This window comes from Amphibalanus amphitrite, unplaced genomic scaffold, assembly GCF_019059575.1.
Source record: "Amphibalanus amphitrite isolate SeventyFive unplaced genomic scaffold, NRLGWU_Aamphi_draft 000263F_arrow, whole genome shotgun sequence".
Lineage (NCBI taxonomy): Eukaryota > Metazoa > Arthropoda > Thecostraca > Balanomorpha > Balanidae > Amphibalanus > Amphibalanus amphitrite.
The window spans coordinates 225922-351583 of NW_024881758.1; the positions used below are offsets into that span (position 1 = coordinate 225922).

General features: G+C 53.5%; 4 protein-coding genes across 11 annotated transcripts; 3 read left to right on the forward strand and 1 right to left on the reverse strand.

The window, feature by feature from the left end:
• Positions 1–8395: 8395 nt before the first annotated feature.
• Positions 8396–29496, forward strand: LOC122386806 (sorting nexin-32-like). 6 transcript variants are annotated; one of them, XM_043376437.1, is made up of 13 exons: positions 14746–14776; positions 15245–15322; positions 17040–17121; positions 17748–17858; positions 18115–18225; positions 18546–18667; positions 20748–20871; positions 21116–21320; positions 21678–21793; positions 23066–23248; positions 27027–27090; positions 27521–27606; positions 28029–29496. In XM_043376437.1, exons 3-13 carry the CDS (start codon positions 17065–17067, stop codon positions 28080–28082), a joined length of 1233 nt encoding a protein of 410 aa, XP_043232372.1. In that variant the 5' UTR covers positions 14746–14776; positions 15245–15322; positions 17040–17064; the 3' UTR covers positions 28083–29496. The 6 variants fall into 6 exon arrangements, with proteins under 6 accessions (XP_043232373.1, XP_043232377.1, XP_043232372.1 ...); XM_043376438.1 differs by lacking the exons at positions 14746–14776; positions 15245–15322 and adding an exon at positions 8396–8496; XM_043376442.1 differs by lacking the exons at positions 14746–14776; positions 15245–15322 and adding an exon at positions 8469–8484.
• Positions 29497–32342: 2846 nt separating this feature from the next.
• LOC122386807 lies at positions 32343–35619 on the forward strand. 2 transcript variants are annotated; one of them, XM_043376443.1, is made up of 2 exons: positions 32343–32551; positions 33878–35619. In XM_043376443.1, the coding sequence occupies exon 2, from the start codon at positions 33905–33907 to the stop codon at positions 35366–35368; it is 1464 nt and encodes a 487-aa protein (XP_043232378.1). In that variant the 5' UTR covers positions 32343–32551; positions 33878–33904; the 3' UTR covers positions 35369–35619. The 2 variants fall into 2 exon arrangements, with proteins under 2 accessions (XP_043232378.1, XP_043232379.1); XM_043376444.1 differs by lacking the exon at positions 32343–32551 and adding an exon at positions 32651–32673.
• A 1436-nt stretch (positions 35620–37055) lies between these two features.
• LOC122386809 (probable Xaa-Pro aminopeptidase P) lies at positions 37056–54589 on the forward strand. 2 transcript variants are annotated; one of them, XM_043376445.1, is made up of 18 exons: positions 37056–37143; positions 37745–37865; positions 38346–38439; positions 41765–41941; positions 42784–42898; positions 43144–43257; positions 43573–43725; positions 44448–44574; positions 44932–45052; positions 45434–45580; positions 45802–46003; positions 46292–46440; positions 47860–47956; positions 48142–48210; positions 49705–49880; positions 50274–50414; positions 50871–51036; positions 54110–54589. In XM_043376445.1, the coding sequence occupies exons 1-17, from the start codon at positions 37110–37112 to the stop codon at positions 50985–50987; spliced, it is 2154 nt and encodes a 717-aa protein (XP_043232380.1). In that variant the 5' UTR covers positions 37056–37109; the 3' UTR covers positions 50988–51036; positions 54110–54589. The 2 variants fall into 2 exon arrangements, with proteins under 2 accessions (XP_043232380.1, XP_043232381.1); XM_043376446.1 differs by having other exon boundaries at positions 37065–37143; positions 50871–51033; positions 54107–54589.
• Positions 54590–56071: 1482 nt separating this feature from the next.
• Positions 56072–108030, reverse strand: LOC122386816 (protein jagged-1b-like). Its single transcript, XM_043376456.1, has 17 exons — positions 107812–108030; positions 103785–104078; positions 80350–80401; positions 79045–79299; positions 78722–78782; positions 74814–74947; positions 72098–72331; positions 69738–69854; positions 68984–69190; positions 67941–68068; positions 66020–66170; positions 64259–64408; positions 61481–61594; positions 60168–60740; positions 59735–59934; positions 57767–58102; positions 56072–57547 (listed from the first exon to the last, which is right to left on the reverse strand). Exons 1-17 carry the CDS (start codon positions 107878–107880, stop codon positions 56858–56860), a joined length of 3765 nt encoding a protein of 1254 aa, XP_043232391.1. The 5' UTR covers positions 107881–108030; the 3' UTR covers positions 56072–56857.
• Between the last annotated feature and the right edge of the window lie 17632 nt (positions 108031–125662).

The window sequence follows — 125662 nt, forward strand, 5'->3', positions numbered from 1 at the left end:
GCAGATACAGTGGCGGATCCAGGGGGGGGGGGGGCAAAATGGGCATTTGCCCCTCCCAAACGGCATAATTATAACATTACGCCTATGGACGAGGCAAGGAAAGAATCGATAAATTGCTATGGTTTGCTCCCTCCCCAAACTCTGAGCTGGATCCGCCTCTGGGCAGATAACGATATTGTGCATTGCAAACGGAAGAAAACAATGCATTCCCGTCCGTTTAACCCGCCAGGCTTACTAAACCGCATGGAGGTGTCCCATTAGACAGTGAGCCTGTCAACGGTGTGCAGCAATCTCAACTGCTAACGACCAAGTATCGGAGGGGTTAAAAATGTTTAGGTAATTACTTTTGCATAGGCGCGGGAACTACTTTCAGACTGGGGGGCACACCATAATGGAGATCAACCTAGGGTACCCCCAAATCTAGTTTTCTCACCGGTTTTAGGCCACTTATTTTTCAACCCTTGGCTTTTTCAACAAAAAAAAGAAAAAAACATTTGCAAAAAAGTGTGGTATTTCGTCTCAAAGTTGTGGGGGCACCGCCCCCACGGCCCTAGAGTTGGGGGGCAAGCTGCCCCCACTGCCCCCCCGGCTCCCGCGCCTATGTACTTTTGGCTCGCATTTCTCTGCGAGCTACTCAAGGGTCTGTATTTGCATTGGTGACTATGTAGACTGTACCGCATCACACTAGTGTGCGGCGGCGCAGCCTACCTCCCAGGTTACAAGACCAGCAGGCCGGCGGCGGCTGCAGTAGTTCCACTTTTCACTGTTTCACATCTCTGAGGCATTGGATAGGTAATAGGTATGTAAGGAGCTCGTCCTCACGACTGGTTTTTCGGCGGCTTTTTGATGCGGATTTGTTCCAGTTGAGTCCGAAAAGGTCCTGCTGGAACGTATGCATATAAAATATTTAATTACCCCGATTAGTGAGCAGGTCTCCGTCACCATCCCGTAGACGCTGCAGCGGAATATCTGTCAGAGATCTGTCGCCGTACGGTGACACAACGTCAACCTCTCGTCGGCGTCCCGTCGGCCCCCTGTCAGCGTACCGTCAGCCTCCCGTCAGCGTCCCGTCAGCCTCCCGTCGACGTCTCGTCGGTGCCCCGTCAGAGCAGCGGCCCCTGTGACAGCGGTGGCGTCGGTTCACGCCGGCCGGTCACGTCTCTGTCACCCCGCCTCGAACGTGACGGGGTCAGAGTGACGGCAGAGCTTAGAGCGGAACTGAACGGAACTTGGAGCAAAGCGCTCAGAACGGGACTCAGAGCAGCAGACCTCAGAGTAGAGCTAAACAGAGCTCAGAACAGAGATCAGACGATGCAAAACCAAACGGAGCTTAGAACAGGGCTCAAACCAGATTCAAGAACTAAACATAACTCAAAGCAGACATCGGAGCAGAGCTCAAGGCAGAGCTCAGACCAGAACTGAAAAATACTCGGGGTAGAGCCCAGAACAGAACTCAGAGCAGAGCGCGAGCGCACGGCCACTGGAACGGACGGGGCACGCACGGGCACGGCCATGCATCTGGAACGCCATTCTACCAAAACACATTCTAGCATTTCTATCTTTTTCGGAGAGACTAAAATGTGATTGTCATAATCTAAGTCAGCAAGTCAGATTCTGGCTAACCCGGACAAATTAATCAGCAACTCTCAGTCTCGGGACACCTCGCCCCATTTCTATACGGTTTCATTGACCACTCACTCCAGTAGTCCCACGCGTATTACCTCGCCGTTTAAGGCGTGTTTCGGCGATTGCCTGCGCCCAATAGACAAACAGCGACAGATTAGGTCGGTCATCGGTATTTATCGGAGTGAAATGGGACCCAGACGGCGGCTATCGCAGGGAGCCGGGCTGGACCAACAATTCGGCCCCGGCCGACAGCACACCCCAGCGGCCGACAGACCGATTTCCCATATGGCCTTCCGATCCCTTATTGGTGCGCAATATCGAGGGACACTGCCGGATCTCACAGAACTGGAGCGCCAACACGCGCCAGTGTATACTACGGTAGGTATGAGTAGGTATGTGTTTCTGGTATCTTCTTGAGATGCACTCGGCGTCTGCACATCTAATGCTACCTAAATATTGTTAGTCAATTTTTTTACGAGGTGTCAGTAAAGCTATTTTGGGAGGAGCCTCGTCTAATTTAGGTACATTACCTTATCAGCCGTAATAACACGAACCACTAACCGGGTAACAATAGGTATGGTTTATTTTGGGGATAGCAATCGCAGCAAAATATAGATACCTACCTGATACGGCACCAATTCAGATCAAGGCAAATCGAGACGAATTGTTTACCTACCTATGCCTAAATTGCCTTCTCAGATCAAATGTAATATGACGGCTTGACAGTTTAACCCGCGCCCCAGTGGCGGTCTCAGCCAACTTCGCCCTATTGGGGGGGGGGGGGGCATATGTTACCACCCACCTCTAACTAAAAAACTAAGAGGGCTAGAAAGACGCGGTAAAAAGCAGTCGATAGCTTTCAATGTGTACGTTTGAAAGTATTTCAGTCATTTTTCATCTTAGAGCAATATTGGGGTCACCAGAGGTCATCACAGGTCAAAATTTGCCAATGGTCATTATATTTTTCAGAAAACATGCCCCTATCTCAGGAACTATGGTATCTAGAAAAGCGCATGGAAAAGCAAACGATAGCTTTTGAACTCCTCTTTTGATTAGGTCATTATCAAAATTGACCTCAGGTCAACGGTTTAGCCTCCAGAGGGCAAAAACTTCAAAAATAGCTGTTTTTACGAAAAGTGTTTTTCGACAATAACTTTCGACTACAAAAAGCCACGACAATTCTATTGCCAGAATCGTGTTCCTCTCGCCGAGACGCGTCGAATGAACTATGATTTGACCTTGTAAGGTCAACTTGAAAATTTGACCTCAGGTCAAGGTCATGACCTGACCGGAAAAGGTCATGTTGCATATCAGTCGATGCGTCTCGGCAAGACAAACACAATGCGACCATCCCCAGCGTTCTATCTCTTTTCCAATCGCGAGTTATTGGCAAAAATCTGTTTGTAGCCTCAAATGACCTCGGATGACCTTTCTAGAGGCTATCAGCAAAAATGACACCTTGGTCATCACGGGTGGTCCAAATCATTGTGATTCTGAAATATTTGGACTGTTCCTATGCGTACACACGGATCTAGAGGCATTTTCATTTTTCTCCATTGACTTGTAATTGAAAGGTCACGCCACTGACCTGACCTTAGGTCACGGATATAAAAAATCCGAGATATACAAATTGTAGGCACCCATAACATCATGCAATCCACCAAGTTTAAAACCTTTCTGACAAACACTGCAGGCTGGACATGATTGCAAACTTTTTTAGGCTTGGTCAGTTAACTTGACCTGGTGACCTGACCTGACATGACCTGGGGTCAAAAATTTCACACATTGTCCAAAATTGATGTACCAAAAGCTACCCTAAGCGGCGCGGCGCTACGCGCCGCGGTTTTTATTCACACGCAAAAAAACGCGACAGGGTGGTAACATACACGTATGCTCCCCCCCCCCCCCCCACTGGGGCGAAGGTTAAATACGTTCCGGAGGTATAAATCATTTAGTTCGGCTCGAAGCTTTCGTATCATGAGTACGTCTACAATCGTTTTTTAGGGGAGAGTGGGAGGGGGGGGGGCGGGGGATATAAGCTTTAATCGTCACCGTTTCAGACTGCACGGCACGTTGAAAGGTGGAGTTGTTCATATTTGTTTACTAGTTTCGGAGCAAAGCTCGTCCACATACAATAGGTAGGTAGGATAAAGGCTGCGTAGTCGGAGTCGAAGTCGGAGTCGGTTGGAGTCGACAACTCTGACCGGATTTGGAGTCAGTGTCCGAGTCAATTCTGGGAACCTGGGCCGGAGTCGGAGTCGGAGTCATCGAGAAATGAAAATTCATCGACTTCACAACCCTGTCACGTCTGCAGAGTCGGAGTAGGAGTTGGAGTCGGTCGGAGTTCTGCCCGGAGTCGGAGTCGGAGTCGGAGTTGATTTTTGAAAGACGGAGTCGGAGTTGGAGTCGGAGAAGCCGAAAAGGGTATTACAGCACAAAATGTCCATTTTGCATGGAACATGGTTACCTACCTTCAATGGAGCCTCTGGAACCTCAATGGAGAAAGGCGGTCTCGGAAGCTGTGAGGGAAGTGCCTAGCCTATTCCAATAAAAGTTCTTCCAAATTCCAAAACTGTTTCGAATTTCGATTCCTCCTGGACTGATGTGCAGTTTGTAGGCTATATATACCTAGGAGGCAGTCTTTTTTAGAAATAACCTGTTTATTTTTCTTTCCTTTCTAGATAAAACGGTAAATTTTCATCGATTTCGGGCGATGCGTGGGAGGGGGGGGGAGCATTAGCCCCGACTGCACTCATCCTCCCAGTAGTGGATCCATGTGTAGGGGTTTCAAGCATCGGAACCTGCAACCTTTTAAAATGGTTCCCCCCATGTACAGACATTACGTTAATCAAAGTTACTCTACAATGCCCGCCTGCCACCCGGGTGTATTAAACTAGCGGCCCGTATGATTGTTCGTTCACGTTCACCGTGGATCAGCCCGGCATCTGCCTTTACCCCATTGAAAGATTTCGCTCACATTCCGAACTCTATGTAGGTATTTTAGATTTGCGGGATAAAATGATCACTCCTCAACTTCCATCGCTCACGCACACAGCACACATCACACTTTCAACCGCTCACTCATTTACCCTACGCGCCGCGCCGATGAATATAATTTAGACGGGACGGGACGGCCCTGGATATAAACGGGAGAGCCCACCGCTATTTGCGGCGGGTCGGAAAGCCAAATATGTAAGATCCAGGACATATGTCGGGGACTTCCGCAGCGCCTGGGCGCTGCGGCGTTAATTTAGGGGGGATGGAAAAGATCGCTTACCGAAAGATGTTGCCCCGACGACACCGCACTGGCAAATGCCCCGAGAGGCGGGCCCGCGAGTCCCAGGTGCCGGCCAGCCGCAGCCTTTCACCCGGCGGGCACGCCTTTCCCGCCGGAGGCTATCATACGGCGGACTGGCCTTACACGCACTCTGGTACTCCGGCCCGCCGCTCCTCTCCGACGTATGAATTTTGCCCTTACACATGGATCCACTACTCGCCAGTGTAGTGTACCTACCTAGGTACCTACTGTCTTTGGCTAAGGTGTTTTAGAGCCTTGGGCCTAGGCTAGGTTATACAGGGTGTTCCAAAAAAAGTGAGCCCCCAACTAAGATTGACTGTATCTCTGCAACCGTGCATCCTACAGCTTTGGGAAGCTACTCATTAGAAAGACCAATCAAATTCCATCCAGATAGGTCGTAATTCCGTTACATATCTCACACAACACGGCCAGCATTGTGAAAAGCACAATTCAATACCAAATTCTTGGTGAAACATTTAACGGTATCGGATATGGTTGAAAGTTCTTCGCATCTGACTGCATATTTCAGTTCACGTGCTTTTATTCATTCTTCGCACATGAACTTTTATCATGAAAATTGAACACTGAATGGATGACCTAGTTCAAGTCCAGTATTTTGACCACTCCGATATCGGTCATGCGTTGCCGTCAGCAATACACGTTTACCGTCGTCGCCGTGTTTCACCCGATCTGGCAACACATTTTGTTCTGGTCGTTCTCGGTGTAATACGTAATCATTCAGAGCCACACTAGGTAGCCTACTAGAACCGATTTTGACCGTTCTTTCCAACAAGGGGTCTCTCATTATCGTAGGACGTACGGTTTTGGAGATAAAAGCAATATAAGTTAAGGGGCTCACTTTTTTGGAACACCTTGTAGGTAGAATATGAAGTGCTGGCCAACAATGTCGACTAATTTGGTCCACTTAGATGGACGTGTAGTAGAAGACTTGTTGGAAAGAAACGCAAAACGGTCCTCGTCCTATGCAAACTCACATCTGTTAGAAGGGAAATGATGATAAGAATTGATCACGTTTCGAATCATGAAATGAAGTTGTCTACCAATTTGTTCCGTTGTTTAGACCACGTTTAGACCAAGTTTAGACCTCCAATAGGTATACGGCATTGGACCCTTCCATAAATTAGATTTTGGATCTTGGCTTTTGCTGAAAAACTTTGCATTTAAAATTTGTGGGGAGATGAAACAAGTGTTAATCGTCATACAAAACCGAAATGAATCAAGATTGTTGCAACATGATCTTTCAAATTTATTTGAAATCTCCAGGATCTTTGCGAAGAAATAGGGCATTGTTTTAGCGCTCACCTAATATTCCGAGCTTTTTAGTGTTTACAATAGACCTTGACAGCTGGTGTGAACGTTGGGTGCCGGGCCCGAGTTTCTCTTGTTATACGTGTAATTGTCATTTGTAAATTTTTTCGTATTGCATATGTTGTGTAGCACGTGTTTTTTGCTATATTTCTGGTTTTTTGTTCCGTTATTCAATCTAATAAACCATTTTAATTCTAGTCTTTTATTGGTATTGTCGCCAGCGTCACCACTCAACTTTTTCGTATATCCCAAGACGGTCAGCAAAATATCCCAAGATCGGTCCTTTTTGCCCCTCGACATCCCAAGCTCTTAGAAATGAATTGTTTATTGTCGTTATTGTCGCTGCAGACTGATGAAAGTCTGGTCGCTCCATATGTTACGGAGGTTACCAGTCAGCTGGCATCTAAGAGCTATAAAAAACGTTAATTTTTCATCTGCGTACGCAGTGTCCCAAAATTTGCCAGTTTGGGTGGGAAATGACATCCAAATCAAAATAATTTTCCGCTCCCACCTCCAACTTTCCAGAGCAAATTTTCACTCCCTATTTTACAAATAAAGAGCATCTGTGGGTACCTTTTACCTCCCTCCATTTTCGGTTCAATTGTCTTATAAAGCAACTCCCACATCCTTCAACATTCACAAATACATTGTTGATCCCTTTTCCCTCTCTTTTTTTGTGCCATTCTGACTGACATTTTTCCACTCTCAGCCCTCTTTCTAGTGACGAATATTCCCCTCCGACACCCAAGCTGAAATATAATTTTGGGACGCTGTGCGTACGAGGCCGAGGGCTGTGCGAGCTCTTCTATTGGCGGAACGTTTCAGATTGGTCGGCCCGGCCTGGCCTGAAGTGACTTTTAAGCACTGGTAACTGGAGACAACTCGGTGGGGCGCTGTGGGCTGTGGCGACGTATTTTCTCGCCTAATCATAAGGGGGTCGAACGGACCCCCCTCGGTTTTTCACGAATAACTCGCGTAAAATGTGGCCGATCGGGACGACACTTTCAGTATCCTCGGATTAATCATTTTTACACCTACCCTTAAAATTTCATGACCCTGACCCAAATGACCTTTAGGCTTTAACCTGTGACGTACTTTCCGAGACCATATTTGGCCGGAATCGCGATTCGGCGTATGTCGGCTCGCATTAGCCGCGCGTTTGCAGTCTTTCCGTGGTGTCCAGCGTTCGAACATGTGCCTGTGATGGCGGTCCCATGCATTGCAGTGGGAATCAAGGTCACATAAAGGTCAGGTCAAGTCATTGACCTTTGCTGACCTCGGTTGATTTTTTTATTTTTAGAGTTTTACAAGTCGCTAGGCTAGTTTTTGGAGCTGAATTAAAATTTAGCAACCATTTATGAACACTTACGAAGTAGTTTTCGTGCCTTCGTAACATGTTACAAAGCTATCAGAGGCAGATGACACCTACTCAGTTGTACTACAAATACCCGGCTGAACCCCTACTGGTTGACCTGACCTGACCTAACCCGACCTGACCTAAATGCATGAATACATCATCTGTGATCAAAACTAACATGCCATTCGTGATCAGTACCCCGAAAAACCCCATAGCAGCTATACTTTACGACGTTCTAACTGGTCCCGATTTTCCCGACTTTTAGGCCATTGACATGACCTGGAAGGTCAACCTAACGATATTTCTGATATTTGTTATGACCTAGAACCTAACGATATTCTGAATAGATGGTTAATAACAATGATTAGGTAAATAACGTAATATACACATTCACGTAGAAGTTTGGGCGGATTACCGTCGCAAACAAGCCCGACGTGCTCCCGCGCTCCCGCCGCAAACGCATTTGTTTTTATTCTGCCAAGGTCAAGGACTTCAGGACTCGGGGTGAATATCTTTTGAAAAACTAGCTGATATGTGAGTGCTATGAGGCCATCAGTATTTCAACTTTCAAGTACATAATTGCTATGATTTCTTATTATAAGTATGAATTTAACTTTTATATTTTTTGAGGATTTGTATTTTTCGAAATGTTTTCGTTGAAAAAGCTGGAAATGCTCGGTGAGCTCCATCCATATCCCAAGCTTTGGTGTCATTTCCCAAGATCCCAAGACGGAGGCTGAATTCCCAAGATCTTGGGATAAATCCTAAGGAGTGGTCACGCTGTGTTGTCGCACCTGCGCCATGAATGCATTTCTGTAACAAAAAAAAAAGTTGTAGACATACCTTATGATTTTTACCAAACAAACTACTCTTAGTACAATATGAAGTATGCTGCTAAATGTGTCACGTAACTTATATGGCCTTGGTCACTGTCAGATATAGAGCTGAAAGGCCTGGCTACGCTGTGCGTTTTCTGCGTGCGTTTTTTGTGTATGTAATATCGTTCTAGAGAAAAGTTATAAATAAGATAATTTTTGCATTAGTTGTGCATTATTTATATACAAAAGTCAATCAAAGTCTTATATTAACTAAAATTTAACATAACCTTCGCCCCAGTGGGGGGGGCATATGTTACCACCCTGTCGCGTTTTTCGCGTGTAAATAAAAAAGCGCGGTGCGTAGCGCCGCGCCGCTTGGGGTAGCTTTTTGTACATCAATTTTGGACAATGTGTGAAATTTTTGACCCCAGGTCATGTCAGGTCAGGTCACCAGGTCAAGTTAACTGACCAAGCCTAAAAAAAGTTTGCAATCATGTCCAGCCTGCAGTGTTTGTCAGAAAGGTTTCAAACTTGGTGGATTGCATGATGTTATGGGCGCCTACAATTTGTATATCTCGGATTTTTCATATCCGTGACCTAAGGTCAGGTCAGTGGCGTGACCTTACCATTATAAGGCAATGGAGAAAAATGAAAATGCCTCTAGATCCGTGTGTACGCATGGGAACAGTCCAAATATTTCAGAATCACAATGATTTAGTCCACTCGTGATGACCAAGGTGTCATTTTTGCTGATAGCCTCTAGACAGGTCATCTGAGGTCACTTGAGGCTACAAACAGTTTTTTGCCAATAACTCGCGATTGGAAAGAGATAGAACGCTGGGGATGGTCTCATTGTGTTTGTCTTGTTGAGACGCATCGACTGATATATAACATGACCTTTTCCGGTCAGGTCATGACCTTGACCTGAGGTCAAATTTTCAAGTTGACCTTTCAAGGTCAAATTATAGTTCATTCGACGCGTCTCGGCGTGGGGAACACGATTCTGGCAATAGAAATGCCGTGGCTTTTTGTAGTCAAAAGTTATTGTCGAAAAACACTTTTCGTAAAAACAGCTATTTTTGGAGTTTTTGCCCTCTGGAGGCTAAACCGTTGACCTGAGGTCAATATTGATAATGACCTTTTCAAAAGAAGAGCTAAAAAGCTATCGTTTGCTGTTCCATGCGTTTTTCTAGCTACCATAGTTCCTGAGATAGGGGCATTGTTACCGCCGTAGGCCAACAATACCAAAAAGAACATCTGAAATGAAAACGCAATATATTTGGATACTGGTTTTAATAGTAACAGAAGTCGCCTAGACGGGTAACATGAACTAAAACAAAGTCAAATCAATTCAAAAAACGACCATATCTATCGAACAAGTAAAAGCAAATAAAAACATGAAACAAATTTTGAATTATCTGAACTCTCATTCACGTGATCATTTCTCGGTGATATTCCCAGAGTTGAAAACGTTTTGAAAACCGTTCAATGACATATTCAGTTTATGTTCGATCCTTCGTACGAATTCGGTATTTCAATTCGATGGGAAGCTCGATCGTTTCCGTTCGTTTTCTTCGTTTTTCGTTCGGAATTTCCAAAGCTCAGCTTCTCAAACGTTGTAAGTTGTAATGCTGTGCTAGCAGCGCTAACACTTCCGCCTTTAAAACTACTCATAGGTTTTAACCTTCTCTACCTTCTCTAGATGGAAGCACAACCACTATCTTGCGCACAGGGCGCTGTATCAGCTTACCCCCAGTTAGCACCGTGGCCGAGCGCACGAGACCATCTTCGCTCCTTCGCACCACCTTCACCAGACCAAACGGCCATTGCCCCCGGGGAACGGAGGCATCAACGACAACGACAATATCGCCTACTGCTACATTTGATCGAAGGCGCTGATCTGCAGTTCTTTCTTGTAACAAAGGGATGTATTCTTTTCGCCATCGTATCCAAAACTGGTCTGCCATATATTGCGCTTGTCGCCACAATTTTTTCCCAACTGCGTCATTTTTATCAAATAGGCCAGCTGGAATCGAAGAAGATCTCAGCAGTAAGATATCGTTGGGCGTCAGGGGATCGGGGTCTTTTGGATCCGCAGACACCGCTGTTAAGGGGCGACTGTTGAGTATGTACTCCACTTCACATAGAAACGTTTGCAAGCTTTCGTCAGTCAACTTTTGCAGATGCAGTATAAAATCAAGAATTTTTCTCACGCTTCTAATCATGCGCTCCCAAGCGCCACCAAAAGTTGATGCTTGCGGGGGGTTGAAAATCCACTTAACCTGCTTTTCTAACATTGCCGAATGGATTGCGTCACTGTCAGCCAAAAGGTCCAACTCTCTACTTAGCTCTCGCTTGGCACCTACGAGGTTCGTACCACGATCAGATCTGATGGTTCTTATTTGTCCTCTCCTCGCAAGGAACCTGCGAAATGCACAAATGAAGGAGTCGGTTGAAAGGCTGCTGGCAACTTCGATGTGTACAGCACGAGTGCTCAAACAAGAAAAGATGATACCGTATTTTTTAACTTGACTTCGCCCCCGGGCTACGAAAAACGGACCAAAGAGGTCAGTTCCAGTACTTGAAAATGGCGGCTCCAGAGCACAAATGCGGTCAGGAGGTAAGTCGGCCATCTTTTGTGTTTCCGGCTTGCGCTTCATTCTTCTACACCGGACACAGTTTCCGAGGACCCGTCTTACCGCGCTATTTCCTTTTAGAATCCAATACGTCCTTCGTATTTCTGAGAGGACATGCTCTCTACCTCCATGCCCTACATCTTCATGTACCTTTTGTATCAACATGTCGACGACCCTCCCTTTTGCCGGAAGAATAACAGGGTGTTTAGTGGTGTGCTGGGAAGAGGAGTGCCGCAACCTGCCTCCTACGTGGAGGAGGCCGTCGTGGATATAGGGGTCCAGTCGGTAAATGCTGCTTGTTCTACGCAAAAATTCTGAGCTTAAATCAGTCAGTTCTTGCTGGAACGTTGTATGCTGCTCGTGTTTGAGAATGACATGCTCAGCTTCTAAAATGTCCTCTGGCGCAAGGCGACGATTATCACTGGTTTTCTTCCTAAGGTAAGAGCGTATGCGGAGTAACCAGGCGACCACTCGTGTCAGACGTTTCCACGACGAAAAATAATTTATGCATCTACGTATAGGATGGACGTTGTCTGCAGCATTATTTTGTAACATGCACGCGGCCGTCGTGAGCTTTTTCACCTCTGGGTCGTCATCTGGTAGATAACTATCAACGCAGTTCTGTTTTGGTAGATCTCTCGTCTCCCAGAGGAATTGCGGGCCATGCTGCCACTGCATATTCTTAATAAAAATTGACGGGTTCTGACCACGAGAAACATGATCAGCGGGGTTGTCGGCTGACTTCACATGATTCCACTGGTCGGGCGTAGAGCCATCGTGAATTATGGCAAGTCGATTGGCCACAAATACGTGAAATCGTGATGACACATTGCAGATGTATCGAAGGACTGCGGTGCTATCCGTCCAGAAGAAAACACGATCAATTAGAATTTGCAAGGCTCGAACTATTGAGCTGTTAGTCTTCACAGCAAGGGCGGCCGCAGAGAGTTCTAGTCGGGGTATTGTCACGCTTTTTATCGGTGCTAGCCTCGATTTACTTCCCACAATGCTGCATTCGATTCTTCCGGAGATGTCGACTAACCGCAAATAAGAAACTATCCCATATCCTTTCTCACTAGCGTCGGCGAAATGATGGAGCTCTGCTACTGCTATTTCGCCAAGAAAAGACGATTTAAAGCAGCGCCTGATCCTGAGCGTTGATAAAAGTGAAAGATGCTGGAGCCATTTATCCCATTGGTGTCGTAAGGTGGCTGGTATGTCATCGTCCCATCCTAGCCGTATTCGGCTGAGTTCCTGTAATAACACCTTCGCTACCATCAGACAAGGACTTATCAAGCCTAAGGGATCATAGACAGACGCTACGGCTGACAAAACTCCTCTTCTAGTGCGTGGCATCATTGACAGACGCCTGACGTCCACATCAAATCCAAAGGAGTCCTCTTCCACATGCCAGCAAATACCAAGCGCTCGTTCGCAGGGCAAATGATCTTTACACAAGTCCAATGATTTTACTTGCTTTGAACGATCTGATATTGGCACGGCATTTAACACTTTTCTGCTATTGCTAACTATTTTAGCCAAATGGAATCCGCCCATGCTACACAACGATCTGAGTTCTGTTATGAGTTCGACTGCCTTGTCTTCGCTGTCAACGGACTTAAGGCAATCATCGACGTAAAAATTATTGTATATAGTTTGAGAAGCTTCCTGAACGAAATAATGACCATAATCTAGAGCCGTGCGACGAAGTGCATAATTTGCGCAACTGGGGGAAGATGTAGCGCCAAAGATATGTCTTGTCATTCGATATTCTTCCGGCCGAGCGTTCAAATCATTGTTTGGCCACCATAAAAAGCGCAACAAGTTACGATCTTCCTCAGGGATAAGAACCATCATAAACATAGATTCTATGTCACCCATTATGGCTGTACGCTCCTCCCGGAAGCGTGTCAGGACGTCCACCAGTGCATTTGTCATATCTGGTCCTTGTAACAGCACATCATTCAGACTAATGCCTCTATAATTCGCAGCGCAATCAAAAACGATCCGTATCTTGTCTGGCTTGCGATGATGATAAACACCGTGGTGTGGCAAGTACCACGTCTTTCCTTCTGCACCCGAGTCTTCCGCAGGAACCTTCTCCGCATATCCTTTGCTGCACATTTCTTGCATTTGGGCACTGTAATTTTTGAAGAACAATTCGTCTTTAATACATTTTTTCTTTATCGATTCCAATCTTCTCTCGGCCATTACCCGATTACTAGGAAGAACTGGTTTTCCACTTCTTAATGGTAAATTTACTTGATATTTGCCATCAGCAGTCCTGGTACACGACTTGTTGATCTGAACACACCACATCCTATCTTCGACAGATAGTCCCTTCTCTTCTGTCGCTAAGTTGTCAATAATGTTATCCCATTCCTGGGACACCCACAAACTGTTAACACTCGGACCTGTTCCATGTCCAATTCCACTGAGAATCCAGCCGAATCTAGTCTTAATGGCAAATGGCCCACCATTTCGACTGTTGACAACTTGAAGTGGTTCCATTGCTAGAGCAGCATTGCTTCCCAGCAACAGCCCTATTTCCCCTTCTACTGGAGCTATTTCTACCCCTGCTTCATGTAAATAATGCAGGCTGGCAGTGCTCGTGGGAACATCGTTCGAACTGACGGGAATATTTTTTAATGTCAACAAAGGTGGCAATGCTAGGCAGTTGTGATCGTATATATCTTTAGCCACCATCCCTCTAATCACATAACTTGTCAACTGAGTTCGCTGTTGTACTGTAGACAAGGTCATTGTCGTTGATTCTGTCGGATTGCAGCCTAGCTGATCTAGAAGTTGATGCGAGCAAAATGAATGTGTGGATCCAGAATCCAAAAAGGCATTGGTTTTTACAGTCTTCCCTCCTAAAGTTACCAACAGTGGAACAACATGTAATTTGGAACCATGTACCGACACGGAAGTAGAACAAGTGTGCAGCGACATCGCTTCATCAATCTTGGCCCCGGCTTCTTTTCTATGCAAGGATGTGGGATGTCGTCTGTTACAAATGCGACACGTCTTCCTTTGCGCGCATGTGGCTGACATATGTCCGCGCTGCAAACAACCATAGCATAGGCCATGTTGCATTACAAATCGTTGTTTTTCTTGAGTAGGACGATCACCCAGCGCGCTACAATCAGCGATGTCATGCGCCTTATTGCAAAATACGCAGTGCATGCTTGGTGATGAACTGCCCGCAGACGTCTTAGGGATCTTTGATGGCACATTGCTGTCACAATAATAGCTGGACGATGGACATGATGGCGGAAGAAATAAATGTTTCCCATACCAGTGATTTCCCGCTATTCTCGCCATTTTTTCAATAAATAGCACAAAATCTTCGAAATTTGGGATTCTACTCTGAGTTTCTTCTATAAAATCCGCAACATCACGCCATTTATCAGCAATGTCGATAGGAAACCGCCGTAGAATATGTCGTATGGTGCTAGCGTCCACCTCTGCCATGCCATGGGGAATGCTTTTTAGCGAGTTGAGACACCCTCTCAAGAATATAGCAAATTCGTCTAACCCATTTACGTCATCAGATTGAATGATAGGCCAATTAATAATTGTAGCGACCAGCGATGAAACCACCTTTGTTTTATCACCATACCTCTTATCCAAAAGGCGACGCGCCTCCATGTAACCTTCATCCGGCGGCAGATGCAGGCATGTTTTGACGATGTCATTTGGCTTTCCAGTGGTAAGTTGCTCCAAGTAGTACAATCTTTCATCATCAACATCAGTCTTCGACGCTATGTTGCTTTCAAACTGTCTCAAAAAACTTCCATATTTCATTACATCACCATCGAAAGTGTCCATATTCAGTTTTGGTAGATGCATCCGTCTGAACACTTCGCAGGGATCATTCATCTGGGGTACTTTCGTATGGGGCTTAGGATTCGAAACAGCCGGCTCGCTCTGGTCGGTTACGTCGCTTGTTTCGCATTTTCGATTCGTTAACAATGGTTTGGGGCTACTTTCATATTTTGTAAAGACTGCCTGTTCAGCTTTGGATTGTTGAATTTGCATCTCAAGATTTAATTCTGACAGTTCCATTTCCCGTTCACTTATCTGCTTTTGCAATGCATTTCTTTTTTTCGTCCTAATCTTGCTTCCAGACCTGCTGTTCTAGCTTCTTCGATGACAGACGAGCACAATTTCTTCCCAGATTGAGATACGGGAGTGCTGCAGTGGTATTTCGATGACGTTTGTGATGCACTGTCGCCAGGCAAAACTTCATCACAAAGTACGTCTGAATTTTCAAGAATTTCTGAAAGGGCTTCCATGATCTTCTGGTCTAACTTAGCACGATCGGCCAGGCACAAATGTTCCATGGTTAAGGTATCTCGATTAACGAAGGTTACTGAACTATTATCTGTACAATGTTACGTATTAAAACTGTTACCGCCGTAGGCCAACAATACCAAAAAGAACATCTGAAATGAAAACGCAATATATTTGGATACTGGTTTTAATAGTAACAGAAGTCGCCTAGACGGGTAACATGAACTAAAACAAAGTCAAATCAATTCAAAAAACGACCATATCTATCGAACAAGTAAAAGCAAATAAAAACATGAAACAAATTTTGAATTATCTGAACTCTCATTCACGTGATCATTTCTCGGTGATATTCCCAGAGTTGAAAACGTTTTGAAAACCGTTCAATGACATATTCAGTTTATGTTCGATCCTTCGTACGAATTCGGTATTTCAATTCGATGGGAAGCTCGATCGTTTCCGTTCGTTTTCTTCGTTTTTCGTTCGGAATTTCCAAAGCTCAGCTTCTCAAACGTTGTAAGTTGTAATGCTGTGCTAGCAGCGCTAACATAAAACATAACATACCATAAAACATAAATAAATAACATAACATAAAAAGTTTTCTGAAAAATATAATGACAATTGGCAAATTTTGACCTTTGATGACCTCTGGTGACCCCAATATTGCTCAAAGGTGAAAAATGACCGAAATACTTTCAAACGTACGCATTGAGAGCTATCGACTGCTTTTTACCGCGTCTTTCTATCCCTCTTAGTTTTTGAGTTAGAGGTGGGTGGTAACATATGCCCCCCCCCCCCCCCCACTAGGGCGAAGTTGGCTGAGACCGCCACTGGGGCGCGGGATAAAACATCACAAAAACATTGTCGTTTCTTTTTCTAGAACGATATGAAAAACACGCAAAACATGCAAGCTGAAAATGCATAGGGTAGCCAGGCCTTAAGTTTCTTAGAGATTCCATTCAATTTGTTTGAACTTTGATCATAATTCACCTGCCATGTTTTGGCATTCAATATTTCCAAGTGTACTGGACAGTAAAAGCGGGTGCCTACAGGTGGTTTCAGACTCTATCTTAAAATCTCCCTTCATTAAAATAACTAGGCAGATTTGAGATGACATCTGGAATGGCCTGTGGGCACCTGCCTTGCTTGCACTAGGTTTATAGCTAGGTATCTATATTCTATTTTCATAAGGTCATTGAATGTTTTTGAAAGCTTATTTCATTTATAACATTGTTCACTTTTAATTTGGATATTAAAATTGAGCTCAGCCTCAGGGTCTAAGGCATGGGACAGCTGTTGAATTGAATTGGACTTTTTCTAAGCAATGTGTTGCTTGCTGAGTGAGGCCACATAATGATATCATGGTTTGGCTCTGTGTGCAAGAGAAAACCCTTCTCTACACATTTTCAAGATGGAAATTTTCTAAATGTTATGTACAGGCAATACACCCATGCTAAATTACAAGCAGAGGGACATTTCATTTGGGAGTTAGGCATTCCAATTGACATCAAGTTCCTTACATTATGAGTGACATGCCTCTGACTAGTGTTACTTAATAGCTTTTGCATGCTTTGTGTACCTACCTTTTCTTGCTGGTCACTGTTCAATTAGCTGATCTGTTGTGTAGTCATATTGCTGTTTGGTATCGTCATTGTGTTTTATTCTATTACTTTTTTACACAGGACAAGTCGAGCATTGTGAGTCAAGATGTTGGAGGAACCAGGCATTGAGGATCCTGATGTAATGAAGGAGGTTCCATTGAAGGTAACCATGTTCCATGCAGAATGGACATTATTGCTGTAATACCCTTACCTACATTTTTTCTTGTGCCTGTTATGATATTCAGTACCTATAAATGGTAACAGGCTTTTGAGTTGTATAATATCAGTCCACTGCCTACTACCACAACATGCTTTGACAATTTTCCCCAAAAATTGGTGATCCATTTACTTCATGTGTTTGGATTTTATTTCTCTCAATAAATTTTTGTGCCACTGGGAAGCAATTTTACTTCAGTGGAGCAGTTCATGTAGCAATGCTGTTTACAAATCTGCTCATTTTGTGTTTGTATTATTGGTTTTGACAGACAAGAATAAGTTCTGATTACTCTCAATACTTAATAAAAATTGTCTACAATTATGGGCTCAATTTTGCATTTTATCAGCCTTCGACAATTTCCCACTGATGATGGCTTTTGTTATTGGATGGTAAAGCTCAAAGGCTATGCATGCCTAGAATTGTCATTATCAAATGTTCAGTGCACATGTCTGACCAAGACCTGTCTGACATTATTTACATTATGGGCAATAATTTACACAAGGGCTGGATCTGCGTGTCTGTGCTGTCTGGTGCCACCGTGCAGTCTGTGACCATGTCCCCCTCTGCCGCAGCCGGGCAGGCCGGAGGAGCCGGACGGGGACGCGGCCGCCAGCCAACTGGTGGTCGACATCTCGGACGCCCTCAGTGAACGCGAGAAGGTCAAATTTACCGTACACACCAAGGTAGGTCAGCCAAGTATCGCATTAGGGTCTACTCTAGTGTTTTGTCGTAACGACGGCAGTTTTATGGGCACGTAATGACTCCGCCGTAAACGCACCATTAAACCCTAACAAACAGGATCGTTTTTTAAGCTGTTTGGTGATAGAGTTGACTAGAGGCATCGTTCTGAAACCATTCATAATGACTGTATTCAGGTAGATCCCAGTGTGCCTTACTAGACATCGATGACGTATGTCTTCTGTGTCGTGTATCGCGCAGACGACGCTGACGTGTTTCGCCAAGTCGGAGTTTTCCGTGGTCCGACAGCACGAGGAGTTCCGATGGCTGCACAGTGCACTCGAGGAGAACGCAGACTACTGCGGCTTTATCGTGAGTGCCGGCTCGCCACCGGGTCCAGTCCTGACTGGTGTAGCGGCACTTTAGCATCAGTTATGCAGAATCACGCTCACCTTCGCAAATGAGGCTCACTGGGTTAGCTTTTTATGTTTTATTCCTCTTAGACATATTATTTTGTGCAATATGGCTTTAACTTATTTTGCATTTATCGAGACTTATCGATGTTAAATTGTATGCATACTTTTTATTCAGCCATAAGTGTTGCTATTTCACTCGATTTATCGTTGATACACGCTGTCACTGGCTATGCCAGTGACCGGCATGTACTGACTTGTCCCTTGTGTCGTGTGCAGATTCCTCCTGCGCCGCCCCGGCCCGACTTTGACGCCTCCCGAGAGAAGCTACAGAAGCTGGGCGACAGCGAGGGCAACATGACCAAGGAGGAGTTCAACAAGATGAAGCAGGAACTCGAACAGTCAGTTTACAGTTGGCTATGCTCACACGCAGCTCACACGCTCAAAATGGTCTTAAAATACTTGTTACTGTGCTAATTAATCATTTGCATCAGTTTGCTGTATTCATACGGCAGACAATTTTTTTTTTTTTGCTCTCTGCTCACTGCTATACCAGCTACCCTAAATCGTGCGATGTTGACTTCCCGAGACCGAACATTCTAAGTCTGCTATCATTCTTCTGAACTCATGGGTGTTTCTCATTGATGTAGGTATCTAGACACTGCTTCGTGTATCCTTTCAAGCTTAGGTACTAAGTACTAATACACCTTTTTGCATTTTAGTTCAACCATTCGCCAAAACTGTTTGAGGAGCCATTTCGACAATCGGCATTGAGCGCAACTATTCCGGCGTGGTGCGTTTCATTTCAGCCATTCAGCAAAACAGATTGAACACTGAAATGAACGATCTGCAAAACAGTTTAACAGTTCGCCAGACTTCGGCATAGAGGGAGCCAGCTCGGCATATGACGAATAGTTTCGACCATTGACGATTTGTTTTGCACAATGTTGAACCATTCGTTCAATGTCGATTTGTAGAGGAAGATCGCCGAATAGTTATGCACAATGGTAATTCTTTGTGACCAACCGCCCATTTGTAACGCCACCTATATGGCGAACGTGTACAAATGTTTGGGGAATATTTGTTTCTGGTCCCTAAAAAGCTGTTTCTGGCACCTAATTGCTGATCAGCCCCAAAATGCTTATTCGACCCTAATTTCTGAATCTGGCACCTAATTGCTTCCACACAGCCTAAAGTTGCCAGATCGTCTAGTTGAACTCCGTATTTGCTGTTTGCTGATTCAGCACCAAAACCAAAACATCCAGCACCTATTTTATTCCACGTTTGCCTACCTAATTCGCGTAATCTTCCTGATTTTATGTATCCTAACAAACATGAACGTTGCATTCGGTGATGTCAAGTGCCATTTTCGCCAGTGGAGATAATGATTAATGCCATTTCTAGCCAAAAGAGAATCACTAGCCAGCTATGGTGCAGCATAGCAAGACGCTCCTATACCAGCCCGCTATGTAGAGACTAGAGATTATTGCACCCTCAGCCATTTTAACGTGAAAAGTTTGGATCCGTCACTTCCAGCCAGGCTCTCAGGTCATAAACTGGAGTAAAGCAAAATGTAAACTCTGAACAGACATGCCCCGCAACCGGCCCTCTTTTCATCAATATTATTAGCTTTCTGCAATCATCGTCTGACTCCATCTCGATCAAACGCAGCATCCGGTTTCTACAGGGGCGTTTGACTGACCGGCCACACAATAACCAAAAACAAAATCAAAGCTTCATGCACACATATGACATAAGTAAGAAACGGATGAAAAAGGCACAACCACGGCACAACTCTGCGCGGCAAACAACGGACAATGTCCCACGCAAGATCCCGCGTTTCTTCAGCGGCCTTGAACGGAATGAAAATATTACATTTCTTTTTTGGAGCTATTTGATGACGTCAAAAAATACAATACCCGTTTTAATGGTCAAAATCGAGACAATTACTCACAAAAATGTTTCCCTTTAAGCATTACAAATAAATGCTTTTAAATATTTAAATGACATTGTTTTTTTTCAAACAAATCAATATTATTTGCTTACTTAAACGTCATATACAATGCTGAGATCACTACGGGGCTGTCTTAGAGTGTAGCTGCACTGGCAGCCTTTAGGCTAGACTCCAGGGGTCATTATACCAGAACAACATGATTCTACCAGCCAGTAGTTCATTTTTCTACTAGATTGGTGCTACGCTCAGCATTTAGGTGCCAGATTGAGAAAAAAGAGTAAGACGTACCGATGAATAGGTGCCAGAAACAGCTAATTAAGGTCATTTTCCATGATTGGTGCTGGTATCCACCAAATAGGTGCTGAGGACCAATTTTGGGGCGAGTCAGCTTTTAGGTGCCAGAAATAGCTTTTCTGGGACGCAATTAAATGGCGTCCCAAATGTTTTGCCCAATGGTCAAAAGCTAACGCAAAAAGGTGTACTTCTAACTCTTCGTGATGCTCCTGACATTTTCCTGTCGTTTTCAGGGAATACTTGGCCACATTCAAGAAGACGGTGGCGATGCACGAGACGTTTTTGACGCGGCTGGCTGCACACCCGGTGTTCCGCCACGATCACAACTTCCGAGTGTTTCTGGAGTACGACCAAGACGTGAGTGCACTGCCCTGTGCCGTAACGGCTGTTGGATCAGGAGTGTAGTTTGCGGCGATGTTCAATGTCAGCCGAAGTCTTTACATTGACGCCACTTTGATATTACTTCGTTAGAACTACACTGGCTGACTTTTGAAGCTATGACTGAAGCTGGAAGTGGACCTAGGGTTGAAATGACTGCGTATGTTGCACAGTAACTACGATTTTTGATACTTTTAACGATAATTACCATGTCTCTTTCCAGCTGTCCGTTCGCGGTAAGAACCGTAAGGAGCGTCTGGAGGGTCTGATGAAGTCGCTCTCCAAGACCACGGACGAGCTGCTGCTGCAGGCCACCCAGCGCGACGTGGATGACTTCTTCGAGCACGAGAGGAGCTTCGTGCTCGTCTACCACGAGCAGATTAAAGAGGCCACCCACCGCGCCGACCGCATGACGCGCGCCAGAAAAAGTGAGGAGTCGCTTCAGAGACTTTGAGGCTCCCTTATCTGGGCGTGGTGATAGGCTGGTTAGGTTTGGTGTTAGTAATGATAAATGTGAATTATGCCACTTGGCTGTGATGTTCTGCTTTAGGAACGACTTACAGTTGAAGCTTGAGTAGTTGCAAGAATATTAATTATCTCCTATTTTCTTAACCTTTTTCTCACGTACTTTCATTATATGCTCTGACGGATGGCAGTAAGTGTAAACCTGTCATGATAATATGATCACAGTATAATAGTGATACTGTTAGGAACATGGATGCCCTTGTATCCCCCACGCCACCAAACCTGACGGCCGTTCTCACCGAATGCCCTTTATATCACAGGCGTGGCCGACTCGTACATCAAAGTATCGGACGCCGCCTCACAGCTGGGTACCATCGAGTCGCAGCGGCTGGACCGGTTTCTGCACAGCGTGGCAGAGCTGTTTGAGCGAGTCAGGGTGAGTCATGGCCAGCTGTTTTAGAGAGTCACGGTGAGTCGTGACCTCATTGTCAGAATGAGTCGTGGAAGGAGTGAATCAATTCCGTGGTGGTTACAGCAGTTCAGCGAGTGGGCAGTTGTATAGTTCGTGACAATTCCAACTATTAGTCGTTATCCTTTCTCTAATGTTCTAGCTGTCGAATTAAATGCCAGTTATTTCTGAACAACGAGTGTTTTCGGCTACTTTTGTACAAAGGATTGCATGTTTTAATTGGAAGATAACGAAATTTATCTCATTGCTCTGGACACCTTGATATTTGAAACCATAGATAACATGAATCATATTATCTATGTTGAAACTAAAGCTACCTTGACTTAAAATTAAAAACCTCATCATTTGTTATCGGCTTCACGTTCCACTGTACAGATCTCTCCAGATACGGCAGCCCACCTCTGCGCAGCACACTAGACGTGACTGAACGGAATGGCATTTGTGCAGCTGGGCACCGCCACCTGTTGAGGTCTCGTCGAATCCAATTCCAATCGCCAGCCATCTGGCTGTCAGTGCGACGCTAGCCCCCGGTTGGGACATTGCACCGTGCTAGTAAACGACATCTGGGGCTGGATGAGGAATATGCCTGGAATAGAGTAAGGAGAATCAGCATCGGGAAGGTGGTGGTTGGCAAATGACCAGTGGCCGTTGAAGTTGTTCCTACGATTGTCTTAAAAAGGATTGCTATTTCTACATATGTATCACTGAAGTGCTTTCTTCAAAGATACATCAGTACTGAATTTAAGTACAGTAAGGCCATTTCCCACCTTTTCTATGAAAATTAGAACTTAAAAAAATCAGTAGACCATTTTTCAAAAAAAAAAAATAGTTACATCCTCTGGCGGCTTTTTTCTACATCCTCCCCCAAACGCAAAATGGATTTGGCCACACTGATCTGGGCTCCTGTACTCTCGGGAATCGTTCAGTGAGGAAGATTGGTGCTAGCTAAGAGATTTCCATAGAGCGAGAACAGAGTAGCCGTATTAAGATCTTTGGAGTAGGTAATATTGAACTTGACATGATGCATGAGCGACGAACATTGATGGAGTTCGAGCGCTTATAAGTTCTTAGTAGGTATCATCATCACTGGCATAAGACGCATAATGGTAATGTTAAGCATGTAGAGTCGTAGACGTTCCTAAATATGAAGACGATCATTATGGTGACCTCTATAGACTCGTTAGCGTCTCGCCTTGCTACTACATAGATCCTCACTCCTTTATCTCTCTCCGCCCTTAGAAAGCCGAGAACCGCGTGGCCTCTGACGAGGACCTGAAGCTGTCCGACCTGCTGCGGTACTACCAGCGGGACGCCACGGCCGTCAAGGCGCTGCTCTACCGCCGGCTGAGGCTGCTCTCCGACTACGAGCAGGCCAATAAGTCACTGGAGAAGGCGCGCTCTCGCAACCGGGAGGTACACGCGGTGAGTGAGGGATGGGGAGGACCTCAGAGGGGTGGAGGGGACGTGCAGTGATCAGGAGTGTCGTACTAGGCTGTAGTGGTATGTAGAGTGCCGTACTAACCTGACCTCATAATTACGGAGCGAGCGAAGCGAGCGTAGTCTTTCCTTAGATTAACGGAAATTTCTGAGTATGAGCGGCCGGCCGGCCGGCCGGCCGGCCGGCCGGCCGTGGTCACGCTTTTGCGAGGCTTATATCTCAGCAACCACTTGACCGATTTACACGCGGTAATTTTTGTAGGGTAGCTTCATTCCTTCTACCAAGTATTGGACTATTCCCGATGCATGTGGGTGACTCCTTATGCACGTGCCACGTGCAAAACGAAGAGGTGTCACTTTTGTAATTGTTGCAATATCTCGGTAACTACTTGGCCGATTGCGCTGAAAGTTGGCATGTAGGTAGGCACCCACTAGGCACTGCATATACATGTGCCAGAGTTGGGGTGCTGCTGCACGTGCGCACGTGCAGGGGTCGTTTCCAGATCTCGAGAACGGCTGGACCGATTGCGCTCAAATTTGGTACACGGTTAGGGACCGGTTAGTAGGGTGCCGTGCACAAGTCAGTTGGGACCCATTTTGCACGTGCGCACGTGCAGGGTGCCGCTTCCAGATCTCGAGAACGGCTGGGCCGATTGTGCCCAAATTTGGCACATCGCTAGAGACCAGTTAGTAGGGTGCCGTGCACAAGTCAATTGGAGGTACCCCCTCGCAATTTCGCACGTGCAAGGCCCACCCTCTCGCTCGCTCCGTTAGTCGCCCCAAAAGGCGTTATACTGGTATTATGAGAGGGAGTGGATAAGGAACATGTTTTACGTAGCCCCCTCTAACAAATGTCTGAGTTACTAATCACTAGGTGTATACCATGGACGTTGTAAACTATCTGTCCGCCCGCCCACCATGCCACGACAATATCCCGTCAAAGTCCATGTGATGTCCATGTAAATTGTAATTCTGGGCAGCACCACGTCACACCACACATAAGTTACTCTAATCCGCGTCTAAAAACCCCAACCATCCCACCTCTGACCACGCTGGCCGGTGTCGGAGGCAGCTGCAGCGGCCGCTCCGCAGCCTCGGTTACGGCGGCTCGCGCTGCTTTCTCCAGTGGGTGGCGCCACTGCGGCGACGGTGGCGCGCTCCAGTCGCCGTCACACGCCGCGTGAGGGCGCCCCCTCACCGGGCAGGGACTGTGTGTGGGCGTCTGGTGATGGTTTGGCGTAACTGATGTCCAGGGGTTGTGGCATGGCGTGGTTTGATGGGATAGCGAGTTATGATTTGTGAGTTACCGGCTGCTTGGCTGGTGAGCCGTGGTAAGCTATCTGTATGGGTGACATGCGGTGTGCTGATGGGGCTGGACTGGTGACGTATGCTATGTCGTCAGTCGTGGTGTGCTCAGTCTTGGATTGGTTCGGTGTATGGAGTGCTGGCGCTAATCGGTTGTGATTTGCCGAGTGCTGAGTCGGCGAGGTGTAGTTTGGTCTTTGGTTGGCGGTTATGTGTGCGGCTGACTGCTGTGACTTGTGGAGTGTGATCTGCAGCGTGCAGCGTGCCGACTGGGCTGGGGTGGCTGGTGTCCAGTTAGGTGATGGTTTATGTTCGCTCAGGTGATGGTTTGTGTTTGGTAGGTGATTTTTCCTATTTGTTTGGGTGGATGATTGTTTGGTGGGATGTTCGGTAGAAGACCAGCATTGGGCTGTTTAAAGTGGTGAAATGTCACTTCGCAAGACGCTTCTACCTCCACTCTGAGGGCTGATAGCTTTCTGAATTGTTATCCTAACATTTCTTATCATTCATTTATATCGATTGAATTATTTCATCGAATGGAAAGGACTTTATGATGATCTGGTCAATTCAATATATTATTTTAACCGGTTTATTGAACCGACTGCATTGAATATAGCAGTCGACCAACAGCAGACAGCGATGAGCGACTAACAGCTCGCATTACTAACAGCTCACCGCCAGCCGAGGCTGTCAATGTAATATGGACATGGTCGCTTTATGTATGCGTTCTTTGCTCAATGTCCCCTCCACTGAGCAGTCCACTGAGCTGCAAAGTACCGTTGATAATTCACCGACGGCACCGTCACTGCAGATCTCCATTGGCATTAGAGGACTTGTGTATCCGCCCCAGTAGCTTTGTCATTACATTAGGGGCGAAACTCGGACATGCCCTCACGACTAAAAGCTCTATACCTTGAATCATTTGTGAGCCTGCGCCAGGGCTCGAATCTCCCAGTTTAGCTCATCGCTAGTTTTTGGCGAGGTTTTGAATTAGACACTGCAAAAGTCACGGTGTTATGTGTCGGTGTCAATCCGGCTCGCAATAACGCCGTGTATATTTTGAGCTGACGCCCAACACCTCATTCACTTATACCGGGACAATGCCGGATGCTCCTCCGGAAAACCCGTACCCTACACGGCCACCCACCCCTGTCCATAATTACCCGACATCTCTGTTGACCCGCCCGCACTGGAACACTGAACACAGAATGCTGCTCAACAAAGGATAGGATGTCTCTTTTTATCGCTCTCCCTCCCCCTCCTCTCCTTCATCCCCTCTCTCTCTCTCTCTCTCTCTCCCTCTCTCTTTCTTTCTTTCTCTCTTTCTCTCTTTCTCTCTTTCTTTCTCTCTCTCTCTCTCTCTCTCTCTCTCTCTCTCTCTCTCTCTCTCTCTCTCTCTCTCTCTCTCTCTCTCTCTCTCTCTCTGTCTCTCTGTCTCTCTGTCTCTCTGTCTCTCTGTCTCTCTGTCTCTCTCTCTCTCTCTCTCTCTGTCTCTCTCTCTCTCTGTCTCTCTGTCTCTCTGTCTCTCTCTCTCTCTCTCTCTCTCTCTCTCTCTCTCTCTCTCTCTCTCTCTCTCTCTCTCTCTCTCGTTTTCAGGAACATGTCTAACGACAAATTATAATCTCTGCTGTGCCGATGGTGTGGGTGATTGCTTTATCCTGGTGCTCATGGGATGATGCTATCAGCTGTGTACCTCGATCGTTCTTTTTGTCCAAAACTATGTACTATATTCACATCGCAGACTCTATTACTGCTTGCTTAGGCTGTGGAAGTTGTAGAGGTAAGGTTCCTCGTGTTTTTAATGCATGCGGCACTTTTTATTATTCTAGCTAGCATGATGTGATTTTTATCGTAATTGATTATCATAATTGTCATGTTCCTTTAACCAGAGGCTTTAACATTTACGCTTCTCTTGGGTAAACATCCAGGGGCAGAATCCAACATCAGACGTAACCGAAATGTCACTTGAACTGGCATTGCTTGGCGGCGAGCGGTCGCTGATTGTATGCTATTTGTGGAAACCCGGATACGACTATTCTGTATTATTTGCAATCATTTAGACAAATGACATTGTCTGTTAGCTGCCTAGTTTATTAGATTAATAACGCTTATGTTTGATGTAGTGTAGATATAGTCTGTTGGGGTATGTCCCGTGTATTTCATGATTGGCGTCCACATTGGCGTCATTCAACATTCCCTGGGGCCATCAGTTCCACATTCGTAGTCACCAGTCGGGCTGTTGTGTTAAACAATTTGCTGATCTTATTACCGTGGGGCTTGTTTTTGATTGTGACTTTATTTGGCTCAGCGTGCGTCATCCACCACACACGTCATTTTGCGATTTTTTTTTCTCAATAAAAGATAGTCTTCAAAGGGTGATTATCGATAGAGAGCAGCTCCCTCTGTATTAATATTGACTCGACGGTACGCACGATTGTACGTGCGCGACTTTTCACAGGCCGAACTGGCACAACAGGCAGCCTGTGAACGCTTTGAGCAAATCTCCACGAAGGCGAAGGAGGGTAAGTGCATTAATCTAAAACGATGTGTTCTCGAAACAATGCCAGCACCAATCAGCTTCAAAAGCCTGTCTTCACGCAAAAGGTTATAACTGCTCGATATCGCTGGTGTTTTTATGTCTGAGGCTTGCTGTTTTCTCGCAACTCATAATAGCAGCAAGGGAACGCAATGAAGCAAGCATGATTCTATGAACAAATGTATGTACCACATCCTTAAGAAGATTATTCTGCGCTTTCTTATGGTATGGGTAGTGCTGGGATGTATATCGTAAATCTGGGGCTTTCCAATAATCTCGTCTACCTATCACCTGGTGATATCTCGTTATTAATGCATCAATTGATGTAAACAGTTAACGTTTCTACACAACTAACTATTTACTTGGATATTATTGTGTTGGATAATATTAGTTATTAAATTTGACATGCGTTGCAGAGTTGACCAGTTTCAAGACGCGACGAGTAGCCGCCTTCAAGAAACACCTCGTTGAGCTATCCGAGCTGGAAATCAAGCAGGCCAAAGTAAGTTTCAATTGCCTCACTTCGCTTCGTTTATTTTGAGATATTCATAAGCGCCTTTGCACTCTTTCCGCGAATGCTTTATTCATTCTTCTTTGCCCATTTTCTGTAATTTAGTTTTTTTTTAAAGCATGTAATGAGCTTTGCATTCGTGCCAGAGTTGTTAGCGCCTAGCGGTAGTTGCTAAAGATGGTAAGAATGGCCTCATGTTGTGACAAAATTATATATTATCGTCATTGTGATAACACTTTGATCGCATACAGTGCCACATTACGATGAAAATGTTTGCAGTTTAGTCATCCACATTATTTGACTGTACACAACACCCATTTCAATTTTACCCATGCTTCCGTTTTTTTTTCAAATGCTGTTTCGTCTGACTTTGTGTGTGTCGTGAATTGACTCATGTTTACCGGTGCCCTCAGTCCCAGGTGGAGCTCTTGCGAACATCACTATCGTCTCTGAAGGCGCTATCTTAGCCGTCTGGAATGATGTGCGGGCCGCCTGGACGTCAGTGCTGCTGACGTTGATGACGTGGAACGTTAGTGTCACCGTGTCAGTAATGTGCAGTTGCGTCACTGACGTGGGCTGTCAGCAACAGGGTCGCCGCGAAACTCCTAACAAAGCGGTGCTGACAAACCACTCCCCTATCGGCCACCTATGTGTGCAGATGCGCCGTCTCCTGAGTGAAGGTGGAGTAGAGTGTACGCGGGTGGCGCGACCGGCGACAAGGCCACTGTGCAGTCTCATACATCTGTGCAGCCTCATACTATGGGTCAGTCGACACGGCGTGCGATGCTCGCCTGCCGGCTGAATTCACGAGAGTGAAGTGGAAATGAGTGGAAAGCGGCGTTGAAAGGCTTAGTTGGCGCCCTCGGGAGAGCTTACACATGGAAAAGACGTGGCAAACTCTGCCGCTCCTGGCATCGCGTTTGCAACCATTGATATCGTGTGAGGCGTGGCCTAGTGTCAGAACTGGTGTCTTAGACATTCCATCTACTTTTTACCTTGGGCTGTGGCCGTCGAGTGACCACTCTGCCCGGCGCTGGCTGCTGGGACACTTGTCGTCGTTGTTGTATACCTCTGTTACCCTGCACTCTACACAGCGACTTGCGGCGAATGTTACGAAGAGCATGACGTTGTTCGTTAAAACTCACGATTAGAGATGCCTTAGTTCGTGATGACTTATGTTGTTTGTATGCTGGTTGCAACGCCCGCCAAAACGACGGGTTTGGGGATTCGTAAAATGCTGGGCTGTTTGCCAAGTACCACTGGTCATGGTTTATTAACATTAATTGTCCCGGCAAAGTTATAACTGTTATTTGTGCTGGTTGAGCTCTGTTGGAAGAATCGACCGCTTTATATATATAATATTTTACTTTTGCGGGATGCATGATGGATCCCGACTTTGTAGTATTACTGTGCTATTTACTTATACATATTAGTGTATGCTTATATAGCCATGCAAGGTTTACCTTACCACTAAATCGATAAAGTGCTCCTCGATGTGATGCTTCTTTTGCCGTATATTGGGGTGTTTGACGTATATTCTGTAGTTTTTGTTGCATTCTGAGCTGGCCCACAGCCCCTCCCTTTGTGCTGGCGTAACTTGAGAACAAGTTATTGAAGACAGGTTATGGAGGACAAGTTGTTGAGGTCGTTATTGTGCGCAGTCTCCTCTGCTGGACGTCATGATATTGCATGACTTCTGAACCGACAAACAGATGTAGTGTACCGTATTGGACAAGTGACTTTCTCGGTAGCCGACCTTATAAAGCTCACGCCGATAAGTCGGCGCTGCACTATCGTTATTCAGTGTCGTTATACTGTGACGCATGATTTGAACGCTTTGAACATAGCAATGTTAATGGAAATATATGAAAGGCAATGAAACATGTATTGTGACGTACGGGGAAGGCCAGAACTTTTGTGTTACGTGTCATTTTGCAAATAACCCCCACGCGTATGTCCCGTCAGTGTAAAATGTTACAATTCGCCGTGTTCCTGTTTATTACGAGCTGGGCTATCAGCTTACGTCTTATTTACAATGAGCGTAAAAGGCGCTCACGTATACATATGCTACAATGTTAGTCACTAAGGACACGCACGGGAGAAATCCGCCTACAACACTGACCTTTTCAGGTTGTTCATGATCTTTTTGGCAATGCCAGCAGGCTCGACAAGCGGCAGCTATATGCTAGATGCGAAATCCAGGTCTGAAATTGAGCTCATGCACATTTGGTTGACAGATGACGATTTTGCTCGTGATATGCATGACCGCTGCGTGCTCACCAGTTTATCTGACAGTTTTCAGGGGCAGATATGCTTCTTGACTCGGGAACAGGTGCGACGGAACGCCTTCCTGAAGTCTCTGCTGAAGATGACGCACACGAGGGGAGTGCAGATGGCCGTGATACCCCCGCTGCTGATGACTAGCGAGAACAGCACGTAGCGCGCCCCGGGCAGTATAACACACTGCGCCTTCAGACTCTTCTCGTAATGGACTGCGGCGATGTAAGGAGTAAAAGAGATGAAGAAAGTCGCCAGGAAGGCGACCAGGGCCATCGTGGCCACGATATCCACCCTGCCGATCGGGGGAACGCTGGTCAGTGTGATTCTGGGCACGATTCGGGGCCTCTGAGCGATGTTGGTGGACCTCTCTGGACTCTGCGCTGTTGTTGAGGGCGTCGGGTCCTCAGACGATCTGCTGCTGGCGACCTTAGAACTCCACGCCATCTTAGGGGTCGAGGAACTGGCACCACAGGCCGTCCGCGCCGCTTCCTCGACGGCGGTGACGAGGGGCAGTTGCTGCTGGGAGGTCAGGGGGCGGTCGGGCCGTGAGGTCCCAGACTGTGTTGTCTGGGTGTTCGTAGCTGCTGGCGATGATCCATCAGTGGCCGAGTGCTCTTCGCCAGCCGTGCAGCGGATCGAGCCTTCCAAGGGTGTAATCGGTGCGACCGAGGATTTTATGTTACCTCTGGCTTTGTCAGACAAGACATTGGTTGATTTGTTTTCTTCATTAGATGCTTGTTTAGGAGACTGATATGTCCATGCCGGTACTGTGAGCCTATCCTGGGCAGTCGTGCCCAGTTTGACAGGATGGAGATGCCGTTGTGCCGATGATGACAGGCGGCCCCGATGACTCGCCGGCCGGCCCAACGCCTGCTTACTGGAAGATACGCCTGAGTTTTCAGCATGCTGGTTGACACGTATATGTGATTTGAAAGATCGATATGCGATGTTAACGTAAGAAAAGCCGATTATGCTAAGCCCGACTACATACTCAAGAACCAGACTGATAAGGGTCTCTAGTTCTCTCTCCCTCTTAGCGACCCGATTGATGGGCCAGTTGTCAGGCGTCCAAGCGAACAGCGTTCCACACTGCCCATGGTCCTCTCGCCGCTTCGCCATCAGCCTTATCGCGCAGGGTAGCAGTGCGATGGTGGTGAACAGCAGGATGCTCTTGCGCACCGGTGGGTAGCTGTGATTTCTTATCACGGTGAGGTAGCGCAGCAACGTAATCGTCACAATGATGCCGAAGCTGATCGACCTTGTACATTTTACGACGTAGAAGCGTATGGCACAGTTGAGCGGTGATATAATGTGATCATTCCAGCCCTCGGCCATAGGGAAAAGCGTCTAAAGGATGTTATTCAAGCAGAGAAGGGACGCAAGGAAGTTGATCACCGTATGCAGTTGGCGTTCCATAACGATAACTAATACGACCGTGAGGTTTAGTGTAATGGCCATTATGACACTAAAGACAACCACCGAGATGAAGACGGGATACATGGCCTTCGGGTCATCCTTGTCCTCTGCCGACCTCAGCTGGCAGACGTCCCTCGTGCTGTTGTCCGGCTGGGTAGTGACGTAGCAGAGGAGCAGCTCCTGAACGCGCCGGATGCACTCGGGGGAGAGTTTGTCCCAGAGCGCCGCTCCGGACATTGTGTCACCTCGGCGACCGACGCGCGACTGACCCGCCACGGGAGCCGACCGCCGTCTCCTTCGCTGGGATTGATCCGTTCGTAACAGCTACGCTCAACCTTCTACCCATTCACTTTGACATTAGCCATCGCCGAAGGTTTTCTTCCTACGCCCCGGACGAGGGGGGTTATCCAAGCGCCCCTTGCCGTCTCGCTCCTAATTGAACTAAAGCTTCATGGGTGTTCGCCGTCGCGGGCACGCAGTTACTGGTGCCAGTTTTAATATTTCCAAAATGGTCTCATTCTATCCATCCATCAGCGATTCAGGCGTTAGGTATGTGACAAATCGACCCGCCGCCGCGGCTGGCCATCGCCGTGACCCAGGTCAAGGGACGGCGTGCACTCTATTCTACACCTCAAAGTTACCGTCTGATAATAATCAGACATGATTGAGTTTTATTCACGATCGATGGCAACGCAAATAGGAATTTGACTTGTGTTGCCATCGATCGTGAATAAAACTTTACCGTCTGATCGCTTTCGAAACTGTCTCATTCGATTCCTCGAAGGTAAACGATTCGAGCTCGAGCGAGACGGACTTGAAGTCGGAAAAGGGTGTTTTAGAATGGAATCTTGAGGCGAGCCACAATCACGGCACTTAGAGATAAGAGAAAAGTCATTGAATCACCTAAAAAACGTTGTCTGTACGTTTCAGGTCATCATTACCTACCTAATGAATGCATAGGTATATTTGTAAATTTTATCGAAAGCTTTAGGTCATCCCATGGTAAAGCAAAAGCCCTAAAAACAGGCAAACCAGTGTTTGCAGTTTGTGTAATTCGAGCCTTTGCTGGACTTCAATGTCCACGATTTCGTAAAGTATTTCCCTTGCGTGAATCTGGTAGGGCTAGCTACCAAATGCGTTGAAAGTGGCGAAGTAGTTTCAAACATGTTAACACGCGAGAAATTCGATACTTGATGCTTGCTACAATTGAAGGAAACTATTGAAATTGCAAGGGAAAGGGGTAAGTATCTTGATTGGTGTTTTACTGTTTTCTAGCGCCTCACCAATTAAAGAAGCCAAAAATGTTAAGTTGCTGCCTGCAGTTCAAGTTTTTCTTTAGCACTCATCTTCATCTTTGCATTGGTAATTCCAGTTCAAAGATAGGCATTGGCGTCATTGTGATGGCCATGGGTGCTGTTTTCACAGTATTTCTCATTACTTACAATTTAAAAAAAAAAGAATTATCGTCTGAATGGCTATGTACTTTGTTCATATGGGTGCAAGGTCCTGTTGAACCTAGGGGGATCTGTTACATAGCACCTCAGACCAGGCTGATAACCAGGGCATATTTTAAGGCACTTACTGCGTCCCATTTTGGGACGCAGCCCCCTCGCCTTGGGACGTAGCCCCTGCTGATTTGACCCACTGCGTCCCTGCCCTGTCCGGTTCCCTGACCTGTGCCCTGCTGTCTGCCCTGACCTGTACCCGGCTTTCCCTCTAAAATATCCTGTGCCATGCCCTGCAACCTGCCGTGCCCTACTTTCTGCCCTCCTCAGACCTCAGTGCCCTACTCTGTTCCTTGCCCTGTGCCCTTAGTCGTAGCACGTGCCCTTTGCTCAACTTTGGGACGCAGTAAAAATTTGTTAAAATATGCCCTGCTGATAACCTACATCCGGCATCCGCATAACCACTCTTGATCACCAATTTATTTTGATCAATAAGATGTTGAATTTTAAACTGAAAGCATTCTTTAAATTAGCTACCTAGGTATTATTTCATTTTGGTAATTGGTTGTTACCTTGTATCAGAAGTAGGAGGCAGTAATGGGTGCTTGTAGATGTTAGAGCCTAGTCTAGTCACTTGCTAGGCTCTGTCATAATCAGGCTTTATTTTTTTTTTATCAAACTGTTAAGTTTTTAATTGACTTGGCATGCTGCATTGACATAACACAACTGTGACATTTGTGGCTTGGTGACTAGATGCCAGTGTCTTTGCCAGATATTGCCAGGTTTAGCATACCACAACTAAATGATGGCAGTGTCCAGTGCTAATGTATGTCAAGGGGGGGTGCATGCTCCGGGCCTCAGCCCCCCAAATCCACTGCAGTAGTGCTGCCAGCCAGGCACATTATCAACTAGGCCTCAAAGAGGGCATTACCTATTGTGAACACTATGAATGAATGAATGAAAAATTGAAAGCGATACTTTAAATTTAGTTAAGGATCAATCCCCTGTTCCCTTAGTTCAACAGCTCATTTTTTTTCAACAAGTATGCAGCAAATGTTCAATTGTACGCACTTATAGCTGGTGCTGAGTCAGGCTGACATCAGCTATGTTATTGTTCCCAGGTTGGGTGTCACCAGTATTTAACCACAATGGACATATCTGAGATAATCAGTGATGTTCCTCTGTGGAACCTCGTGCAGCTGGCTCCTCCGCCAGAGATATTCCTGAACTACTCTGCTGAAGAGCTGTCTGCCATCCGCCCGCTATGTGCCGGCGTGTCTGTGGAGCTCGGCGAGCGGCTGGGCACGGACCTACAGGCGCTCACTAACGAGCTCCACCTGCTGCGCTCGGTGTCCTACCGCGTCGGCAACCAGTTCTCTAACTGCCGCGCCTTCCGCGTGGTCGGCGCCGTGTCGGGCTGCGGCCGGCGTCTGCGCCAGCTGGCCGACCCCGGCTGGCTGTCGGGCCGCGTGGCGGCGCTGGCGCGGCCCGCCGGCGGCTCCCTGCCCTCCCGCCAGATGGCACAACACCTGCTGGTGACCTGTCAGCGCGCGGGCCGCCTGCTGAGCCGGCTGGCCGAGCTGGCCGAGCGCGCCGCGCGCCTCTGGCTGCAGTGGCTGCGGCTCGGCCACCAGGCGCAGCTGGCTGTGGCCTTTCTCGGCCTGCTGGGACGCGTCTGGACGCTCAGCGGCGCCGTCCGCGGCCGGCTCTGTCAGCTGTTCGCCGCTGTCCGGCCGCTAGAGGGACACCTGCTCGCCACGCCGGTCTCCTGGCCACACGATCCCCTACCGGTCTGTCTCTGGGGCTGGCTCGGTCTGCCGGTTGGGGGTGGTGGCGCGGTGGTCGTGCCGGCCGGCCGGGGGTCGTCACGCGCTGCTCGGCGTCACGATCCCAGTACACCGTTCGAGGATCAGAGCCGGGAGATAGTCGTGTCGCTACTGCCGGTCGAAACCGGCGGTTGTCTGCAGAGGACCTTCGCTGAGCCTGATCCGAGTGAGGAAACTAATACCTGCAGCAGCGAGGCAGTAGTCAGCAGCCCCCGCCCGACCAACGACACTACGCCGATCGGGACTTTCGGAGAACGGGCAGCGAGCGGCGAGCCGGCGCATCACGAGGACCTGGGCGAGCTGGTGGACTGCAGCGACATCTACAACTCCCCGACGCTGGGGGACGGAGACGGAGAAGCGGCGCTGCCTGGCGAGGAGACACCGCCATCTGGTGATGGAACGGTAACAGAACCAGCTACCATTTCTGACGGTGACAGGAAGCTGTACAGGAGGCTGGTCAAGGTGACGCGACGCTGGGGCTCGCCAGAAGAGGTGGCCGAGTTTGTTAGCGAGGAGACGGCGGCGCGGAAAGTGAAAAGGAAGAAGTGTGTCACGGCGAGACTAACCCAGACGCAGTGGAAGGCGGTGAAACGGGGCCTGCAGGATCGCTGCGCGAACTGGAGTCAGAGTCAGACTGAGGGTGATCTTGTCGGGGAGGAGAAATGGGCGAAACGGGCGAAACTGTTTTTGAAAACGTGGTCCATGTTTCCCGACTGCGAGGGGAAGAAACCAGCGGACTGGGCGGAGTTTTTGGAAGGGGTGAAAGAAAAACGGATGCCTTGCTGAAGTTTATGCGCTTTTGATGAGCTGAAGAGCGTTACTGTTGTGATCTGATGTGCCTGTTAGTGTGCTGTTTGGGTCGGTCGTTCTGTGAGCTTTTCGGAGGATGCATCAGGGATGTCTTGCCTGGTTATGAGCTACAGCTCGTAGAATTTATGATCAAGCATCTCGCTGCCCGAATTCGTTTTTATACATGTGAACGGCAACTCACAGCTGTCAATGCAAGTTGATTAATGAATAAACAATGCGCATTATTTGTCAAGGGCTGTAGAAGCGATGGGAAATATCTCTGTACTTATGCATGCGCATCGTATGCGATGTCACTGAACTGTGACAACTTTAAGTAAGCACATGAAAGACAAACGTTTTATTAAATGCCTTGCAGCAGTTAGACTGCACGGACGTCACGACTGATGGGAAGCCATTCAATTGCATGTAAGCACAAAGCGCTATCAGCTTAGAAGCACTGCGGTAAATGCAGCTTTTCACCTGCAGCTGTCATGTTAAACGTCGATAATTTAGATTTGCTTCCAATACCGACACCGTTTGTCCTGAGCCGCCAGTAATGGCAGCTTTATATGAGACGGGCGTGTGTATGTTGATGAGGTGATCGGTACTCGGCAGTAGCCCGGTAATAACTGTTCCGTCGATGTTTTCCTCAGTGAAATCCGTACCCGTGCTTTATCCTCCCCGTTCCTCACCCTGCACGGGTCAATCTTTAGGAATCTTGCGCAGGACACCCTCACACACACTGTGGAGGCCATTGAACCTGGAACGGGACCTCGCCACTGACGTGACCGCGGACTAGCCGCCATGGCTGCACCGGCCGGCTGGCCAAGGTCGAGCCCGTGTCCGCTGCGAAGGCCGCGCTCGCCCGGCAGAGGCGCGCGGCAGTCCCGGCCGCCCGGCCCGGCGCGGCGCGGCCACAACATGGCAGACCAGTGAGCGCCGAGCCATGGATGAAGCATTCCTGGATAGGACACTCCCTATTCCCCAACACTAGCGCCGGCGACCAAGCGGCCGCCCTGGTGGCGGAGCTCCGAAACATCGGCGGCGAGTGCGCCGGCGGCCGCCGCACCGGCTTACGTGCTAAAAACGCGGTAATGGAGGGCGAAATTAGCGAACTTTAGCTCATAAGACACAATTTCAGACACTTTAAACATAATTTCTAGTCCTTTCTAATCATTATTATGGCTCCATTTAGTCACTATCACATACGGAATCATTACCTGATGCCCATAAACTGAGCCGGTATTCTTGACTTGCCGATGCAATTTATCATCAAATATCATCGTTCCTCGGCAGTCGAACAAGTCCCTATTGATGATTTAATACAAATATTAACTTATTTTCATGTTATCGCATAAAACTTAACTTTATTCCAACGTTAGCTCTTCGGCTGTAATCACGAACGCTCACTTGTCAGCAGAATTTAAGCAACTTCTTAAATAAAAACTGGGAAAAGAATATTTCCATGACATTCCTCAATTCCTGTTCTACCTGGTTCACAAAAATTTTCATCAAAATCGGTTATAGGTAAGTAATAAACGACAAAAGTATACAAAAAGACACGCTCCGCCCATAGCCCGCAATGCTAAAATGACGCCAGCGCCCTCGCCGTCGGGAAATCCGCCGCCGCCGCCGGGTGGTCGGAAAATCGGCGGAGTGTCCGATCCAGGAATACCTAATCCATGGCCGAGCGTCGGCCGCGGGTGGAGAGCCGGGACGTGAGCGGTGAACTGACAACATGAAGGCTCTCTGCGTCGCCGTGCTACTCTGCGGTGAGTGATTGTTTACCTTTCCGGGTATCTATTGGATGGCCCCATTCGCCACTAGTGTGCAAGGAACAACTTTTTTTTTTGTTTAGTCGTTAAAAGGCCATTTAACTGTTTCCATGTGCGAGATTCGTAGTAACTATTGATATTCATCCGGGGCATAAGTAACCCCCTATATCAGCCGACCGGGCTAATGTAGCCCTTCTGTGTCAACCCAGTTCACCCCATGATCATTGTTTATATCCGAGCACTCGCCTGTCAACAAGCCATGGCCGCAGCAGAACGTGAGCTGCCACGTCACATCTCGGATGTACGGAAAATCTATTTCCAGCAACTGCGCGATAGCTCGGCCGATTGTACACATGGAACATGATCGTGCCTTGTCTGCTGTCGGTTATTGGATAAGTCCGGTCTTGCTCATATGTGACACCGCATGTGAGCATGCCTGCCTGTATTTGTAGATCGTATTGCTGTGGCATCTAAACATCGTTACATCACGCTGCTCTGTATTGTCTGCGGAGGTAGTTCGTCCGGACAGAAAAGGAGTCATATTCCCGGCTCCCGTGCCACAAACGAGGCTTAAATTTGACGCTGTCCGTGCCCGCAGGCTCGCTGCTGGCGGCGGTGTCCTGTCTGGATGGTAACGGTCACCCTGACCTGGCCGAGAGACCGACATGCGGCGCGCAGAGCGGACCTCATCCCAAAACACGGGTCATCACCACAGAACGGTGAGTCAGGTCACACGCGGCCGTCATAGCGCTGCAGCGGTCATCTCAAAGCCGAGGTCAAGACCGTGAAAAGGTCACGCGGCCTCGGGTCATTGCCTCACAGGGACTGACGAGTTGCAACCGATGCGGACTGTGATATGTGCTTACCTGCCATACCTACCTATTCAGATTTGTATCATCATCCTATATTTCGTGGAACGACTCCTATTCAAACCCGACTACGGTATTGCGGCGTCGCGTGTGTTACATTTTATTTGTGACGCCGGTACCATATCATCTCCATTTTATCGCGATCTATAATGTTCTGTATGTAGATAAGGTGAGCTTACACGGGTAGATGAACCGTACTCTTTTAGGTGATCTGTAACCGTGCCTCTTCCTCCCTTTTCACGCCTGCAGGCTGGCCGGCCTCAGGTCACTGCTGGCTGACCGGGTGTGCCAGCCGTACTGACACTAATCTCTCCCTCTTTACGCCTGCAGGCTGGCCGGCCTCAGGTCACTGCTGGCTGACCCGTTGGGTAACGCGTACCAGCCTCTGGACGCCTACATTGTCCCCATGGACGACGAACACCAGGTACGGTAGACGAAATCGGACAGGGAATCGTTCCTTAAAGGTAGTGTGCCACCTTTGAAAGATTTCCCATTTTATTTTTCCTAGGATAAGAAGCTTCTGTTTTTACCTAATATCGCAAAAAAAATCAAAAATGGGCCTGGAATAGTGCCTTTTTCGCCTAAAAGTTTATCGGTTTTTCGATGTGTAAAACAACTGTAGTGGGCTGAGCTGCAAACAGGCGTCGGCAACAATCGCGAATGCGGCGCACATGTGACAATAAGCAAAGGTCATTATAGAGTTACGACGTACGGGAATGAGTTATCAGCTGTCTAATCGTAGACAACACAATGTCGAGCCTTAAACTGTAAGCCTGTATTGGTATTGTTTCTTTTATTTGGCTGTCGAACATTATTTATGGTTTGAAATATGATTTTATGTAAAATAATTGATATGAAAAAGCCGTCTCTTAAGTTATGACCATATTTCACCACACGCAAGTGGCAGAAATGACAATGATCAGCTGACGCATTTTTCTTGGCCGAAGTCAGAGCGTGCGGCCCGACGCACCACCACCGCACCACAAAGTATGAGCAGAAGCCGCGCCCAAAGCCAGGGCCCCGGTAACGTGAGGTAGCCGAGTCGGGGCAGCGTGCGCTGACCCAAGCCGGGGCCGCAGCTTTGGGCGCGGTCTACCGCATCCCCGCGGGCAGCCCCGGGCTATCACATGACACCGGGAGGACGCGCGGCCCCGGCTTGGGTCAGTGCACGCTGCCCCGACTCGGCTACCTCACGTTACCGGGACCCTGGCTTTGGGCGCGATCTACCGCACCACCTAACAGGCGTGTTCGAAACCGCAGGAGATGATGATGAACGGGTTTATCGAAACTTGATTGGATGAGCATATCGGTAATAGCGATTTCAGTGTGTGCATTTATTGTTCATAGTGGTGTGAAATGTGGTTGGGGTACGACCGACAACCCGTCGGGGCGAATTTCGCACTGGGGTACTCAAAATTTGAAGAATTTAAGACGTTTCCATGAGTTTTGAAGGTATGGATAAGTTCTAAAAATCCGGTTCACCTTATCTGGGCCATTAACTCCATACGGTCCAGGAAAGCTGGCACACTACCTTTAACCCGCGCCCTGCTGGGGGGGGGGGGGTGTTTGAACACCCCCCCCCCCTTGTGGTTTTTTGCGGACTCCGCGCCGCCGTTTTTGGTACACCTTATCATACATCAATTCTACACATGTTGTGAAAATTTCAGACCAAGGTCATTCAAGGTCAGGTCACCAGGTCACTTGAAGTGACCTCACCTCATATAAAGCTTCAATGTCTGCCATAGCTACACCGAGTGACCGATCGCTTTGAAACTTTCAGCGATTGATAAGGGTAACAGTATCTATCAAATGTATATCTCGGAATTTTGATATCGGTGACCTAAGGTCAGGTCAATTTTGCGACCTCCCCATTAGGTATAAGTCAATGGGAGAAAATTGAAATGCGCCTCTTTTGGACGAAAGACATTATAAACACTCCCAAACACTGAATTACAAGTGTTTTAGACACACCGAACATGAAAATGGTGTCCGTGACCCCTATTTAGGCCCCTGAGGTCATCTCAGGTCAAGAATGGTGCCTAACAGTTTTTCGCAAATAACTTTTGATAGAGGCATGCTAGAGCGGTGAAAACGCCTTAGATGTGCTCAGCTCGACGATACGGATCGACTGATATGCAACATGACCCTTTCCGGTCAGGTCATGACCTTGACCTGAGGTCAAATTTTCAAGTTGACCTTTCAAGGTCAAGTTTCGATGCATCTTGACGAGAGGAACACGATGCCGGTAAAAGTAAGCTCGTACAAGGCTTGGGTCAAAAGTTATTGCATAAAAACTGTTTCCGAAAAAATCGGCTATTTTTGCAGTTTTTGCCCCCTGCAGGCAAACTCGTTGACGTTAGGTCAAATCTGAGAGAATTGCTCAGAAAGGGCGTTCATAGGGCTATCGAATGCGCTTTTCCGCGGCGCTGTAGCTTTATTGGTTCCCGAGTTATGCGTTGGCTTCCTGGAAATTGTCGACATTCGACCTGAAAATCGGCGAAATTTTGCCTTCAATGACCTCTGGTGACCTGACCTTTGACCTGACCAAAAAAGTGACCGAAGTGATTTCGTCATAATTTTTGGCGCTCTTTCGAACGCCGCCTTCCGCGTATCGCTACGTGGCCCAGGCGCCGAGTTAGAAGGGGGGGGGGAGTGTTCAAACACCCCCCCCCCCTCCCCCCCCAGCGGGGCGTGGAAATCCAGGACCCCCAGCCGGGCGCGGGTTAATAAACAGTTGCTTAATAATAAGCATGCGACTACTGCTTTTATCGTTCTGTGCTACGTACTGCAAGAAAATTTTCGGTATTGTTATAATTGGAACATAATATTAAAATATTGACAGCAAGGCTGTGTGCGTTCCATTCCGCCACATTGAATTGAATATGAATTGTGTGAAAACGTTTATAGGGTTTTGTCGGCTCCGCCAGCTCTATAGCGGCGGCTTCATGGGACCGGGAGGGGAGAAGCCGCGTGACGATGACAAGATACGCATAAATACTGATGATAATACTATTACCGACTCTCACTTCAGCTGATTCCGTACAGTATGTCTTACATTGAGGTGTGATTCCGCAAAATAGTTACAGAAGCGTGGAACCATAAAGAAGATCACTTATGGAGACGTGATACCGCAAAGTAACTAGATCAATTATGGATACGTGGTACCGCATTTATCAATTCTGAGGTTTGGCACGCGCCAGTTGGATAGATGTTCCGTCTCGGACTCTGAATCGTGATTAGGAGAGCTCGGTCCAGGCAAGAGGACCGGCCGTAACCCATTTCTGTTCGTGAACCATTCACTACCCGCAACTGGAGGAACCAAAAGGTCGCAGCGTCTCGGTCCCGGACACATACTGAATTACCATCAGCTCTCACTCATGGCTCGCAGAGTCGCTGTTTATATTTTCACCGGCAGCAGCCAGCTACTGCAGCGGTGACCGATGAACTGAAGTGTGAAGGGCGGCGAAAGCCACTCACAGTGGATGACGGATGGAACTGCGCACTACTCTCCACTGATGGGAGCGTTTTCCAACTGCCAACACCGTGGAGTTTCCCCGACTGCAATGACTGGATAGTTTTTGCACGCCAGCCGCTGTCTGTCGTACTGAATAGACAACACTTGTGCAAATAGCCATGCCGCAGCACTTGACACTTGTCCATGAAACCAAACGTCCTCATTTGAAGCCATTCTATCACCAGTGTTTCTGTACCGACTCCCCAGCAATCTCACCATCTATCCGTGCCCATAGACGGAGTACATCGCGCCGCAGGACCGGTTCATCAAGTTCATATCGGGCTTCAGCGGCTCGGCGGCGCTGGTGGCGGTGACGGCCGTGCGCGCCGCCCTCTGGACCGACGGACGCTACTTTCTGCAGGCTGAGGACCAGCTGGACTGTAACTGGTACCTCATGAAGGAGGACACTGGCGTGAGTACTGAGTACGGAGTAGGCGGCGAGTCGGCTGAGTAGTACAGAACAGTCGACAACGAGACAGTGGTGCACGGAAGTGAGTGAGGACTGTCTTTTGGTGTCTTGTAATCATCTGTGCCCGTCCTCGAAATTGCAATGTTCTGCATCTGTCTTAGAACGTCCGTTTATGTGGACGTAAGACAACCTTGCATACTATTCGTTAGGCCAAATAATCAAACTTTTAAAATAACGACCTTTAAATCACGTATCTTGTTCTTTCGGTCGAATAATTAAGTTTTAAGAGTCCGACCTTCATTAAAGTCCGTAGTCTTTAAAAAGCGTTATAAGGTACAGATCAAACAATGTGTTGCTCCAAAGTCAATGGAGAGCTTCGTCCTTGACTATCCAACCCGGCGTTAGGTCGCGGTGCGTGCCTTCCGTGCTAGTGCGTGCTCCCCGTCTCGCTCGGAGTCAGACACTTTTTTCGGTGTATCATTATTCACCTGCGCAGCGTTCGTCTCCGCCTCGAGGCCGGGACACGGCCGTAGCGGACTGACGCAGTTCCATATGACTCACGCAATGACCTCGGCTGCGTGGAACTTCCTCTGCAGTCGAATCACATACAGTCAAAATCGGTTGTTATTCAAAGGCAGCAGCGGTCACGGAAGCGGAAGCCTTGTATGGAAAGTGAATGACGAGGCGACATGTGACTGGTGGCCGTGCACACTTCATTGGTAGCATTTGTGCCGCGCAGCTCTGACGGTGCTCTCTCTCTCTCTCTCTCTCTCTCTCTCTCTCTCTCTCTCTCTCTCTCTCTCTCTCTCTCTCTCTCTCTCTCTCTCTCTCTCTCTCGTCCGCAGGCCCCGGAGCTGGCCGAGTGGCTGACCGGACAGCTAAAACCCGGCGCCAGGGTCGGCTCTGATCCCAAACGGATGGCCGCCCTCCGCTGGATCAAACTCAGCGAAAAACTCAAAGGTAGGTGACATCAATCATAGACCTCTGTATACCTTCAATGGCCTGGCATACACTCTGTTTACAGAGTACACAGAGGTCTATGCAGCAACGAATGTTGGGGCATTAGTTTCCCGAAAGGTCGAACGATTCTTTTCGTTCACATTGTTTTCATTATTTTTCATGTTATGTGTCATCGAAAGATTTGATTGTCATTTTTCTTTTTTACGTTTTGTGTCGCCGTAACACCATATTCTGTCCGGTTGCAGCCGAGTCCATAGATCTGGTGTCCGTTGAGATCAATCTGATTGAGCACCTGTGGACCGAGGGCCGGCCGGTGGCCAGGGATGAGCCCATCACCGTCTACCCGCTCGAGTTCGCCGGTAAGACTGCATCTCACACCGATTTGTTATTGTTCGATCATAATGACTTTAGAATCGCCGATATCTTACTAACCTCGCATTCGGACCTTTCCCTGCCTATTTTGTGTGGACTTCAGTCGGCGATTCTCTAGGCAGCTAGCTGAGCCTTAAAATCAGACTTTTTTTGTTCTCTGCAATATAAGTTCGTAAGTATGTGTATTCTGTAGCACATGTTAATGAGCTGCGTAATACGGCATGTTTACTCGGCATATTTCAATGTCAAGGAATCAGCCTGATGTGCTGGTGTATGTTACACCCGTGCCGGTATCTCTTCAGGCCGACGCTGGCAGGACAAGGTGGCGGACGTCAGGGCGGCCATGAAGGCGGCCTCCAGCACCAACCAGCAGGTGACGTCGCTGCTGGTCACCCAGCTGGACGAGGTCGCCTGGCTCTTCAACCTGCGCGGGGACGACCTGCCCAACGTGCCAGGTGACGGTGGACACCGACTGGAGGGGGGGGGGGAGGATGCTGGAAAGGAGGGACGGGACGGGGAATAGTCATGTATGGAATGGGAACTTATCCAATTAATTGCTCTAACCAAATCATTGTCATCGTGGGGTTATCTATCAACAGCTCAATGCTGTTGATAGATGGTCCAGCAGAATGCTGTTTTCCGCTGAACAGCTGCAAATTTAGTGAGCATCTTGGAACAGTAACGTTAGTGTGTCCAAATAGGCCGCTGACTACTCAACGTGCTATAGCCAGCGCTTTCGTCTGTTTGGATATATATATATGTACCGAAGTCATTCAGTGTTCCATTTTTCAGACTTTTTGATGGCAAATCACACCTAATGGGGCAAATACTTTCATCCCTAAAATATGAATGACCGACTTTACTTCAGCTCTAAAAAAAAGTTTCATGCATTCCCAACAGCCAGTTTACATGTCACTTGACAGTTGATGCACCCACATCCTTTTGTTTCACACCCTGTCAAGATTCTGACATGAAATCCTGGTTTACCAGTTGGCATACAAATTGGCATTACACCATTTTGCAAATATACTTCGGTTATTTATTTTCTCTTTTTTTTTCTCATCCTAGGATTTTTTCTTCATCGGCACACCCAACCAAAATCCAATTTTAGAACACTGATTAGTCATTGCTTAGCACTGGGTGTGCATATTGATAGTAAGTTCTCATCTGTGGTCAGAGTTCAAGAGTTACGCTGTGGTGGAGATGGACGCCGTCCACCTGTTTGTGGACAGCGGTAAACTGACACCGGCCGTACGAGCCCACCTGGCTGTGGAGGGCTGCCAGCGCGGCGCCGACTGCGTCATGTGAGTGGGACACCTAGCAGAGAGGCCGAATATAATTGGTCATGTATGTAAAGGGCGCTGCCGTTTACTCAACCTTCGTCCTACAACCAGTCACGTTTTGTCTCGACTTGTGGTCTGCATTTATATAATATTTATATAATGGACTTCTCATTTAGGCTTAAGTGTGTGTTCGACGAGTGAAGTGTGTGTGTGCGTGGTGGGAAGGAGGGGTGGGGGGGGGGGGGGGCGGTAGCGTGCTGGCTTTTCCACGAAAACGGTGTGGGCAAATAATTAGAGCCGTCTATAGGGAATACGTATAAGATTCAAGTGTTGCCCTATTAACGATGTATCACTTGCGTTTTCATCCGATCTCTGCAGGCCACGGCGCTACGAGGAGATGACCAGTTTCGTGGCCGAGCTGAGCAGGCGGCCCGGAATGGTATGGATTCCCTCCAGCTGGAGCTACGCCGGCGGAGCCAGCTACGCCCTGTACGAACAGGTAAGAGCAAATCCATATACGCTCGTTACGAGCAGGTGAGACAACTCCAGTTACGCTTTGCGTAAGCGGGTGAGAGTAACCAGCTACTCTCTTTATGGATCGGTGAGAGGAGCTTCAAAGTCCGTAAGCCAATTCAGCTCTTTAGCCTCTTAAAAACCGGCTTTAAAAAATCCAGCTACATTATTTACAAACGGATAGGCGATGAATGGATCACACAAAGTGTCTCGGATGGAAAACATCTAAATCACTAATGAGCCATTTTGTCCCGATCAGACTGCGATGTTTGTTAAATGACCTAATATCGTGCTGGGATGACCTCAGCGACGTATGATCTCACACCGGTGCAGTGTTTCTCACCGCCGTCCTATCTCTCCCGTGCAGGTGGACCCGCCGAAGCGACTGTTCCAGCCGTCCCCGATCATCCGACTGAAGGGCATGAAGAACAGTGTGGAGATCGCCTCGATGAAACAGGCCCATCTGCGCGACAGCACCGCCCTCTGCAGCTTCCTGGCGATGCTGGAGAAGTCGGTGGGTCCACATCTGCCCTTATGGTATATTCTCCGTCTCGCCTCTATCCATGTTTCCTATCCAACGACTTCCGTTATTTACTATGCAGTCTTATCACTATCTCATCGGCTATTTTCCGTTTGCCATCCTCTCGATTATCAACTCTTTCTCATCCGCAGTCTATCTATCGCTTTATACGTGTACCGTTTATTTACCATCTAACTGTACTGATTCTCTGTCAGGTGGAGGCAGGCGAGCCCTGGACGGAGCTTTCCGTGGAAAAACGTCTCGACGAGTACAGGGGTAGACAGGACAAGTACCGCGGCAGGAGCTTCAACCCGATCGTCGGCTTCGGGCCGAACGGGGCCGTCATCCACTACAAGGCGTCGGAGGCGACCAGCGCTCGGATTAACACATCCAGTCTGCTGCTGATCGACTCCGGGGGTGAGTTGGAGGGGAGTGCAGACACTCCCGACTCTGTTTTGATGGGCTCAGAGGCGAGTGTGTGAGGGATGGGAGGGGAGTGATTGATCTGGCTCGGAACCTATACCACCTTATCGGTGGCAATTCGGTTCCTGGCACGTGACTGTGCGAATGGTAAAAATTTGGTGACTACACACATGTTTATTGTAATAATGTGCTCCCCCTCACTGTCGTGGCAAACGATAATTGGAGCCCCCCCCCCCCCTCCTCAGGTCAGTCCTGTGATTAATCCCCCTCCCCTCGCGCCAGGCCAGTACCTGGACGGCTCCACCGACGTGACCCGCACCATGCACTACGGAGAGCCGACCGACTTTATGCGCGAGACGTACACACGAGTCCTGATGGGCGTCATTGACCTCGGAAAGGTGGTCTTCAAGAAAGGCGCCACCGATAGCAGGGTCAGTTACTGATAAATTTCTAATTTTCTGTTTTTAATACCATCTGCTATTTCTTTGAAGCTATTGTAAGTTTGATTTTTAGCGATATGAAAACGCGTCTTTGCTCTGTAAAAAATTGTTCTCCATTATGCTAATTGGCGTGTATGTGTTATTCAACTTTGTTGCACGGGGTAAGCGATATTTTCTGTTTTCATAAGCCATGTAAATGCAAATAATTGTGTTCTTCAACATGCCAACTGGACTATTCAGCGAATTTTTACCACCGCGCGATCGCACCACAGTCCTACCGCTCTGCATAAATTCTGCTGTAGTTATTCATTCGCACGACATCCATACAACATAAAACCATATCACTATGCAGAGAAAAGGTTCGGATCTATTATAAAGCTGGCTATACAGGGGCAACGCGAAACTAAATAGATGGAAACACTTGGCTGTGAAGTGTGAATGATACGCGGAAAGTGATACATATGTGATTAATGGTAATGTACATTGTGCAATGCCTGCGAAGGTGCAAATAGCGTAACTTTGTATGGTGTCGGTGCCTCTTTGGGTGCTGTCAGCTTCATTGATCATGTGACCTTCAAAGAATACTTTCAGTTCTACTGGTTGAATATGCTGAGAGTTGCATTTATTTTTACGACGCAGCTGTGCATTCCATATTTTAAAAGCACCCGTGCATCAAAAGGAGCAGTGAACACCGAATATCAAGTTTCAAGGTGTTATCAACACCTAATTCTTCAGATTTTCCTCAGGTTTTCTGTGCAACATCATCGCTTTCACTTTTCATTCCTTCATTTGCTTCTGTTCTGGTTTATTATCAGCGAATAAGTATTTGTCGTTGTAATGATGCGGAGAGATGTTATTTTCTTAAGTGGCTGTTGGCCTATTCTGATCCAAATGATTCCATGCTTTAGTCGATAACCAATTAATTTTACTTACTTGCGTAAGCCGCGGAACACTGTAGTTTCGAGCATATAAACGAAGAAGAAAAAATGTCAATGGAAACCGATTCGAGTCGATCGCGCGCTGGCTCACTTTGCGACTATTTAGTGTGCTTGTCACAGGTGTCTCATAGCAGCACTTGCGACGCCCTGTTTGCATAAGCAACTAAATCGATCGTTATTCGATCGATATTATGGCCAGGGGACCGGAAGTGGGATTCACATGTTTTCTAATGCAAGCTAAATTTGCAACAGTGGTGCAAATAGCATGCATGTGTTCGACAAATACCAGCTGTGAATGCAGCAACGTCTAAGATATTGTGATACATCTAAATTAAGTCGCTTATACAAGTACCGACGTTGATGTTAGCACTGGTGCAATACTAGGGACTGTTCGTTAGGTGCGGGTTGGTTGCAGTGCATGTAGTTATACAACGGTCTTGCCTTGATCTTCGCTGCACGTTTTTGTTTCCAGCTCGATATTCTGGCTCGTCGGCATCTGTATGAAGTTGGTCTGGACTATCTTCACGGCACAGGCCACGGGATCGGCGTGTTTCTGCAAATTCACGAAGGTCAGAACAAATAGGTTTGTTGGCTGCACTGTCGTAAGCTTGCTTTTAATTGTTACAGCAATTTGAACTAAAACGTATAAACCTGAATGATAGCTGGAAAGAATATGTGGGTTGATTCAGTGATCCCGAGATATTCCAGCAGATAGACGAACTGTGATTTACAAAGATTTTTCCTGTGTTGACAGCTCCCACACAGCTGCGCATTTACCAAAAGGAAGAACATCTGATGGAGGAGGGCATGTTCTTCTCAAATGGTAGGTGATCCCTGATTTTCCACCACATCAGCTGATATTGTAAGCGAATCCATGTGATATTTTGATTAACCCGGCCGGGCCCGGGGGGTAATCCCAACCACCGCAGCCCGGGGGGGGGGCGTTTTTCGCCCCCCCCCCTTGTCTAACTCCATAAATAAGGGAGCTACGCAAACAAAAGCGATACCAAACGAAAGGTCCTTACGAGACGATTCTAGGGCACCTAAAATTTTTGACCTCAGGTCAATTTTCAAGGTCAGAGGTCAAGGTCAAGGGCAAAAAACCGGCACATGTGTAGTGATCTCAAAGTAAGCCTTCTAGAGGACGGCAGGATGCATCAAACCGGCAAAATTGGGTGTCAAACGAAAGAAGTGAATCTGAGGATTCCGAAAATGTGCTCATAATCAAAGGTCAAGGTCAAGGTCACGCCCAAAATTGACCTCAAACTTTGCACTTTTTCGTACATCTTGCGTGCTAACTTCCAAAATGTTTTGAAATGTTTTGAGGCTTATCAGTTCCCTATTTGTGGTTCATCTTACGATACAAGGCTGCTCAAAGGTCAAGGTCACAGAAGAGTATCCTTGCTAGAGGCTATTTCACTGATTCAAGTTAGTAATAATAAATAAGACAATTTTGCCATCCGGAAGCTCTAAATGAAAGCTTAGAGGAAAATAGATGCCAGATTCGTGATCAGCGGGTACAAATTCATCATGAACGACCTTTCATGTGTCAAGGTCAACCAAAGGTCATTCGAGGTCACATGAGGTCAACATAAAATTTGACCTTTTCCAAACAAAATATATATCATTCGACGCGGCTTGACAAGGCGAATGCGATGGTACCACTGCCGTAGCTCTAGGACCATTTTTGTCGAAGTTATTTGCGAAAAACTAAAACCACATTTCGGGGTCGTTGACCTGACCTCTGACCTCAGGTCAACGAAACTATTTTTCTATTTTTCTCTAGGTCAAACGCTACACAACCGTTTTCGTAATTTGTCTTTATCTCTAAAACTCTATTTTTAGCAGCTATTTGAAGTTCGCGTCTGTGACGCCGAAGTTTGCCGTGCAGGGGTTTAGAAAAATCGACCTTGTGACGTCATCAAGGGGGCTAGGTCCAAATTTTTTACTACAGAAGATGTCAAATGGATGGGAGAAAAGGTACTGAAAGTTTCGCCTTCCTATCCCTAATCGTTCGGGAGCTATCGCAAATATTCGCCAGGGGGGCGAAAAACGCCCCCCCCCCGGGCCCGCGAGGGTTAAACATGGATGCTGCTCAAATGGCGATTAGCTTACTTCACGCTACGCTTCAAAGTTTTGCCGTATTCTGGTCTATATTCCGTTCGTCGATTTTTTTGTCCGTCCGTCCGTCTGTCCGACCGACCGTCCGTCCGTCCGTCGGTCCGTCCGTCCGTCGGTCCGTCCGTCCATCAATCTGTCCGTCTGTCCGTCCGTCGGTCACCGGATCTCACTAACCCGTCTCTGTACGGTTCCACAGAGCCCGGCTACTACGAGTCAGGTCAGTTCGGCATCCGCCTGGAGACGATTATGTTTGCGAAGCCGGCGAGTGACCTACCGTACAACTTCAGCGGGCCGTACCTGACCTTCGAGCCGGTCACGCTGGTACCGTTCGAGCCGAAACTTATCAAGACTGAGCTCCTCACTCACGATCAGGTACTGGAACATGGATACCTATGGATAATAACCTGACGTGAAGTGTCAAGTACTGATCTAGCTGTCAAGTATCAACGACCTTTTTCTTAACTATGTGGCCATCTGCCAGTTGACTTCACTTTACTATTTGTGTAGCACTTCATTTTTAGCAGTCTTCACTCACCAGCCTGGATGTCAGTCAATTCATCCACTCTTGTCACTTGCAACCGCTCTGTAGTTATCTCCATGGCATTACCATCTGCCACATTGGCGTCAACTTGCCACCATTGGTCACCGAAGTTCAGACACCAGCCTTCTCTTCTTCCTTATTTTCAGTTCGTATCTCACGTGATCTCAGTATTCGCTCCCTGCATCGGCTTGCTCTATGGTGACCCGCTGTTGTTCTGTCTTCAGCTGGCATGGCTGAACGCGTACCACGCCCGCGTGCGCCGGGACGTGGGCGCCATGGTCACCTCCCAGGGGGGACCCGAGGCGCAGCAGACACTTCAGTGGCTGGAGCAGAAAACCCAGCCCATCGTCAACGCTATGACGAAGGTGAGATACGTTTGGGGAGAGAGAGAGGGAGGGAGAGGGGAAGGAGGGAGAGAGACAGGGAGGGAGAGAAAGAGAGAACAATGACCAATGACCCTCCCTGACCCGAGGAGACCAGAACATCGCACCTAACATTTTGGACGTAGCAGAGGTTCCTCAAAATCCGGGTATTTATCTTTTTTACAAGCCTTTGGTGATGGACAGACGACTAGGATCTTGTGGCAGTCATTTGTCACCATAGCTTAGACAGATAAGTTAAGTACATCGTGATAGCGATGTTATTGACACGATTTTTGTTGACTTGACTGTTCTGCCTCGAGAAACCGTCAGTCTAAATATTATATCGGTGTTTGTGACGCTTTGTTGTTTATCGTCAGGACGTCTTGCCCCGGATGATCATCAGTACGTTAGTTATATCCGATGCTTATGAGTTGTGAGACCATATTTGTCTGTTGTCAGGACTGCCCCGCCCCGGGCGCGGCCGGCAGCCCTCTCCAGGGAGCCGTGGTCGTCACTCCAGCAGTCCTGGCTCTGTTGACCGCTGTGACGGCCGCTGCCGCATGGAGACTCGCCTGAACACGTCCTGAGGCAGCCTGAACGCGTCCTGAGACGTCCTGAGCCGGACTTTGTCTTTTTGTCGATTTTTATGCCCGTACTCGACAAGCACGCGCCGATGCGGTCGGTTCGGGTCCGTAACCCGACTGCCCCTCCCATCTCGGCTGCTACACGAGACCTGATGTGTCGCCGCCGCGCCGCCCTGCGCGCGGGTGGACGGAGCGCGCCCGAGTACCGCCAGCTTAACCGTGCCGTGCGAGCTGCCATCCGCCGTGATACCCGACAGAGTATCGAGGAGGGTATCAGGGAGCGCGGGCCGCGGGCCGCCTGGCGGAGCGTGCGGGGGGTTGTGGCTGGCAAGCGCTCTGGCACACCGGTGCTACCTCAGCTACCCAGCGAGGAGCTGAACCACTTCTTCGTCTCTGTCGGACCGCGAGTGGCCGCCGAGGTGGCGGACCGGGACCAGGGTGCTGCTCGATCCGTCGCGTGCCGTTTACCGCGTGTGGGGGCGTGTGGTTTTACTGTATCACCTATCGATATTGACACTTTGACCAGCACGCTGCTCAGCATGCGCAACTCGACCGCCCGCGGTGCTGATGATATCTGTATCAGGGTGCTGAAGGCCAGTTTCCCCGCTGTCGGCGCCGTACTCCTTCACATCATCAACTCCTGCCTGACCCAGTCTGACTATCCTGCTTCCTGGAAACACTCCCTTATCCACCCTATCCACAAGTCCGGTGACCCTTCCGACCCATCCAATTTCCGACCAATCTCAATCATTCCAGTCATCTCAAAGGTGGTTGAAAAGGTGGTTCAGCACCAACTTTACCACTACCTATCCTCAAACCACCTCCTCTCTCCCAACCAGCACGGTTTCCGTCCACACCATTCGACGGAAACCGCGCTGGTGACAGTCACCGACGACATCCTTAGTGCCGCCGACAGCGGGGAGATCTCTCTTCTGTGCCTAATAGATTTAAGCAAGTGTTTCGATGTCATCGACCATGATATACTACTCAGCAAACTGCACTTGTACGGCATCGACACTGCATGGTTTGCGGCCTACCTGAGCGGTCACACTCAGAGCGTGACTCTGCGTGACTGCGCCGGCGCCCAGCGTGTCTCGCCCCCGCTCCCCAACTCTATGGGCGTGTTCCAGGGCTCTGCCCTGGGGCCATTGCTGTTTACGGTGTTCTCAAACGACCTGTCACTCCATGCAAACGATGCCAAGGTTCTGCAGTACGCTGACGACACCCAGGTGATGGTCTCAGGCAAAAAGAGCGAACTTTCGGCGCTCATCTCTCGAATGGAAAATTCTCTCGCATCTTTGGATAACTGGTTCTGCGCGAACGCCCTCAAGGTCAACGCGAACAAAACTCAACTCATTGCTCTTGGAAACCGTCAAAATTTGCGCAAACTACCAAATTTCACAGTCGCCTTCCGTGACACAAATCTCGTGCCTTGTAACGAGGTGAAAAATCTGGGTGTGACTTTCGACTCAAACATGTCCTGGGACTGTCACGTGGGTGCCGTCAGCCGCCGCTGCACTGGGACCCTCATCGGTCTCTCACAGGTACGACACGTCGTGCCCCGGGGCATATTCGTCTCTCTTGTGACAGCCCTGGTTCTCTCGCAGGTTCGCTATTGCATATCAGTTTATGGCAACGGCTCAAAAAAGAACACAGCTAGAATCCAAAAAATCCTTAACTTTGCAGCAAAAGTTATTTTCGGCCGGAGAAAATTTGACCATGCGAGTGACCTGCTGGAGAACCTGGGCTGGCTGGGGGCTCAGCAACTCGCTGAGTACAGTACGCTCTGCCTCACGCAGAAACTGCTCTCGAGTGGCGAGCCGGTCTCCCTCGCGGCCGTCCTCCGCTCGAACTCGGACGTACGTGAGCGCACGACCAGGCAGGACAGTCATCTCCATGTACCACGGTCAAGAACCGAGGCGGGGAAACGGCGTTTCTGTGCGAGAGCCCCGAGGCTTCACAACCAGCTGCCACCTGAGACCGTTTCCCTCAGAGGGAAACGCTTCCAACGAGCCCTGAAGCGACAGATGCGGAGCCGGACGCTGTCTTTAAACTGAAGTAAGGTCGTCTGACTCAGTGTGTGTGCGTGTGTGTGTGTGACTTGGTATGTTTCGGTTGGATGACTAATTGTTTTGTACACATCTGGTTACGAGCGAGCGAGCGCAGCGAGCGAAGCGAAGTCTTTTCAATATAACGGAAAAATCTCAGTATGAGCGGCCCGGCCCGGCCCGGCCCGGCCCGGCCCGGCCTGTAACGCTTTTGAGAGGCTTATATCTCAGCAACCGCTGGACCGAATGGCCTGCGGTCTTTTTTGCTGGGTAGCCCCATCCCTTCTACCCCGTAATTGACTACTTTTGATACATCTCAGTGACCACCGTGGCACGTGCCACGTGAAAAGTCAAGGGTGTTCAAGCAATTTTGCAAAAGTAATGATTTTGAGAGGCCCATATCTCAGCAGCGGCTTGAGCGATTGTCTTGCGGTCATTTTTATAGGGTAGCTGCATCCCTTCTACCAAAGGTCGGATACTCTTCATCTATGTGAGTGACCCCCACTGCACGTGCAAAATACAACAATAAGAGGTGCCAAATTTGTTCCCATTTCAGTAATTCGGTAATTACTGGGGCGATTTCGCTGAAACTTGGCATACAGGTAGGCACCCACCAGGCAATGCATTCCCATGTGTTGCGGTTAGGGTGCTACTGCACGTGCGCACGTGCAGGGGGCGCTCCCAGATCTCGAGAACGGCTGGGCCGATTGCGCTCAAATTTGGTACACGGTTGGGGACCGGTTAGTAGGGTGCCGTGCAAAAGTCATTTTGGACCCCGTTTGCACGTGCGCACGTGCAGAATGCCGCTTCCAGATCTCAGGAACGGCTGGGCCGATTGCGTTCAAATTTGGCACACCGCTAGCGACCGGTTAAAAGGGTGCTTTGCACAAGCCCGTTGGAAGTACCCTCTGGCCCTTCCGCACGTGCAGGGCTCACTATCTCGCTCGCTCGTTCTTCGCCCAAAAGGCGTTTTACTGGTATCTACCCTATTCTCTGACTCGGAGCTTGAAAAGCCACTGTTGCTGTGGAGTGCTCTTCAAAATAAATACAAATACAAATACAAGACTTTACCGTGGTCAGCGTCAGAATGGGTCCGGGAAGGGCCAAAACGGGTCCACAGACGCGGCCTCGTAATTCGAGGGTTGATTGGAATGTTTAGTTGGTGGGTCGTGTGTGCTTTGTGGCGCTCGAACCTGATTTCTGGTTTCTTTAGGGATCAGGATGCAAAGAGCCAGTTGTCCGTCCTGACCCATACTGGTGTCGATGATTCAGTTGGAGGCTAAGGTTTGACCCCACACGCTCTCCCACGCCGATTGTATATGTAGCCAGTGCCATGCGTTTTATATTACAAGTAACATGAGCGGTTTGATCGCTCAGTACCTCTGTGTTGTGTCGCAAGAAGGCTGTTCAGCTGTTTTAAATCGCCAATCTCATGCTGCTGTTGGAAGAAGAAAAGGACCAGTTGCTTGATAAAGCCTATCTGGTTGTGCAGATGTGGTTCTCGTTTTTATATGCCTATGCCTAAACAATACATTTTGCTGTTACACACACAACGTTTATGTGACAAAAGTTGCGCTGGGTACGGCAATGCTGAATGGAATGGAACAACACCAGTGGCTGCAGCAATGCTACGGTCAAACACCAATGCCCGAGACTGCAACACTGCATAACTTCAATAAAGTACCAACACTTCAGCCTACAACCCTGCAACAGTGTAACCCGAGAATAGAGACTACAACGCTACATGCAATATGACTGCATAAGACTGCAATAAGACAATAAGACTGCAGCGCTGGGTACAGTATTACACAGTCATTGAAGACTGCAACGGCTTCATGCATTATAACACCAACCCAGGAGACTGCAACGCTAGGTACGGTATAACACCAACACTGGGGACTGCAACGCTCGGCTTCATACAGTATAACACTTACATTTGAGACTTCAACACGGAATACAATGGAAGCTAGATGGGGAACGGATATCCCCAGGATCTTTCTGCCTTGTCGTTATTTAGATTATGGGCACTTCGGTCAATATTGACCATTTTCCACCCAACCCCGGGTTCTCTCCTCGTTCAGTTTTATATGAGCTTCCAATGTCTTGTATTGTATTGTATTGTATTGTATTGTATTGTATTGACAATGAAAACACTCCATATTTAAATGGCTATTCTGAGTGTCACGTCTGAGTTAGAAGGGGAAAACGAGTTAAAATGCACCCAAATCACAGCACTCAGTAAACATATCGAATCATTCACTCATCCCTAAAAACGTAAAAACACTCGGAAACAGAGCGTCTTCCACGGGCCGGGCTGGCGGCCGGGAGTTGCTGTCCTTTGTGGCTCGGCTGGATGGTTTCAGGTCACACAACTCCTGATGTGAACACTTTTTTACACTCATGTCTGACTATTCATTCATCCATATACAGCGTTACAGTCTCCAGCGTTGTTGTTACACTGAATGCGGCGTTGCAGTCCCCAGTCTTCGTGTTACACTGTATTCATCGTTGGAGTCTCCGTTGTAAGTATCGTTGCAGTCTCCATTGCTGGTGTTACACGGTACGCAGCGTTGCAGTCTCTATATAGTGTTGGAGTTGGTAGCGCCGCATACAGCTGCCCAGCCGCTCTATGCGGTCCTAAATTTTCCATTGTTGATAGATACTACAGCGTATGCAGCGTTGCAGTCTTCATTATTGGTATTGTATGTACTGTAACTAGCGTTGCAGTCTTCATTATTGGTATTGTATGTACTGTAACTAGCGTTGCAGTCTCCTAGCATTACGGTCCAGTGATGTTGTTATATTTCATAACTGTTTGTAGCGTTGCAGTCTCCAGTACTGGTATAATGTTGCATCAAGCGTTGCAGTCTCCAGTGTTGGTGTTATGTATGCAACGTTGTAGTCTCCCGTTTTGGTGTTACATTGTTTACGGTGTTGCAGTCTCCAGCACTCCCTTGTTGCTGCGGTTTCCGAATTTCCGATTTCCGATTCCGATTTCTGACCAATTTACAAAACTCAAACCACAACATTGCTAATGCAGGCACGGTATATTTTCTGTACAGCAAACATTCAGCATTCGTGGACACGCAATATTAAATAGCTGGCGAGTGCAGCGCCACGGCAGTTGCCGCAGCTGCCTCGCCACTGGTTCGTTGGTCCCCGTTCCACGGCGGTGGCATGCAGGCCCCGCAGGCGAGCCGGACCGCCCCTGGTGTGTGACCGGGGACATACCGACTCTGACCCTCCCTACCCAGTCCCAGCGCAGCCCACCCCGGCGACACCCCACATACACTGCCCGCAGGAGATCGCAATCACACACATACACTCACACATACATAAAAGACAAATCTATGGCAACACATGTGAGGATCGACAACGGCTACACAATTTATCATACAACTTACAGTGATGGCGAATGAGATATATGTCACACAGGTGCGAAATGCGTATAAAATCATCACAGCTCCTCACACCGTCCGACCCTGGGGTCGTGACGGCGTATTGTCTCACAGAGGCCCACCGCAGCAGCGGCCGGCCGGCTGGCGACGCCCACTCGCCGCCCGACGAAATCCACCAACTGGTCTCAAAGCACAACACAGAGAACAAGCCTAAACCGCACATCCGTCCGAGAATAAAACCAACCGAGCAGACAGCCGTCAACAATAAAATATACCTACATCGCTCTGGGTAAGCTCGTAAACCAATGTCCGAAACGATAAACGCAACAAAATGCGGCTCGCTCACGCGCGCGCGCCGGCATTGCACTAGTCTCGGGGGAAGAGGCCGGCCGGCCGGCCGTCGGGCGCCGCGCGCGTCACACTAGCACCTCGTGGAACTCTGGCGAGTCCTCTCTCAGCGTCCTGCTCAGCGCCGACTGCCGTAGCGCGGCGCCGCGCAAAATCTCCTTGTTGATCTCCTTGGAGGGGCCGGCGCCCCGCGGCGGCGCCAGATTGTTCACGTTCACCGGCTTGTAGAGAGCCGGTTTCTCTGGCCGCGGAGAGTCGAGCGGGAGCTCGCACGGCTCGAGCGAGTCGCGGCGCTTGGGCGGTGCGGCTGTGGCGCCGCCCGGCGGAGCGTCCAGCTCCTTGAGTTTATATCCGTCCCGGCAGGCGTCACTAGTGCAGCCGGCGCGGCACGTCTCACTGTCGGGCGAGTCCAGTCGGTTTCTGTATCGGCGCAGGTTCTTCTCGTTCTGCACGTTGTTGCAGTTCTCCTCCTTGGTCTGCTGCTCGTCGCGGAGCAGCCGCGCGCGGCGCCGCTGCTGCCAGGCCAGCAGCAGCAGGCAGACGGCCAGCACGCCGACAGCCAGCAGCGTGCAGACGACGGCCAGCAGCGGGCCGCCGCCGGCCGGCGCCGTCTGCTCGCTGGTCTCGGTGTGCACCTCGGTGACGGCGGCGGCCACCGGCAGCGAGCCGCGACCGGCGCGCAGCAGCTCGCCCAGCCGCTGAGCCGTCTCCGTCACCAGCGGACTGATGGCGGACACGCCCGGAGATCGCGGCGTCGACTGGGGAGAGACGAGAGAAACGGTCAGTGACGGAGAGGAATTCAGTCAGTTGAGGCACGATTATCTCGCCGGGCCAGCGATAAAGGTAAGTCTCATCACAGTCGATCTTTCACATGCTAAAACTGTTTGTGTGCAAGTCTTGTCACGACTTTTCAAATCCATTATTATAAAAGCTACAACTAATGCTAACCATTCTAGTTTCTAACTTTCAATACTCACCAGTGTGACGGCGATTGCTCCTCGCTCGCCCTCGGCCAGGTCGCACATGACGACCAGCGCCTCGCCCGTGAGCGAGTCGGGAGTCTGCTGGACGAGCAGACGGCGCAGCTGCGTGCACACTCCCTCGACCGTGGTGCCCGGCGCCAGTTGCGCAGACTCGAGCCGCACGGTCAGCCGCGCGCACGAGTTGCTGAGGAACGCCTGGTTGGGCCAGCAGCTGGTCGGCGCGGGACTGATGGGAGGGTTGACCGTCTTCCCGACGCCCAGTTTCCGGCACTCTCCGTGATGAGCGCACGGCGGCGAGAGGCAGTTGTCGCTGGGCGCCTGGACGCACACCTGAGGAGGGAGGGAGGACCGGTCAGGGTTGCACCCCACCGCGTCAGGCACGGAGCAGGAGGCACAGCCGGGCAGCTAGGCGCCGGGTCGCGAGTTTCCTAAGTGTGGAACTATTCATACCGTCGCCCGTTCGAGTGACGTCATCAGTTGGCGCTGGCGGCTAGGTGCATGGATTGGCGGGTCCTTAAGTTGGCGAAGAGGCGGAGCCAGTTATCCTGCGTAAATATTTAGCCAGTCTTAATTTTAGCGAGTTCCCTAGTTAGTGAAACAGCAACTTGTTCTACGACTCTACGTGAATGTATAACCGGTGTTATTTCAGTTGTCGTTCGTGCATTCGCCCACCTTGGAAGCATATCTCCTACGAGGTGCTTGAGTTTTGACGGTGGGGTTTGTGCACTGCGTTTCGCTTCAGCATTGAGTGAATGTCTTCAGTATTACGGCTGGTGATACTGCCTAGTGCCTGTCGGCGTTGAATGATGTTTGACACCAATAGGACACAGATTAGCAGGTAGTGCGGATTTATTATTAGCAGATTTATTAGCGAGATTATTAGCGGATTTATTATTTATTATTTTATTAGCAGGTAGTGCGGATCTATAGTGCGGATAGTGAGTGACGCCATCTGGACCGATGCTGGAGATGGTAGCGCCACCTGCCGCCACTTAACTGCTCGCTACTTGTAACAGTGCCTGGCTGGTGCTGTCGCCGCGCTGTGTGCTGATTGTTTGAAGCGTAGTACCTTATGACGCATAATATAAGGTCACTTTGCAAAATTTGAGGAACATGGACGAATTAATTTGTGATACATTGACGCCTTAGTAATACGTAATTGTTCCCAACGCAAGCTACGTATTAGATTTCAATGTATTGCTCAACTTCCCATAATAACACCAGGGGCGCTAGTGCCGCGCGCCGCTAGCCTATAATCGTGCAGCGATTGGTCGGCCGACTGTGAGCCATGACGTCACAGCCTGTAACGTCATCTTGGCGAAGCTTACGCCAATCAGAGACCTTAGGTATGGGCAGTTCCACACTTAGGAAACTCGCCGCCGGGTCGGACCATACAGCTCACGACGGAGCCATTATAAAACAGCGACCCGGGTCGTGATCCACAACAGGAGGCCCAACGAGTAATCTGACGCAAAATTAGAGCTCGCCGCAGGAAGGATGACCACCTGACGGCCGTCCGACGTTATGATAAAGTGGTCTTCTCCCGGGGAGGGCGCGCTCGCCCGGTGGGCGCAGACAACAATCGCAGGGGCGTCGGCCGACAGTCACCGACGACAGACAGGCGACATAATGCTCGCTCATGAATATTAACGGTGTCGCCTCTGCGTTCGGGGGCCATAATGTCACAGTGACAGCAGAGGACATTGCAACCGGAGATGGCCAAGGCAGAGCCGAGGAGTGGCCGGGTAGAGTAGATGTCTGTGGGTGGAGGACATGGCCTAGGAGTGGCAAGGGAGAGTGAGAAGAGGGGAGCAGCCAGGTGGAAGAGCTAAAGGGCGGCAGAGAGTGAAGGGAGAGTTGGAAAGGTGGCTGGGGATATGAGTAGCAGAGCTGAGCAGGAGCAGGGATGATTCCAGAGCTTTACTTGTACAGAGTGGCGAAAAGAGATCAAGCAGTTCTCACCTGGCCAGCGCCGCACTCTGTGAACTTCAGCACGTCGTTAACGAGCTCGATGCAGTTGGACGCTCCGCACCACAGTTTGGTGCACGTGACCAGTCCGTTCTGGCAGCGGCACGTGTTGCACGAGTTCTGCCACGTGTGTCCGTCGGCGTACTCTGAGCCTCGCCAGTGGCACGTGGCGCCGGAAGCCGGCTGGTCCACCACTGCGGGGGGAGAGGTGAGCGGTCAGAAGAGGTCAGGGGCACGGTCAGAGGGCCGAGCTAAGGCGTTAATTAAACCACTCCTCATAATACCATCAAGGACAACCCATAGAAATGGCGGTGAACAAAAAGATGACAATAACCGTAACCAAATTGATGTAAGAAATCCAATAATTGCTGACCCTATAAAGGTTCTAGCTTAATGAACTGCGCGAAGCCTTTTCAGGTGAACTCACCCTCTGAGCAGGTCGATCCACCTCTGCCGGGCGGACAGATGCACGTAAATCCCCCGACGGCATCCACACAGGTACTGCCGAACGAACACGGGCTGCTGGCGCACTCGTCCACATTGATGCGGCAGTCGGGGCCGAGGAAGCCGCGCGGGCACACGCAGGTGAAGAAGTTGACGCCGTCCACGCAGCTGCCGCCGTTGTAGCACGGGTGCGGGTTGCAGTCGTTGATGTCGTGCTCGCAGCGGCGCCCCTCGAACCCCTCGCGGCAGATGCACGAGAAGGTGTCTCCCGTGTTGACGCACGTGGCCAGGTTGAGGCACGGGTTGGCGCTGCAGGCGGGGCTCTTCCTCAGCTGGCACACAGTGCCCTCCCACTCGGGCGTGCAGTGGCAGAGAAAGGTGGAGCCCAGGTCGCGACATGTGCCGCCGTTCAGACACGTGGTCCGATCGCAGTGCGACTCGGTCAGGTGGCACCGTTTGCCCTTCCGGCCGTCCGGACAGTCACACGCGTAGTCGGCCACGGCGTCCACACACGTACCGTTGTGACGGCAAGGGTTCGGCTCACACTCGTTCTTATCTGCGGAGAAAAGGCGAGGAGGATGTTAGCGAGGACAGTTAAGACGCTCCGGACAATCCCGGAGACATAACACCTGAAAGTCAGCTCACTTCCGATTGGCATCTAGAGCAGCAAAATCACGCAAGGGTGATCAATACGACATATACCACAGCGCTGCCCATCTCTCGTGACTCCATCAATCATCAATTTTCAGCGTTAGAGGGATGATCGACTGATGTTCGTGCCAACGGAGGCTCGGATGGCTCGAGTCGGGTCAAAGGCGAGCCCGTTCGCCCGCCGGCTATAACTAGCACACGGCTGGGCGGCCACCTACATCGGACGCTGCTCGCTGTCCGGCCGGCCGCCGCGCCGCCAAGTGCAGTATGGGAATGGAAAGTTATCGCGTGGGAAACGCGGCACATAGAGAGATAAAGAAGCCCGTCAAACCAGTTGGTCCGCATTGCATAAGGGCTGGCCGGCAGCACGGCCCGAGCGAGCGGCCATCCCGGCCGGCGGAGGACTGAGCGCCGATCCCATTCGGCCTCTCCGAGTGACCCCGACACCGAGACACCTTAGAATTGATCCGTGACCTTTAAATTGTTGGACATCGTAGGGGCAGCAGCGACCATCAGTCGTATGAACCTACCGCTGGGAAACACTCCGTCGCTGTCTACATACCGGCCACAAATGGTCCCGCTACAGGGCCCCAAAAACAAAAGGGAAATGCGGTGGGGAAGGCGCGGGGACGTCGGGACACTCACTCGTGTTGCAGAGCGGCCCCTCCCAGCCGAGCGGACAGATGCAGGTGAAGCTGTCGATGCCGTCGATACACGTAGCGCCGTTATGGCACGGGTCGCTGCTGCAGTCGTTGATGTCTGTAACAGAACGGGAGAGTGGCGGTGAGCTTATGTGTCGATCGCGATGTTTGAGGTTTCATGGGTGGATATTTCCAACGTTATAATTTGGGTGGCTTCAGATGCTGGCGACGGTTCTAAGTGGCTTACACTGCAGTGATTTCGCTCTAGGTTCATCGCTGGGGCAGCTATCAGCGATAGTCAGCCGGCTATCGCAGGTCGCCGCTGACCCGTGGAGGGGCCCAGACGCCGGCACTACCCGACACCTGGGCTGGGCTCGTCGGCAGGTGCGCTCATCACCGGGAGGCGGCCACCGCTGGCACGCCACGGCACCGACCTCGCCACGGGGCCGCCTTCCGTGCGCTTTCACTGCCGCCCCGCGCTGCCACTAGCGCCTCTTGGCAAAAACAAACGGGGTGTTATATTTTCCGCCTGGCGACACCAAACATTTACTATGATGGTGAATCTGTCTGACTGGGAACGGGGAGCGATAGGATCAGCGAGGTAGCATCGGCAGTGCTGGACAGCGGATCAGCCGTGCTGACCGCAACAGCAGGGCAGATAAATCAGCACAGTTCTACCCTACCGAGGGCTGGCTGGACTGAGAGCGCTGAGGAGCCGCCTCCGGCGGTCCGTGACCGTCACCATCAGCGGCGGGTCGTAGCCGGGATCACAGCGCGGCCGGCCGGCGCCGACACTTTGACCAGCGCGCGTGGCATGTGCGCCAATTATCCAGCGATGTGGTGACATTCCCAGCGTCCAAAAACGCCGCGGCCGCGCCACTAATTGGCTGCGATCTCACGAGGGCGGCTGTGGCGCGCGCTGAGACTATCGGACAGCCATCAGAGTGGCTCCGTCCATCCGTCCGTCTGTCTGTCGGCGGTGCAGCGGGGACTGCAAGTCGTCCGCAGCGACCGATTGAGTTGTTGGCCTTATCGGTAGTCGGGCGGCAGCGGCACCCATAAACCAGCGCGTCGCATGGCGTCGGGCCGCGGCGGCCGCTCTCCCACGGTCAGCAGCTCTGAGCCAACTGCTAACGAAGCTCGGCGCGGCGGCGGCAATTAGTCGTCGGCCGGGACCGAGTTGCAGCCGGCGCCCGCTGCGGCCGACGGGGGGCGCCGCCGCCCTCTGCGCCTGCTTTATGACTGAATCAGAAGCCCGCCGCTCGGCCGCTGCTTTATTGGCGACCGCTATTGTTATGGGCGGCGGGAGCTGTTATCGGCAGCGGCGGGCGGGCAAAGGAGGCATCCAGACGCCACGGCAGGTCCGGACCAGGCCGGTCGGCTGACCTCTGCAGAGACACGGCCCGCTAGCGCCTCATGCAAAACGGACTGATGTTAGGCCAGGAGTCCCACACCACGACTATGTTCACTTGCATCCTATTGCATCCCTTAACCTGCCACTTTCATCAAACCAGCTAACCTGAACATCGCCGACATCCAGCAAGCAGCACGCATCTCACCGAAAACTGGTCAGCTCGAATCTCTCGGGGACCAGTTAGCGTCTCACTAACAGAGAACCTGTCATCACCCAGCCGTCAGACCGAGGTGGTCGGAGTGCATCTCACAAAGAACTGGTCGGGGGTGCTCAGAGCCGGCCGGCCGATATGATCGCGCACTGAGGAGCGTCTTCGTCCGGAGGCCACCGCACGTGACAAACAGCTCACAGAGCCCAATGTGACGCAACTCGCACAGACCGATCGTCTCATCAGCGGGGAAACTGATGAGCTGGGCACTGCGACCGGTGGGGACCGAAGGCGACCGGCCGAAGAGACGGCATGGTAAGCCGGTGACCCGCGGGTCTCTCCGTGCGACACGACACGACAGTGACCTACCGTGTGACCTAGAGTCTGCACGGTTAGCTTACACATCCATCCAGTGCACTTCGTGCCAGTGACGTTATTCAAACATCATACTGACATCATCACCTCTAAATGACATCACATCTCCGTGTAATGAATTAGCCCTCAACCGTCCGACTCGGGGCACTCCCACCCATCCAGCGCCACCGAAATGGCCGCCAATCGTCACCGAGATGACGTCACCCAGTGGTGACGTCACTACCTGTGATGACGTCAGTTTCGGTACAGTGCATTAGTCGCAGCGAGATTTACTCAGGCACTACGATGATGGCAGGTAGCGCCACTCCCTGGCTTTGTTTCGAGACATAAACAGACGGGTGGCCGCTGGTTTTCGGTGTCGGCGTGCACCGCAGGCGACGTGCACACTGCACAGTGCACAGCCAGTGTGCAGTGCAGGTGCACATCGGGGCTCATTACGAAACAGCGGCCGATGGGTCAATAGCGCGGCGCGCAGAGCACACAGAACCGCCACCGACCGGAAGGTGGACTTTGATCAATTCATAAGCAGCGAGCAAGGGGGCGGCGGCACGGAATCTGACACGGGGCTGGTATATACGGGGACACAGTGTGGGGACTCGTGAGTAACCGAGGTCGGAGGACGGTACTAGTCTGGTACTGGTAGGTAGTTGTACTGGTAGCTGTACTAGTCTGGTACTGGTACTGGTACTGGGTACTGGTACTGGTACTGGGTACTGGGTACTGGGTACTGGTACTCACTCTGGTGGCAGTGACGACCTGTGTAGCCGGGGTCGGAGGACGGTACTGGTACTGGACACTGCTGCTGGTACTGGCACTGGTACTGGGTACTGGGTACTGGTACTCACTCTGGTGGCAGTGACGACCCGTGTAGCCGGGGTCGCACGCGCAGCTGAACTGGCCCGCCGGTCCCGAGATGCAGCGTCCGTGCTCGCCGCAGATGGTCACCAGTTTGGCCGGCGCGTTGAGGCCGGTCGGCGCGATCATACAGCTGTCCACTGTGTGGATACCAAGGGACGGTCAGACGGGGTCGGCACGGGGGTGAAACGGACAGGTTAGTGCAGCACGGTGGGACAGTACGGGGGCGAAACGGGCACGTTAGTGCAGCCCAGAAGGGGCGATCAGACGTTACAGATACGGGAGTAAAGGCAAACCAGCTCGAGTCACAGAGAGAAGTGCAAGGGATTTACAGGATCAGTTAACGTCAGATGAATATAAATGTGGGTCAGAAAAAGAAGAAGTTCGAAGGATAGATGGGACAAAGACATAATGGGGAGTTACATACCTATAAAAAAGGGAAATACGTTGACAATAGCTGACAATGCTAGGAAGCCTAGCACGCCTACATTGTTGAATGAAAGTTATGCAATAGCTTGGCATCAACAATGTCATTCCCGCGGGCGTACCTACGACTTAAATATTTGAAACGCTTCGCAAAAATATCTGATTGATCAAATCCACGCAACGTTGTATGTGATTGTGTCATTTTTAATTGCCAGACACTCGGGTTGATCAATTAATGCCGACATGAGATCCGAATGTCGGGTATGTCGGCGGGCCGCTGCAGCAGAGCCAATGTCGAGTCTGCCTTTCATCCCGGATGACTGCATCCGGCCGACCAGCCCGCTCCCACAGCTAACTCCCAGTGGGATTAGAGAGGCCGGATTCCAACGCCAAGGCCACAGCTCCGCCGCGCTGAGCGGCACAATTAACCGCGTACATTTCGCGATAAAACCGCCACTCTATGGCCGTAAATTAATCGTATAATACAGTTAGTCATTAGTGGGAGCATTCGGAGCAGCTGAGACATTTGCGGCGGGGACTGCTCCGGAAATGCCGTGATGTCTGACGCGTCAGAAATGTCATCCGGCTGAGTTCGTATTTGGGGTGCGCTCGTGAGTCTAGTTCGAATAAACGGCATTAGTGACAGGCCTTAGAGCATCATACCAAGCCGGTAGCCTCAGCGCTTGGAGCTAGTCACCCTGGTAAGAGCGGCGGGGCGGAGAGGGACAGGGAGGGGAGGCTCACCACAGAGCTTCAGAGTCGTGCCGAGCCACCATCGGCCACAATCGGACCACAAAAACGACGTGCCGGTGGCCGGACGACAAATGCGCGTGTCGCGTGCGGTACTGAGCGCGCCGAGCCCGCCGGCACGCGACTGGACTGGACCGGCCGGCGGCCTCTTGTTAGAACAGGATGACCGCAGCGGGCGGGCGACACCCGAACCGGGCGGAGCTGGGAACTGGGAGCTGCGAGCTGGGAGCTGGGAGCTGCGAGCTGGGAGCTGGGAGCTGAGGGAGCCCGCACCGATAATTCACCAACTGCGGACAGACACCGGACCACCGGCGCGCCGCCGTCGGCTCGCTCGCGGGTGACAACATCGCTGCTGGTCGTGCAAAAACTCGCCCATTACCATACAATTGCATATCCGGTATCAATAAATAGTGGTGTGTCTGCCGCCGGTGGGGTTCATTTGTTTTGCGGCGCGCTGTCTGAGCAGTGACTGCCCCCAGCTGCCGGGGAGGGGACTCGGCGCGGCTGCCGGCCGGGCTGGAGGACAGAGCTGGAGTCGGAGTCGGAGTCGGAGTCGGGCTCGGAGGCTCACTCACCGTTGCACTGCGGTCCCAGGCAGACGGCCTTCGTCTCGCTGCAGTTTTTGCCGTGAAGTCCGTCGGGACACTGGCAGTAGTAGTCGCTGTTACTGTTGAAACACCGTGCCTCGTTCTCGCACGGGTTCGGGTTGCACAGGTCCATGTCCGTCTGTAAGGGGACAAAAAAGGTCAGATAATGCAATTAACAGTTTCGCAAAGCTTACCAGTGTCGGCAACACTGCATTGTTTCGTGCTTTGGAAGTTATCTGTGGTGGCTGTGTAGCGTTATGTTCTAGCTCGTGAAACTTTATAAATTGAAATCATAAATGAGCTGGCTAGTTCGTGTAAAAAGAAGAGTGTGGGAAACAAATAAGATCTAAAATGACATTTCATTTAGTTAATAGCCGGTATTTGAAAGAGTTTATACGCTTGTTTTCTATCCCGTTATCCCGTTTCCCGAAAAAAATAGCAACGCGTTGATATCTGTCTCGGCGCTGACTAATCTGAAAACGGCCACCGGTCTCTCCTCGCGCTCCCGTACTCTGTCCATCTCCCGCTGGCAGTGGTATTTCCTGGTAGAGTAGGCCTCTCTATCACGTGACCTCGCCCCCCCCCCCCCCACCTGACCGCAGTCGCTCTCTGAACGCGGCCACTCAGCCTCAGAATGACCCCAACCCAACCGCTCCCGACCCGGCCTCGGCGCCATTTTGCAGCCGCGCATCGGTTCGAAAATTTATCTGAGAAATAGGAACGTCATTAAATTAGACTGCAGACTACAATTAGGCAACAATCATGCTGAGTATATAGGTGGGCCGTCCGAGCGGCTGGGGCGGGACGGGGCGGGGCCAGCTGCGAACTGGCCAATCATCGTTCGTTTTGATTGCGAACCAGCCAACGGTCGATGGCGAGCGGAGGTGATGTGTGCATGGCGCAGCGGGCCCGGCCGCCCGGCCAGCGACCGGCGCTCTCTTCATTACTGAGAGGTCGAGCCGGCGCGGACGACTCGCCTGTCGCACCGAATGGTTATGGTGGGACCAGGGAAACTGCTTGCTAGAGCAATCAGATATAGCTTATGTAGTTAGCTGTGTGACTATAGACCGTTCATCGCTGTGTCTCTATAAGGCCAATTCTGCTGTGTCTCTATGAGCCCAGGACTGGCCGGTTCCTGATGGTGCTGTCCACCGGGCGGCGACATCTGTCTGGCTACTGTCTGAGTCGACATTCCGCCGACATTTCGCCGACAGTTCGCCGACAGTCCCTCTGACAGGCACACAGCATCGGGACAGCGCCCGATCATCCCTTCCCGGAACGGCCAGCGCCCGGACCTGCTCTCAATAAGCATTTCCATGTGTCGTCGGCGAACGGCGGGACCTTCGGCCGTCACCACTCGCGTCCTCTCGCCAATGAGCTGCATACAGTCCCGGCTTCCACCGTCTAAATACCGCCGCAGCGACCGATCATGTCTGGCCGCCGTGTCAGCCTGTCGCCGGCTTTGGTCACTGTCTGACACGCCACTGTGTCCATCTGACACTGCACTGTGTCATGGAGCGGCGCTCAACATGTTTGTGAGATCGCCGCTGGTAAGCGCCGAGCGAGTCATATTTTATTTAAATGATGTAGCAGGTGTCAAACGGCCCTGTTCGCGGCTGAGTGCAGCGGTGGCCGCTTGGCGACCGGGCCCGGTCGGAATTACACAGCTAGTGACTGAATATGGCTAGACCGGCTGTGATTACATGCTACTGTGTCGTTTGGACCGGACTATGACTACGACTGACTATAACTCGGCTGATTAATGTGATTATGAATGTGACCAGCTGTTTGACCAGATGTGACTAAATTGGTAACTGGTCTGACTAGATTGTTTATTGATTGTGTAACTGTAAGACTGTGACCGTGACTGTGAATGTGACTGTGACTGCAACTCTGTGACTGGACTCACCTCACAGCGGTCGCCCGTGTAGCCGACAGGGCAGATGCAGCGGTAGCCGGCGATCAGATCCACACACTCGCCGTCGTTCAGGCACGGGCTCGGGTCACACTCGTTGATGTTCACCTCGCAGTTCCGGCCTGTCGGCAGGGGAAGAGAGAGGGGGTCAGTCGGGAACAGGTGTTACCCACCGGCCGGCGTCGCAGTCCCCGGAGACTTCAATGCGGCCGACACCGGACCGGCGGCGCAGATGAAGACATCGGAGGATGAGTCGGCGCGATGGTCGGACAAAGTTTGCGAACAGCATGACGCGGCGCGAATAGAGCGCGAGTGAAGCCGCCCTGGACCACTGCTGTGCCCAATGAGGGCAATGGGGGCGGTAAAGGAGGCAGCGTGGCCCGAGCAGTCCAATTTGCCGGGCGTCCAGCGGCTCCATCAGGCCGCCCGGGCCGACAGCGCGGCGATTTATGCACCTTCTGCGCGCGGCTAGTCGCATCGATAATCAGCTCCTCATCTTGATAAATCAAATATTTAGGGGCCAATTAGAGTGCGGTTCTGCAGTGGCCCTATTAGCCGTGTTCGGTGGTTGGTGCTAATGAGGAGACGCCGCGAACCAGCGGTGGATGCGGCTGCGAGGGTGCGGTTTGTGTGGCTGGGAGACGGCGCTACTAGTCTGCTGAGGGTGCCGGCTCTGCCGCCCGGTGAGCCGCGAACCTGCAGACACTCTGCCGCCGGTTCGTCCGCGCACACCCCGCGACCTCGACCATGGCCCGGGGCGGCGGCGGATCGCGACGGCACCTTCCACGAAACGACTCGGGCTGCGGCGAACGGCCGCCGCCGGCGTCGATAAATAACCGGGACTGGTTGCAGCGCCGGCGGCACTGCGAAAACGAGCAACAGAAGCCCACTTTGGCCGCTTCCTGGCGCTCATGCGCGCTGCGGTGGAGACGCGGCACGTGATTCTGCTCCCAGATGGGATGAACGCCCCCCCCCCCCTACACACAGAGCTGCCCGCTGATGGGGAAGTCAGGGGGGAGACCCGCGCCGCCACTGACCTGTGTAGCCAGACTGGCAGATGCAGCGGTAGTCGCTGGCCAGGTCGATGCACGTGCCGCCGTTGTGGCACTGCTCGCCACAGTTGCTGATGGTTTGATCGCAGTTCTTGCCAGTCCACCCCTCCATACACTCGCACTGGTAGTCTCCTACCAGGTTCTTACAGGAGACCGCGTTCACACACGGACTTCCTTGGCATTCGTCCGAATCTGTAAGCGGAACGTCAGTTAGAACATTGGCGGCGGATTTAACATAGCAACATGTTGAATGTGCTGTGGAGTTATGGACTACCGCAGCAACAACACCAGAAACAAAAATCCCTCCCCAATACCAGGACTGGAAGTTCCGCATAACTGACAAAACTATCAAAAACTGATTTAAAACCAAATTAACTCTGTTCATCAAGACCACTGACTTCTATCCTCAAAATATTTATAGCCATTTTCTGGACCCAAACCGAACGGTCAATTTTCACTACCGATGGACGCTGGCAAGGATTGACGGCTGGGTCCCGGGCGAGGGGCTCCTTTTTCCAATCACTGAGTGACGGACGGGGCTATCAGGAGAGAGGAACCACCGGACAGCGGTCCGATCAGAGGCGACCGTTACCCGGGCGGTCCGATCGGCTGCCGCACTGACCGAACGGGCCCGAGCTGCCCCGAGAAGCCCCAAGCGGCCCCAAGCGGCTCCAGCCTTCCCGGACTGACCCCTGGCAGACCCAGAGTCCCCGAGCGTCCCCAGAGCCCGAGTACTCACCGAGCTGGCAGAGGTTGCCCTCCCATCCGTGCGGGCAGCTGCAGCGGAACCCATCCACCAGATCAACACAGGTTCCGCCGTGCTGACACGGCGATGACGCCCTGCATTCGTTCACATCTGCGGAGAGAGGTCAGCAGCGGTCACAAAGGGATCGGGAAGGTCAGAGGTCGAGAGGCTGCTGAGCTTCGGTAGCGGAGGTGCTCACTTAGCCTAGCAGCTACTTCCGTTCATAATCCTTTGAACACAGAGTGCTAACCAGCTCGACAAACATGGCGCCGCAGCCTTCGCACCTGCTGTTGGCAGCACTGCCGTGCCAAACGCGCCGAGAACGCCTCTGTGCTGTCAACGCGTCACAACCGCCGCCCTGCAGTCGGTGCGCCAAGAACGCCAACTGTCCAACGGAACACGCCTGGTGTCCGGCTGATTCAATTAAAAGCCAATGGAGTCCGAGGGTGCTGCGGGCCGGGCGGTGGCTCTCATTAACAGCGCCCCGCGCAAAAACCGGGCGCTGCGGCTGCGACGCCGGCTGATCGGCCGTCATTGCTGCAGTGGCGGCCGGGGAGGAGCCCCACCCCGCCGACAGATCGACCGGCCGCCAGTCATGATGCCAAATCAGTCAGCGCCGCGCTTCTCTGTTTATGCAAAGCCGCCGAGGTGCCGGCGCGGTCTAGTCATCGGCCGTAATGAGGCTCCGAGCGCCACGGCGCCGCGGATAAATTAAAAGGGTTTCCTAATAAGAGGTTACCGGCAAGCCGCTCGGCTCTGCTCGGCGCTGCAGTTTGGTAAAAAGCCAACTATGCGCGGGGGCTGCATTGAATAAACTCCAATCGGCTGGTAATGGTCCGGCGGTGGCACGGTGCTGTAATTTGGCGCGTCCGAACGCCGCGCGTGATTCATTACTCTGCATTATATTCCAGATTCGGTGGGCGCGGCGGCAGCGGCCCTCCGCGGCGTCCCGTCACGGACGGAGGTCTGTGACCACAATCGGGCGGCATTCCGGCCATGGCAGCGCAGCTCGTAAACGCTGCCTGTTGTACAGTTTACTGCCGGCAGCGCGGCCATTAGCTGCCGAGGCGGTCAGGCGGCGGTGGGTGCCGCGCGGTGGCGGAACACCTGGGCGCCGCCACACCCCGTCACCTGACCCGGGCGAAGGGGGAGGGCGACCCTGACACCAAGTGCCCCAACACAGAGTACCGTGCACGGAGCACCCCTGACCAGGAGCCGTGTGGGAGGTAGCATGGTCACTGGTCAGTGGAGAACATGCCAACGTGTCATAGAGAAAACAATGACATCGCTGGTTTTGAGTCTCAGAGAATGGATTGTTCGAGGCAGCAATTAAGTGTGAATAGCCAAATGGCAGGGTTACTTTAGAGGAAATAAGATATAAGCAAAATGTGGTGAGGAAGTCGGTTCGGGACAGCGGAAGGTTTAAAACGTCGGAAATCAAAGAAACGGATAATGAGGAGGAGACTCGGGACTTTAGGGGAGACTTTGATGAGGTGAGGTGGGGAGTTTGGAGGGGTCCAGGAGGCGCCGGAGAGCAGCCCTCTCCGTGAGAACGGGCGGCTCGGTGGCGCCAATTTCGCCCTATTACCGCGTCTGGCAGCGGCGGCGTCATTACCGGAGGCTAATGGCCGTCATCGGGCTCCGCCGGCGCCGTCATTAGGGCCCGATCGGACCGTCACCGGTGGCGGCGCCGGCGGCCGACGGACGCGCGTCACCCCGTCCCCGCTGGCCAGCGATCACCTCCCCGGTACACGCACACGCTAGAGCGTCCTGGCTGACTCACGAACCCCCTGAGCAGCCACCGAGCTCGGATGACTTGTGCAGTTTTTGCTTAACGCCATAAACCCACCACCGGTGTGCCGAAATCACCACCGGCCGTCGATCGCATTCAATCTTGGCCGCCCGATTGATCCACGCGCGCCGCTGCCGGGCCGCGCGTAAACGCAGCGGGTCGGCGCGTCACGGCGCAGCGCGCGCAGCAAACGTCACCCTCTGTCTTATTTTAGAGCCGGGCTCTCATCAGGCCGGCGCGCCGGCGCTCTCTCGCCGTCGGAGGCCGGCCGATCGGCGGGCGGTGTGCTCTGATGGACGGCTCATTATTGGGGCGGCGGCCGGCGCGCGCCGTCGACCCGCACTTTCTCGCCCCGCCGCTGCCACAGCGTGCATTCCCGACGCCACCGAAAGCGAGCAGGCTCAAGGCTTTTTCCTCAAGACGAGCTGCTGGCTGGCGGCGACTCATGCTGGCCGGCGCCGCGCAGCGATGCTGACAATCAGTCCCCGCGCCCAGTGACGTGCACATACGCGACACACGACACAGCGCGGTGATGACATAATTCCCCGCGGTGACTACTCACTGATTTGGCAGCGGTCGCCCGTCCAGCCGGGCGGACACGAGCACTGGAATTCGCCGCTCATGTCGATACACGTGCCGCCGTGCTGGCACGGGCCCGTGGCGCACGGGTTGTCCACCACCTCGCAGTTGTCGCCGGAGAAACCCTCCGGACAAGTGCAGCGGTACTTGTCGGGCCGCGTGTTCTCGCACGTGCCACCGTTCACACACGGCTCGTGGGTGCCACAGAAGTTGAGGTCTGCCGGAGAGCACAGAGCAAAAGTCAGGTCACAGGTCAGGTCATCGTTCAGGTCATAGTTCAGGTCACAGCTCAGGTGGCGGTTCATTGGGGACATTCATGGGTCAGTATAGGGACACCCCACACCACCAGCTGCCCAGCATTCCCAGACCAGCCCTCGCTCGCTCCCTCCCCCTCTCGGCACGGCCGTCACCAATACACGTGACGGGCCGTGCAGGCGGCGGCTCTGCACACCTCTGCAGCGCCCTGAGAAAACGCCGCCTCCCATGGCGAAATCAGCCGCGCGCATTGTTTCGGTAACCGGCAAGTCAGCGCCACCATCACGACTGGCGGGCCGATTTTTCCGCGGCGCCGCTCCGCCGTCGGCTCTCTCGTTAGGACGACAGGCGCGGAGAAGCGGCCGGCCGGCCGCCGCATAACATACATACGTTAGCGTGTGCAGGGCGCCTAACAATGCCACAGCCACGCAGCGCCGCGCCGACCTGCTTTACGATCGGCCCGCCGCTGCTACCTTTTCAGCGCCGATTATTTATCGCAGCTGCTCGCGCCGTAGCTCAGGCAGGCGCGGCTCCGCACCGCTCTGCGATGTTCCGCAGCCGCCCGCCGTCGCAGTCTCTTGGTGCTAGCGGCCAACTCGAATCTCGGCGCCGACGTCTCCGCTGACTTGGCGGCCCCATTCTGCGCGGGTGTGATTACAAACCGGCCAACAATGCCGCCACTATTACTGGTCGACGGGCTAGCGGCAGCGCGCCGCGCCGACCAGCGGGGGACATTATTAAGAGGCAATCGTTTATCACAGCTGCCGCCGTATCAGGGCTCGGCGCGGCAGTAGTGGCCGGCCGTCCACACGGGCCAGCGGGAAGTCCGGACGTGTCAATCGACCGACATCGTGCCGTCCATAGCGAGTGGGCAGCCGGCGGAGAGCAGCGACAGCGAGCAGCGACAGCGAGCAGCGACAGCGAGCAGCCGCCGTTTGTAAGGCTGCATGCATGGCTGTCCTGATACGTGGGCATGAACTGAGCGAATGCAGTGGCAGCGAATGCAGAGATAGCGCAAACACGGGCATCCGGTACCGCTTGAAGCCGCTCGAGTGGCAGGGTCTTCACCGGCAGTTCTTGCAAATGCAGCCCAGCTGAAGAGAAACAGTTCCTACAGTGGCAGCGCCTGCTACCGTGGCGGCGGATACTGTCAGCTTCTGGTACTATGGCAGTTTAGGTACTGGCAGCTTCTGCACTGGCACTTTACATAGGTTTCGGCAGTCCCCGCACCGGCAGCCGCTCTATCGACAGCTCTGCAGTGGCAGCAGCCTCAGTGACATCAGTTGCACTAGCAGCAGCGGCCCGACGGTTTACGAGCCGACCGATCTGGGTCCCCGTTCGGCCGGCGATAAATCGACCTGGCCCAGATCGGCTCCGCCCTGGTGCGGTCGGCGCGCCGTGAAATCCCGGCCGAGTTATCGATACGATTACGGCGGCGGCTGTCGTCAGCAGCGATGATGGAGCGCGTAGTCAACACCACTCTGCTGACTATCTGCATACAGCAGCCGCCGCTCCCCGCCGATAAAAAACAGCCGACCGCCTCCCCTCAGCAGCCGGTGCAATCCCCGTCAAGAGGCGCCCCTACCGAATTTGACTGTTTTGCACATTTGGGTTAAAGCGATCCGTCGCCAGGCCCCCGGGATTAGACGGAATATGCCATACGGGGGAGTGGGCTTAAACTTAATTATCGAGTATTCATGAAACCCCACCCCGATCATTGATTGACGGTAAAGCTCCCGGCGGGATTTTGATGGATTCAGCCGCGCCTCATCGTGCGGCGAGCGCTGCAGCTGGCCGAGACGTCATCATTATTCATTTGCGTCCACAAAGCCACACCGGCACGTGCGGTACCACGAGACACGGGGACAGGCTCATCCGTCACAACCTGCCGAAGACGCCACGCCGCGAACACTGCTCACCGCCCAAATAAGTCAACACTTGAGCCGACAAAGGCGGCCGGCGGTTAAACGAGCCAGATGGGACAATGCGCTCCCCTTGGATGGCTAATCCAATAGCTGTGTCATAACTCTGTGGAGCGCAATGTGGCGCCGACCGCCACCCGGCGCGGCTCTCCAAATGGGCTTACAATGGGGCGACACCGACGGTTTGGTCGGCGGTCTCCCCTATCCTGGGTCCGCCGGAGGCATGTCATCCCCTCCCCTCTGCTATTCAGAGGACTGCTGTCCTGAAACCACACTACGTAGCCTAAGTAATAAAGCACGAGGAGGGCCGGGGCAGCCGGTGATCCGGAGGACACAAGGGGATGTGTCGCCACCGCAGACGCCAGTCGACCGGCCCATGAAGCAGCTCTGTGCTGCAAGAACAGCCTCTGATAGCGGCACCGGTGACCGGCTATCGGCAGCCGCCATCGGCAGACTGTTTACAGCCGGACAGCTGCTATCTCGCCGGTCAGGGACGGCAGAGCGGCCCGCAGCCGTACTCACCCTGCTCGCAGAGAATGCCGCCCCAGTTGAGTTCGCAGTTGCACAGCCACGGCTTGCCGTTGCAGAAGCCGTGCTTGCAGCCCGGGTAGGGGACGCACTCGTCGCAGAACTCCCCTTGCCAGCCCGGCTCGCACCTGAAATAAAAACACACCGGTCAGTCAACTGATACCACCAGTCCACACGGTGTCGGTCTTATATACCATCCCCTCCTTCCGGCTGCACCTGTTTAGCTCTGGGGGCGGCTCGGAGGACCCCCAGCGGCGCGGCCGTCCGACCCCACCCCGGTCAGCGCGGCCGGTGCAGCGGCCAGCGCGGCCTGTAACCGGACACAGGGCGCCGCTGACAGGCGCCGGCTCTGCCCAGCTTTACGTTCGTCATTAGCCATCGCCGCTGGAGTTAGCGTCGCTTAATTAAATAGCACTGCGACAGATATGTGGCTGCGGCTCGACTAATGTCGGTCCGGTCCGAGCCGGCTCCCAGCGGCCCCCCGCAGCGGCGGCAGAAAACACGGGGCGGCAGCCGGCGCAGGTGATACCACAGAGCGGCGCACTCAGGCCGTCTCTCGTCTCCCGTCTCTCGTCTCTCGTCTCTCGGAGTCCGGCGGAGGCGGAGTCGGCAGCGGCGGTCCGTTCTCTCCCGGGTGATTATTTCTACGGTCGGAGATTAATGACGCGACCAGTATCGCGCCATCTCCGACGGAATCCGTGTACTCGATAATTAGGTAGTCGATTATTAGCTACAGGCTGCGGCGGCGACCGATCGCACCATCTTGGACATGGCGCGGAGCTAAACAAACAGGCGACCGGAGAGATAGGGCGTGCGCCCACCCCCGGCCGTCCGCCCGCGCACATTTACGGCTCAGATCGACACGACGGAGCGACAGAGTGGCATTGAGAGCGACACGAAGAGAGGAACAGAGAGACAGCAGCGGGAGCGACACAAGATCAGCGGCATCGAGACCGACAATAAGAGCGGCACCAAGAGAGGTACCGAGAGCGGCACCGAGAGCGACATCACGAGCGTCACAGGGAGCGGCAATGAGAGCGATAACAGGAGTGGCACTAAGAGCGACATCAGGAGCGTCACAGGGAGAGGCAATAAGAGCGACATCAGGAGCGTCACAGGGAGCGGCAATAAGAGCGACATAAGGAGCGTCGCCGGTCCGTCCGTCTGGCCGGTGACAGGGCTAGTCGTGATAGAGACGTCGCACCACCAGCCAACGGCAGCAGCTCATAAATAAATGCATGCCAGCGCCGCGTCGATTTGTCGACACCGGCTTTGGGCGGCGGTGTCGGCAGGGTATTTACATGCGGTGGGAGGGCCGCCGAAAAGGCGTCGCGCCGCTGCTGGGTTTTTGGAGAACGACTGACCACGGCGACCGAACATCCACACGGTCAGTTTGGGATCATGGCGAGGGGACGAGTCAATACTGCCCGAGAGGTTATATCGATGAAGACGCGGGCTGTCGGTTTCTTTGCCGTGTATTGCCGTGTCATGCTGCCCCGTGCTGTTTCTTCCCGTGCACTCCACCATGCCATACAGTTGTATCCGTGCCCCGTTCCGTGCCTCGCGCCGTGTCGCCCCGTGCCGTGCAGTGCCATGCCGACCTTGCCTCCTCAGCAGGACCGGAGTCGGCGGGCTGACTCACTGTCGCCGCCGCTCCCCGGCCGGCCACCGTTCTCACGGTGCAACTCAGAGGCGCGTCCAGCTCCCCCGGACAGGGGGACGGTCCCCAACCGGTCCCAACCCGACACGCAGTCCGAGGTGTCGGCAGAAGCCACCGCGACAGGCGACTGCCGGCGACCGGTCGGCGGCCGCCGCCCGGCCTGGCCGACCCTGGAAACTTCCCTGTTCACACCGCACGAAAGGATTACAGCATGCCGGTGCACGGTGCCATGCAATGATCGACGATGCACGGGTGATAAGGCACATATCCAACATCGCAGGCGGGTCGGCCGTGGTCCCTGCGCCACATGGGGGACGGCATTCCGAGGCGGCGACTGGACGGCAACGGACAGACTTGCAAACAAACGGACAGATGGATAGCTGGTCGAACGGATAGACGGACGGACGAGCGGACGATGGACTCACGGGAATAATATAACGTACAAATCGGTTGTATATAATGCACATCCGGGCAAACTCGAAACAAAAGACCGAGAGCATGGCGGGAACTATAAGTCAAACGAGCGGCGTCCGCCACGGTCCGATGACCGGCCGGTTCGACACGTCGCGGCGTGCTCTGTGAGCCAGCACGGCCGGCCGTGCTCGCTCTGTCTGACAAGCCTTGTTGACAGTTGAGTCACGCCGGAGCCGAGCGGCGGCCGTTCGTGGGAAACGCTCCCTGCCGGACACTGCGCTCGACGAATCGCTGACGGAAGTCGGCCGCGGCCGCGCCGGGAAAGTTCATCAGCACCGGTTCTGTGAGGTGTTGCAGCGGCCCAGCGCCTGTGGTTAGCTGTGTACCGTCCACCCTGCTGACCACAGAGTTGCAGTGCATGGACGCGTGAGATTGGAAGCTGCGTTTGTGACATGGCCGTTCACATATGATACATCAAGTAGGATGAAAATTATCTTAGTGTTAGCTATAGCAGCAGCGTTTTGTTGAGGCGACAGACAAGTTCACCATTGCCCCAGAAGCGGCAGCGGCGGTAGTGGCAGCTCCCCACGTCCGGGTGAAGATACGAATCCACTATTATATGAAACGGGAGCGGCTCGGTCGGCCTGGAAAAACCGGCGTGACCCGGGCAGCTCATCCTTTGGGCAGGCCGACGAGCCGCCGTACGGCGGGCCCACGAGTGCCGGGAGTCTGCGGCGTGGTTAGAACCGGTGTCTGAGGCACGGCTGGGGACCGAATGTGCCAGTCGGAGCCCGGACCAGCGGTGGTGACCGGCGGGAGTAGCCGGGAGGCGGTGCCCTGTGCCCGTCTCATTAGGAGCTGACGAGTGGCCGAGACTCTATCAGACAGATCGGGACGTGCACCGCATCCGACACGGCGCGTCTCACGGTGGGCCGGTGCCGGCGCAAAAAGAGCACCACAAAAGCCGCCGACCGGCGCAGCGCGTCGATACCATCGCCGCCGTCGACACTCGCGGCGCGGCGCGGCGTGAGGTGGCGCGCGCAGCCGCTTCTTGTGCGTTCCCGGCCGACGGGCGGGGCGGCGGCAGGCTGTGGAAGTGTCCATCTCTGGGGAGTGACCTGAGGCGCTCCTCCCTGGGAGGAACTCCTCCGGCGGCCGGCAGATCCGCCCGGCCGTCGCGGCAGTCATGTCGCCTCCGTCACTGCGCCGACCGCGCCATTGTCGCCGGCGCTGCGCCGTTTTTGCCGCAGCGCCGGCAGCTCGGCTGACACAGCCTTTGCCGATGTTTTTGCCGGCGACAGACGGCAGAAATATAATATTTTTCTGCACCACCGTGACTGGCGCAGTCCTCTGAGAGTCCTCCCGACCGCGGCCAGCACAATGCCCGCTTTTTGTGGGACTTCGCGTTTCCTGCGCCGCGTCGGGCTTCAGATTAATATGATCATTACGCCAGGTGGGTTGTGTTTGGTTTGTGTCGCGGGCTTCCGATAGGAGCCGCCGATAGGGGTGCGGCTGGTGACCTCCGTGTGCTCGGCGGTCACCGCCGTCGGTATCGCTGCAGCTGTCCAGGTGCCGGCGCAGCTGCCGCCGGCATCAAATCACGAGCAAAGTTCGCAGTAGCGCCGGCCGCACTCTGCGTTAATCGGCGGCTATCAGTGGACAGAGCGCCATATGGCCGGCGAGTGGTGTGCAAGCGGCGACGGTCAGAGGGCACGGCATTTACTGGGGTCACGACAGCCGCCTGGTCACGGCGGCTGAGCAATGCGGCTCGGGTGCACGCACACAACAGACACATACGGTGGGGTTTCGGGTGGATCCGTGGACTCACCTGCACTCGCCGGGCCGGTCACAGCGGCCGTTGATGGGGTGGCAGCCCTCCTTGCACTGAGCTGTAACACAGAGAAAATAGCGGTCAGATGGGCGGCCCATGGTCATCGGTCATATGGTCGATTGATTTTTAAACGGTGAATGATCGACTAGCAATTCTCATGGCAGTGACAGCCATGATCGTTGTTGTAGCACATCGATCAAAATTATGGACAGAATATATCCCGCCACTACTAGCAAATCCATGACCAACTCCTTTAGATACATCATCGTCTCACCCCACCACCCAACCCACACCCCTGCCCCTCCGGACGGTATACTTACGTGTCTCACAGTTGGGCGGTCCCACCCAGCCGTCCAGACACTGTTTGTCACCGTTCTGGTCGCACGTGTAGTGACCGAACTGGTCGTCCCGCGGCCGGCACAGCTTGGTGCACGTGCTGTTGTAGTAGTTGTCGTCACACTGCACTCTGAAGCGGTAGTAGACGGTGGCGGCCACACCGTGGTGCGTGGTCGAGTGCCAGTCACTGGAGGGCTTCAGGATGCCGGAGTGAGTGGCCAGCTCGATCACCTCAGCGGCTGGAGGGGCAGGGTTGGGTCGGGTCAGTGAGGGTCAGGTTACGTCAGGTCATATCTGCGCTATCAATGTTTTTGGTCTAATAGAATGAGCAGATATTACCTGCCTACATTGTTAGTTCTGCAAGCTAATTCACGAAATAATTTTGAAAAATAGCATAATTAGACGTTTACAATTACCATACTAAAGTCGGGCACATCTTAATGAAGAGTATTAGGATCGGTAAATAATACGATAGGAGCTGCGTTGAACAAAACCTACGAAAAAGCATACATCAATACATGGGGACGTTGACGGAGACGGTAAATGAGACGGAGACGGAGGAGGCGGTGACGAAGGAGACGGTGACGCGGCACATGTCGACCCAATTTGCGCCGCGCGCGGGACACATTCCGTGCCTTTGTGTGCCGCTGAATGCCGCGCCGGAACCGCCGGCAGCGCGCCACGATCGTGACAGCCGCGTCACGAGCGCGGCGCGTCAGCTGCGCCGCGCGGCACAGACGGCGCGCCGGCGTCAAAGGGTTGGCGCGCGCGGCGCCGGCCGCACGAAAGACATCTGACAGGGTCAACGGAGCCGCGGCTCGGGGCACGAAGGTACGACACAATATTATCGCCTTGGAGTTGGACAGGAACACAAAAGAACGGCGGAAAACACAAGGTCGGGAGACGTAGAGTCACTGAGCGAGGAGAGTCGATAGAAGAGGTCATTGGACGGCACGGAACTGAAGGAAGACAGATAGTCGCTGCGCTGTGTGCTGGAAGGTTCCCCTGAGCTCCGCCGACTGGCACCGGAGGGCCGGTGACGGCGATGTGCCCGGTGAGCCTACTGGATAGGCGTGCCAGTTCATAGAACGTGGCATGGCCACCGGAGCGGGTCGGATTATCCCGTCCACCTGACCGGCTCGCGTGCTGCGGCGACGCAGGGCGCGGCGAGTCGGCCGGCCGGGCGCTCTACACTGACATCAGCCGGCGCCCACCACCGTCCGGCGGTCAACTGGTTCTGACCGGGCACCCGCTGAAATCCGAGCCGCGCGCACCGGCGCCGTACTTACCGGGCTGTCCCTTGACGTTGTCGAGCACCTCCAGTACCAGGGTGAAGTATCTCTGCAACAGACCAGAACAGAGCGGCGTCAGAGGGTAAGCCGCTTAGGACGGCTCGGGCTCCGGCGCTGGCCGCGCACCGGGGCCGAAAAAGGTGGCCGGATTACACGTGTCTGTTCATCACAGGCAGCCGGACCGATGGCTGCTGTAATCGGTCAGTGGACCGGCACAAGACGCCGCTCTGACCGCCAGGGGTCACGGGGCGGGATCAGCACACACAGGTCAGGAACGGGCGCGCACATAAGGAGCTCACCGACCGCACGAGTCAGAGAAACCCAGCGCACGTTACATATAAATCTCACTTGATAAAACGAATGTAACCAAAGCTTCCCTAACGAAAGCGCACGTTGACCAGCAATGAATCCAGCGCCCCTGTGTTGTGCCGTTCTCTGTGCAATGTGCATGTGTGAGGGGATGCGTCGTCTACTGTGTGTGTGCGGGCGATGCGGTGCGGCGATGCGGCGGGTGATAGCGGTTCCCGTCGCGGTACGGCGCACACCGACACGTGTCTACCGTGTCGGCGGCGTCGACAGCATGTGTCCAACAGAGGCGAGCTCCCGGCTGTGACAACAGAGCGTCAGAAACAGACCGAGTGGCATATCCAGAGCGGAGGATTCTGTTGGCAGATGGATGGCACAAGACGAGGCGGGCTTAACAATTAAAGTGTAACGCCACTAAAGATGCTACGCTGGAAACCAGTAGCATTTATTGAACAGTGGAGGCGCAACTTCAAGGAATCCCAAGCGGCGACGTCACAGCGCTCTACAGCGTCATCGGGGAGTCATTGAGGCGTCATCGGCGTCGACGCGACACGTGCGCCGGTGCTCCGCCGCCGCCGCGGCGGAGCACCGATGACGGCTGTCCCCCGTTTTGAGAGGGGAGACGCGGGAGAGCAGCGAAAACCCACAAAAACCCACATCCGGCGCTCACTTTAAGCGGCAGGATTGCGGGACATCCCGTAAAAGTGCCGTCCCCTCGGGCGACAGCGCGGGGGAGTCGTTCGGCAGCTGCGACAGGAGACAATCGCCGGCGCAGAAACACAAATGTGGCGTGTGACTCTGCGGTAAAAATATCCGCGCCGGGGACGCCGTCTGGACGACAGAGGGTCGGGGTGACATTGGCGGCGCGTTCGGCACTCTCAGACACCGTAAAAAGTCGGCTGGCGCGGCCTCACTGGGTGACTGAGCCATTGGGATTGTGATACATTTGGCGTCGTGAAATGGGTCATTGCGGCCAAGGGTAGAGGGATGTGTCGACATGGCTCCATTCAAACGCCAATCATCGGCAATACAACAGTGCTAAGTCATGAGTTATATCGATAAAATGGCTCAGATACCATCGGCGAGCTACTGTGTTCAATATTCAAACGATGCAAGACGCCAGCTGAGCGGATACGGCTGATCCGCCTCTGCAGCCGTTAGCGAGGCTCGCTGGAATGGCGTTCATGCGGTCCCAAGGTAGATATCCAGCCGGAAGAGGCGTTCTTGACTGCCGACGACCTCCAGACGTGCTGCCTGGCCGCGCGGTCCCAGTAGCTCCTCTACTGCGCCGTGCCGAACCGACCGCCCCCTAATCGTTTCAGAGGAACCAGAGATCAGTGGCGCGCAGTAGAATTAGCGAATGCGATGTGCTGATTTCGCGTCATCAGCATGCTGACGCTTCCAAAGACAGCGTCACCAGAACCGGAGGACACCATCGACTGTCGCTCCTGGCGAAGGGAAGAGTAGTCCGGAGCTCCCAAGCCTGGGCCACACCGGGTCCGATGAAATCGCCGAGCAGGCGTGACTATCGAGGCTGAATCAATGGCCGGGCGGCAGCAGCGAACCGCTCTCGGCAGCTCACCGCTCAGCCGCTAACTGCCGGCAGACATGCAAGGTATACCGAGCAGTGGCGTCCGGCGAGCTGAGAGCAGCGCCAGCCAGCAGCGGCGGCGCCGACCCCCGGCCGCGCCCCGCTGGATGGCTGTCCCATCGGTCCGATCGGGCCCTGATGTATGCAGGCCGGTGACGGTCCCACGGAGTGACCTCCAGGGCGGCCGGGTCAGTGCCACAACTGCGCCCGTCCGCCGGCGCCGCCGCAACCGCCGCCAACAGCCGGCGCGCACCCCGCGCCCGCCGCTTCGAGCCGGGTCTTTACGGCCCCGCGGCATTTTTATTCGACGAAATTCGAAGCAATTGCCTTCCTGTGGCGGGGTCAGGTAATGTGTGGAACGACCCGAAATTGCAGCGGCCGCCGTCAGCATCCGCCGTAAAGGAGCCACGACACAAGGCAGGGCTGATTACTCCAGACGGTTATGGGCGGGCTGCTCCCGCATAATCGCTCGGCATACCCGCAGAAAAAGGCCGCGTGGCGTCCGGCCGCGGCGGCGGTCGGGGCAGCAGATGGATGAAGTGTCACCGAGGCTCGTCTGTTTTCTGACCGGCATTCCGTCCGACGGCGCGGCATCTAATCGTCATCTGCCATCAGCGGCGGCGGCGGCGGCGGCGGGGATTGTTTGCGGCCGGCGCGGGTCGGCGCTCGTCATCGGCCGGTCGCCGCGGGCGGCCTCCACCCCCCGCCGCCGCCGCCTGTGATCGCGGACCGACCGCGCGGTCACTCCATCGGCCGGCGGTAATGATCCGCCCCCGCCCCCGCCCCCGCCCCCGCCCGGCCGACACCTCAGCAGTGTTTTTGTTGCACGTCCGCTGCCGACAGCAGCTGTCATCCGCGCTCTTCAATTCCGCTCGGCAAAACAGCGGCGGCGTATCAGCGCCCCCGATCTGCGTTCCGGCACCGACCGCACCGGCCAGGAGCGGCATCCAAAAACACTTCCACTCCACTCCGACCCAGCCCTGAGCACCGCTCCGACCTCACTGACCTCTCGGTATCCTCTTCCTAATAACACACTTAAACCCATCGAATATGCGGCCAATAAACAGTCACAGTATGGCGCTGCGTGCGGCTTGATTGTTCGCCGGTCTCCGATACCGTCTGCCCATGAATACCTGATATCAATGCGGTCAGCTAATGGTTTATTGGCGCAACAGGGAGCTGGCTGGTGGCTGACGGCGGCTGATGGTAGCTGAGGGTTGCTGACGGGACGCGCCTCTCGCCTCATCACCCGCTCACCGGCCCGTCGGGAGCGCCGGAGGCGGTGGCTGGTGGAGTGAGGTGCTGCCGGGCGGCAGTGTGAGGACCGATCGGATAGGTAGGGTAGGGCGGCGATCGGGGGAGGGTCCGGCTGCGAGCGGGGCACGAGCGTGCGGTGGCCGTTTGCAATAGCCGCTGATTAATGGCTCGTTACTGCGCTGGTCGGATGGTCTTGGCGGCAGGTCGCGTCTTCGGGCGGGGGCGGGCGGCGTACCTGGCCACATGCAGCCGTCGCCGCTGGCTGCAGACAGTCCGCTCAGAGCGTGTCCTGGCGATCAGCCCTGACGCCGTCCCCCGTCCTCTCCCGGCAGAGCAGCGGCGTCTCTCCGAGCGCGTGTGAACGGACGCCGCTCCGCTGCCTCCGGCCTGGTCTGGCGTGCAACGGTGCCATCGGAGCCACCGATTTGATCCGGCGCTGCCGGGCCGCGTGGAGCTCCGCCCGGCCGGCCGGCTGCCCGCGCCCACAGCAATTTATGCGGCTCCCGAAGCGCTAATGATATTCAGCGATGTAAAAACTACCAATTAAAGTCGACCAGTTCCTTTTTAACGCTGCGCTCAGCCGGTATTTTATGGGTTTACTTCTTATAGAGAGGCTGCTGATAGCATCTGGGCAGGAGCGGCGCGGTTCGCCCGGTGGCCGGAGAGGGCAGCGCGGCGCCCCTGTCCCCAGAACGGCCGCTCCTAGAGGTCGACAAAAACCGAGCACTGCGCCGCGCCGCCGCCCACCGAACGCCGATGGTCGACAACATAATCGACGACAAACATCCTCTGACAGTCTGGGTGGAGGACGCGGCGGTGGACCGCGCACCGTGCCGCCGCGTTTGACGGACGTGCAGTCGTGCAGTGTGGTCTGTGCGAATCGGACGGCGGTGCGGCGACCTGTCGGGCGTCGGCCCGCCCGCGACAAACAGAACATACTGGTAGTCGGCTCCGCCCTACAGAGCTGGCCTCCAGAGCAGCAGCAGAAGCAGCAGTATAACCACCACCAGCAGCAGTAGTAGTAGTAGCAGCGCCGGCGGCGACCACCGGCCGACGATCGATTGTTGTAGCTCACCCCGCCGCCAGCAGCGTCCATCAGGGTAGCACGGCGGCCGCTTCCGGGCGCAGCAATGATCGCCAGCAGGGACAGCGGCTCGCGCCGCCCGCGGCCGCTGTTTTTGCCCCTCCTCTCGATCTGTTCGGACCGCCCCCTGACCACGGAAAATGCATGAGATGCGCGCCCGCCGCCGCCACTGCACCACACATGAATAATCCGCCTCGTCGCCGCCGCCGTCGGCAGTAATGACCAGTAGCGGCGGCGGAGGCGACCGGCGGCCAGCGCGTGCCGCCGACACGCACCGCAAACACAACTGCTCTGTTTACACGGCTAATGTGACTGCTACACGCGCCGTCCGTCACGGAAACCCGCGTCCCGTCACGGCCGTCACGGAACGTAACGCGCGACACGAGCGGCAAAACCGTGACAGCTATTACCGCAGAACTAGCTCAGAATGAACTCCACCAAAATGTCATTCTCATGGTTGAGCTACCTCATCCGTGGGTTTATTTTAGTCCGTTATTCAGTACGAACCGCTAACGCACACATCCGGTTGCGTTCCATCGCCGCTCGGTCGGGTCACGGCCGGCGCTCTTCAAACAGAGTCCTGTCGTCTCTGCTAGCCGTCGTGATGGATGTACCGCCGATAGATCCCGACGGATCTGCTCAGTGCCAAGGAGCCGACGGTGAGCGTGAGGAGGCAGCAGCTCGAACGGCAGCCGACGGCGGACGGGCGGCGAGCGACGGACGGCGAGCGGCGGGCGGGCGGGCCAGGCCGGTCACCCAGCCAGGTAAACATTGCCTCCGTCGTCCGCCCAGCAATTATCTCCGCCGCCGTACGCCGGAGGGAATTAATTTTACACCCGGGTCGCGTCCACCCGGGAATTACAATCGAATGGATGTGGTCAATGCAAATGGCTGTGGCGTGCGCCGGACGCCGGGCGGGGGCGGCGGCGGGGGCGGGTCGGCACGCCGAGACGAGATGTAGAGCACGAGGGTACGGATGCCGGGACCGTCCTCCCCGGTAAGCCACCGCGTCCTGGAGTAATGAGCGCCGCACGTCGGTCCGTCGACCAGCCGTCCGCTACCGCCCCCACCCCGCGGCAGATGGCCGCTCGGACACCGCGCACGAGACTAGATCTCGGCATGGAAAGGCACCGAAGCACCGTCAGACCACATCGGCCCGCGCTGGAATTCATCCACAATAATCCCATTTGGGCCATGATTGAGGGTTACGATGGAACAAATAAATAACAACCGAACATCGGTATTTCGAGCCGACGAATAGGCTCTGTATTGGGCACAGAGGAACGATGATAAGGTGTCTCACCGAAAGAAAGGGCAGCGCGACTCTCGGCTAACAATGTGACAGAGAGAAAGGGGTCGGTATGTGAGTTTTTCTGTCACGTCGGTTCAGTGGGCGACCGTCCGACTAACAAGCGATGAGTAAGAGCGGTCACAAATGTCCCGGATCGCGACGTCCCGCCGCAAAAACCGCTATATTGTCTTTGCGCACAGCGGGTCGGCGAATTTATTCGTGGCTTTTTGCGGCGCCGGTGGCACTCGGAGATCGCCGGCGCAGATGAGACGATAGTGGCGCGAACGCTGTCACAAATCGGAGCCGACGCACCGAGCCGTCGCTCTGACACTGATACCGGTAATTGGCGACAATCGCTGCGCGCCGATGCGCTGATAACTGGGATCGTATTGCAGCCAGACTGCGGAGGGAGGCGCGCGGTGGCGGGCGGTGGCAGAGAGTTACCGGCGGCGGCGGCGGCGGGGGCGGTGGTCAGATGTTCAGATACACCACGGCACCCGCCGCCGCCACCCGCTGGCCGCCAGCTATGCGCCAAACAGACCGCAGAGGGCTCAGATGTCGGTCGATAAGGGGACGGTCGCCAGCGACAATGCCAGCTATGCGCCGCCTGCAGCGACCTTGCAGGCACCGGCCGCCGCCCGGCGGGCCGCCGCCTATCGCCGCGCGCATCGCAGCAAACAATGACAAATGACGGTGTGGCACTGCGCGCGGGGAGGCTCGGACAACTGGAGCGACCGCCAAAGACCCGTCCGCCGCTGGTAAAAGGACCGCACGGCGGCGCTGACGATGGCAGTGGGGAGGCTCCAGGCACCCACCCCTCCGCCACCGCGGGCCGGGGCCGGCCGGTTCGTGCCCGGTTCGAGGGACACTCATCACGGTGGCCGTCCTCCGTGTCCGGGGGCGTGTTGTCTGCAGCCTGCCGGACGTGGCCGGCGCTGATCCCCTCGCGACATGCAACTGGGAGAGCGTCTGAGAGCGTCTGGGCCGGCCGCGCCGTCACCACGGCCGCGGAGACAAATCGACTACACGGACAGAATTTATGGGCCCATATCGGCGCGCACCTCGAAGTGACGGCCGCTCGCCGGGTGCCGTCGGCTGGCCATCCGTCTGCCGGCGCTAATCCGGCCCGAGCGGCGGCCAACATGCAGCCGACCTCGGCCGGGCGGCGGAGCGACCTCGGACGCTCATCGCGGAGAGACCGTTCCGGCTGTCGCCGCCTCAGACGACATGGCGATCGAGCAGCTGTCCATGCATCACTACAGACGGCCGGACGGGCCACCGATCAGCGGCGGCCGACCTGTCCGGGCGAGGGTCTCGAACGACAGTTCCGTTGGCTCCGGTGGCTCCTAAGACGGCTCCTGAAGCTGCTCCTAGGGCAGCTCCAGCGGCGGCTCTGGTGGCCGTCGCGGACCGGCCGCCTCCCGCCGGTCGGCACGCTCCGCGTCGGTGTCGGCGCCGCCCATAAACCACGCACCCCGCCGGCTGGCGCGCACAAAAACCCACCTGATGCCATCGGCCACCGGCGCTCAGTGGATTTTCGGCCCGCTTTACGCGCTTCTTTGGCCGATGGCGCCACGCGGCGACATGCCTCCCGTCACGCGCTGGCATTCCGGCCGTCACGCGCTGGCATTCCGGCGGTCGTCACCCGCCCGTGACGCTGCCGGCCCCAGGTGAGCCACGGCCGCTCTCCGGCCGGCCAGATAGCGCGTGCGCTGTGATTTATCGGCCACTTTGGTGCGTGATTCGGGCCCGCTCCCCGCCGGTCGGAGAGCACGCCGCCGCCGCCACTGGAACCCCTAATCTTGGATTCATGATGTTGGTGCAGAGCGTCCGAGAGGCCGGCGCGGCGCGGCGGACCGGCCGGCTGTCACTCAGAGCGGCACCGATCCTGTCACCTGTCAGCGCGCGTGTCATTTCCGAGAGCCGAGCCGCCGACCGTCTCCATCACTGTCAAACTTGGCCGGGCCTCAGCCGGCAGGCCACATCTGTCTTACCCAGCTCACGTAGCTGACGAGCATTTCACAGTGTTGTAACCAAATCTGGAACGTTTTGTCGCGGTTTTATCATGCCCAAAAAGGATTGTGCTAAGTGCTTTCTTTCTCTATAACCCCTCTCTCCCTCTCTCTCTCTCTCTTCTTCCTCTTCCTCCCCTCTCTAAGTCTACATCCATATTTCTCCTCTCTCTATCCTCTTCCCGTCGCTCTTTCTCCCTTCACCTCCGTCTCTCTTTCTCTCCCTCTCTCCTGTATTCAACCAGGTAGCGGACTGTGGAGTGTCCTCCGCACGGGCGGAGGCGGGGGCGGGGGCGGCGCGCGATCCGCCGCGATACTGCTGAGCGCCGGCGGCCTCCGCGCAAACAAAAGGAAGGAGCGCCGAGCGGCCGATCCTCTCGTGAGCGATGGGTCGCCGGCACAATGGAGCAGAAATAACACATCTACTTGGCCGCTATTGACACCTGAATGCCGGCTGTTTACATGCGGCCAGCCAGTGTGCGGCGTAATTAACAATCAGCGGCACAGAGGCGCGGCCGACGCTCCATCAGCGGGCCATCAGTGTCTGAGGCGGCGGCTCGGGCCGCCTGTAATGGCGGCAGATAACTCCGGCAGCGCACGAGGCGCGTCGCCTGCAGTCTGGGCTGCGTGCTGGCGTCGCAACACGTGCGGGATCTCCGCGTCCCCCACCGCAGCAGACACAACAGACGGCAGTTAAAACGCGCTCCCTCGCCTGCGGGGCTCATCCCGGCGGCTCCACCGGGGACCGACCAGTCGCCGCAGAGGGCGGCTTTCCACAATGAGTCCGAGTGTCGCTCGACACATGGTCGCGTTCAACACGACTCCCTCGGGATACCGCCACGCCGCGGCAGTCGCCCTCGCCCACTGAAAACGCTACACTACAATACAAAAACGCAAAAACGGCGTGCTGCGGGGTACTTTAATTGCCGGTGCGGCCTCCTACCGGTTTGACGGAAGGCCGCCGAGCCGAGTCCGTCAAAGGCTGACGGGAGCTCCGACGGGAGCCGTGAGAACGCGGTCAGCTTCTGACCTGTGTGGGTGACACTCGGGGCGGCGGTGACCACTAATTGGTCGCTGTCACCGCGCCCAGCCGTCATCTATGACACTTGACAGTCAGCGGAAGACGTCATGTGACAGTCAGTGGAGAACCGTCCGCGGCCGGGCCGGACTGCCGGCTGGGTCCCGCCGTGCAGTGCGGGCCGTCCGCAGCCGGCATCAGGTGGCGGTTTTATCGTCACCACCCGCCGGCCACCGATGCGTCGTGGCAATAATCGTGGTCACAAACCGGCGGTCAGGCCACGCGCCGGACCTCCGCGCTCGCCACCAAAAACTGCACACCGCGGCGCCGCAGGCACGCCGTTCAGCGTGTCGCGGGGCCGGCGGGACACCTCGTTAGTTTCTGAGCAGCAGCAACGACCCGCCTCTGGTCACAGTAACCACCGGTTGGCGACACAAATTATACACTGGAGCTGCTGAATCGGCCGGCGCGCCAGAGCGTGGGGAACCGGGCGGTCGAAGCCGACCACAGTGGCGCGCTAGGATCGCACCACGCGCACCGCCACCGCCGCCGCGTGGTCGGTGCGCCATTTTCCTGACGGGAAGTGAGGGCGACCGGGACGTCCCCGCTCAGTCCTGGCTCAGCGCGCGGCGGTTCATCGCCTCTGGCGGCACTGATTTTATCAACAGGTTATTCCCTTATTCCGGGTTTAGCTACAGACAGAGACTGATAACAATGCAGTGTTCTTGGTTGCATCGCATTTAGCTTATCGTGTGGCGATTTGTTTTTAACGAACCGGAGTGCAAACGTTCACGATCCTCACGTATTAATAGCACTGTCCTTGTCCCATCAAAACGGGCGACATCTTTGCTTGTCAAATCACCACAAAAACAGTGAGACCCTGCGTCTATTTCCGTAGCACACCCGGCCACAGCTGCGTCCCCTCCACCGTCCAGGCCATACATCATCGAACACGACGTTAATTCATCGGAGACACGCGTCCGACTTCGTCACCCTCTTCGGTCCTCCCCTCTCTTCCCCTCCCTTCTGGTCTCCCCTCTATTTCCCCTCCGAGCCGCGCCAGCGGCACACTCCTTGTGAAAACACGGGCGCCTCAAACGCGTGACGAAGTGACACGGCCCGAGCTGAGAAAAGACAGTAGCGGCGACAGATCCTGCGACTGGCCACGATGGCGCCTAAAGCCACTGGGAGCTCGTCCGTCCCTCTCCGTCCCGTCCCGTCCCGCCGCTTCCCGTCCCGTTCCCGGCCGGGGCCGATCTTCTCATTACGAGCGGCGGCTCGGCCGGGCACCTCCAAAGGCCGCCGCTGGCCATTAGCTGCCAGCTAGCCTCCTGATAACGAACAGGCCCGTAAACTCATGAGCGTTCCCTAATCCAGGCCACGGTCCGCGGTCCGAACACGGTCCTCCGCGGGCCATTCTCGGTCCGCTCAAGGTCCGTCCTCGGTCCTCCCGTGGTTGGACCACGGACCAATGGTCCTCCGTGGTCTGTCGGAGGCAGGGCAGTGGCTATTATATGACCGTGTCGGTAGCAGCGGTCACTAAATGACCGTGTCGGCAGCGCGGCAGCTGCCGTGGGTCGCGCGCCGGCCGGTGTTAGCGGCCGATGTCTGGCTGCAGTCTCCAGTCCCGTGCCACTGCGCTGCAGAGGGGTGACGGACAATGGCCGCCGCGCCGCAGGATGACCACAAACAACAGCCCGCCGCGCCAGGACCGGTCATTAATTCAGCCGTTATTCTCGACCCTAGACCATCGCGCTTTATAGCCAGCGAGATCGCGTCGAGCGGCACGCGGCACGAGCCAGCCGGCGGCCATCCGAGCGCCGCCGAACGCCGGAAAACATGTAATTTTAACCGGCACGGTGGCCATCACCGGCGACTTGAAGCGATCGGGAACGGTTTGAACCCTTGGACGAGTCTAACCCGGAATTACCACCCTGACGGAATGCGTCAATGATTTATCATGAAGATAATGGTCTGGATGAGCGGCAGTCGGATTCCGAAGCCCGGATAAAACAGTGCAGACCAACTGGAGCATGACCAGTAATGGTAGACGAATCGAATCGACACCCTACGTTGGCTCTCCTTTACTCCCTGTTCCAGCCATTCCACACTGGTCGGAAACGCCCTCACGAGAGGCCACGGGCGATTCCGGAGTTTCGGATTATTTTTTATATAGATCGATTTGAAATTGATCAAATTACTATAATTAGGCCAAAAAAACTAATCCGGGTGACCAAAAATAACTGTAATCAGCCCCCGAAGATGGGGTATCCCAGAACTCGGAAACTGACGCGGAGCAAGAGGTTTCTTGAGCCGGATATTCAGAGTCTTATTGCTGATAGACACCAAATTGAAATCCCACATACTATGCATCAAAATGTTCGTTATGAAGTTGCCGACTGGTCAGTGCACAATTTTTGGTATACTTTTTCCCTAACTAAGATTTACTGTAGCTTTTTTATGAAGGCTCTCCTACAGTGATTCTGGAATATGACTGCAAAGTTTAGGTAAGAAAACAACAGGTAGTCCCATCTAGTTCCACTCTGATTTTTTGTGAGATGAAGCAGGATTTAAATTTACACCAGGGCAACATAAAAGCTAACTGCGCATATTTGCGCAAAATTTGCAGGAGCCGCTCTTCCTACCCAACTACCGCCCGCCCCGCCCCAGTTTCGGCTCGGCCGCCGCGCCCGGCTTACGCTGACCTGTGTGGCCTGCACGCATCCATGCGTAGTTAGTTGACTGGTCATTAAAAACAGATGCGCTTGAGTTTATGAATTTGGTGAAAAGCGCGTTTTATGTATGCATTTATGTATGTATTGACATCAAAAGCCTTCCACATATTGCGTGGCGAATGGCGATTACGGCTTGCATTTAGAGAGCCTTGCTATTGACAACCATCACTCGGCTGAAGAAAGTGGAAATTGAAACCTTCGTGAATATAAGACGCTGCAAATATAGGACACCTGTCACTGACTTCGGGTTACCTTGGGCCGCCTTTTTACATTAGATCACAATTCCGGTATTTAACCCTGGCCGGACCGATTGGTTTTCTATATTGACCGGGGAGGGTTGGTACAACTCCCTCGCCGTTTCGCCTCTAATTGAGCTAGAGCCTCGCGAAAAAAAAAAAACGAGCGTGTGTGTCGTTATAAGACGCACGATTACTAACCGATTTTAAGATCTTAGGTCAGCCAGTGACCTCTTCGGTCAGGTAAGTGCCACAAGGCACGGGCTCGGTTTTAGGTTAATTACTTTGCCAAAAATGATAGCACTGCAGCGATTTTGGCATCATCGTGTTTGTCTAGCTCAGGCGCGTTGAATGCTATACTTGGTGTTCGGGTGAAGTCAACTTAAGGTGTTAACCTCGGGTCAAGGTCAGGTCGGAGCCCCTCAGGTCACGAAAATGGTTGAAGGAGGTCATATCGCATATCATTCGATTCGGCAGGTCTTCCTGAGTCCAATGGTGGCTTTCCCGACTCTCTAGCTCCATCTGATCAGGAGTTATTGACGAAAAACTTATATGGCCTTAGTGACGTCATAAATGACGTCACGCAAAGTCAACGATGCTAAAGTGAAGCACTGGACCTTGCAAGGAGTGCATGAAACCATTCCCGGTGCCCGAATAGCAGCTCCCGATTTCCCTTGTTGACTTAAAGTGGTGCTAGATCCTGTATTATACTCAATTATGACGTCATAACTTAACAGATTCACGTCATATATTTAGTGCTTGACATCCAAATGATAGCTTACATATGACAGAGAAGGTATGCAAAGTTTTATGAAGTTTGCTTCACTAGTTGTGGAATAACTAGCAAAAAACTTTTGCGGAAAGGCCGCTGGCCTCTCGCTGGAGCGTTTCCGACCAGTGTGCATTCCAGCGATCCGGGCCGTGTTGTGGTGTGTGGTGGCGCAGCTGAGACAAATTGGCCGCAATCGGCATAGCCGCGCTCTCCGCCAGTAATGCACGGGTAACAGAGAGGCGCCGTATTTTTTAGGCCGTTGACAGTGATTACCTGCGCTCTGTGCGGACGTGTTTTCGCTCATGGCCGGCTGGGCGCAGGGACCGGCCGCGGTCGGAGACCAGATGAAGGACGCGATAGCCGCAGCGGAGACTCGACCGACCAGGAACGCCGCCCATTCTGATTGGCTACCGTCAGAGGCAATCATCGGCGCGTCAGGGGCAATCATCGGCGCGCCGGCCGCGCCGCGCCATTAGCGCCGCTCCCGAGTCAAATCCGGCGCGGCGCGGCGCTTCCTTTTTGTGGAGCGTCACAAAAGTCGGCCGGCCCCGACTGTCGTCGACTATTCGAGGTCGATTAACGCTGGCCGGCTCGGGAACGCGACGGGACTGGCGCCCGCCCGGCCGCCGCCGCCGCCGCCGCCGACCCGGGTCCATTGTTTCCCATGTCAGTAACCGGCGAATAGAAATAGCCAATCGGCGGAGCGGTCCGACCTGTCGACCGGTCGGCAGCGCACCCGGTGACCCTTTGGATCACCGCTCGGCAGCCAATATCGGCGCCGGGTCGGTCATTTATCGACGGTACGGAGAGCGCGCGCCGTGGCCGTCCGCGCCGACAGCAGCCATTTGTAGCCGCTTGTGGCGCACCATCCGTCACCACTGGTCGCCGCCATCTTGTGGCGAGTGCTCTACACGGCGTGCACGGCCAGCACTGAGCCGGTACACACGAGAGGCCTGCGTGACCCGAGGAGTTTGGCGTCTCCCACACTGCTAGTCACTCAGAGTTCCCCGCAGCCACTCCGCGCCGCTCGAGGACACATGTCGTGACTTCGTTTCCAGGTCTGCTTGCTTCGACACGTTATGCAATGCTTCATGACACACTTCGTGAAGGCCATAAATGTACTTTATGACTCTGCACATGTCTCTTTTCTCTGTGTGACGTCCTACCACCAGTCCGTGTCATTCCGTGCCGTCCTGCGCGCGAAGCGACCACTCGGTACTGTCCTGACACCACTCCGTGACATTTCGTGACCGGCGGACCCATTCCGTGACGAGCGGCCGGCGGGCCGGTCCGGCCGGACGCCGCGGCCGTTCTCACGGTGTGAGCGCGCCCGAACCCGTCCAAATCGGGAGAGTTTTCCGCGGCAGCTCGCCGGCACGGCAGCAGTCCAAGGCAAACCTGTCGGCTCGCGGCAAAAATCGCCGACCGTACGTCAGCGAGGCAGCAACGGCCCGCGGTCGGACGGACCGACGGACGGCACAGTGGGCTCGGCGGCACAGCGGCACTGTGGGACAGTGGGACAACGGGACAGTGGGAAGCGGGATAACGGGACAGTGGGACAGCGATATAAGGGGGCAGAAGCACGAGAGTACTTAGCAGTGAACCGACGAGGTAATCAACTCTTTCACATCAGGCCGGCTTATGTCGGCTCAGTTGTTCTGTTGTGTCATGTTGCTCGGCAGTGTGCACTGTGCAATGTCACTGCGGCGAACATAGCGCGGTTCGGCGCCAGACAGTGCCGCCGCCAGCAGTGACGCAGTGGCTCTGTGAGACGGCTCCGGCCCGGTCTACTCGGCAGGCAGTTCTGAGTCGGCGGCGGCTGATCCTGCCGACGGTAATCGGTTCGGGAGCGCACCTGGCACCGCCACGGCCGCCGGCAGCGCTCAGCCAGGGAAGGCCGGCGCAGAACCGGGCCGTGACGTGCGGCGCCGGGAGCAGAGCAGCCCCTGAGCCGGCCGGCTTACCGGAGGACCCCCGGCAGAGGCACCATTTCGCCGTAAGCTGTGCGACCGATATCGAGCGCCCAGACCGACATAGTAACACGCCGATATAATTACACTTCCCAGGAAGTGCTCGGAGTTTTCCTCCATTCATTTGGAAGTCGCGGCGCCTTCACATGCACCGCAGTTGCACGGGACATTGGGGCCGCGGATGATGGCTGTTGGTGAGGCTCCATCCGGCAGCAGAAGAGTTCATGGCTGCCGGCCGCTTCCGATTCCGGCCAGAGGTCGCGGGGTCAGCGAGGTCAGACGGGGTCAGACGAGGTCAGCAGGGTCAGCAGAAGTCAGACGGGTCCGACCGACCGCTCGCCAGGAAAATGGCGGCCCGCTCGGCGGCGTGTCCGGTCGGAGGAGACAGTGCCTGCACGCAACCACCGAACTGCTCGAGCCGCTTCCTCGGCTGCGCCGCGGCGGAGTCGGGGCCATTCAGCGGGACTCGGCCCAATATCCAGCCAACCCCCGCTGTTAGGCCTCCCGATCCACCAAATGGACAGACCCTCCAGTTCATCAAACCATGATTCATGAGCCGCATCGCGCTCCCCTCGCGCCGCCATACGGCCCCGTGCGGCGCCTATTAATTCGATATAAGCCCCGCCGGCGGCAGTGGCCATACGCCGGCGGCATCGCCACTCGGGGGACGCATAACACTCCCCAATCGACCCCGACCGCCAACTGTCGGCCGGCCGACCACAAAGGACCGCCGCCGGCGCCACTCCCCCTCCCCACGGGGCGTCGACGGCGACACGTGCCGACGACACGTCAGCCGGAGGCGCCACGTGTCACGTGCGTGTGGCCACCGGGCGATTACACGGTGTACTGGTCAGATGACTGATGAGTGCATGGCGCGAGCGGCCCTATAAAGTGGGCCCTCAGGGGTGTAGTGATAGGTGATCAGCGGCGGCGGACAATGACAATGTCAATGAATCAGGCACATGAGACATGGACAAAGGACATGGATATAAAAGAGATCGGAGGCCAAGCTGAGAAGACGCCAGCATCATAAGGAATGCGGCAGCTAACGGACCTAGCGACCGGAGCTTGACAACAGCAAATCGGCGCAGATGTCAGCGAGAAGCGGCGCGGAACGGCGCGCGAGAAGCAGTCTGCAAACACAGCGATGGAGGCGGCGGGGCCGAGCGGGTCAGCCCGCGCCGTGGAGAGGGTAAACCGACAGCCCTCGCCGGTAGGGCTGACATACCGCTCAGAGGACGCGATCACTCCCATGGAGGTAAACGTGCCGCCGGTCAGAGCAAACCGGCGCTGAGCAGGGCAAACGGACCGCCGGCCGGCCGCCGGACCGGTTGGCGTTTCCAAACAGACCGGGCTGCCGGTCGGCGCCACGCCCCGGCCGCGCACACACACGGACCCTGTCTGGGACGACTCAATCGGCGGAGCGCCGGCCGCGGTTCCGGTCGGTGGTCTCCAGTGCTGCGTCACGGTCCAGCCAGGTCCATTTGAGCGGCACCCAGCGAGGCGATATTTTGATTGGGGCCGCCGCGCACCCCGGGGGCTCCTGCGCCGCCGCCGGGGGCCGGCCCGCTCCGACGGGCGGGGGCGGCCCGGCGTTTTTGCCGGTCGACTGGGAGTGCGCGGTCAGATCGGGCGCGTGATAGCGGCCTCCTCCCTGAGCGGCGATAACGGATGGGTGCAGAGGACAGGCGACATTCCGGCCGAATATTCAGCGCCGCCCGCCGGGGGGTCTGACGTGTCGTCTGGGAACGGGGCTGGTCCTCCCGGCGGTCCCCCTCTCTCCCTCCCGTCCCCGGCCGGGCAGGTCTGGCGGCAGTATCCGCTCCCTCCGGGTCCGACGCTCCACCCCTGTTCGTGCGCTCGCCGAACCCACGGCCTCCTCACGTTCGCCTAATTGGTAAGCACCTGTCCAGTGGCTGGCTGGCGGCGGTCAGCCGGGCCGCTCCTCCTCTGGGCCCGCTGCCGGCGCCGACCATCTATCTATCCGCCCTGCCGGCCGGGCCGTCACCCCTGAGTTACTGCTGCGCCGCGCGGCCGCCGAGCTGGCTGCGCCCGCTTCGTTAGGCGGGTTTTGCGCGAAAAGACCGCCGGCAGCAGCGGCGGCAGCAGCAGCGGCGTAATTGCCGGTGCCGCCGCTATAAATCCGCTCGTGGAGGCCGCCACCGGCTCCGGCCCGGCTCCCGTGCTCAAATTCGCCCGCCGATGCGGTGGTGGCGGTCGGCGCAGCGGAGAGACCCTCAGAGCCGAAAGTAGTCGACGGGGCGGAGCGGCGCCTCTCCTATCAAACGTCGGTGGCGACGACCAACTGACATCGACAGACCAAAGAGGGCAGCGCCGAGCAGAAGCAGTCGATGGTAGCTAACCACAGCATAGAAACGGCAATGCTTGGCGTGGTAAAGACTCACCATCGCGGAGAAAAGCTTGCAAAAATAGTTCCCCGCAGTGCTGCACCACTACCGACCAAACTGTCAATGACCGTGAACCTCGCGTGGTCCCGCATCGACGGATAAAACATTCAGGCAACTCAGCTAAAAAAACTGCCAATTACCGTCAGGAGCCGCTGGACTTTTCTCGGCGCCAGCTGCGCGTTCTCAGGCTGCGCTCGCGACAGTCGGGTCGTTTTTGCCCTGCGGCGCTGATTACAACTCTGGCGAATATGATTTCCCATATGTCGCGCGCCGCGCGCCGGCAGTTATTTCGGTGACGTCGGCGCGTCGGCCGGCGGCAGGGTATGACGCGCGCTCGGTTTTTGTCGCTGTTTTTGGCCGGACAGCCGGCCGAGATGAGCAATGATTTCCCCCGCTCTAATTACGAAATTCATTACGGAAACGAGTTGGAAAAGTCGCCGCCGCCGCCGCTGCTGCGGTGAACACGATCCTATTAAAACTGGCCGTTTCCGCGCGCGGGGAGGGTGGGGTAGTCCTCTAATCGTGGTAACCCCGACCCTCAGCTCGGCGGCACAAAAAGTGCCCGTCTGCCGCACAACAATAACACACGCTAGCACAGCCCCCGAGTCCCTACCGTCCGTCCCGAGCAGCCCGGCCGGCCGGCGGCCGATAGCCGGCATTAGCCACTGTTTGCCGAGCCGGAGCTGTGCTCAGCGCCGCCCGTGGGAACCGACAGCTATCTTCAGCCGGTACTCGAGACGGCTTGTTCGAGCGTGTTGACCGGCGGCTTACGGCGACCACAAGCCGGGACCGGCTCAGATCGGGCGACACTCGACAGATAGGATTCACGGAGTCGGTAACGGACCGGGCGGCAGGCGACAGGGGACGGAGAATCCTCCACAGTCACTGGAACCACAGAGGATAGCGTGGGCGGCGGCGCCGGTACCGCTAATATTTAACCGTCCCGGCCACGATGGATCACCCTGCAACGGATCGGCCATGCGCAAACGAGCGCTACTGCTGCATGTCTCCGCTCCCCGTCACTGTTTAACCTGCAGTTCTGTCGGCATCTCTGATAAAGCTCATTGCAAATTGACATAGCGCGGTTTTCCGGTGGTATGGCGGACTGTGATAGAGACCCTCTCGAGACGCGGTGACGTCACGTGGGAACGATGTGACGTAATCAATTCTCACACTATCATGGCGAGTCAACACCGCCTCGGACAGACGGACTGGGGTCGCTCAGTCACGTCACCAAACGCCCCGCGCCGCTAGAATAGCAGCTCGGTGATGAGCTAATACGAGCTGCACCATGAGGCAGCCACAATGATAACCATTGCCGGCTAACAGCAATGGAGTATCCGTGCATCACGACTGAGTTCTGCACACGGTTCCCGCTCAGCAGACCATGTCCAAACGACATCAACGAACGCATATTTCGCCGCTCACGACCTCTCTCCGGTCAGGTAGACGGGTTGCCAACACATGGTCACTCTGTACTCTTCATAATTGAAACGCTTTTTACCCGCCACGTCTGTACGGATTAATTCCTCGTACCGGCAATTAACTTAATAAGAAACGTGCAAAAACTCAATAAGCATCATCAGGGAGCGTCGTAAAAAGTCGGCCGGACCAGTGCGAACCGGAGCAGCCGGGTCGGTCCGGCCGGGGCCGCTCGGGGCTGAGCGGGGCCCGCCCTGACTGCCCTGCTGTGATGCACCCGGTCAGGACTCATGGCTCGGCGCGGCGGTGGTCTCCCCTCTGCAGAGGTCAGTCTATCGGCGACCACAGGTCCAGTTTCCAATGTCCCTGGTGGGTTAGGTCCCATGGACTGCAGCCAGTGTTTGTGTGCGGGTCTGCGTGAGACCGACCTCCGGACTCAACCCCGTGCGCCGCCCGGCCTCTGCCAAGTCGGTCTCAGTCCCAGATAGGCATCAGCGCCGCGGTGGCGGCGGAAGCTGACACTCGATTACGAGTGGCGCGAAGGACGGCCCGCCGGCCGGCCCCGCCCCGTCAGCGGGGCTCCCGGCCGGCCGACGGGTTCAGAGGGGCCGCGACTGGTCCCGCCGGCCGCCGCTTGGTCCCCGATTATCACCGCACTGGGAGAGCCACGCCTACCGCCGGGACGGGATGACATTCCAGCGGAAACTCGCCGTCTCCGGTCTGCCTGGGACAGCCGCATGTAAGCACACGACGCCCGGCGCCGACACCAGACATGACCTGACCCAATCCAGACAGCAGCCTCGGGCGCGGGCGTGGTGCGGACCTGGCCGGGATCAGCCGCAGCGCGGACTAACCCCGGGCGGCGCCGCTCTGGCCTCGTGATGATAGTTCTTCCCGTCTGAGAGCGCCTCCGCCTGCCTTTGTATCCTCTGAGCCGATACACATTGACGCGATAATGTGAGTGAGGGGTCAGCGAAAGGGCCCACCGGCCAGCTAATTGACACCAGCAGCTTCAATTAGTGGACCGGACGCGGCCGGTGTCGGCGGCACAAACAGTGGCTCTCCCAGGCCGAGTGTTTGTGCGCAGACCACCCGGCCAATCGCGGCGACACCGCGCCGCCCGGCCGCGGCTGATGGCTCCATCGCCGCCGCCCGCGGACACGCACTAAGCTGATTACGTGTGTCTTTGTGGCCGTGTGTGAGCCGGGGCCGAGCCCGGGCGGCGGCAGCTATTGAGGAGCGGCCACCGGGCCGGTCGGCGCCTCCCTCCGTCAGTGTGGTCTGAAGAGGGACGACAGGGGACCGATGGACGGCCGCGCCGCACTGGCGGGCCAGAGACGGACAGAGACAGACGGAGACGGACGAAGACGGACGGAGAAGGCTGGGAACGAGCGGACACGGACCGGGTCGGGCGGGGCCGTGTCGAATCGTGCGACATGGCTTCATTAGCCGGCAGCGGCCGCGGGAGCGGGAGCGGCCGCCGCCGCGCTGGGACCGGACCGGCGCCGACACACCTGTCGCCGACTGCACCGGCAGGAATGTGTCGCGGCGCCGCCTGTCGTCGCCGGCTATCCGCGCACTAATCGGCCAAACCTGCTCGCCGCACCGAGCCGGCCAGATGCCGGCCGATTGTCTGATCTGGCGCGTCGATAGCCCGAGTAAAAATCACGTGGCATACCAGCCGCATTAGACACTGCAGTCCGCTGACAGTGATGATGAGCAAAAAACACGGACCGAGCGGCCCGTCGCTCTGCAGAAGACGCGACCCAAAAGTCAGTGATGACGTTGGGAAATGACTATTGAGAAACGAGCCGACAGTGCGGACCCACCGCGACCCGGGGAGAAGAGAATATCACCGCTCCATTGATACCCACAGACAAAAACCGGCGGCAAACAAACGGCGGAGCGTTTTTATTCTGGCCGCGGCGTGCCGTCGACACCATACGGACCTGACGTTGACACCGTACCTCCGACACCGTCCGACACCGTACCGTCTCGGTCGGGCGCGCAGAGCAGCGGGGCCGTGGGAGCTGGGACGGTGACACCATCCGGCTGCCCACCCGAGCCGGTCGCTCTGCAGCGCCGCTCGTCAGACGGTGTAATTGGGAGCCTCGCCGCCGGCCGGCGAGCGGCGGCTCGGTGTCAATGGAGGCGACCTGAGCCGATCCGATCCGCGGTCGGCCAGACGCGCGCGCGTCGCCTGCAGAGCTGCGTGCCTTCTCCGGTGGCGGTGAGAGGACCCGATCCCTCGCCACGTCACTCCTCGGCCGTGTCCGGTCACAGCCGGACAGCGCGATTCGCCACGGCCCGGCGGCGGTCGAGCGGCGCGCTGGACGGTCCCAGAAATCACTTGTAATGAGCAGCAGAGCAAAGAAACGCCACCGAAGAGGTCGTTAATGTCACCGCGCCGAGAGTAATGTCGGAAAAACTGTGACCTCGCATTAGGAGCGCGGCGTCTCGGGAGTGAATGGCAGCCGTGCCGGACTGGGGACAGCACCGCTCGGCGTCCCAACGTCTCTGTTAGCGGACGGACAGCGGCGCTCTGGGCCCCGCTAATGACCGATTAGCGGGCCGGCCTCTTTGTGCGCTATCTCCGGCCCTCCGACTCTCTCTCCGGTCTGTGACAATCGCACCGGGGCGAGGACATTACAAAACCAGCCTGTCACCGCCAACTGCCGTCCGGTGGACCGCGCGTCAGTTCGAGCTACATCGACTCCGTATGCCGACGTGTCGGCGTCTCGACTCCGGGATGAGCGCCGCCGCGGCTCGGCGAGGCTGGAGGAGGGCGAGGGCGAGGGAGAGGGCGGTGCGCGGAGCGGGAGGCGGGTGCAGCGCGTGCGTCGCGCCGGGGAGCCGGGCCGCCGCGCTGCCGCGCCGCCGGCCACGATTCCCAATAATTATGATAAGCGGCTGCGTGCAGCGTGTATCCCCATTCGGAAGACGCCAAAAAACGGGAGTAAGGATCGCCTAAATCAAACTGATGGCGCGCTGTGAGATGGGAAGTGGATAAGGGAGGAGCGTCGGCCGGAAAACGGTAGGCGTCTCGGCGTCGAGCACCGCTGCACGGAGCGCGGAGAGGCGTCGGAGGGGCGAGCACAGAGCTCCTGTGGTCCGGTCAGACAGCGGCAGCGGCCGACCAGCCCTGGACTCCAGCGGTGGCCGTGGCGGTGGTGGCGCGTGCATTCCGCGCTCGGCGTCACCTGTCCAGCCAAGGCCGCCGAGCGGCGCTCCTGGCCCTCCGAGGTGCCTCCTGACACGCTGCAGCAGGCCGCCGCGGGCCGGCAGCGACGTCGGTCGACCGGCCGCCACCGACAGGTGTCGGAGGAGCTGTGTAACGGGGCCCGACGGCAGAGGCACGCGGGGGTGTGGCCGCCGCACTGCCGCCGCACCAGGCGCGCCCGTCGCCGCCCGTTTATGTCGCCATCAACCGTCGGAGGCCGTCGGCTGCGTCGCGCGCCGGTTTCATTTCGGTTTGATGCGCGTTTAATTCGATCTGGCCTGTGTATCATGCAGGTGTCTGTGGGCAGCGTCCGATCTCTCCAATGGAGGTGACTCGATACGATCTTTAGAGGCCGTTAGCCGCGCTCATGTCTCTGAGCTGACAATAAAACGGTAATTGGATCCGCCGGAGCGGACAGAGCAGGCGGCGGCGATCTTTGTCGCACCGCTGCGGCGGAGCGACAGTTGCAGGTGCAGCGGTCAGAGCCGCGCCGAGCAGCACACACCCACATACCTAAGGCAGATCGGCGCGGTCAGCGCGCGTCACTCTGCCATGAAGTATGGTATCACCGGGTCCTGATACTCCGTCCGTCAGTATCACTCGGTGACGATCCGTCACGGTTATGATTCCAATCCGTGGGAAGGCGCCCGACGGTTTTCGTCCGTGGTTGGAGAACGCTGCCAGCTGGTCCGATCCGCACGACCGGCAGGTCTGCAATCGGTTCATCAGAGGGGCCGAGAGGACTAGCCGACCGAGCGACCGATCGTACTGATCGAGCCGCCCGGTAGTTCGCTTAGAAATGACAACTTCTAACGCACTGAACGCCGACAAAAGGTGCACAAACCCAGAAACAATGTGTAACACGCTCAACAGATCAAGTGGAAAATCGACGACAAACGGATAATTACGTGTGTTGGTCCGTAGTGGATCATAACTTGTGACACACGCGACACAACTACTATTTTTAACAGCAGGAATGTAAAAGGTTTCATTCGCTGACCACAAATCGTTTCACGGAGCAAACTACAACCACATTTCGCAGCAACAAACGGTACGAAGCATGCAATGAATGCCACACAGACAGGGCTGATTGATACCAGTCAGCTGCAGGGCCCGGCGGCTTAAAAGGCAGCCGTTCGGATCAGGACACGACACACCGCAAACCATAGGCGGCGGGCTGGCGGCGAGCTGGCGGGTCGTTTTCCGTCGTCGCTCCGTACCCAGCAGACCGGCGGCGCCCGGCTCGGTCCTTGGTGGACACCCCGGTCGGACAACAGGAAACATTACGGCGTTGGCCGGCCGACTGCGCTCGTAATGGCGCCGTAATGGCGGCCACGCCGCTCCCAGGGGGTCACACGGGTCACCGTGACGGCGACCCGAGCGGGCCGGCGGCGACCGTCGGCCGTCACAGCCGTCACATGAGGTCACAGCCGTCACAGCCGTCCGTCGGCCGTCACAGACGATCTCACGGCGTTTGAAACACACAGAGATCGTCTTCAGCAGCCTCAATGCCCCCCGTATCTCTCGCTAAGACACCGGCTGTGCCTTATCTCTCTAATCGAGCGCGGCGCACACACTATCTAAGCTGGACTAGGGAGCTGGGCCAGGTCGAGAGACCAGCTGTCGCCATCTACGCAAGGACAAACTCGTCGGTAGCTTTAGGTGGCATTGGCACTCGCAGAGACCACACCACAGGTTTTCCATCTCATTTCTTGGCCCATCGGGCTCGGAGAGTGAGGATTATCCCTGAGCAGATCATTGGGCCGTGTCGGTAAGTAGCGATTACATCTGAACAGGCCATTGAGGCTAGTGTTAGAGTACCTGAGCGCTGATGGACCAGAAGAAATATTAGCACATGCAGACGTGATGGAAGTGAATTCTGAACAGCATTCTGTCTGCTATGGGTCACATTGTGATTCCGTGTTCACGCGTAACTCTGTCATCCAGCACAGCGCGGACGACAAATACCATCACCCAAATGAGGCGCCGTTTGGACATTCAGTCGGAGCATGTCACGCGACTACACGTCGAACATCAGTGGCTGGCACGCGCTCGAGCCAGCCCCTCGGTGCGACATTGCTGTACTCTGGGCCTCTGTCTCGGTACTCACCATCCAGGAGAATGTGAAGGGCAGTCGGAGCGTGGCGTTGGCCGCCATCTCCGTCATGCGGAAGCTGTTGCCGTCGATGACGGCGCTGCTCGTGCTGCCAAAGTTGCAGAGGCCGGTGGTGAGCACCGGGTTCTGGTACTCCTTCAGGCAGAGTCGGAACGAGGTGCGGCACTGCAGCGGACACCGGTCGCCGGGGCCTCGCGGCGCGTCCCCGCAGCAGCTACCGTCCCGCCGCTCGCCGCTCGGGTTCTGCACTTTCTGAATTTGTAGCTCGAAAAAGCCCGAGCCGGAAACCTGTGGGGGGACACGGGTTAATCGGTGTGTTCTTGATGAAATCAGATTAGCTAGGTGTTCATCTAAAGAAAGACAGACCCCCCATTAGCCAATGGGTCTTCCTCGAGAAGACGGCCTTAAAGGAAGGGTGCCACCTTTTGGACACAACGCAGTTTTTACAAGATTAGCCTCACATGAACCTAAAAACCGGCTTCACTTACCTATGCTCGAGACGGTCAGCATTGAATCCGCACGTGAAGTTATCATTTGCGAGTTTTGCTGCCAGCATTCGGGCAGGCAAAAATCTTCAGCACTATTTCCTCGTCGTGTTAAGGGTATTTTATAAAACATGAAATCAGCAAAGGTATGTATAAAAGTTATACTTTTGAAGCATGTTTTATCATTTTGAAAGGGTATATTTTTTCTTTATGGTATACACTTAAGTTTAAAAATTTTAATTGGGAAGTTTTTCTAGTAAGTTGCATGAAGGGTGAAGGGTTCCATAGATCTCTTAAGCATTGTAAAGGAAAAACCTTTACTCGACTTATTTGATGTTCTTTGGACGTATCTTACTTAGTTCAACCACTGGCGGATCCAGGGTGTCAGCGCGGGGGGGGCATACCAGGTCACGGAGCCAAACCTAGGGTACCCCCAAATCCTGTTTTCTCATCGGATTTAGGCCACTTATTTTTCGTCATAGCCCTGACACGAGTTTTTTTCTAAAAAAAAAAAACAGAAATTGTAGGACACCTGAACCCCATTGGCAGATCCAGGAGGAGGAGACTTTTGGGACAAATACCCGGGCAGCGCCAGAAATCGACGAAAATTGGTGGGGCCGGTGGGGCCCTCAGAATGACTGGTGTACCTATAGAGCCGACCCAGGGCCGCCGGTGTGGCACCTTAAGAGGTACTGGCGTGGGACCATCAAAGCTATCGGTGTGGGTTCCCCAGAGGCAGTGGTGTGGGACCCTCAGAGGCACTGGTGCAGGAACCACAAAGGAGCCGGTGTGAGCCCTCTAAGGTGCTGGTGTGAGGTCCTCACATGGACGCCGTTGTGGTGCCTCAGACACTGGTGTGGCGCTAAGCCCACACCATTCACAGATGGCTGTGTGTGGGGCCCTTGGAGTTGTTGGTGCGAAATGCGAATGCTTAATAACCCAGTAGGACCTCTCAGAGACCGACAAAGGGCCCTCAGAGGCCGGTAACGGACCGTATGATGCCAACAATGTGCCTTCACAGGCCGGCAAGTGAGGGCCGGCAGTATCTTCAGGAGCCCTGTGGAGTCCTTAGAGATCGGCATGGTACTCTCAGACGCCGGTGGGGCCCTCAGAGTCACCGGTGTAGGACCTACAGAGTTACCGGTGGCTGACTGCCAGAGGCACTGGTGTGGGGCCCCAGAGGCGCCGGTGTGGGACCCTCAGAGTCGCCGATGTGGGACCTCAGGAGACACTGGTGTGTCAGAGGTGGCGGTGTAGGGCCCTCAGACGTGTCTGTGTGGTGCCCTCACAGTCGCCGGTGAAGACTTTCAAAGGCATCGTTGTGGGAGTCCTCACTCCTCAGAGACACATGCATGGGGGCAAGGGGTCTTCAAGAGACCAGCAAGGGCCAGCAGAGGCCTTCAGGAGCCCTGTGGGATCCTGGAGACCGGCGTGGTACTCTCAGGCGTCACTGGGAGCCCTCAGAGTCACCAGTGTGGGGCCCACTGAGTTGCAGGTAGGTAGCCGTCAGATGCGCCTGTGTAAGACCTTCAGAGGCGCCAGTGTGGGGCCCTCAGACCCGCCGCCGATGTAGGGCCTTAAAAAAGATTGGTGTTAGTCCCTCAGATTGGCGGTGTTGGGCCCTCAAAGGCGCCGGTGTGAGACCCTCAAAGGCGCCGTTATGGGCCCTCAGAGACACTGGTGTGGAGCCGTTCCATGCGGGTATGGGCCAGGACTCTAATTAGAGCTGACGCTTAATAGGGCAGCAAGGTCACTCAGAGGCCAGCACAGGGCCCTCAGAGGCCGGAGTGGGGCCCTTATGGAGATGTGTGATATGTGGCGACCCAGGAGCCCGTGACTCCGTGAGGTGCTCTCACGAGTCCTACGGGTCTTATCTCAGTCGAAATAAGGCACGCTTGGACCCTGAGCGGCCAATTGGCACTGCAGGGCCTCTCGGGCCCATAGGGCACCATGCATCTAATTAATGAGGCGGCACGCGCCCCTTGTGCCCCCCCCCCCCCCGGTTACGCTGCACTGGCTGTGGTCATACAGGTAAATCATATTCTAACCGTCCCTATTCCCAAGCGGCCGATTCCTGGTTTGCGCAATATGAGTGCCATCGTTAGACAATACGGTCAAAAGGGTTGAAACTTGAAGCGGCATGACTTCCCTGTTGTAAGAACTAAGAAGCAACATACTTTTAGACAAAATAAAGCAATGACAACTAAATTGAGGTTACTAAAACGACTCTGATCACAAAAGTAGTTACATAGGAAGACTTTTTAATCCATGTTTATTTAGTTCCTCGTTATAGGCGTAAGATTTTGAACGGGGGGGGCATACTTGTACTGAATGCCCTCCCCAGGCTCCTGTCGGGGGGGGCATATGCCCCTAATGCCCCCCCCCTGGATCCGCCAGTGAGTTCAACTTACTTACTACAACTTAGTTCAAATCATGTTATCTTCTTCCTTTTTATTTGTTCATCTTTTTGTCTCAGTTGCGCCATCAATGCAAATGGCAGAATGATATGTTGCCATGACAACAGGATATGCCAGCCGTCCTAGCTGCCACATCAAACGACCTTGAGTTGTAGTGGTGATATAAACAACGATCTTTTTTTTTGGCCAATGTATTAAATGCAATGTTTCGGTTTTTTGTATATTGTGGACGCGCTAACCACGTCTAAAAATTCAAATAAGTAAAATAGATTCATAGAACAAAAATTTCGGAAGGTGGCACCCTTCCTTTAAAGTCCACTAGTTGACAGCTCATCCCTTTTTAACTGAGCAATAACAAGGCTGACTGGAGCGAAGTAGAACATCTGTTGGTCATAATGAAAAAGGGTAGGTATGTAAGGTAAACAGCTTTTGAAGAATAAGTTAAAACGTGTCAGATGACGTGTTCCTCAATTTTTGCAAAATATGGGGTTACGTTAGGTTTATAATTGCTCATTAACTGCATGCAATTAGCAGGATGTGGATGCGTGTTGTTATTGCGGATATGCCCTTAACTTGGTAATTGTATTGCAAGTTTGAAACAATTGGTTACGTGCAACACACCATTAAGCTAAACAAATTCTTCGGCACATGCGACGTCGTTTTAATAGCGTTATCATGTAATTGTCACGTTATCTTCCTATAAACTGTTAATAGGTTTGGTAGTGTATACGTTCGAATGTAGTTTGTAATTTGTTTTCCGCAAAATTATATCTGCTTTTCTGCATGGAAATTAAAACGCATTGCAATATGTGAGATTGCACACAATCGATATCATTATGTTAAACCTAAAAAAAAAATAAGGTGCACTTTGCTGAGCAGTGGACACGCTTACGACGATAATTCAGTTTTATGATCCCTTAAGGTTGCTATTGTCCTGAATAGGATATTTTGCGTATAATTTCAGCCAAATTTAAACGGAAACGATATAAAATTTCCGAAGGAAAATGGGTATTGATGATGCAGGCAAAGGTGATTAGATTTGGTGGGTAGATAATTATTGATTATCGCACGATTGGAAAAAGCTACCTATCGTTGTTGCACGATGCTGAGGGGGCTTACCTGTCCAATAATGAGCGCCAGCAGGGTCACGGAGGCCCACATGATCGCCGCTCCTCGATCGGCCCGCATCGCTCGCCACTGGCGCGGCCCGGGGCCGGCTCTGCGCGCACTGTCCGTCCCTGAGCTCAGCACTCTCCGACCGATCACTGACGACCGCTGTAGGCGTCACACATCACACGGTCCCACCACTCTCGACCACAGCGCGCTTCACTCGCGACTACTGAGCGCACCCGGCCAGCCTGCCGGCCGCTACCTGACGCGCATGCGCGCTGAGGCCGAGCGCCGCGCCGGGCGGGCCGACCGGCCGGCCGGCCCGGTGACCGCGCGGGAGCGCACAAAAAGGTCATAGAGAGGCAGGTAATTAAACCGATAGTTAGTTATCTAAAGCTAATTAGAGAATTATCCCCGAGAAGATAGATGGAAGGGTTCGCCAGGACCCGGTGACAGACTGAGGACTGCGGGTCACACGCGCTCTCCGATCGAGAGAGGGCCGCGACGGAGACGGACGGAGACACCGGCCGTCTTTTCCGGGGGTCGCCGGTGAAACTGAACGGCAGCTGACAGTAAAGCATTCCGAGGGCTAGTGGATGGAATGGGAGCCGCGTCCGGTTTGGAGACACTGTGCTAACGAACAAAACACTAACGAACGACAGGCCAGACGCAATGACCTCGTCACACGGAAGTTCTGGGGCTGGGGAGGCGGTGGGAAGCCTCAGAAAATGGTGCGTGGCCAACAGCAATAATTTGGGAATAGAGGAAAATTGAAAACTACGTAAGAACCTACGTGTCAAAAATATATTTGATTGACCCCTAAGTATGCCAATTGCAAACTAAGTCTTTTGTAAGGACATTTGCTTGCAGTCCAGTTGAATTTCATACAAAACATAATATAGGTTATTACATACACTATATATACTATATACATACTACATACATACTATACATACTATATACATACTATATAGATTGCATATATGTACATACTATTATAGTGTTATCTATTACTCATAATACATCTTCGTTTTCGTCTCATCACCGAGTCATTTTTTTGTACTCATAAGCGTAACAGCCTACCCTATCATGTTCGTAAGTCATGAATGAACAGTGGTTAGAAAAGTTTCGGTCAGCCCTTTTATACGAGACAAACGCTAACTAACAAAGTTACTACCTACTTCCACATCCGTAAAGATAGCACACTGTCCCGCGCAGCTGCGGAGTACGGCGGTGCAGCCTACCTAACGGCGAGCGCCGCCGCCGCAGGGGTAGGCCGCCCGCCATACATGGAAGCACTGCGGCACAGTATCGCGCGGCGTCAATAGCATTGTCTTATGATTTAGGTATATACCACAAACTGAAACCGTATATGCGTGGGGACTGGGGACGTTCAAGCACTGCCAGCGGACTTTATATGTATTTTTCTTAACTGTTTATTTTTAAATGTGTTAAGCACAGACGAACGGAGGAGTGCCGCGGTAGAACAAAAAAATGTGTAACATTCCATTCAGTTCAGTTTTTTGTCATGCATCTATTTTCCGTATCATATATTTCTAACACAGGACTAAAGCATTCTTACTAAAGCACACAACTTTCTATTGTAACCAAATACATTTTAAAATGTTACCGTTACATATGTGCGGATTATCGTCAGATGGGCTCTGTTTCGCGCTGCAACATCGTGACGTGTCGCGAGATTGCCCCGCCAACCGCTGCAAGATGCCCTTCAGCTACCGCACAAAAATGGCCTACCCGGCTTTTTGAAGGAAGGAGACCTTCAACAGAGCTCTTTCACCGGGCCAACTATAGTCAAAAGATATCACCACTGCAATGCAAGCTCTACGGCGTTTTATAGAGGTCTGCTGTATTCTGCTTATTGAAATGTGATTCTCCAGTGTAGAGGCACAGGGCTTAGAAAAGTTAAAATGTATAGCCTCATCTGAAAGTGAACTCAAGATGCTCAGGATAGACAAAAGGCAAACAGATTCACAAACTGTATTTCCAAACAAAACTGACCAAATTCTAAATCAGTTTATTCAAACAGCTTTTTACATAAATATCCATTGCAGATGTTGATAACTGAGTACGGTCTCGGCACTGCGTGTCAGTCAGGTGCCGACTTGGCTGTTGGGCCCCTCCTTCCCTTTGACCACCGCGCCGCCGAAAACGGGCAGCTGGTAGCAGTGGGCTACCTGGACCAGTTGGTACCTCACCGGCACACCCCGCACCCCAGTCCGGCGGCCCGTCAGCTCGGCGATTTGTCGATGCCACGTTCAAAAGACCTAAAGACCGGCGTGGTAAGATACAGATCGCACTAAATGACTGGTATATTTGGGCGGACAGCCACACGGCACTGTGAGCGTTGCCACAAAGCCGACAAGCAAAAAAGCTACATTTTGTCATTCCGTGAATGCGCCAGTGTTGACAAAACAATTCTGGGAGGCCGGCTCTCCGATAAACCACACAGATACCAATTCGCTTCTGATGGGTAATAGCTCACCCATTTAACATTTGGTAACGGGGAAAATAGCCGACTAATAGCCAATCATAGGGATTGCAGCCAAAAATAACGCACAGGTTTCGACAGCTTCAATATTGCCGGCACTCCTTACATGTTACAATCATGCGCATTTGACACAAATAAATGTTTACTGCGATGTATTATTATATATTTGCTTCTAATATCATGCAAAGAACTGATAAATGCAGACAAAACTCAAGCTACTAAGCAGTAAGCTGCCTTTTATTTTGGGCTACTAGACACCCTGTTGTTCTTGTGTTTGATAAATTGTGGGTGCCATATTTTTTATATAATTTGCATAGATAATATAAATCTCTGCCGGCTTTGTTTTCCATACTTTTTTCAGTACGAGCTTATGTAAAACAAACCAAAACTACATCTCTTACAATATCAGCGCCGAAACAAAAGACGATTTCAGCATCCTTCTGTTCAACCATAAGAAAAGCAATAATTGCATGCTCGTTTTAATGCAGCTGAATAACTTTCCCTTCTGTTTTCTACCGTTTATAAGATCATTTGAAGGAATCTGAGCAACCATCACTAACCATCACGTGTACGTTGTTTGAGAGCCTCCAAAGGCAACTCGCCTCGGTGCAAGAATGAGAGTCCTGCGCCATTCCGACGCGCGCTCGCGTGCCTTCCGTGTTTCCAGTATTGACCGCAGCCCGGATGTGTGGGTACATACTTGCAGACGGAACTTTGAACTGCTACAATTTCTGCGCAATTCTTGTGTTTTTGCAATGACTGTAATGCACGCGCTAGTGCTTGTGCATTGTGCTCGTTCAGATAAGGACGCTCAGTGATCACTCATAGAGTTACGTTCACGTAGTTACGCTCCATGCCATCCAAGAGACATGAAACATAATTCTGAATAGAACCTTCATAAATACCTATCTAGAGTACCTTAATCCATAATCTTTAAGATCAAGTAAAATATGCTAGGTAATAATTTTATGGTACAGTCCCATGCCAGTGAAACAGACAACAGTCGTGCCATAGTTTTTTTTTTGCCCAACGGCAAATCTTTGTACATTCGAATGAGTTCTATACGTTAGTTTAGTATCATTATTAAAACGTCGAATCATCCATAGACTCCATTCCAGCCGCCAGTCCTTTGTAACTGTGGACTGTTACTAAGGCCTAACTGGATCATCCTGCATTGTTTTCGCTGCACGTAAATTCGCACTCATTTTATGGTTCTCAAATGTCGCATGACAGGACTAGTCCTTAAATACACGACGATAGCGATCACGGAACATCTGCTTATCCCATTCTTTGGTCTGGTTATTCACCCACATGGCTTGGTGATGACAGTCGTCGAAAAGAGGTGACTAAAAAGTGGCTCTACAATATGCTGCAGATTGTTTAAAGTTTTTACAGACTGGTGTCCGTAACTTTATCGCAAATACTTATCATTATCAGCCCAATGAAATATTATATTGTCCCTTCAGAGTCAAACGAATTTACTATTCCTAAAGTCCATCTGAAATAGAAATTTGATCGTCTTGACTAATATTCAAATGCACATTTATTGTTATGTATAGCTCAGCTGTTACATCACGGCTCAAAATATAAAAAAGTGATATTCACCATCACCATTAGCCATCGCGATACTACGCAGGGAAATCAGCAGAATCAATTTTAAATTTTTATCGTAAATCAACTCAATTAAAAACCTCATTACACCTATAAACAGCAATGCAGGCTGCAGCTATTTGTTATAAATGGAAGCCCTTTCAATGCACGTGTCTACTGCTGGTCAAACCTGCTCTGCCATGTGTCGCCGACATGACATCACGCGTCTGGGGCTATTTTCCTGTTCGGCTCGAAACTGACGTGGCTGGTCCAGCGTTTGGGGCCGTAGTTCGTCGGTAATTCGTATGAATTATCTAGAATCTGACAAGAGTGTTTCAAACAGAGCAATTTCACCACGTTTGGGGATGAAACAGAAGTACCGTTATTATGGTTTATAGGTAGCCGGATTATCCACATGCTAGTAGTGGCGATGTAAATTCTTTTTCCTTTGAATTTGCTGAACATTGATGCTTGACGCGCCAATTCCACAAGGTGACACTAGCATTCTACTTTTTCAGCAAGCAACAATCTCAGTAGAATTACATAAGTAGCCATTTTTGCCGCTCTGCAGTAGGTACGTAAATCCGTTGACTTTCTGTCATAAACTACATGTAGGCGTGCAGACAAACGTGACCTGAATGTATTCGTTTCAAACGACTGCATTGGCATGTCCGGAGTGATTTGAGCCAGACCTTATCAATGAAACACGTGCGTGGCTTTAATGACGGGCTTGCCGAGAGTGTGGGAAATATTTGCAACAAAAGTGTGTAGAATAATGTTCAATGCGGCTAGGAACAGTTCGAACATAAGATCATGAGCCCGATTGTGAACCATGATGCGTTTGATATTGAGCAACGACACGGATTTCAAGTAGCTCCATCTTTATGGCCATCAGTGCAACCGACGTGAAATTTCCAAACTGTGCCTGAGTTAGCGCTAATTGCCCTTTCACTTGGAATCAGCGGAAAACTTCAGGTCATGCGTGGTGACCATGAACGATCCTATAACTCTCTACTGGGCTTGATAAAGTCATCGGACCAAAAAAGGGCAAGAATCAACAAACCGTCGTGAAGTAAGCAAAGTCATCCATTTACGTCCGTTCTTCCCCGCCTGTTGGTAAAATGCCCCGTTCGTCCGTGCACCTGTGAATCCCTTCAGCAGCGCCGCCGTTCCCTCCCGGTCGTTCCCAGGCCGTTCCAGACGCCAGGTCACGTGCTGGCAGGCGGCACCATTTACCCGGTCAAATCCCGACACTGATGATACGTCCGCGTCCACCGCCGATTTCGACCATTATCGAGCCGCCCTGCGCTACTTTGAGCACCTCTCGCGCGGAGCCGGAGTCCCTCCGCGGCCACGTATCCTTGAGAAGAATACGGCTGCGGTGGTGGAGCGGTGGCAGCGGCGGCGCCCACGATTTTTATGATGATACCCGTGTACACAGCCGGTGATTACGATCTATTTAACCATTCTATTGTGGCGCAGAATCGCCGGCGTCTGTGTTTACGTTTGATTTAGGACGGCCGCGGGCGACCGGGCTCCATTTGCTCGCTCACTCCCTGACCGCTTCTGACCAGCTCCTGCGACGAATCAGTGTAATGGGACGTTAACGTGATTGAATTTCTGCAGCGGCGGATCTGGAGACGGCAGAAGTGCAGGGGGATGCTGCTGACCAACTGGCGAGCAGCTGAAAGGTGTGAGCGTGTGAAAGGCTAGCTCACAGTGACACCTGGCAATGAGAGCAGTGCTGGGTTTGAAGCTGGTTACCTGACCTGTGAAATGGCATCGGAGGAGAGCCGTGCATGTGGTGCCGACGGTTTGCTGAGAACACTTGTGCATGTACAATATGTTGGCTGCGGTGCTATTGTGTGGCAGACATTGTATGAATAGCGCGAAGAATGAATGGTGTTCTGTTCATATGGATTATTTAAATTTGCGGTAAAACTCGGCCGACATTCATTTAGGATGCCTCAACTGGTACACCGTGATCAAAGTTGTGGTTTAGACATGGAGGAAAATTTAAGACCTTCCACTAAATAAAGGTGTCAAACCTTTCAATTCATCAGAAATCTCATTTAGCCAACATACTGATTAGCGATGTTTTACTATGGTAGCCTTTGTCTTGATGAGCTTTTACCGGACATGCATTCGTGCACCAGGGCGAGGTTAGGGCCTATTTGAACTGCCGGTGCAGGGGCCATGCGCGCTTGATTCATTCATTACTGTCGCCCCTTATTAGAGCGGCTGCTCGGCGCTGTAACCACCGCGCCGGCGAACTACGGAGGGGAGGCGACTTGTGTTGATGGGTGACCTCGTGGACGACTGTCTAATGCCCAGTGTCCAACTTGTAGATGGGTGACCTCTAGGTGGAAGGGGAGGGGGTGACTACACGATGTAGATAGGTGAGGAGGTCTGGTAGGTGGAGTTGAGGCGACTGTTCAGTGTGGGAGGAAAATCGCTGGGGAAGACGGGAGCGACTGTCTCGTAGCAGCTGGGTTAATGTCACAGGAATCTGTGAAGAGGTGAAACGTCACGTGATTGCTTTTCAGCTCTACATATACACTCCAGGCAGCTCCTGGGCTCCTGACTCAGACCCACCCGGCCACTCCTCAACTCCTGACCTGAGGCCCACGTGGCCGCTCCTGAGTTCCTGACCTGCAGGCTCACCCATTTCTCATTTGCTCCTGCGTTCCTGACCTTCAGGCCCATCCAGCCGCTCCTGAGTTTCTGACCTGCAGGCCCACCCGGCCGCTCCTGATGTGACCTGCAGGCCCACCCGGCCGCTCCTGATGTGACCTGCAGGCCCACCCGGCCGCTCCTGATGTGACCTGCAGGCCCACCCGGCCGCTCCTGGTCTCACCTGCAGGCCCACCCGGCAGCTCCTGGTCTCACCACCCCGGCGGCGGCGGGTCTCTCGCCGTGGTGGCTCGTTGTGCGGCCATTCAGTGCGGCTTACCGTCAGCTGAAGTCGGCCGGCGTGACAGCTCAGTGGGGGAGCTGCCGCGGACGAACGGACGGCACGGCGCAGCCCTGGGCCGGGTGGGTATGTACCGGCGCCGCCTGCTGATCAGCTGTGTCCTGTCCTCTAAACAGTTGACACACTGAGCGCACACTGAACAAAATCCTCCGATCAATTGTTAACAATTTACCGCTAATGTTTCGTTTACAACTGACTTGAATATTTCAATTATTTAAATTACAATAAACAGAAACATGCTTGCACTCAAATGGTGAAGGGTATCGGTTTATCCATCGCTATTCCCGTGTGTCACATGATTGGCGCGTTGTATGGTGCGTCAGATGACGTGTCAATAAGTGTGTCAGCTGATGTGTCGAGTACCTACCACGCCGGCTGGTGTGTCCGCCGTAGTCAGGCAGCTGCAGTTCCGTCTGTCACACCTCCTCTCTCCCCTCTGCCTCTCTGCCTGGAGCGTCCCCGCTGCTCAGGTCAGGGGTCAGTTCTGTCAGAGGGGTGTCGAACCTCCAGGGACTATTTCTGCGCGCGGGGAGACGACGCACGTGTCGCGCGCGCAGCCCGCCGCCCCGGGGCACAATGGCGCCAAATGAGCCGGGCGTCGCGCCGACGGACCGGAAAATGGCCCTCTATATGACGCCGCTATTGTCACGTCCTTGTTTATGAACGGTGCGGCAGTTTGGCTGTCTAAGAGCACCCCGAGCCAACCTGCGCGCTATTGTGGGACTGCCCCCCGGGGACGCATGTTTTAGTGGCGACAGACCGCAGGGACATTGAGATGTTGGCAGAGGCAGTGCTACTAATGCATGCATAGCGGCGACCGCTCGCTATAAATTATCCCGCCCAGTTTGGTTGTTGATGATGTTAAATTAATGAAGGAGAAATAAATAAGTGTTCAAGATGTCTCCCAGCCATCATCATTTGCGCAATGTAGGTATAATCAACGACAGAACTCACGATGTCCACTTCCAGATCGTCCAGTCTGCCCAACAACATCGCTTCGTAATACGATCTCTAGAAATGCAAAAACTTTTCTAAATCTGGGCATTGTTGTCTGCAAAGCATCAGCTCAATTATCCCGGAGAGGGACACATCTCAGGGTCAGTTCCGACGTTTTTACACCCGTGTGAAGAGAGACGATACCGGTGCAATCGTGTACATCATCAGCGCGGCTGGGCCGGGCCGGGCCGGGCTGCGGTGCCATCTGGGACCGGCCCGCTCCTCTGCAGACGAGCCCGCTGCTGCAGCTGTGCTCTGCGCAGATCTGGAGACAGACTGGAATGTGATGAGACGACAACAGGCCTTGCATGATGCCGCTCGCTCCTCAGTGAAAGGCGAAAATCATTTTTGTAGATTGCTGCATAGATGCTTTAACTGCAAAGGCAGATTAACAGGAGCGAGCCGGTAAAAACCGAAGTGTATCTGTCGGTGATTCGGCGCCGGTCCCACGTTTTGTCTGTGGAGCGGAAAGAGATTGCGAAAGCAGAGGTCTTCTCGAGAGAAAACCGCCAAATATCGGCTGCCCGGAATAGTGTTTTTGATAAACTGCCGAAGCGTAGTGCAGTGGAACCGTTCCACTGAAATCAGTCTTTGACTATGCCTCTCTGGTCCTTCAGTCCCACTCCCTGGATCCAGGCCACCTCATGGTATGGCCCTCCCGGTTCCCAGCCCTGAGAGCTCAGTTGCGCCGCGCTGCCGGCCGGCCCGACTCCGCCACCACCGTATATCTTGATCGTCTGCGGCGCAGTGGCCGGTAGCTCCCGGTCTCGGACCGAGGCCACTGAAAACACTGCCGGCCTCACCACGGCAACACACGGAGACAGCCGGCCCGTCGGGGGTCAGCCCGTGCAGCTGGCTGCAGTGTGCATATGCACAGTCGGTGGAACCGGGACCGAGGGGCCGCGCGCATGGGGCCATGGGAGAGACCATGGAGCTATGGGCAGTGGGCATTTACTGTTCCTCTGACCAAAAGACCAGACCTCTGACCAAATAGCATCTGACGGATATAAGTAGCGACAGCTGAAACGATGTTCACCTCTCATAAGTAAAGAGTCATATAATGCGTTTTTCCAGAATAACCTCAGTTAGCTTAACGTTGTCGTAGCATGACTTTAAGTGAATTTTTATTTTCATTCTTGCAGGCTCAAGTTTTGATTGAAGCATGGGAAAGCTATGAATTTGCATCGTGCTGGATATTTCATATGATGTTATGCTAGGAGCAGGCTATTAGAGAGATCCAAAAACTATAAATAAAACAACTGCCAACATTCCATCAACAAAGACTGCTGGGAACCATCGAGCTTGTGACGTCATTTGTGCTGACGTCACGGTTACGCCACGATTCCAGGTGGAGCCGCGTCGTCCCAGCCTCGGCCTCAGACCTTCACGCTGCAGTTTTGGGCCACGGGCCGTCCTAACTATGGCTGGTTAACTGCCGTTAGCACTGTTCATGTCACGAATATCGGCCACGATTTCGGCCACACGCCGACCGATCAGGTAATTGTTCGGAAATTCTAACGGATGGAGAGTCTACGACCATATCGGGAAATAGCATATGTTTATTTTCACATATAGCTTTATGCAGAACAGAGTTATAAAAGGCAATGTTCACATTTTGTTTTGAATTAATGCAGCTAAATTTTATTGCCTGGAGGTCGTACTTGATCCGTATTTGAATTGCCACTGCATTACAGCAAAAATCAGTTTCACTAGCATTGCAGACGTCATGCAAATATTTTCAGTAGCAATCGTTTTCTATGAAAAAGTCGATGCATTCAAATCCAACTCCACAAGGCACATATCAGTTGTACAGTTAACAAATAATCTACAGTAGCCCTGTATCACAGAGGGTGGACCTTTCCCACAGTCCTATAGCGCCAACATACCTATGTGACAACGGCACCATTGAATTCGGAGGCTGTCGTTGCCACACCGGACCCCTTTCGCCACTTCAATCGACTCCCCATCATCTAACCCAGCCCAGCCCGGCCGGGGTCGACCCAGCCCAGCCCAGCCCGACTGCTCCCATGCAGTGAGTTGAACATGGCGCTGACCCGATTTCTGTTTTACGACTTCGATCACCCGTCGGTGGGCGTGGCCACTGGTCGAGTGTATAGTCGGCATTTGACTGATACAGGCCGCACCGGCCGATACCGGCCGCACGGACAAACACTCAGCACACTAATGAGAGCCAATTGCGCCGACAGGGAGTTGCCTAATCGAGCCACGATAGAGGCGTGTGCCGATCAAATGCACTTCAAACGAGCCGCTGCATTAGTGACCGCCGCTCTCACAAATGATATACAGACGGTGAAAACACACTGCAGATAATGCTAATAAATAGTTTTGGTAGTTCTTAAACAGCTTTTAAGGTACGTAGTTATAAACTCAACACCCACACAACCCTCGAGTTTCACGTTATAGCATTGGGGATTTATTTGGGCCTAGAATGCAACTCCGTTGTTTGCCTATCCTCTCATCCTGTCCCGTCGATTTGCTACCTTCTGCCCTGCCCCTGTCCCTCTCCCTCCCGTCACATACCTCCCCGCTCTGCTCCGGTGGCCCGGTTACGTCTTGCTCCGGCGGTGACGGGGACCATCCGTCTGCGGCCGGTCCGCCCCGGGCGGGGATGGCGTCACTGCCGTCCCTCCCCCGGCCCGCCCCCGTCCCAGGTGGCCCAGGGAGAACGACGGGGACGACGGAACGACGGAGGGGTGATGGAAGATGTCGGGAGCGACGCTGTTAGTTCTGGCCACACCGGAACCCTGGAACATGTTCAAAGTCAGTTGCACCCAACCGTGGTGATGTTGGGAGCAGAGCCCACATTATTAAACAGATACAAAAGTGGTCACTCCACTGAATGCGGCACTTCAATCGGCCTTAAAAGGGCTCAATCGGCCATAACGGCCCTGGGTACTGGTCATGAAGTATGAAATGTTAAAAGGAAGGTATGTTGCATTGAACACAGGTAAAAACTGGCATGTCGCGATCACCCAAACGCGTCACAGTCACCACACAGGGCCACATTTTTGTCGCACGCGTCTTTAACACACACCCGCCCACGCGTGTTCGCCGAGACTTATTTGACTAAGTGACCACTGCGGCCTCATTGGCCGTCAAATTCCCGGCAATAATCCATAAATCCGATCCGCCGTAAATGTGGCTACCCTATAACTGTCGCGGTGTCACATGTCGTCTGCAGCGCTGGATATGCACCGCTGCGTGACCAACTGACGACATGTGCAATTAAACGGGATCGCAGCACCGTATTTTATCACCCGTCCAATGAAAGCTGAGCTGATCTGTCGATTGGGAACCGGAAATGGCTGTGTGTCGTCGTGGTCGTCTCAGAGAGGACCTGTACGTGGAAATGTGATCCAAGAATGATTGCATAAGAGTCGGCTCTCCCCGAACGAGCCTGCACGAAGGGACTGGTGCGAAGGGAATATTTCCCTTGGCAGTAAAGTGTTTCTAAGTTATCAGCCACCTGCCTAGTGACTTGTTTTGGGAAAGTCAGCCGCTGATGCACTGATTTTCCCCATAGCCGGGAACTTTCATCCCGGACAAACATAATTCGGTGTAGTCGCATTCGGATTGATCTTTTTCTCAATCACGGGCGGGTGGCGGTATGGATGGGGTGCAGGGTGAGCGCCGCTCCCGACACCGCAGGTCGCCCGTCTCCGGTGACCGGGTTATCGGTTCAGCGCCCGTGTCGCGCTGCAGGCGACGGCTCCATTTAATGGCACATCTCCTGCAGCTAGCCAGCGCCACTAATACTGCCATAATGACCTCCCAAAATGGCGCCATTAAATGTGCAGGACAAACGAAATAATCGTTACGAAACCGCGTGAGCCAGATATTGAACTTAACAAACCCCGCAGTGATTGCTTCTGTAAATTGAAACCGGGATTTTTCCATTAACAAAAAACGAGGTCGGGACGTGACTATCTTATCTGGGGAATTCATCGCTGGGATGAGACTGGTTACTGATTCTGCTGAGGCGGGTATTTTTATGACAGATGCCTGGAAATATGTCAGAGTCATCAATGGTGTATCATTTCACGAGTCACCGATCCATCCGTCCATTCATCTGCAGGTTATGTATTTCTACAAGCAGGTGCAGTTTGATGAACTTGTCTAGCTTGCAATAAGACATCAATATGGCAAGGATTACCTCCATCATCTTCGAAACGATGATCTTCATTCAAACAGCTCGGCCGGCAGAGCACACAGCCTTTTCTGCTCCGATGTCCGGGCTGGATGTCATCCGCCCTGTTCCCCGCCAGCCCCGCCGGATGAGCTCCACAGCAGGATTACCGGAATGACACCGCTGTTATCCGCGTGCTTGCAGCGCGACAAGCTCAATGTATGCATGCGAGCTGTCAGAAGACCATTACAGCATACATATGGCCGGGCCGGGCCTGCCGCTGCAGCTAAAAGCTACGCCGAGTGGTGCAAAAAGCACGGGTGTTAACTGCCAGCCGATCGGTAATCTTCAGACACATGGCTGCACAGCTGGTGGTCGGGCGCAGCACAAGCTCGTACGTACCACTGAGCACGAGCGGAAGGCTAATTTATCACCGGGTCCCCGGTAAATACCGGCTGGACTCGGGGCAGGACCGGCGACGGAGACGAGACTGGAGACAGCGCGGCGGTCAGCCCCAAGTCGGCCCGACCAGCCAGAGACTGCCGTGCACGGTACTGCGCAGACTGACGATGGCCGACTCTGGGGCTGGTCAGATGCAGAACTGAATGTCGCAGAGCAATGAATACAAGCAGCTCAATCTCTGCACTGATCACCGATGCCATCTGGCCGATGCCAATGCTGGGCTATTTTTCCGCCATTGGTTGATAAGGCGTTCCGCCTTGTGTAGCTAGCTAGGCTGGCTAGACTGAGCTAGCTGGGTAAACAATGTTGTGCCTGCGCTCCTCACGGGGCTCCATGGCGCCTCTGCAGTGAGCGCCGCGGCCATCTCTCCGCCTGCAGAGCCGCCGTCCGCCGTCTGCCGGCCCCGCCTCGGGCCCGGCGCCGCCTCGTCTCCTGTTTGCCATCGACTGAATGCGGTCCGACGTGAAAGGCTGAGGAATTCGCGCACGTCGATACCCTCTAGTCATTGTGTCATCTGGCCGGCTGGAGACGGCAGAACTCCGCGCCGCTGCGCCGCGGACGACGACCTCAGGAACGCGGTGGCGGTACAGAGACGGTCTCAGTGACAGCCATGGAGGCATTAGCCGTTTTCACGACGGGCTATCCGGCGAATGCACCTAATTTGACCAAATCTGCACCTAATCTCTTTTACAGCAAATACCTTCATTTTATGAATTTATTTCAGTGTTTTAACCGATGATGCTCTATGATGATATGACAAAGCAGGCATATAAGCAATTAGAGCAACCCCAGCTGATAGCTACTAAGAGACACACTGACCCTAATTTGACCAAATTTGCACCTAATCTGCACCAGATGTGCACCAAACGTGTACCAGATGGCCGTCGTGAAAACGGCTTTTTAGAGTCTCAGTGACGGCCACGGCGATAGAGATACAGTCTCAGGAACAGCACGTTGGTACTTACCAACACGGTCTCACTAACAGCCACGGACTAGGCACAAAGACGGTCTCAGTAACAGTCATGGCGGTACAGAAACGGTCTCACAGCTACTTTGGTACAGAAACGTTCTCAGTAACAGCTGCACGGATGATGGAGGAGCTTAGACAGTCTCAGGCAACAGCCATGCCGTAGTACAGAGACAGTCTCAATAACAGCATCAATAATCAGTAACAGCCATGGCGGTACCAAGACGGTCTCAGCAACAACCGCGGAGGAGTTTAGACAGTCTCAATACAGTGATGTGAATGCAGCGATGTTAAAGCTTCAGCTATCAGAGTGATGCTCTGGAGACGCTGATGAGCGTCCAGTTGCAATGCAGCCAGGTGATGTGATGCAGCACCTCTCCGATTCCGAGCAGATTTGTGATGCATACTAGGCTGCGTCAATGGGTGCTCACTGTTCATGTGCATGCCGTCAAAAATGTGCATGTTGCGACTTTTCTTTTCAGTTCACCCATGAAGCCATGCCAATGCTAACAGCGAGCGATCCGCAGAAACAATTGAAAGTAGGAAGTCGTCATTTTCGGTGTAGCGCAGGAATGTCAGACCGCTCGACAGTCCATTCTCACAGAATGCACCCTGAATGCCCGACGTTGACGGCAGCGAAATAGAGCGAACAGTGTGGACGGGTGAAACCGAGCGTTTTTGTTCAACGTTTTTGTTTACGATCTGAGAGATAACGACGAACAACAGGAACTAAATTGGGCGTATTTACCCGCGTCAATCCAATCGGGGTATTCATGCATGAAATGTGCTTCACTGTGGGAACGTGAGTCACGCTACATGTGGACACCACTTACTGCATGCTTCTGAAGGCACGTGTCAGTTTCACTGTAACCCGTATAAGTCGAACAGATATGACGCTATGAGGACAATGAGCGATGCGACAGGAAACACGTGTTCAGTGCGGAGGTGGATTTACAGGATCTCCCCGATGTGTGTGGACTGTTGAGTTCGATAGTTGGGTTTCCGGCTCCTTGGACCATGAGTTCCCATCCGATACACCGTTACCATTCCGTGGCCCCGTGGAATCCTGCGGTTTCCGTTTATGTAGACCATCCGGTTTCCGTAATTGTGGCATTCAAACTTTGCGTCTATCGTAGACTGTATTTCTTCACCCTTCAGACATCTCAACGCGCACACCGACCCGTCCTCTCGCTCTCCCGCCCTGCTCTCCACTGCCCGCCCGTCTCCAAATGTCCAGCCGGGCCGCCCGATATACGGGCCGGCGTGTCCCTGCTGCCGCGCACATGTGTGGCACATGGACCTCCATTTATGACCACTTATGACCCGACGCCGACCCTACGCGACAAGGCTAGAATACAAACTATGTGAACAAACAGAGAGACACAGTAATGTATACTGTATAGTGTATAGCTTCATTTGTGTGTCTTTAAGTCCGCTCTTTCATGAAGTTCCACTTATAAAATCCTAGGGGATTGCATAGGAGGCTGCAACAATAATAACAAACTTATAATGCAGAGACATCAAGCACAAAAATATTATCTCAAAGCAAAAACGGAAAACGAAATGAAGCGAGACGTTCAGGTCCACACGGGATGAATGAGAACCAACGAAGAGAAAATCATCATGATCAGAAAGCTTTCCATCTTCGCCCACCCTGCAGTCTCCGTGTGCGGACAGATATGCTCCCTTATCTGAGCGTACCAGGAAGGCACACAGCTCTAAAACGTGTGCTAGCTGATGTGCCCTCTCTGTGTCCTGGCTGGTGAAGCTGTCCCTCTCTCCAAGTGACGCACCTCATCCCCTCCACCTGCCCGCCGTGTCATTCCGGCAAATTGGCACCATCATGCCTCTGCCGTCCCCACACAATAGCTGCAGGCAAACAAACAATCACAGGAACGTGCAATCGGCATTAGGCGCCTCTCCGGGCGGCGTGTGGGCAGGCGAGGGGTCTCACACGAGCTCCAAGATCGGCTCCAAGAGAGGCCGCCTCACGACTCGGCCCGTGGTCAATGGAGAGGGGTCTGGAGAGCTCGGCACTGGTCAGCGCGGACCGTGGTAGAGAGCCGCGCCGGTCAATGGGGGACCGTGAGCGACCGGCGCCGTGACGACTTAGCGGTGTGACCGACGGGACACACGGAGGGGAGAAGGGATTGCGATGGTGACTGTGACGGTGATGTGGGTGGAAGCCGCAGGAACGTAGAGCTCGTCTAGCCCCTGCATCATACTGTTTTGACTGCAAGCGAGTTTTCAATCCTCAAATGTATTCAAGTGAATTATTGTGGGTTGATGCGATGCGCGCCTATAACAGCAGTCTACTGGTCCGGCAAACGATACAAAAGGAAATTAGTGTCCTGCACGAGTCTGGAATAGCCTGGATGTTTTGCACAAGCTCTTACGTTTTACTCGAATACCTATAGGTAACTGGAGTTCAAGAGAAGTGTCCAGCGAAGCTTTTCGTAACCCAAACAGCAGGCCAGAGGTAGCATATTCGATCAATTGTTTAATAAGGATTTCTGGCCACTCATGAGTTTCCTTCACTTCGCTCATTTATGGTCATCATGATTTTTGTAGCCGTTGCCCCATTTTGCAACAGCTCATAGCTACAATGGGCGTAACAGTCACTCGACCTTGTCGCATATGCAAAAATGTTATTCGTCTAGGTATTATGCACAAGCACATGCTTGACCAACCAGTGAATGGTTTATCGATTGTACTTGCTTTTTTTCTTTGGACCTGATGGTTGAACTTTTACCTATTGTCCTTTACAATGGTATATTTATTGACCTGTTATGCACAGTAATGTTGTAAATTTCCTTTTCCGGTTCCATCTGACAGCAAAGCTTCTGAGGTGACATGAAAGCAATATCCCGCATTGACCGGTAACAACATCATTAATCACTGCAACATAGACTTGTTCAATCTGCAGGATTAAAGCCGGAACAATGCTGCCGTGCTAGATATTTAACATTTTCTTTAAGGTAAGTTTTCGCTAAGCACTTAAATCCTTATTCAAATGTCAAAAAACGTGCCTTTGGTAACGTTTGGTAACGGTCTCTGGAAAAAGCTCGACGCCGCCATTGTTTGTTGCGCCGCGAATGGGCTGGTGAACTCAAAACCGCTGACATTGCCACTTGGTACTGTGATAGCCACTGACCAGTGGCTATCACAGGCACCAGTGCCTCGGGAGTCGGAATATTTGTTTGTTTGCTTGTTTTGTAATAGGTGTTTGTTCAAAATGGCTTCTCAGTGTTGACTGATGTGTGTTTATGTGCGCCCTTCTGTCCACTGAAATGGTCCGATCCTGACACACTGCCCCGCTGTCCCGTTCGTAGCGCGCCGCAGGACAGTCGCGTGGGGACATTTTTATCTGTTCGGCGGCTTTCCAGGGTCGTCTTCCCTTCACTTTCCCACTCTTCTACGAGCGGTGTCGGCCCCTTTTCCGGGTCAGGGGGCACTCCGGGGTGGGGGACACTTTTTCCGGGATGCGGCTCCAAACTTTGGTCTGAGCTGAGCCGACTCAAAGTTTGGCCGAGCGGGCGCGGAGATTCGGAACCGTACCGGCGAAGGTGGGGGCGGGGGCGGGGGCGGCGGTAACAGATCCGCCCCTCTCGCTCGCTAATGGGTCGACACGGCAGCGGTGTCGGTCGGCCGGCCGAGTTATCCGGGGCGCGGCTGGCTCTCTCTAATGGAGCGTCTCTCAGAGACCTGCCGGTCGGCTAAAACACCCTCCATCGCCGACAGCTCGGCCGTGTCGGAGCGTGGGCGGACTGTGAGCCGGTGGGCGGGCGGTCCGAGTCGCCACTCGCCACCGCTCGACACCGCCCTCCCACCGACACCCAATGGCAGTCGGAGGGAGGGAGGGCGGTGGTTTATGGGAGCTGATAGAAGACACCGCACTCCGCACATCCGGCGGCCGCGGTGGACGCGTGTTCCACACCGACCACAGGGGCAGACCCGGAGCGCCGACCGGGAGACTGTGCCGCAGGAGACGGGCCGCGGCGGACAGATAGCGTCCTCCGATTGTCGGATACGGTCGCCACACTGACCGTGTCCCTGTCATCGGCCGTCGTTGATCGCGCCGATGACGACCGCTCCATATGTCAGCTGTCATGGCGCCGTCGTGTCCGCGTCAGCCGCCTGTCAGCGCCGCCGCCGCCGCCGTCAGCGCGCCGCCGGCCGATGACGGCGTCACATGTGTAACGCTGATGAAGCCCA

Excerpts from the sequence above, each read along its gene's own strand:
- LOC122386806 (XM_043376438.1), top strand. The coding sequence starts at position 17,065 with ATGTTGGAGGAACCAGGCATTGAGGATCCTGATGTAATGAAGGAGGTT. Across the intron at positions 18,668-20,747 it reads ATGAAGCAGGAACTCGAACA|GGAATACTTGGCCACATTCA; the intron begins GTCAGTTTACAG and ends TGTCGTTTTCAG. Across the intron at positions 21,321-21,677 it reads CATGACGCGCGCCAGAAAAA|GCGTGGCCGACTCGTACATC; the intron begins GTGAGGAGTCGC and ends TTTATATCACAG.
- LOC122386807 (XM_043376443.1), top strand. The coding sequence starts at position 33,905 with ATGGACATATCTGAGATAATCAGTGATGTTCCTCTGTGGAACCTCGTG.
- LOC122386809 (XM_043376445.1), top strand. The coding sequence starts at position 37,110 with ATGAAGGCTCTCTGCGTCGCCGTGCTACTCTGCG. Across the intron at positions 45,053-45,433 it reads GCTACGCCCTGTACGAACAG|GTGGACCCGCCGAAGCGACT; the intron begins GTAAGAGCAAAT and ends TCTCCCGTGCAG. Across the intron at positions 45,581-45,801 it reads TGGCGATGCTGGAGAAGTCG|GTGGAGGCAGGCGAGCCCTG; the intron begins GTGGGTCCACAT and ends ATTCTCTGTCAG.
- LOC122386816 (XM_043376456.1), bottom strand. The coding sequence starts at position 107,880 with ATGCGGGCCGATCGAGGAGCGGCGATCATGTGGGCCTCCGTGACCCTG. Across the intron at positions 61,595-64,258 it reads GGGTCGTCACTGCCACCAGA|ACATCAACGACTGCAGCAGC; the intron begins GTGAGTACCAGT and ends GTTCTGTTACAG. Across the intron at positions 58,103-59,734 it reads CAGAGTGCGGCGCTGGCCAG|GTGTGCGTCCAGGCGCCCAG; the intron begins GTGAGAACTGCT and ends CTCCCTCCTCAG.